Source organism: Scleropages formosus, chromosome 16 (assembly GCF_900964775.1).
Source record: "Scleropages formosus chromosome 16, fSclFor1.1, whole genome shotgun sequence".
Classification (NCBI taxonomy): domain Eukaryota; kingdom Metazoa; phylum Chordata; class Actinopteri; order Osteoglossiformes; family Osteoglossidae; genus Scleropages; species Scleropages formosus.
The window spans coordinates 20285799-20429413 of NC_041821.1; the positions used below are offsets into that span (position 1 = coordinate 20285799).

Sequence of the window (143615 nt, forward strand, 5' to 3'; positions counted from 1 at the left end):
ACCGCGAAGCCAAAAACCCCCAAAGAAGAAGCTTGTATGAGCAGCGTTTAATATTTTTAATGCAAATTGTACCGTATTACATGCGATATTATGTTATCAAGTATATCGAGCTGATCCAAAATAATTTACGTTGAAAGGATTGTTAGTACAGTAGTCCGCAGGAGTAATAGGAGTATTGATGACATGAGGTTGATTTCTCCTATAAAACTAAACCGATATGCACTCTGTGTAAAAAATTGCTGAGCACTATGCCATCATTTGTGCAAACTGCAGACACATAAAAAAAATAAAACAAAAAGTCCTTTAAACAAATTCAAATGGAGTCTCATATGCTGAGATCTGACCTTGGAAAATTCTTAGCTTCATCTTCAGGGTAAACTCAGTCCATATTCTTAGTCTTCTTTATTTATTGTCAAAATTTCCCAGTCTATTATCTATTAATATCTATAAGTGCCTATAAGTTTTTAGTATAACTTAAGCATGAAAGATTTTGTTTTAATATGATGCATTGGACTGGCATCCCTGCTTCACACCCTCTGCATCTAGATAGAATCCTAACCTCCACTGAACAAGCAGAAATGATATATCAGTATTTAGACTGGCATATATACTTCTTTGGTTTTAGACATTTTTTTAGCACAAGTTTAACACACACACACACACACACACACACACACACACACACGCTGTCTGAAACTGCTTGTCCTGAGCGGGGTTGCTGCGAGTCGGCGCCTAACCCGGCAACACAGGGCATGAGGCTGGAGGAGGAAGGGACACACCCAGGACGGGACGCCAGTCCATCACAAGGCACCCCAAGCAGGACTCGAACCCCAGACCCAGCAGAGAGCAGGACCCGGCCAAACCCACTGTGCCACCGCACCCCCCGCTGCCCAACTTTCAATTTAAATTAATTTAAACATTTGATTTAGCACTTAATTTCAACTAATTTTTGTCTAATTATGAACAGGTTTGTAAAAAGTCACATTGAAATGTCTTGTGAAAAGACAAGCAAACACACCAGCTGGCAGTAAAATATGAGCAAAAGTATATACAAGAGGATAAGCATCAATTAATGTGAACATTCAGCAGCCTGGAGAGCAGATGAACATAATGTCTTTGTCTTTCTGTACTCCGGCAGACAACAGCTGGAACGTCATCCCATGAACAAACAGCTCTTCTCCTGACAAATATCAACGGAGTACAGATTATTCTCTTATATATTACAGGCATCACTGTACATCGGGATGTTTCTGCACAGAATGCTATGGCAGCTATGCTTCGGTCCTATCGAACAGCCTGAGGAATAATTTCACACATCTCTGTGGCCACAGTTTTACCATGAGAAGCACTAAGAAGTTCACAGCATGGTTACATTTGTTGTCAGCTTGGATTTTTAGAATCAGTTTCAATGTGGGTGGATATAAAAAGAAATATTAATTTAGAAATATTAATTTAGCTGCTGTCTCTGTCTCCAAGGCGACTCACATTATTAACCAACTTTACAATGATTTACCCATCTATGCAGCAGGGTACCACTATCAAGTCAGGTAAATACCTTGGTCAGGGATACTATAGAAGGAATATGGGATTTGGTCCTGGAATTTTGAGATTGCAAGACAATGTGATAACCACTAAACTACTAGTGCCCTATTACGAAAAATAAATATCAATATTTAATAATATAATGATGTAATATAATACAGGGGGCGCGGTGGTGCAGTGGGTTGGACCGGGTCCTGCTCTCCGGTGGGCCTGGGGTTCGAGTCCCGCTTGGGGTGCCTTGTGATGGACTGGCGTCCCGTCCTGGGTGCGTCCCCTCCCCCTCCAGCCTTATGCCCTGTGTTGCTGGGTTAGGCTCTGGCTCCCTGCGACCCTGTATGGGACAAGCAGTTCAGACAGTGTGTGTGTGTGTGCATTTGGTATAAACAGATATGAACCTGGCAGCATTTCACATAAATTATTCCTTAGTTTCTACCGTACTTGATTCTTGTAGACAGGATCAAAGGTGGGCATCTGAGGGTCGGTTACCCTTCCCGGAGGCATCATTAGACCGAGCGAGTATACCCAGAATCGTCCGTGTTGCATAAGATGTGTGGCTGCAGCGCGGCCCAGTGTGCAGAGGTGCGAATGTACAGTGACCGGACACATGCAGTGATTCTGGTCGGCAGGACGTTAACACATACCAGGTTCCTTGGGAATAGCACAAAAGAGTAATTAACCACACAGAGTCCATTGGACCCAGTGCAAAAAGATAAGAATACACTGTGTTGAGTCTGGAAAGGAGGAGCAAGATGCAAAAAAAAAACATCTAAAAGTATGTGTCGGTGCATGCAGACCACCCTCGCTTGCTAATCTCCACGGATTTTGTTAATTACTCGCCACGAAACGCCTCCTTTCAAAATCGAAACTAAATAAAAAAAATTAAAATCAAAATCAAGACCGAACAAGATTTGATCATGAAATTTGGAGCCTCCCCTACTGTACGTCTATTAAACCGACATCCAGTGTTCAGCACAGCGACAAGCTTATTTTGCGCGAGGGTTTTTAAGGCTCGCACGGCCACGTCTGTGGGCTTAGGGTTGCAGGCTCAACGGAAACCGCGCGCAAAAAGTGTGTCATCCAGCTCGGCCTCGGCGTGCGAATCGCCTTTTGAGTTTCGCCCTAAAATTAGTCAGATAGCCAAGTTATTTTTTCCTTTCTGATGCTGTCACGAGGGTAGCGCTAGAAGGAAGCGTAGACGACCCTTTCGCGCCGGTGGCGGGGCTTGTTTGGGGAAAGTCGTCCGAATGCCAGAGAGAATGGGCATGCGGTCTCTTTTTACCGTTTAATTATTGAGCGGCCCTATTCAATATTTAAGGCACCATTGTCAAATTGCCTAGATATTTTATTCTGCTCTGGCGTGCTCCCCCAGGGTGCAACTGGTGTCAATAGACACATGAAGCCTCGCCGTGGTCATGACAATGGTGCGGTCGGCACAGGAAAGCCTTTAACCCCTGCAACAGAGAAGTGATTGTGAAAGATAAGTACACCACAGGTGTACACAGAAATTGAGGTAAAAGCACAACGGACAAGATTCAGGTTGTGATCCCAGCCCACCGCCAATGATGTCAATAAAGCGTCCCTCCTCCGTTCGCATTCGACAGCGACCCGCTACGAAAAACAGGACTATTGTTTAAATTACTCATAATTATTCACTGTTTACCTGACTCAGCAACAGGAGGTGTAGGGGATGAGCACAGTAGGTGTTTGTTGGTTGGTTCAAGTCCCTTGGACAAGGCAATGGTCCTAAACAGATTCAGGAAAATACCATACTTACGCTTGTGAAAATAAATGTCGGAATGAAATCGTCAGCTAAGCTCACGATGAGCTGAAAACATTTGCTCAGATGACTTGCGCATCTTTAAAGACTATCTGTTGAGCGAGAAGAGCCCTGCTTCGTCACTTTCCATGTGCAGACGATGACACCTCAAGCCATACCGAAGAGAATACCAATCTCAGCATTCACCTAAAAACCAAAATGTGTCTCTTACTAAAGCGGTTCAGGCTTTGGGGTCAGCAGATGATTGTAGAAACGCTGTTTTTCTCACAGAATGCGGTTTCGTCTAGGTCGGCTGTGACACGAGGCGACCGCTTTAAACTTGAGTAAGCTTTGACCCGAGCGAAACGTTTCTCCACCCAAGATTATCTGCAGGAACAATCAAGACAAGACCTGCTATATATGGATCAACCTGGGGGATGCCTTGGTGAACCAATACCGCATGGGACTTGCCAGACAATCAAAGAGTACAAATATCTCCACCGACAACCTCCTTGGACCCACATGAGTAAATGGAAAAACCATGAGCGGCAGCAGACGCTCTTTGCTCTATGCACAGCCAATGTGGTCAAGTCCCTTCTGATGGTTTTCTTTTCACTGCGGTTCCTCTGAGAATACGTTGTAGTCCTCGCATGATTACGGCTTGTTCCACAAACGTAAAGATGTCCCTAAGCCTGATTTTCAACCTGTCACACCCAATGGCACCTGCACTTTGTACAGTATTCGTCCTGCAATGGGTGTGGCTGCAGGGTTTCCTAAACGAAAGGTTGTGGGGTCACTGCCTCTTTAAGGGCACCAACTAAAATCTGATTTAATTTAAATGAGCAATTCCATATGTTGCTGTTGAGGAAGGGGGTGATGCAGCAAGCTTGGCTGGGTCCTCATCTCTGGTGGGTCTGGGGTTCGATTCCTGCTTGGGGTACCTTGCGATGGACTGGCGTCCCGTCCTGGGTGTGTCCCCTCCCCCTCCGGCCTTGCGCCCTGTGTTGCTGGGTTAGGCTCCGGTTCGCCGCGACCCCTGTTGGGGCAAGCGGTTTCAGCCAGTATGTGTGTGTGTGTGTGCGTGCTGTTGAGGAAATCGTGTGTGTAGCAGAAATGCAGAAGTAGTGCAGGTGTGAAAACAAGCGAACCACAAGCGGCATTCGTCAAATCAAGCAGGTACAAAGAATCAGGTGTGTAAATCATAAGCATTTATTAATTTTATAAGTGTATTCTAATATTTCACATGAGAATATTGACCATCCGCATAGGGTTCGCATACTTTCAAGCAGCACTGTATCAGCTTGAGGAGGGCTGAAGGAAGACGTCTTTGCGCAGTGAAGGGAAGAACATATTTATTCAATTAGATGTACTGAGCTGTTTAATATGTTCTGCGCAAGTGTCATCAGAACATTTTTTGCATGCGGTGTCACAGCTGGCACACATTCCACCAACACGCACATCAGCGATATTATAAAACTTTTCTTTAAGTGTTTCAAAGTTCTCTGCGACTGCTTTTCTGGCACTAATACATCACTCATATCAGTTTATGCATTTTTCGCTCTTCATTAATTACTTTAAATACTAAATGTCGGAGTGCAGTGACCCCACTGTAATTTATGAACATCAGGAAGGGAAATAAATCAGATATTTATCGCACATAATATTATTGTTATAAACATGCTCTTTAATCATTTCAATATGTCAAAATTAAGATTGACAGAAATATGAATATTATCAAAACATTAAAATATTTAAATAACAAAAGCCAATATGGAATGCGCTTTATTGCTACGTTTAAAAGTCAGGATATTTATATTTAAAATGCAACGAAAAGCATAACTATTGTTTAACGGTCCCCGTTCTTTCACTGAATTAAAGTCCCTTCCAGAGAATTGTCTTCAAGTAAAGCAAATGACCAGCTATTGCCAAATTAAATCTGTTTTTCCCAAACAGGAAGGTTCAACAAATCTGAACTATAAAAGAGAACAATGGGGAGAAAAAAATTCACAAAGCAATATTTCAATATCCATTTAGCTGTGTATTTTTCGCCAAAGCACCTTATAATCTTATTTTACTTACAATTACTGAGCCACTGGGGGGCACGGTGGTGCAGCGGGTTTGGCTGGGGTTGGGCGTGTGGTGGGTCTGGGGTTCGAGTCCTGTTTGGGGTGCCTTGTGGTGGACTGGTGTCCTGTCCGGGGTGTGCCCCAGCCTTGTGCCCTGTGTTGTTGGGCTGGGCTTCGGTTTGCCGTGACCCCGCTTGGGACGTGTGTGTGTGCAGGTACCCATTTACACAGCTGGGTAATTCTACTGGGGCAATTTCAGGGTGAATACTGTTGTTGCTCTTCTTCTTCTTCTTTTCAGCGCTGCTGTCAGTAGCATTATCTGAGTCGCACACACTCTGCATGATTTATGGTACCGCGTTCACTCCACGCTTCCCGAGGCCTCGCAGAGCCTACGCTGCCCGAGCCCCGCTGCAAGGGCAAACAGGTTTCCCTGCCGACTGAAAAGCGTTCGTCCCACACGGCCCCGCGGGCGGCTGTTCGGGATCCCTTCTGACTGGCTCTCAAAAGCACTCTTTCGCTGCCCGTCTGGACTCGCCGGCGACGTGTTTGATACACGAACCTTTCTTGGAAACCCCATTTCAAAGACGGCGCTCTTTGATAGCTTTTTTTTCTTCTTTCGGCTTTTGCGAACGTACACGAACACACAGCAGGAGGCTGGTCCTATTCGGAAAATGTAGCAACAATCGCCACACACACACACACACACACACACGCACATTGACTTAAACTGCTTGTCCCAAGCAGGGTCGCAGCAAGCTGGAGCCCAACCCAGCAACACAGGACATAAGGCTGGAGGGGGAGGGGACACACCCAGGATGGAACGCCAGTGCGTCGTAAGGCACCCCACATGATGGGACTCGAACCCAAGACCCACCGGAGAGCACCACCGCACCCCCCTGCTACACACCCCTTCACTGCCTTTTTCATTAGAAAAAACTAAGGCATGATCAAACAGCACATAATAAGTACTGGATTAAATAAATGATCTGTTGTGGAATAAAAAATCTTATCTTGTCATTTGAAATGCGCAGTAATGTATATTAGTGTGTGCAATAGCAACTGCTACGTATATGAAACCTTGCTAAGAAATGTTTCTGTACAAATGTAATTTGCCAGCAATAGACGTAAAATCTCTGGAAATTGCACGTGTTCAGATTTAGAGATGACAGGACTGCAGAATTGGTGAAAACCTTTTAGAAGAAAGGAAAGTAAAGGGATGATAGGGAGCATCCTCGCTTGGTCATCAACTTTTTCACTCCCAGCATTCCCTCTCTTTACTCTTACTGCCATTCCCAGACATTTACCCTTACTAATGCTTTCCTTTACTCTTTCTCACTTCCACTCATTCGTTCTCCATTTCTTCACTCACTCACTTCCAAACTCATTTCTGCTATTACACATTTATTTGCACTTTTCACACCTTCACTCACACTTTTCTTTAGCCGTTCCCTCATTCATTTCCTCTGTAGCTCACATCCTGGTTTAGCACTGCCCTCACTCACTCAGTGTTGCTTACATTTATTTATTTAGCAGACTCTTTTCTCCAAAGAGATTTCTAATGAACACTCTGCAGTGTCATCAGCCCACACACCTTATTCACCGCAGTGACTTACACTGCTAGATACACTACTTACACTGGATCACTCATCCATACATCAGTGGAACACACTCTCTCTGTTACTCACACACTATGGGGGAACCTGAACACCATGTCTTTGGATTGTGGGAGGAAACCAGAGCACCCAAAGACTTACACTGCTAGATACACTACTTACACTGGATCACTCATCCATACATCAGTGGAACACACTCTCTATCTGTCACTCACACACTATGGGGGAACCTGAACACCATGTCTTTGGATTGTGGGAGGAAACCAGAGCACCCAAAGACTTACACTGCTAGATACACTACTTACACTGGGTCACTCATCCATACATCAGTGGAACACACTCTCTCTGTCACTCACACACTATGAGGGAACCTGAAAAGCATGTCTTTGGACTGTGGGAGGAAACCAGAGCACCAAGAGGAAACCCCAGCAGACACAGACATGCAAACTCCACACAGACCGAGTGGGGATCGAACCCACATCCTCACACACCACCCAGGCTCTGTGAGGCAGCAGCACTGCTCGCTGCACCACCACACCTACTCACTCACTCACTCTGTTGCTCCCTCACACTCACTCACTAGTTTCCTGTCTCAGTCACTTACTAACTCACCATGGTCCTCAGCTACTCAGCCACACTCCCCATCTCTCCCACACTCACACGCTCTGTCTGATGACCCACCTCACTGTCCTGTGTGTGTGTGTTGCGAGGGCCAGTAGTGACGGCACAGTGCGAACTGATCCCCGCAGTCCTGCTCAGTTACTTCCTCTGCACAAGATCACCACACCAGGCCAGTGCTCCTCAGCTCTGCTGCAGGTACTCTTCTCTATTCCTTCTTTCTCTTGCCACATACTCATGCACTCGCACCCCGACAGGCCTTCCTCGGAATATTAGCTATGGCTCATTATTTTGCCGAAAGAACAGTTTTTTCTGCTGTTCTTCATTCTTAAAGGTGGATATTTGCTGAGCGTTGGCCTCTAGTTATGTAACTGGAAGTGTGGCACGGAAGTGGTGCTGTAAATGCTGGGCTGGGTGAATAGTATGTGTTCTTAGGTTTGAAGGGGTTAGCTGTAACACAGCGAAACAAATAAGGGAGAAAGAAAGTTTTCTCAAGCTGACGTCAACGTAAAAAAAATCCCATCACGTTTCCGTTTGCGGGATGAGCGGTGTTCTGGAGAGAACGGCAGCATCATCCTGCACATCGTTGAAAAACACTACTCCATAAGGGATCGCCACTGCATCACTGTCACGTCCACGCCCACAACATAAGCGACAACACCTGACTCTGCGCTAGCTCCTGAGTAATCGCTCACCCTGTAAAGACCCTCTTCAGCTCCCGTACCATTGCGGAATCTCGTTTGGGACAACCGCCCTTCCTCGCGTTACTACACGCACTCTTACTCTATTCACGATCTCCGGTTTTTTGACTCCTTGCTTCGTTCTCCAACCACGTCCACGGATCCTCGTTCCCGTCCCGTTCGCCGATCGACCGACCCTTCGCCTGTCCCTGGTTTTGAGAACTCGCCTCTTCCCTCAACTTCTGACGGACAACGCTGCACTTGGGTTCTGCCATCCCGGCTCCCTGTGTTCCGCGTGACAATCAGAACATCTCATCCAGATTTATTCACCTTAAGGTGTAAAGGAACTCTTGTAGCAAAACCAGCCAAAATCTGAAGACATCTAAAATCCACACACTGTCAGACCCAAGTGCAGCTCAGAGGAGCACAGGATGAGGGGATGATCCAAGAGTCGCGGTCAGGAAACTAGCGAAGGTCACCGAGGAGCGGACGTCGTTCCTAGGAAAATCTGAAAACCGTGAGTCGGCGATCAGGCCGTGGGTCGAGGGAGACGAAGAGGGTGAGGAGAGTCAGGAGAAGGAGGGTCGAAGAACAGGAACAATGACAGGGTGGTCAGGGAAGAGGTAAGCAAACAATCCGATAAGCAAGAGCGAAGAGTACAGCTGAACGAGGTTTCGCATCTTCCTGCGGTCCGGGCTGTCCTTTTATGTGCCCGGACCCTCGTCAGCCGCAGGTGTTGTTCATTGCCGAGGTGGAGGGCGTCTCACACACACACACACACACAGAGAAACCACTTGTCCCCACAAATCGGGGCCTGACCTGGCAAAACAGGGCGCAAGGCTGGAGGGGGAGGGGGCACACCCAGGATGAGACGCCACTCCATCGCAAGGCACCCCAAGCAGGGCTCGGACCTCAGACCCACCACACAGCAGGACTTGGCCAAACCTGCTGCATCACCACATCCCCCATGTGAAACCTAAGAACATGAATAAATAATAAAAAGCTGAAATATACACACACTCAGTGACAATCACTTCCAGCCAGGATGAATGACTTTGACTGACAAGAAGAGTCCACAGTCTACTGGTGCACATCACTTTTGCTTTGCATCCTTGCAGTGGTGTTGGGTCTTCAGCTTGGCACAAGTCATGTGGATATTTAGCGTCATGTCAGTTCTTCACCGCTTCGCCACTGCTTTGCGGCCGGTACATCAAGGAGATTCCAGAAGATTCTCCAAAGTTCAGTCGGTACGTTCATTGGGAGACAAGGTGCCGGGTGTTCAAAGAAGGCTCACGTGGAAGCGATCCCAGACACTTCTGGAAATATCATCAGTTTCTCTGGCAAAGTGATGGGAAGGCTGTCCCTGAAGGCCCGGGAAGACAAATCCTACCTGTTCTTTTCCACAAAAAGCCACTCTGATTGGAAGCATGGAAGCAAGCAAGACTTTGAACAACGGTGCGCTGACTTCCTTCCTTGGGTACCTTTGCAACACCAATAGGTTCGTAATCTATCCGCAATCACAGTCCAGCCACTATACACAGAATCCGCTTCTCCTGCGGAGAAAACACAAATGAACCCAAAGGAATGTGACAGAACCAGAGCCACTGCCAAAAGGGTGATGCCATCCTGGTATACTCGTCTTTCTTCCGGTAAACTTCAGCAGAAATTCACCCTGCTGCGAGTCTCTTTCCCTGGAGGAGCCGTCATACACCCAGTTCGGTGGCTGCCTCTACAATTAAATGAGACGGCAACTATAATTACTTTGTTACGCGGCTGAAACTTTCATATAAACTGGCGGAAGCTGTGACAAATTAATACATTTCAACAGTTGAATGGAAAGAGATTCTAAGTGTGTGTCCTTTACTGTACTACCTGTGGTGTCTGCCACTGCCTGTATGAGAAATACATGGCTAGACCGCTGTAACATTAATATAACTATATAACATGCTTTTCTCAGAAACTCGAGTACTTGGCAATGCGCGCTTCTCTTTAAAAGGGGAAATAAAATCAACCTTGATGCTTTCATGCCCCGTTCCCACTATGACATCCGTCGACAATTTGTGATTGCTTTTGACTCTGGTCTGAACGTACAGTATCTCTAAGTTCCAGCTTGGCGCACAGTGCGGGTCGAAAAGACAGAGTGTTGCTGCCGTACGCTCTGCCTTCCAGACACCGGAGCCCTTAGTATGCAGGGCAAAAGGAAGGTAATAACACCGCAAAATTACCATGTATTGAAGAGCTTTGTTCCAAAGAACACCTCCGCAGCGGGTGCTATTTTAAAAGCACACCTTAGAAAGTGCGCACAGGGTACGTGTACAGACGGTACGTGCAGGACCGAATATGGAACCGTTCTGGTACGTTTTAAACGTCGTTCCTTTTCAAAAGTAAAACTGGAAACGTTTTTTTCTCTGAAAAGGAAGGATGAGGACAGGCAAACCAGAGCCTTACCCGGCAACACAGGGCGTAAGGCCGGAGGGGGAGGGGACACACCCAGGACGGGACGCCAGTCCATCTCAAGGCACCCCGAGTGGGACTCGAACCCCAGCCAAACCCGCTGCACCGCTGCATCCCCTCTCAGACGGGGCATATGGGAAAAAATGCTTCCTCTGAGCAAAACTTTAAGTGAATGGAGACTTATGCCGGGCAGAAAAGTCAATAAACCTTTACAGAATTTACCGGAGAGGGGAGGGAGGGTGATGATGTTTCGGCATCTTGCGCTGCCTACGGAACGCAGGTGGGAAAAGTAAAAAAGCACCTGTGCGCCTTGCTGGAAGGCGTGTCCCCATAAACGTATATGTTTACCATGAGCAGACGAACATGCGCATCGGAAAAATGCTTCCTATGCTCAGCTGGGTGTTGCATTTAAAAAAAGAACATCCTTGATTGCGTGTCCCTGGTGAAGCAAAATGAGCTTTAGGGGGAAATATGACGTGAGAGCGCAAAATCTGCCCCAGCAGAACGTGAACTGCAAGAACGGCATACCAAGTGGGCAAGAGAAGAACTCTAGAGGGTCTCAGTGTGTGCAGCCCACACAGCAGCATGCAGCGTGTGTGACCCAGACATATAAAGACACACTGGCGCCGCATGGACCTCTGCCAGGTAGCCTTTTGTTTCAAGCCACTTTATGACATTTCAAATGTTTTGTAAACATATCTGTGTACATGGTTACTGTCTCTATGGTTGCCTGACAACCGACAAGCCAGCTCCCAAACACATGCCAGTTGGGAAATTTAGTGCTTGGCTTAGCAGGAATATGACAGTTTTATTACATAATCCCATGGCACCAGGCTAAGCAGAACAGCACCCCTCTGTCTTATCGAAGTTAGACACTCCTTACCGAGAAAAAACTCCCTGCGGCCGACTTTTCCACGGAATGCGTCGCTAAAGCGGCGTGAACTCGCCGAAATGGTTCATTCAGAAAAAAAGCCCAACGCGAGCCGTTGCACGTGATGTGTACTCTCGGTGTAAGAAAGGGCCGTATTTTCTTTTCGGGTATAACGGGAGGAAACACGAAAACAGGGTCGGCACAGGTACCGATTTCCTCGATTTGTGTGGCACAGTGGTGCAGCGACGAGTGCTGTCGCCTCCCAGCACCTGGATGGTGTGAGAAGACACGGGTTCGATCCGTGATCGGTCCGTGCAGAGCTTCCGTGTACTCCATCTGTTTCCGATTGTTTTTAACTCGGTGCTCTGGTTTCCTCCCACAGTTCAAAAATATGATTTTTTTTTGAGTGAATTGATGATTCTAACTTGCCCGTAGTGTTATTGAGAGAGAAAGAATTTATTACATTACTCTGAGATATAGGGACAGCTGAGAGTCTAGTGGTTAGAACTGCTGCCTTTAGACCTATAGGTTTGAATCCCCTCTCCAAATATCAAGGTACTTACCCTAAACCCACACATGTTGTCTGAAGCCACTTGTCCCAGGTGGGGTTGCGGCAAGCCAGAGCCTAACCCGGCAACACAGGGCACAAGGCTGGAGGGGGAGGGGATACACCCAGGACGGGACACGAGCCTCTCACAAGGCACCCCAAGCGGGACTTGAACCCCAGACCCACCGGAGAGCAGGACCTGGTCAAGCCTGCTGCTCCACAACACCCCATTCTTATAAAAAACTACCTACTGTGTAAATGGGTAAATAATTGTAGGATTTACACTGTAAATTGCTTTGGAGAAAAGGTGTCAGTTAAATGGATAAATGTAGATGAGTGATTGACTGGAAGTAGTGTATCCAGTGTTATAAGTTACCTTGGATAAAAAAAAGGTGCCCGCTAAATACTACAGAATGTTTATTGTAGGTCGCTTTAGAGAAAAGCATCTCCTAAATGAATAAATGTAAAAGATGCAGAGGTTATGAGCTCTACATTTTAAAAATATAGTTTGTAGTTGTTTTATACCTATGTTTTTAGGTAATTGCAATATTTTTTCTTTCTTCTGTCCAAATGACTTGAATTTTCTACAACTTATATAGATACTCTTTGTGCGAGTTTCTGGTTTGAATGCACCCTGAGATGTACAGTATATGGAAGCGATGATCTAGTTCATGGTGTTACTGTCACGCATTGTGGAAAAGGTAGAGACCATGTTGGTTCTGATGTCATTAGGCAGAGATGGTGTTTTTCAGAGATGATTGCATGGGAGAGGTCTGTAACGGGTGCCTCTGTGCACAGACCACAGGACGTCGTAATTGAACCCGGCTTTAGTGAGGAAACTCTTTCGGGTCTGATCCTAATGCTCCCTCCGATGAAGTCATCAACCAAGGGAAAGGATGAAACTCTCACCTTGGCTCCAGGTGACACAACTGGTTCAGCAAGCTTTACTACCCAAGCATAACCACACAGTCATGGATCTGTGTATTAATAAACATTTGCAGAGAACCTGGTTTCCAGGGAATGCTCATAAAGCATTATGAGTTAGGGCATGAGAAGGTGTAACATATCCTCGTACGTGACATTGAAGTCTGACTAAATTGAAATATTCAACCCACAAAGGATAATGTTGATCTCCTTTGAATATTATGACATTATACAAACTCCATAACCTACTGATGTCACTGTAGGAACTGTTTAACGTTATATACGGTATATATTGTTCTTGCAAATTAACTCTATTTTCGTCTTGCTTTTTTACTACTTTGAGTTTTCCAATAAGTTGATTTGGATGAAATTGTACACCAAGTTAACATTGATCTGCATACCAGTGCAGTTCCTGTACTCGTATGACATACCTTTTAAATAGTAGTATATGAGTCATGTACAATTCTACAGACAGGAACTGAACAGATTTAAGAAACACCAATGGGAAAATTTTATGATTTTTGTATGGGTTTTTTACCTGCATACAATTTGTAGTTTTGTTGTTTTTACATTCCAGTTAGAGATGTATATTGTTTTACTGGCTGGTAGTTTTGCATTTTAAGTTTGGGGTGGAATGGTGGCACAGCAAGTAGCCCTGCTGTCTCACAGGACCTGGGTGGCGCGAGAGGATGTGGGTTTGATCCTTGCTCAGTCGGTGTGGAGTTTGCATGTTCTCCCTGTGTCTGTGTGGGTTTCCTCTGGGTGCTCTGGTTTCCTCCCACAGTCCAAAGACATGCTGTTCAGGTTCCCCCATAGTGTGTTCCACTGATGTGTGGATGAGTGACCCAGTGTAAGTAGTGCATCTAGCAGTGTAAGTCACCATGGTGAATAAGGTGTGTGGGCTGATAACACTACATAGAGTTCATTGGAAGTCACTTTGGAGAAGTGTCTGCTAAATAAGTAAATAAAATAATTTAACCCCAGTCTGCTTCAGAAATTCACCTGAAAGCAGGAGGATGGCCCTGTGAAATAGAAAAAAAACTGGGATCATGATACAGGTTGACTGCCCCGCTGGATTACTTTTAATTTTGCCACACTCATTAAAATGGTCTCAAAAAAAAAAGAACACGGAAAAGGTCACTGGGAACAGGCAATAGCTTTACATGAGAACAACGACCTGTGATTTGCCTGTTTTGGCTTGTTATGATAAGACCTTTGAGTCCCAATGTGTGCTGACCTGAGACAGACATAAGGCTCAAGCCTCCTTATCCATTACATTCTTTATAAGTGTTTTTCATTTTCTGCTGGAGATGAACACAGAGATGCTGCTGTTTTACCACCCAGTCTCTGAATGTTTGTAAATGTACAGGATTTTGAGTCAGAAGTTACTGTCTTATAAATAAGGTTGAGCAAGTCACCAAAGTTACACAGAAAGGATAGGCCTCTCAATTAGTACATATAATTACTATACACATTACGATACTATATACTATTTATATAAATCATCTTAAGAGTTTGTGGCAGTCACACATTGTAACAGTAGCTAAGAAAAAAATGTCTATAGTACCAATAATTATGTGTACTAATGGGAAATTAGAAACAGACGCAATGTATGAAACACAACAAATTGCTAGTATATTCTTCATGAATACTTTAGACTTGGAATTAATACAATTACGTTATGGTAAGTGTCCTAAAACATGTGCATGTTTCAAAACAACCCACATTACTGTCAATGAATGAAAAAACAATGAAATACTGGAATTGTAGTGGATATGCTCCATATTTATTCAAGATATCAAACACATGCTATAAAACTTACTGTAATGCAAATATTCAATTGCAATAAACAGGACATTCTGCAAACCTGCAAAATAAGGGGCAAAGGATACAAACAAATGCGTGTATAATAGGAAGATATTTATTTTTTAATATAAATAGCAGCCGAAAAGAAACAATCACAACAGTCCACTGTCATAAAAAGTCATCCGACGGTGAAACAGTCAGACGTCATCCGACTCATTCAGGACAGGAAAAGGGCTTCACGGGAAAAGTAGTTTTCTCTATCTCGACTTCCGCTACTTAACCCTTTCTGCGTTAAGCGATCAGAGTTACAAACTACAGGTCCCAGAATGCATTACAAAGTAATTAATGACGCGGAAGGTATTTGTGTTTAAAGACCAGACACAGCTTATGCTGCCCAGCATCAGGTACGATATTACTCTCCAGCGGGTGGCTTTTGTAGATGCGTTGTATAGAAAACGGCATAAAAGGCATAGAAAAGGGAAAGTAAGTATAGAGCAGCTACTTAAATTCAGCAGAAGTGTCCCTTTCCCGTGTTAGCTCTAACAAAGGCAGGCAGGGTCCGTCCACACTTGCCTCTTTGTTAGTGAAGTGGCAGCCCGTAGCGGCGGATTCAGCGGCGGATCGACCGAGCCGCGGAGGTTCGGCTCTCTCCCCACCCTCCCCGAGGCTGGACACCGCGAGCTGCTGCGCGGGAAACATCGGCTTTTTCATTTCAGGGTAGATCATTTGACGGAGCGAGAAGTCGCGGGACACCGAGTCGCACGGCACTGCCTCAGTCTGTGAGTAGCCGCGGTTAACGGCGCGTAGTATCATCAGCGAAGTTTGGCGTGTTGATGATGTTGTCGCTGCTTTTTTTTTTCCGCTCCAGTCAGTTGGTGGTTGGAAGCTCATGGTTGACTGTGGTAAAACAACAAAAGAGGAGCATCCGCTGCTCCTGAGTCTGAGACGGACTTGCTCTGTCTGTCAGTCAGTGCGGTCACGGTTGAGCAGAGAAAGGAGCCCTTCTGGGTGTCCTTAGCAGATCCGAGCGGACGCGAGCGAGCGGTTCGGCTGCTTCGCGACAGAACAGAACAGAAGAAGTGTACTTGAATTAATCTAGCCGCCCGCCGCCTTGTCTTTTCTTCCCCATGATAATCACGGTCATCCAGTCATCAGTACTACCATCCCATGATGATGATGATCATCATTTTCAGCCAGATGTAGCAGCTGAATGTCACCACTTCGGCTAAGCCCTGGATGTCCCCCGTGTCGTGTGCTGCTGTGGGTTTCAGGGCTGAGACACGGGTGGGACGTGACGTGACGGGACGGCGGGGCACGACGTGCTGGACAAGAGAGGCGATCTGAGAGCGATGTGATGTGAGCAGATCAGGAGGCGGCTTTGTCCAGGAGGAGGGAGCAGCTTTCCTTTGTCCTCCGCTCCGTGCGCGAACGGACCACTTGTTGTGTCCCGCTGCCCCGGAGCGGAGAAGACCGAGCGAGGCGCGCGCTCGTTCGCCGCTGTCAGTCAGAGCGACTCGCTCGCGAGCGGCGCGGGTACCACACACATTCCTGCAGTTCCTTTCTTTTTTTTTAAGTTTAGGGTCCTAATTTCAAAGCTGAGCGGAGTTCACGACAAGAAGAGAGACTAGAGCTGGGGTGTGTTTCGGGTGCGTGTGTGTGTGTGTGTGTTGTTCCATCGCAGCTCATTTGCATAACTCCATCCTCTGCGCCTGGCCCCACGCGAGACAGACGCCCTTTTTGTGCTCCCTCAGCCCCACTTTGCTCACAGTCTCATCTCCTGTCCCTTTTTGCTTCCCTTTTGGTCCTCCTCATCCCCTTGGTCTCTGTATGTACATTCTGTTCTTTTTGCCCCCCCCCCCTCCCCCTTCCCTGACTAAGCCCTAAAGAACCCTGTCCTGCTTTGGTCCTGATCTGCCCCTTCCCCATCTGTTGTGTCGTCCCTCTTCCCTTTTTGGTCCCTTTCCTACGTCATGCTGTCTCCTGTCTGTCCTCCTCCCGTCCTGCCTTAGTCCTTATCCGAGACCCGCTGTTTGTGTTCTCATCTCCCTTCTTGGTCCCCTCTCTCCGTCCTCCCTCCTTCCCTATCTGTCCTCTTCCTGTCCCCTTTGGTCTGTCCCCCCTCTTTCCTCCTTTGGTTTCACTTGTGGACCTCCCTTTGTCATGCTTCGAGCGCGATCTGTCCTCCCTTTGTCCACCATGTGCTCTCCCTTCTCATCCCCTTTTCTGGACTTTCTCTGTTCTCCTCTGACCCCCCCCCCCCCCCCCCCGTCCCTCTGTTGTCCTGTTACTCTTCACGCCATCCTTAATGTCCCTTTTCACCTCCAGCTTCAGGAGCATCGATTACAAGTAAAGTTCTTGCTCCATCCATGGTCGGGATGCTGTGTAACCTGACAATTTATAACACCTTTGCTATGGCTGTAAGTGGCCAAAGCTCAGCGTATTTCTGAAAGAGGAGTTTCCACGCGTAGGAAGTCGGCTCTCGACCGACGGCGGTCTGGTCACTCGGCGGTCCTCCGTGTGGCCTCCACGTCAGGGTGAAAAGGGGTAATTAATGAAAACACCCGCAGATGCCCCGGTGTTTGCGGAATGATGGGGTGTCCACTTCTGCATAATTAACCTTGAGTACATGGGGTTGGGGGGGTGTGTGGGCTTTGTTACATAGTTTAATGTGACTTCCAAAGTGAAAGGCTGCGTGCGTCAAGCACGACTCGAGTTCGCCAAAAGAAGCATCGTGCTCTTCCTCGTTTGCTATGCAGAAGTGGAAGGTCGTAAAAACCGGCTCGCTAATTAAAGCGGGGCTGTGGCGGCTCCTCCGAAACTGATCTTCGCGTGGCCTGATCGAGAAAGGGGCGCGTAAAGGGCCTACGGCGTTCACGTTTTAATGGCCCTGTTGGCCCTTCGAGAGTTGCCGTTTTGGTCGCCTTCGGAATCGTCCCTCCTTCAGAACGGCAAAGGTGGGGGAGGGGAGGTCAGAGGCCGCAAACAAAGTATGATGTCCTGCCCTGTAGAGAAGGCCGTGCCGTAATGGAGAATGGACACTTTTGTTTTCTTTGCGGCAGCTTTTGTTTCGGCGCCCGTCGTAGTGGGCGGAAACGCGGACCATCGGTGTGGGGGCTGGTAGTCGATCGGTAGGGTGCCATAACGGTTGGGGCTCAGACACGGCGCACCTTCAAGAGCCCACTTGGCCGCCTTGTGCTCCTTCAATTAGAACAGGCTGTCACTTAGTTCTGGGGGGGGGTTGTGCACGTACTGGTTTTCATCCCATCCTTTTCTCCAGACTTGGTGGGTTGTTAATAATATTATTATTATTATTATTATTATTATTATTATTTATTTATTTTTGTCTTCTAGCTTTCCAGCCGCTAGGTACAGATGGAGTGATAATTATTTGAATGCTTACAATGAACAAACACGCTTGTGTATGTATAAAAACAAGATGTGACACCTGATATGTGGATGATGCTTGAAATATTTGCATGGTATTTGTATTCATTGCTAGTCAGGGAAAATCAGGGATAAATATTGCAGTACAGATATTTCTACAGTTATGAATATGATATTGAGCATGGCCTATATGTGCTTAACTTGTAATCTGCTTTTCAGGGGAAACTTGTGTGCAAATTGATTGTATGGGTGGCCGCAGAAGGAGAAACAGGAAATGTGTGACTAGTTATGAAAGCTTTTTATAGTCTTAAGTTGCTTTGAAAAGTGCCTGTTAATCTTTGTAAATAAGGGAGAAATATTATGCTCTATAGTGTCACACAATATTTATGTATCTTGCCATTGGACACATTTGTACAAATGGTATGTACTTCAAACTATTGGCAAGAACATATTTATAACCCTCTTATGGTAATATAATTTAAAAGGCTCTGATTTTTGTGATCTAGAGGGGGAATATGGTGACACACCACCCTGTTTAAAAAGGATGCAATGTGTGTGCAGTTGCTTCAGTGATTTGTGTGAAAGGATTTTTATTTTTTCCTTTTCCAGCTCATTTGAAGTCATTACTTGATTGTGGTGTAGGAGGGCTATAAAGTACCACCCCCTTAAAAAAGGGAATATCCCCCTAAGGTTCGGGCTCTGCTGTGCCGCCACGAGTTTTACCAGATGCTTTTCTATTCATGGAAAACATTCATTACACTTTATGTGTTTCTGATTCTACTCATAGCAATAAAAGGTTCCGTTCAGACTTGTGACAGATCAGATTCAGAAGTTAACGTCAAAACAACTATGCGAAACAGCTGTCCGTAGGAGTGGAGTGAGCTGTGATAGCATCTCCTAGGAGCTCTGTAGCGTAGTCGTTGGAGTCCCCTACTGCTAGTAAACGAGGAGCTTGTGAGCTTTCGATAGCTGCTGCTGTGTGGGCAAAAACATTAAATTAATTAAAAGGAAAAAAAATAAATACACCGACGCGAGAAAAAGGCTTTTTCACAGCCCGGATATACTTTGAGCACTGTTTCTGACATAGTGCAGAATCCACACTGTAGGTCTACGCGTTTATGGAAAGACCGTTATCGTATCGTGAAAGAGGCGGACATGGAGCAAAATCACGATGGGGAACAACCCCCTTTTGTTTTTAGATGCAGACAGTGTACCTGTAATGCTCTGTAGCTAAGCAACTCTCTCCTTGCATGTTTTGCATATCCGTGGGGTTTAGAGAAGTACAAAATTGATGGAAAGTGTTCAGAATTGTTTCGTCGGCACTTTCTTTTCGCTCCCTTTTTGCTCCCTTTTTGTTGCGGCAAAGCGATTCTGAAACTGTTCATCTCGGTATTTTCAGATTTCCCACGTAGTTTTGCGAACGTGACGCCTCGCATTTGTATGCGTTTAAATGTCACCCTTAGCCTTGTCCTCAAATTTTAGGTGTTGCGGTGTAAAAGGTGGTTGAATTAAGGGGAAGGTGTCACTTCCTCATTGAAATTTTGTCTTTGTAGGAAATTACAATTAGACAAATCTTTAGATATTCAGACACTTGGGTTTATACATGTATATGGAATTGGTTCGTCCCCCCACCCCTTTCTCAAGAGAAATCAAGAGTGTCAGATACCAGAAGATCAAGTGGCTTCATTCCCCATCTAAAAACTATACTGGAATTTAGTCTCAAATGTTTCCACCAACATCTGCTGGGCAGGCATAACCCCCGTATTAGACCCAGTCTATTTAGCGGCCTCGAGTCCAAATATGGTCATGTTCATGCCTGAGCAGTGGGTTCCTGGGTTCCTGTTCCGGGCCTCTTCCTTGGCTTCCCCGCCTGAAAGTGCACATGAAACATCCAACGCCTGTGCCATCTAGGAAACCTGCTGCCCTGCTCTTCTCCAGGAATCCATGATCTAACCATCCTTCCCGCGCCCCAGTCCTTCTTTCGCTTTCGACACATGTGCTCCATCAAGGTCTGGGTGATGTCTTGAAGAACCCCAGTGTGCCATCAGTGCTCAGGGTGCTTATCTTGGGCTCGGACGTTTACCTGCTTAAACTTTAAGGCTCTAGAGGAGATTCTCAAAGCCTGGGCTTTTTTGTCTTTTTTCGCATTTATATTTTTTCCTGACTCTTTAATTAAGTGAATGAGGCCACGTAACGCAAAGTTTAAGTGTTTTTCCACCTTGTTTGCGGACGTCCTTGAGTCAAACTCTTTCCTGATACTTTCGTACGCTTGTTGTTCCAGAACAGGAAGGCGGGAATGGGGGAGGTCATACGTGGCGTGTTGAAGGTAAAGGAAAGGGTACACTAGGTGACGAGGATTTCTGGGAAGGTAATGCCATGTTTTCCTGTCAGGAAACTGTGCACAGGAAACAATGCATGGCAAAGACATTTCCTAGAAGCTGCTGTTTGCCTTTTTTTTTTTTTTTTTTTTTTTTTTGGTTACTGCTCTGTGTTCATTGTTCTGAATAATTAAAAAGGAGCTGAAATTCAAGCCACCTGCTTCATCTACTAGTCCTCCAAACCTATCATGTTGTAGAACCAAGTACATTTCACGGATCTGTCACTGTGCTCACGCTTGTGCTTGTTATAGATATGCAAAAGGAACTTTATTGGTACCGTTTGTGTAAGTTACACATGAAACCCTCTCTCTTCTACAGGAAGCACTTGTTTTGCAGTGGCAGGAGGCAACATGGTGCTTATCAAACTCATGGTCTTGTATCCTGAAGGTTGGTGGCTGCAAGACATTTGTGACCTTGCAAAGATAACCTGTATTTATGCTTTAGCGAATTAAACCACCAGTCTTTTCAGTGAGACGCCTACTTTTTTTTTTTTTTTTAAAAAAAAAAAAAAAAGACCCATGGCTGCATTTACAAGCTTTCTCAGTGATTTAAAAGTATGGTGTAAACAGAGGGCAAAGGACATGTTGGCACCTGAGCCTGAAAGATCTGACCAGTTAAACCACAGCACTGTGTTTCACAGCAAGTTTCACTGTTGTGTTGTGTGTTCTGAGATTTTAATATCCTCCCCTTCAGTTTCTTCTGCGGTAAGATGTGTGGCAGGTCTGTCTTGACCACACAGCCTGAGTGCACCATGTTTCTGACCCATCAGCCCCCTTAAGTGTCTCGGTAACATCTCTGAAGTTTGGATGCAATAAGCCTCGACTGTCATGTGGTTGGTTCGCTGTACCTCTATGTAACCCTGAAATGTGAAAGTTTCAACATATCTCAAAGCCCAAGTAAGAGATAAAAGGGTGCCGTACCTCAGGTAATTTCCAGTTAGATAAAAGGGTGCAGTGTGGGGAAGTTCTACATGTAGATGAAGCTCCTGGTGCTCGGTGACACATGGATGGATAAGCATTGGGCTGTAGAGGGGGGCGAAGCATCAAAGGAAGCTGATGCAATGCCTTGCCCCCATTCTCCCCCCATGCAGAAACATGCTTACATGTACATGCAGATTCCAAGAGCCGAAATTCTTCACTCTTAACCAGCATGTATTAACTGGTGAATCATTAGTTCTGTTCCAGAGAGACCTGCAGACGAGAGACTTTGACCGTTATCCAGAAATGTGACCCCTAATAAAGGATAATTTCGTTGGATGTTTACACTGTTTTATGGGCATGCTTTTCTTAAGGTGTAGTCCTTCAGCTGTACCAGTGTTAGTAGAGGGGCTGGGCGGCCGGCGAAGCTGTCACCAAAAAGGCAAACGTTTTTAATGATCATCCCAGTGGGTTTCATCTCCAGCCTTATGAAAACCACGTGTCATTAACAGGCTCTCAGTAGAACGGCTGCCCACAGCTATAATGGGAAGACCCATTTGACTTAGCCCATTTGGTGGATCGTTTTGTTGCACTATTTTTTTTTTCGTATTTTATTTATTTTTAGATGCACTTGATCAACTCCGTTCAGTGATTTGTCCTGGTTGCAATGTTATGTATTTCATTTACATATATTCAATTAGCTGAAGCTTTTCTACAAAGTGATTTATCATGTTAAGCTACTTAGAATGGTTTATCCATTTATGCAGCTGGCTAACTTTTTACTGGCGCAATTTAAGTTGGATATCTTGCTCAAGGGCGCTACAGTAGTAGGTGGAATTCAAACTTGTGACCTTCAGATCCAAAAGCAGCAGCTCTAACAACTACGTTACCTGCAGCTCATCGGAAACCTTTGTGAAGTGAAACAGTCAAACCTCTTTTTTTTTTTTTTTTTTCCTCAACACCGATTTTTCCCTTAAAGGCAATTCTCTATTCAGGTCATGTCTACAGGGTCATAGTCTGAGTTGATGGCATTTCAATACCCTTCAGGGTGTAAAGTAACCCTTTAGGCTTTTAAAGGTGAGAACTCTGTATTTTTCCATAGTTTGTATCTGATCTTAGACACACCCTTTCTCCTCCCCCTCTTTCTTTCATAGACCACTGCTTTCTTGTTTTCTTTCCATTTCCACTAAGGATCTCCTGGGATGTCTACGTTTAGAAAGAACAGGCTCAGCTTGCTTTCCCACCCTTGTCCAACACATACTTTGTGTTGTAAAATTGTCTTTGTAAAATCAAGGACTGTGGCATCAACTAGAAGGAAAATAAACACATTTTGAACTGGAAGGGGGTGAGATCGGGGTCTTGGGCTTCTGAGGTTCTGCTTTTTTGCAATGATTTCTTGAAGATCCTTTCCTTCTGAATTATTTACATTCACAAACGGGCTTCTTGAGTGAAGAAAATTATTTATTTTTCCAAATCTTTTAATGTGATGTCCTGGCAATGAAGTTGAAAATGTTTGTTTGTGATGGGCCCTTGGGTTTGCTGAAGATGTGAAAACTCCTTTTTTCGGTGATTGGATTGGTAAGTCAGTCCTCCTCAATATTCAGATTACTGCTGGCATGAAATGTATCAATTTTCTTAAACTCACTGTACTTTTACTATGTTATGTGGCTAATAAGATTTTTACTGTAAATTTAACTGCAGAACTTTGTCCAGTTAATATGCAGCATTAAAGTAATCTAGTTAGATTCTCTTGGAAACTACTCGCATGAAAGTGTTTGAAATGATTTCCATTGGTCTGATTTATGCCCCTGGATTTTTTTTTTTTTTTTTTTTTTTTTTGAGGTTTAGATGAGTGAACATTCCTTTACTTTTACCCCGTGCTGTTCCCTGTTGGACTTTGCTCCGGTTTAACCTATTGGCAGCGCTGTGCTACCCTAGACAGCCGCTCCACCCAGGGTCATGTTCTTACACCATCTTTTCATTGTACTATTACACTCTGACTACATCAGCCTTCAGTTTTCTTGGCTAAACATCTCACCATAGGGTTTCTGCTTAAATTTGCTTTTCATCTCTTCTATAGGTCTTTATTGTGTCTTCTATCGTGTGTTTGCATTGTCCTGCCCAGGTTTTTGCGTTTTTTGCGAAATTCTCGTTGAAACACAATTAGAAAGCTCTGGGCAAACTTGAAGGTTGTTCTTTGTGTCCTTGTGTGCGCCACATCATGGAAACACACAGCCATCCCCACTTCACACACCCCCACACACCAGTGGGTAATTTCCACTGGCTCCATATCAAGACTCCGTCTTGTTTATAAATGTGAGTGTTGGAAAACAAAACCCCGAAGAGCCTGGCTGCTGTCTGTCCTGATGGGACCATCCTTATGTGTGCCTCAGCATGCTCATGTGGTCCTCCCAAATTTGAGTGAATCTAAGATGGGGGTGCTCTCTTGGGATGCTTTCTTGTTTATGCCGTAGAATCTGGGATGTAGAAAGGATGCAGCAGCTTTTTGAGCCTTTATGTCCACAAATTCTGTCGAAGATGTGTCTGGCTGAGTAGTTGGAATTTTTTTTTTTTTTCCTCCCAAACTTTCTTTATTAAAGTTATCAATACTACACAACCAAAAACAATACATTAAAATCCACGATCAAACAAACCTAACACCATTTTCCTACAGTTGCTCAACAAAGTTACTAAGCAACCGTTACATAAAATACATTGTCAAGACAAAGTCTTTCCTATAACAATCTTTCTGGCTTCAAAAAATATAACTGACCCATATCTTCCCTACACCAACATACCTAAAAAGACCGTCCCCCAATAGCAGCTCAACCGAAGTCGTCATATCGTAATACATGCTTCTTTGAAAACACATAAAATACTTCTAAATTACAATATAAAACTTGATCATACCCCTAAAAACAAATACAGAACAGATATACACGAGTAATCAGTATTAAAAAAAAAATCAAACTGCACAGAATCACCTGATAAAACAAGGCCATTAAAATCTGTAGATAAAACACTATACAAATAAAACCCACACAAGTTAAAAATGTTAGTTAAAAGTGCACAAACCCAACCACACAAAAATCTGTGAATAAATACAATACACATAAAAACCACTAAGGTCGTTGGTATTTTTACGGTGGTTCTGGCTCCATGGCAGAAGTGGAACAGACTGCCTGTGAATTGCCGAGGTCAGTTAAATTCCTCTTTTACTTATCTGCCGGCCCTCCATTTACATGAGAGCAAGGGTTCGAATCCCTTTAACGGTGAAAGGGATTTCATGTCAGCGGCAGAGTTCAAATTATTTCTGGTCATCTTCCTGTTTTTTCAGTGAAATGTTTAAAACTCAATCTGTAACTAGTGGTATTTGGCTTTACAAAGGCCTTGCTCTTTGACTTTTCTTCTGAAATACAGCGTTGCATCTGTTACAAATTTCTGGGAAGGTGCTGCAAACCTTACTGACCGCGCTTTTGCGTCGCTTGAGAGCTGCACCACATTAGGCTCTGATGCAACAAATGTGAGTTCTTGGCACTTATATTTCATACATAATTAATATTTCACAGCACATTAAAAAGCTTTTTTTTTTTTGTGCCCGGAGATTAGACGCTGTGGTTCGGTTTCATGGCAGGTCGGTAATTAATAATCCGCCTGCATGTGGACGAGGGATGTCCTGGCACAGTGTGATGACGCTCTCCAGCCGCCCTGTTTGGTTACCCCCCCTTTGATACTCCTTCCACTTGCCCCAGCCGTACAGAAAAGCTAAACTGGGGTTCTGTGGCCTCTGGCTGAAGCCTCTTCCAGTGGGATCCTGTGGTGTGGTGAGGTTTAGAGGGTGCCCTGAAAGGATCAGTGGCTCACTCTTGGGAATTCCATCTCAGTCAGTCTTGGCCTTTGCTTTCAAAGAGGAGGACTTTACTTATTTTCAAACCCACCAAAAAGGCGCGTACAGCTCCGTCAGGTTCTCCCCCCCCCCCGTCTTGTCTTCCGCATTGCATAGCTTGTTTGTTCCCGGTGCTAAGATTCAAAGCCTCAAGGCAGGTACTGGCATTTTCCATCAGTCGCTGACCTCGACCTCATCCTCGGAGCTCGGGACCCAATAGGTTTGCTTGCATTGTATGCTAATCTCCTGCTTGCAGAAGGGATCATGCTTGTCAAATCCCCCTGGGGTCAGCAAACGCACTGCGGAACAGAGCGAGGTTGCACTTTGGCGACCTGAAGAGAACCTGGTCGCGTTCCTGTGGCGCTCAGAAGCTTCCGAGTTGACCGTCTTGGTTTTTTTGGCCGTAGGGCTTATTGGAAACGAACAATGGATTTGGTGTCCCCTTCCCCTTTTTTACATGGAGAGATGCCGAGATGAGGCTCGTCGGAGATGACGGGAGTAATTTGTGTTCAGGAGGCCCGGTTCCTGCCGTGATCTGGTTTTCCCTTAGGTAGTAAGCCTCCGGCGCTCTGCGACTCCCTCGCCGTAAAGGTGCACCCTGTCCAGCTTTAAGGATCGAGTGTGTGGTCGTAACGGAGCGGGGGAGTCCTCCCGGAGACGCCCAGAGGCCTGCGCGCGTCACAGAAAGAGCTTTTCACGGCTCTTTTCATACCTTGTGCACTTCTTCAGTCTGTTAATGCGCAGCTATTTTTATTTCGACTTCCGACTCCCTCGTTTTTAAGGGCGTGCGCGGGTGTGTGCGGAGGGCTACAAAAGCTGTAGGAGTTCTCTAGAAAGTGTGACACCCAATGCCGATGAAAATATGCTTCAAGAAAAAAAATGTTATTTCGGTGAGCATTTGCCCATTTTCTTGGTCAGTATCCACCGGTTTACTAGATGTCACATGCTTGTACAGTTCGTGCTTTTTAGGCTAGAAAGCAATATAAATAAGAGCGAGAGCATTGTAATTTTTGTATAATTTATTTAAAATATCAAGGGCAGAGCTATTTCATTCTGTTTGCCCTCTATTATAAATTTTTTTTTTTTTTTTTTTTTTGGTTTATTTAGCTGATGCTTTTGTCCCAGGCAACTTGCAGTGTTGGGTTTGTATGTTAAGCAGCTTTATTGGAATCTATTCTTGCTGTATGAATTTAGGGTAAGTATAATCAGATACTACAGCAGGAGAGCAATTTCTCCCTGGATTGCCAGGTGACAGCCTTTGCCATTATGCCACCTGCTGGCGCCAGTACTTTTATTAGTCTGTGGGACCGTGGTGAGAGTCCACAGAAGGTCAGCTTTCTCCTTTAGATTTTGACCAAACCTCGTAACTTCTGGACAGGCTTGGAAAGTAATGACGGACACGCACTTTAATTTGCTGGGGAGGGTCACGGCCCAGATTGTGAGTAGCGTGTAGTGAACTACAGCCAATATCAACGGCCCCTTTCTCCTCGGCCTTTTCGGCAATTCATCCGCCGGGTCGAAAATCGGTCCTGCATTTTTATTTTCTAGGGATAGCAACACAAAAGCAGCCTTGTTGGCGGGGGGGGGGGGGGCTCCCAGTCAGTGTGAAGGGGTGGGGTGTGGCTATTATCCAGTGAAGGATGTGGTGTGCTTGAGGCCTTCCTCTTCTACCACTACAACAAACTTTATTCACAGAGATGGAGACAAGTGAGGCGGAGACGTTTCCCGCCAGTATGTACTGTGTTCCCGACAGTCAAGGCTCAGTGCACATGTTAAGTAACACTACTCCTAATTCCCTTTGAGTGAAGCAACGACGGTGTGTACGAGAAAACATATATATGGTTCACAGGCTAAGCAGCTCACCGTTTTTTCATAACGGTGTATTAAGCTGTTCAGGAACTGCAGCGGTTGATGGTTTTCACACAATAAGTGGCAGTGATTCGGTATCTGCAGTCGGAGATACGGTGCACCTCTTCAGTGGATTCGGCGAGTTTCCGTGGCTTTAGAGTATTTTTGTCGTCTTGCTTTGTGTTCCGCTTGTACTCTTTGGGGCAGAGCGCTCATGCGAGGAAGGTGTGACAAAATGCTGTCATTGCCAACGGGGGAAGCCGGGGGGAGGGGGGTGGCTGTGTTTCTCAGTTGATGTGGTGCTGTTGACTTTGTGCTGACCTCTGACACTCGCCGTGAAATCAAAGGTGGACTCTGTTTGTTTGCTTGGCATTGTGCAGCTTGGAAAGACCTGCTGGGAGCCTGAAAGGAACAGAGACACATTTCGAGGCCTGAAACACATCTGGTTATAGTTGTTTTATTGAGTGAAGGGATTTGATTTGCTCTAGTTAACAATAAGATCTCACATTATCGGTCTGGCATGTTGGCAGATGCAAGAAATTTGACTTTCTTGTTACTCTTTCAGATCCATTTAACACATGAGAGCAGCAGATATTGCACACATTGCATATCATTTAACTAAGAGTAGGTGTAAGATGATAGAGCTTGAAGAGGGGACTGGTAGTCTTTGAGTTATGACATATGCGACTTGCGATGGCCGTCCCGTTAACCTTATACGATTTCTGAGTTTCTGAAGTCTAACTGCAAGGCATCGACATTTATTTTTGGAGTCAGTGTTTGGGTGTCTATTAGCCGAACTTCATTCCCTTCAAGTTACTTTTTATTTAGCTTTCATGTATGTTAATTGTTTGTTTATGGTTTATGCAATATGAGGGCATCTTAAAATTGACTCCCGGAGTAATCCGAATGGAGCACCGTTGTAAATCAAGTATCACCTGTACAGTAAACACCATACTGATAGCACAGTTGTTGAAATGGGACCAACCAGAAGAGTCTTGATGTTGCGTCAAGTGGGCACGTGGCTTCTAGTTCATCCCAGAGGTTTACATGGGCTCTGATTTGGCGGGAAAAGCTCTTTGTGCCGTGTTGAGTCCTGGCGTCCTTGTATCGCTTCCCAGAAAAAGGGCTTGGAATGTGCGAAGGGCCCCTTAACTGGAAATAGGTGGTGGTGAGCCCCTCTGGTGGTCAGTGGCCACTGCTTGGCGGGTAGCACACCTTTGTTTCCTGAGCTGAGGCTCGTCTGCGTTTGTCGATGAGGAATGGTGTCAGTTGGTAGCCTTGTGCTTTCCATTCTGTTTGGCTTTGTTTTGCCTTGGAGACAGAGCCAGCGAATTGTGAAATATGAGGGTAATGAATGTTTGAGAAGGACCTAGAGGAGCGGGTGAGACGGCACTGTCCACAGCGTTGGAAGCGTTGCCTAGCAAAAAAAGAAACACTCTGGCCTCTTCCAGTACAGGGGAAGTTATAGGAGTAGGAGTGTGGAGTTTTTATTTTATTTTTAAATTTTAAATCCTTCAGTTAACCTTCATGGGCCAGAGCATTAGCTTTAACCACTGAATTTAATGCACAACAAGCATTATTTTTTATAAAAAAAAAAAAAGGATATGACCATTTAAACTTGCCAGTCTTTTTTTTTTTTTCTTTTAAATTTTTGTATTTTTATTTACAAATGCTAAAAAATATCACATAAACATCATCTGAAACCACTTGTCCCATACGGGGTCGCGGGGAGCCGGAGTCTAACCCGGCAACACAGGGCGCAAGGCTGGAGGGGGATGGGACGCACCCAGGACGGGGCGCCAGTCTGTCGCAAGGCACCCCAAGCGGGACTCGAACCCCAGACCCACCGGAGAGCAGGACCCAGTCAAACCCGCTGTGCCCCCCCACCATATCTGCTTTTGAATATTGAAGCATGAGGTAGTGGGTGGTACAATTGTCTTGATTTCCTTCCTGTTTCTGTGATACCTTTGATCGGAGTACTTTCCCAGACCCTGCTGTATAAATGGGTACATTACTGTAAAGTAGAGTAATTGAGAGATCGTAAATTTCCCTGGAAAAAAGGTGTCAGCCTAATAACAGTTAATATGATATTGGAATGAGTTTTTGTTTATCGAATGGGAGCAGTGTTGCCTCATTGCGTTCAGGTGAAAGCTGGAGGTGTGTCTGACTCATGTTGAAATTGAAGCGCAATACATTTTTTGTAAGTAGTACTTCTAGCAGCGTGTATACATTAGCTCTTAACCTACAAGTATTTTACGATGTTCAGCATTTTATCCCCTTTTTTTTTTTTTTTCTCTCCCCCCTTTTCCTAATCGCACTGCTTTTGTACAACACTGAAAGCTCTCTCTTCGTTGCTTGTTAGGCAGCTCTCCTGTGGAATTGTAGTTATTAAAAAGCTTGTTTTCATCCCGTGGAGCGAAGAACGGAACGGAGAGAGACCGCGGGAAGGGAGGGTGGCGCGGGGCCGTCCCGAGCGGGCGCTGCTGGGGTATTAAAGCACACATTTGGCCGGCACGTGTCACCGCTGGATTAAAGCAGCTGAGACGAGCTGCTGGGTCGTGAGCTCAGACTGGAGCCTGAAGGGTCAGCGCCTTCTGGCAGCGATGACATTTTTGATCGGCCCCTTCTATCGCCGAAATAATTCGCCGCATAAGTTCAACTTATCTTTTCAATCTTGCTTATCCGGCATGTGGCAGAGCTGTATGTTGAGAGCCTGGTGTCAGCCTGAAAGGAGATTTTGAGCTTAACACATGCACACTAGTAAGGATGCCCCAGCCTTGGCTGCGTTACGCTATACTGCACAACTGCCTGCGACCAGATGGATGTAACCTGCTGAAGGTAATAAAATGATGATCCTTGATGTGGATCATCAGTCGAAAGTGAACACCAGCAGGGGATCGTTGTTTTGTGCACTGTTCCGTTACCATGCCTCTATATCGGGGGCTTCATAACCCGTTTACCCTCACGCTGCACATGCAGTACAGTCGTTCGTGGGAGGCAAGAACCCCTGATCTAAACAACGAATTCTTTTGAGCGCTTTTGCAAAAGGGCCGTCTAAAGACTTCTGGGGAATATGTTTTGAAGTAGCCTAGTGGAGGAACCCACAGGACCAGTTTGCCTGGACTCAACTTTTTCTCGGGCGGAAGGCGGTTCCTGAGCACAGCTGATCTTCCCCTCCCTTCGTGCCTTGAACCGGCCTCCAAGGCCAGCTTTATATCCCAGTTGCGTTCCTTCGATAACAGAAACAGGCCCGTTGGAACCCAAGGAAGATACTGATACGGACTGCTGCCGCGAACAAGTCACGCGCTCCGGATGGTTGCCGGCACGGAAGAGAAGAAGCGCCGCTGTGTTCCGTCATCGTAGCTGTCTGCAGTAGCATGACTGGTGCTCTCTGCCCCATGTCTGCGAGGGAGTGTGCTGGCTCTGGTGTCGGTGTTGCTGTTCGCTGCTGCCACGCATCTGACCTCAGATCTCCTCCTCATTCCTGACACCTCCCACAGCAGGAAGGTGGGGCGAACCCACTCGCAGATGTACGCTCCTGTTTTTTCAGCATTTGTCGTCGTCATCGTCGTCTTCCTCCGCTGACATTTGACATTTATCCTTGATGTTGCACAGGAAACATGACCAGGAAGAAAAATGTTGTTACCGCGATGCTTTACCGTCGTACAGCGAAGCCTCGGGCCTCTCGATTTCACCCTGGAGGGTGAACAAACGGGTCTCTTCTCGGCTCCGTTTGGCACTTTCCGTGGTGACGCGGAGCAGGCTGGATGCAGTCTGACATTCACGCTGCTGAGGATCAACACCCAGTGATGCTCAAGTGATCCTGCGAAACAGTGTTCCTCACCTTTGCTGGGATGACGACGATGGCTGTAAAAGAAAGATGACGCACGTTGAACTGCTTTGTTAGCCAGTTAACCTTTTCTTTCTCATTCCTTTACCAGATGTTTTCCTGCAAAGTGACTTGCAGTGATAAGCTACTTAGTTATGTACCCAGGTATACAGCTGAGTAATTTTTACTGTATAAATTCAGGATAAGTACCTTGATCAAGGGTTGTATCATACGGGTGGTGAGTGTCTCATTCAAAGCTTTGAGCTCAGTTAATTGCTCTTTTACTGGTCCTCTGTCCATTTTGTCTTCTGTCCCCTTGAGTGACGGTGCCTGGTGGCCCTGAAGCTGCCCAAAGAAGCGCCAGATGGCATCACCCCGCCTCTGCAACAGTAGCCTCCTTCTCTTTGTCTCCCTGGGGGGTTTGCTGCAGCAGCCGACATGCCTCTACTCTGTACCAGTGGGTACCGAGTCCAGTTGTGCTCCGTGGTCGCCTTGATGGCCTATCTGTTCGCTCCCGGGTCCAAAAATTCTGATAAGCAGGCCCTCCTTGAACTAGTGAAAATGTCAGCGGTTCAGGCGGGCTGTGGCGACTGCCCCGTGGCCCGTCGCACGTCCTTTCCCGAGAGGCACGTAGAATAGCCCTGCTTTCAGGCGTTCGGGAAAAGCGGTCCAGCGCTTTGTTTCGGGCGCACGGCTATAGATTCTGACCTTTCCGAATGAATCGAGCAGCGAAATCTCCCGATTATTCTGGAGAATTGTTACCGCCAGGGGAAACAATGGTGCTTGTTGTTCCCGCCCAAACAAATGGGGTTTGTTCTCCGGCCCGCATTACCGGTTCTTTCTAAGAATGTGTGGGGTTTGGCATCCTTCCCAATGGAGACTAGCTCACGAGAAGCCTGACTACAGGCCGCGTAGGGTGGCACACCTCTCTTTGCAAGAAGTAAAGGTGGTCCCCCACTTACGAGGGGGTTACGTTGACTCTCCTGCCCTACGTCGATTTCACCGATAGTCGCAAGTCTCCTTAACCTGAATTATATGAATCATAAGACTATATAAACAGTTAGCATGCGTGAATGCAATGCTGTATAATAGGGCTTTGTTATATTTTTTCCACTAACCTCACATTATTCATGTTAAAATAAGTGCAGTAATTATATACTGAAATGCACTAGAAGTAATTTATGAATACTGTAGCTATTACTGTACAGTGTCCATTAATGAATAATGAACACTCACTTCCATCGTCAGCCCTTTTTGAATAAAAAGGTGACTTGAAAGGAATCAGAGATGAAGAGTTTTGTAAGCATAACACAATCGCTGCTAGACATCCGAACACCGACCGAGACCCGGACAGTATAAAATGTGCAAGACGGTAAGAAATATGGTACCTTGCAGCAGCGTGGCCGGCTGATGTGATGTGTGAAGATGATGGAGAGGTTGTCATTAGATGTTCCAACCAAACATTGGGACTCAAAAAATAAAGCACCATGAATTGTTTCTGTTAAAAAAAAAAACTACCCAGCCATATAAATAGGTAAATCATTAAGTGCATTAATATGCGGAACTAGCATTGAAAGTCTCCTTGAACAAATATAGGTGCTAAATAAGTTAATAATTGATAAAAACGTTAAATTCCTGAAATCAGAACTTTTCTTATCCCCGTCACCAGTGGCCCAGCATGTAGGTCTAGCGTTGCTGTCGTAGTACTGTACTTGCACCCGACAAGGTGAAACGCTGCCTCACTTGCACTCCGCCTGTGGTTTGTGTTGCTGTGTTGCGTGGAGGAGTTTTTGCTTTCGTTTTTCGTTCTGCTGTATCTTGTTCAGAAGCCAGTTTCCTTTCTCCAGTGTTGTGGGCTCTGACAATGACTGCATAGGGAGGGGGCCCCTCATACAATCACCTATATAAAGGAGTCTGCTATGTGAAGTAAGAGGGAAGGAAGCCTTGGAGCTCTGATTTTTGGGCACCAGGATCCAGTGAATGTCCAGTGCAGAACATCATCAGTTGAAGTGAAGGAGTGATTTATTTATTCATTTATTTATTTATTTTTTTTTCCCTCTTCTCCAACAAGCAAAACCTACATTTACAGCATTGAGAAGGGTATGTAAGTCCTCACACTAAGCTCCCTTTTTCATGGAAACAAGGAAATTTTCCTCACTTCAAAATTAATATTACTGTTTATTATAGCTACCTCTTTTCTCCAAAATAACAAGGTTTGGTTTGTATTCTAAGATGCTTACAACGATTTACCTACTTATACAGCTGGGTATTGTTACTGTATCAATTTGGGGTAAGTACCTTCATCTAGGGTACTGCAGCAGGAGGTGGGACTTGAACCTGAAATCTTCAGAATGCAAGGTGGTGACCGTCACCACTATACTACCCGTTGCCCTATTTTTGAGGGGGACGATCTTAAATTTCCAGTAATGTATTAAATAATTAATTTCACTTCAGGTAGCTGTATTTCAAATCCTATCTATTAGTTGAGCCAGTTAACTGTAGGTTACTGGATTCATACAGCAGGGTATTTGTACTATGGCAGTTAAGGAGAAATACCTTGCTCAAGGGTACTATTGGAGGAGAGAGGTTTGAACCAGAGTCCCTCAAGTGCAAGACTGTGGTGCTAAACACTACGCCATCTGCTGCTCCTTGAAGTCGATTCATACAGGTTCCTTCACGCACTCTGGTCCTCAAACCGTGAGATGATTGCTGAATGTTGCTTCATTTGTTTTTGTGTTTTAAGACATGATGATGTTGAGAATATCACACCTAATGTCAGGGTCTCTCTGAAACAGGAGAACTTCCAGCCTAGCATTTCTGTCTCCAAGGGCATTGACTAGACTTGGGAATTGTCACTGAGCTCCGCTCTCCTTCCTGCCGTCCGTTTCCTTCGCGGTCTGAACTTTTCTGGTGTTGATGTTGCAGATTAGAAACGCCCGACCATGGGACGCGCAAACGTGCAATCGGCAGAGTTTAACACTAGCGTTGCCCACCTACCTGTTGGGTCAAAAGAAGGTGATGAACCCTTTGGGGGAATTTTGACTTGTTCGTGTTGAATGGTCAAGAAACGGTGCTGCTGCTTTATTTCATTTCACACATTTAATGTTTGTCTTTTTTTTTTTAAATGTTCTTTTTCGAGTTGCTTTGAAGCCTTTCATCCACCCACCTCTTATTACAGCGGTTGCCTACCCTCTTCTAGATCATTTGTGGATGTTTCCTCCCACAGTCCAAAGACATATGTTTGAGGTGAACTGGTAACTCTGAATTGCCCTTAGTATGTGTGTGGGTTACATTGCTCTGATATGGAAATGGGTGAAAGACTGTAGATTTTAGTGCAGTCTATCTAGCACTGTAAGTCATCTTGGATAAAGGATTCAGACAAATGAGAATTAATAAGTGATCCTGAGTGGTGATCTTTTGAAAGTAGCTGTAGGCAGTGTGTGTCTGTAGGCTGATGGGCTCCTTCCTGATGGTCCCATAGTAGAGGTAGGGAAGCCGGTGTTGGCAGATCTGGGAATACCTCTCAACCTCTCCTGTATCACATTCCATGAAGCAGTCTCTCACCTACTGGACCTACATAACTTGGTTTTACAAGGTTGTTTTTTAAATTAAAAGGAGTGTTGCATTTGCTGCCTTGTTGGTACACTTACTCCTATATATATATATATATATATATATATATATATATATATATATATATATATATATATATATATATATATATTCAATCTATGGTTACATCTCTCCCCCCACCTCCCCAGTGTGTGGGCTTTGTTTATGGGAGAAAATATACCTCTGGAGATGGCAGATTCTGTTTTGGTCCTGGGAACACTGAAGAAGTGTATTTATGCAAAGGGCTTCATTTACACATTTATTTTGGGCTTAGAGGTGGGTTTGGGTGTGTTCTCTCAGGGAGCGACTGAAGTGGCTGTCTCACGTCCACCGCGTAGAATGTGTTAAACTGTTGTAGGCTTTTTTTTTTTTTTTTTTTTTTTTTTTTTTTTTTTATAAATATGCCTGCTAAGCAATTTACAGCAGGAATAAGTTGTACGCTCACCAAGGCAACTGTTGTTTACAGGTAAATATTGTGCATCTGGGTGAATGATCCTAGGAGTTCCTGTACTATTCAGCACCATTAAAAGCTGACTTTCATAAATGCACGAGTCCAGGTTTCAAAAATATGCCCGACCGTTCAAGGACAACTGAAGCAAAAAAGTTAATTATTCATTATTAAATTTATCAGGTCTTTTATAGAACACCTTTTCTGGTTCCTGATCAGCTTTTGATCTTCAGCTTCATTCTCCCCCAGGTCTTTTTTGCTAAGAAGTTATGAGCTTCGTTAATCTTAAAGGAAAAAGCTGGCCTTGTGCACTCTTACCATGTTCCTGCAGGCAATGCTTTTGGGGCCAGTTGGCACTGAGTGAAGTGTTTAAGGCTGGTATCTGAAAGTTACTGGTTTGAGTCCTCTCCTGCTTTAATACCCTCAGTCAAGGTACTTGCCTTGAATTGATTCTGTAAAAATACTCTGCTGTATAAGGGGTAGATTGAGAAGTTATCTAATATTGTGGGTCACCTTGGACAAAGTAATCTGAGATATACAGATGGATCTGATTTACAAAGGGGTTACGTTCCAATAAACCCATCGTAAGTTGAAAATGCATTTAATACACCTAACCTACTAAACATCGTTGCTTCTTATCCTTTAAGATGGTCCAGATCGTTGATTGCGAAAGTCCAAGTCCAAGTTCACGTGTGATGGCCATTACTGGTTTGCCGTCTTCATGCTGGGCAATTATCTTGGGTTTCTCCTCAAGAGTAATTTCCTTCCTCTTCTTCTTCTCACCAGTAGCAGGAGACACAGATGGGCGTTTTCGTAGACCTCATGGATGCACAAAAGTCTACGTAGATACAGGGGGTATCTATATAGCGACCACGTGGCAGATTGGGAGATGCCCAGCATCAGAGTATCGTACCCCATATTGCTTGCCCAGGAAAAAAAAAATCTAAATTCAAAGTATGGATTCTACTGAATGCGTATTGCTATCACTGTAGCATCCAGACGAAAGTCAACACCGACAAAGTATAATGACCCCATGTGTGGAGTGTACTTAAGTGCATAGTGCAAACGTTAAAGTACAGTGTAGAGGTGAAACGATGAACACGGGACAAAGACAGCGTTCGCACAAAGGGTGAAAAGTGAAACGTGAATCTGTGAGTAGGACTTGGAATATGGAGGCATGATGAAATACTGGACTGGACCTGAACGGGAGGACAAGAGGCAGGAGTAGACAGGACTGGAGCATAAACATCTATGGAACAGTACTTGACAGATGGGCATCTAAAGTTTGCTAGAAAATTGCAAAGGGAACACTAAGAATCTGCAATCTATTCTTGGCCGCATGCTCCTTTTATCCCTCACTAACCCCCAGATTATTGACAAGTGCAAGGGTCTGGGCCGGCGGCACTGAGTGGCGCCTCCTCTGGCTCGTAGGGGAATTGTCCCTGTAGGTCGTGACAAGTCGTTAAGTCGAGGAGCATCTTTACTTGTTTCCACTGAACCCTCAAGTTTGAGTTAACTTGTAAAAGGTCAACAGTAATGTGGCATGTGTCTTAATTTAAACTAAACTCTTCCTTTTGTTAATTTGTTTGCTATTTTTAGACTCCATTACTTGATCTTGGCTGTTTTGGGGTTTTTCACACTTCGTGATTCTTGTCTGCCCTGGGTCACCCTTGGTGATCCCAGTGTACAGCATGACAAGTCAGCAGTGGAGTCATCATATTAAATTATAAATACAGTGCTCCCTGTTTTTGTAGCATCGATAGCTAGTGCAATGGTCTGCAGCCGTCTTGATGGAAGAGCGTTTCTTGTCAGGCTCTACACATCATTCAGCTTTAATGGGGTATCGGATGGCTGAAGCCACTGAGAAAAGGCAGAGGTTGGATCAGTTGGCCCATGCGGTTTCCATGTGCACGGTCCCGCGGAGGAGGCCATGCCCACCGCCCCACTCCTGCAGATGAATCGCTTCACGTTAATCACTACTACAAATCTACTACAGCAAAGTGAGCGGACTGTCAGCAGCCCATTGAGAGGGTAGGGGGGTGGAAGAAGAGGCGGCGGGTTCAAACAGAGGGCGGTACGCTGGGAAACGGGAAGCATTTTGGGGGTTGGGTGGGGGGCCTCCTGTGTTTGCGGGAGAATTACAGGAGCGATGAATGGCTGGATCCAAACTGCCGTGGAGGTGGAACTGATTATGTGGAAACTGCTGTTGCCTTGATTTGCATCCTGGAGCAAACTACACATCCACCCTTGGATCAGAAGCTTTCTTAAAAGCCTGGTCTCACTGAGCCACTCGGCTTTCCTGAAGAAGGCTTTCTGCACGAATGCCGGCACTGCCATCAGTAACTCGCACTAGTCTGTCTTTATTTACTCTTATTAATTTGACAGATATTTTTATCCAAAGCAGTGAACAAAACTGCGTTTCACCAGAAAGAGCTCTAGATAGTCACGTTTAGTTGATACGTTTCTCCAAAGAGACTTATAATGTTAAGCTGCTTATTTTACCCATGTATACAGCTGGGTAATTTAACTGGAGCACTTCAGAGTAAGTACTTTGCTCAAGGGCACTACAGCTGGAGGTGAGTTGAACCTGCTATGCTACGCTGCTATGCTACCAGGTCATCAAAGCGCGGTCATTTTGACATCACACTTTACATGAGTAGCTGCGTATAGAGTTGATGGGGAAACAGAAAGGTGGTTCATAGATGGAGTGATCCAAATTTCTGGAGATATTGGATTAGGTGAGAGGTGGGGCTGATGGATGCATTTTGAGAACCTGAAATGTTGAAAGGGATTCAGCAGTTGAGGGAAGGAGGGAGTTCATTCCATAGCTTCAGGTTTGTCCTCTACATCTGCCCCATGAGCAAGAACTGATTTATTGGGGGGGATCAGGGCTGAGCTCAGCAGCGTAAATCTGTGGCAAAATAATTGAATTTAACGATCAGTTGAGCTCAAGTTCTTATTGAAGTACTTCACTCGTGTCCGTATTGGAAGCAGTGAACTTAACTGCTTCCATTCACATCCAGGTTTCTTAATGGGCGAGGTGTTTTGCTGTCCACACTGCAGTGGATCTGAACATCTACCGGTGTGCCAAATGGGTAAATGGGATTTGATGAGAGATTATTTGCGTTGTGTATCGTTTTGCCCAACTGCTTTAGTAAGCTTTTTTTTTTTTTTTACGGGTATATGAAGCGGCTTTGTGTTGGCGGGTGGGTGGCATGAGTTGGCATAAACAATGGAGTATCCCTCGCTGGCACGGAGGCATCTTCGGTAGTCCACGCCAGGATCTGGGACTGAAGGAGACTTCATATCCTTAGAGTAACACATCTTAAATGCCTCTCTCCTTCTCAATAATGAGGTCTTGGATGTGGTGGACCACACAGAGACCACCCATGGGTACAGAGAGGTGGTCTGATTTTTTTCTCTTCTCTAGCCTTCTGTTTTGGAGGGCTCCTTTGTGAGCCTGGTGGAATAAAAGTTATCTTCAGAGCCTCTGAGTTGACGTGTGTAACACAACTTGATTTTTTTTTTTCCTGTGGCTAATAACATCCTGAGGCAAACGTAAGTGGAGTAGCTTCGTTAAAACGATGTTAGTTCCTGTTTTTCGGTTGTTCAGTGTGAAGAGCTCTTTGAGATTTCGGCAGATCTTTGGACTTGTTGCTGTGGGGTGAGGTGAAGGTGCCCGGATGAGGAGGAGAGGCGTGGACTGGATGTTTTGTTTGGTTGCTATGGAGACCACTCAGGTTGCAGCCTCTCTTATCTGGTATTTAGCAAACACCTTTGTCCAAGGCCTCTGACAATGATGGCTACACTGCACTAAACTCCTTCCAACAGGGATTTGTAAACTATTTACCTTCACACCTCAGCTGAAGGTGAACCAAAAGTTTATACCTCTAGTCCTTCCCACTGCTGTGCAGTAATGAGCAAATGGTGGACATTTCTTTTAGTTATGTTGGTATATTCAAGAAGCAATCTTAATTCATCATATTAAATTGTGAAGTTTAAAATTCTTTAATTGGCTAGTGAGGAAAGAAATGGTGATAAATGTTGTTGGAGGTACTTAATACTTTGTCTGCATCCCCTGTGCATCTCCTCTAGGGAGGCAGACCCCACAGGTAAAGAACCCAGTCGTTCGTTCGCAGCAACACAATGTAACGCTCGCTGATACACCTGAGACGTGTCTTTGGACTGCAGGAGGAAACGGGAGCACCCGGAGGAAGCCCGTGCAAACTTCATGCAGCCTGAGCTCTTGGACACCAGCACTAGGATTCAGAGATAAAGCTGATCTTTTACAAGTGTCTGATGCTTGATAAGTGTCTAGTTTTCCTGCGGTGTGACTTAAAGTGCTGTACTCCATCAGACTGATCATCTGTCTTGGTTTCATTCTCCCAGCAGAGTGGGAACCTTTGCTGGTTTCCTACAGCTCTCATATACTTTATTTTAAAGATATATATATATATATGTGTGTGTATATGTGTATTCCCACCCCACACTCTGTGGTTTCATCTCCTCGTATAGTGTCTGTTGTGCGCACTCCTCGCTACAGTCTTCTCCATACGCAAGGCCTCCCTGCCCATCTCATAAGTAATTGGATGTGAAATTTCACCCCGCGCAGCAAGGAGCGGCCCACCCGAGTTAGGCTTTTAAATCTGCCCGTTGGCCGCGAATGAGGCATGTGTGCCGGCCGCGGCGGGTTGGACCCCTGCCCGCGTTCTTATCGGCCATCCTCAGTCACCGGGACCCAGTGTGCCGGGTGTTGTGGCGCGACCGCGTGAAATGGAGGCGTTTTGAGGATACCGTCAACCCCCCGAAGCAGGGAGGTGCAATCCCGGTTGTGGCACCCCGTAGTGTTTAAAAAAAAAAAAAAAAAAGTTTACATCACTGATTTAGCAAACTCCCCTCATTTTGTGTCACTACTGAGGTTCTTGGCTGTTGTGAAGAAAATTACTCGGATGAGAACCCGTGCATCCTGGAGACTGCTCTCAGCCCCCAGTCCCAGAGGCCGTGTGCGCAATGGTTTAAAAACCATCGAACTTCCACCGCTTAGGTCAGAGAGGCCAGGCGAACCCTTTGGGAGGACTCTAAGCACTGCCGCGTGTCACAGGTCACAGGATTATGTGAGGGGGGCGGGGGGCGGAAATCAATCCGGCGTGATGCGTTGAGCTCCCCCCGGAGCTTGTTTATGATCTGTCGTCTTCCATTCCATGCATTGACCAGATCGTCCATCTAATGGATCTCCCTGTGTTGTCTAAGCCTCCACCCTGTTCCTCGATAAGAACTGCTGGTAGTTGAGGATCGATTGAATACGCAGCGCTCGGGCTGGTTGCTTTGGTCCTGTGATGTTGAAGAGGGCTGGGTGGCAGCATCCGCTGTCTTGTGGCAAAATTGATTGATCTGTGGCGAAGATGAGAAAGGGTTAGAGCTGCTTTCCCAGCAAAACACTTGTCATTGAGGAAGAGGTTGGTTTTGGTCTCCCTAGCCCGATGAACAGGGTGTTCATTATGAAGATTTATGGTCTTAATTATAGAGGTGCATATTAGGCCTTATGTATTTTATAGGGCTTGATCTGTGTTCTCATGGGGATTATTGTGTGTGTGTGTGTGTGTGTGTGTGTGTGTGTGTGTGTGTGTGTGTGTGTGTGTGTGTGTGTGTGTGTGTGTGTGTGTGTGTTCTCCCCCCCCTCACAGCTTATTGGATCATGTCTGATGAACATATGGTCAGGGCTGGGGGCAGGACAGTGCAGGGAGTTGGGGTTGGTTGTCAAGCACAGAGCCACCCAGTGGCTCCTTCAATTTCCCCTCTCAGAAAAGTGAACAACACTGATTTTCGAATCATGAGACACTGGAAGTCTGCATATGGGTATAAATGGATTTCGTATGCAACCGGAACATACACGTGTCGGTGAACTACAAGAAAGCATGATTCCCCATTGTCCTTTAATTTTTTTTTTTTTTTTTTTTTTATACAATTTCCTTTGGGATCAATGAAGCTTCTGTCTGCAACTGTATGACAGCTTGTAGTGGCATCTGTTACTACACAAAACTGTGACCCTTTGTTAGCAAGGGATGGTCCCTACACACACTGGAGCAATATCACTGAAGGCTTAAACTCATGGTAGGCTGTGTAATCTAGTCCCGCATGCCACTAAGGCACAATCAGTAAGTGCTACATGATTACGATGTCCCTTGATCTGTCCCTAGGTTAGGTTCTGTAGAAATTTGTTATATTAAATAAAAACTTACTGTCAATCCATCATTGATGATGGTGTGGCTCAGAGCCACCATAATCCTGTATTAAAACGGTCTCGGCAACACGGGAGGTAAGGTTGGGTACGTCTACCCCGGCAGACTTTTTATTTTAAATTCATTTAATCTGCATTTCAGTTCACTCGTTTAAGGTTAATGAAAATTTTTAAAAAATTCTCGACTCTTTCAGTCCTGATTGCTGACTGATTTGTCACATAGGCGTGTCCAGTGTTTGTGGCCACATAGAGCGTTCTTTATCGACATAATCGCTTACGTTTAACGATACACGTGTCCCTCAGCATTTTTGAGTTAGGTTGTGTAAAATCTTGGCTGCAGCTATAGTAAATTTAGTTAAGATCTTCATTTTGAAAAAAGTTAAGTATTCTTTTAATGAAATTAAAAATTTATTTTAAAGTCCTTTTTTTAACGCAATCTACACAACCTCCTATTCAGTGGTAGTTGTTGAATATTTTTTTTTTTTTTTTGTCTTGTAAATATGTGCTTTACCTCGTCATTGATCACAAATGCTGAGAAACATGAGGCACAAGCTGTAAACACTACTGATCAAGTTCAGTCAAGGAGGTCCCACAGTCCTGTTCTGTTTGGGTACATTTTAGTAGCAAATAACTTCCAGGAGCAGGAATGTGTCTTTCTTTCTTTTGCATCCCCAAAGACAAAATTTAGAAAAGAAAATGAAGAAAATCAAACCAATCAACTGGAATTTTATTAAAAGAAATCTTTGAAAATCCATAACTTGTTCGTAGCATGAAGTGCCAGTGTATTTGCATTTCATAGAACCCAGCTAAGGTACTGATTATTAGTTTGCATTTTATAAAATGCCTATTAAAATGAACAGTCTTGTAGAGGTTGTATGTATGGATTAGGTGGGTAGCTTTGAATAGTTGAGATTGAACCATGATGTGCTACTTTTTACACTCGTAATTGGTGAGTGCTTTATGCTTCCTGGTATGCAAGCAGTATCTGAGCTAAAATGAGGGCAGATGTAGGCAGTAATTTTTTTTTTTTTTTTTTTATTCACTCACCTCTGCACTCGCTTAGACTTATGATCTCCATCTCACTCTGCTCACCTGCTCTGTATGGATGGAACCTGATTTGGCATCTCAAGTTGATGTGAGGCTTTCCAAAACATCCTGGAATTATGGTGATTGTAGCAACTTTTTGAAAGCTTTGTGGTATACAAATAATGGTAGTAGCACATATAACAATCCAGTATAATAATAATAATGGTGAGAATAGCCCCAGATATGCAATCTGAGCTTCAGCTGCTGCTCGTTCACATGTCTGGAGTCACCCAGCTGACCTCCTGTTCCCCACGTAGGGTCTGCGATTGGCCGTCATCCGCAAAGCGGCACGAACGATGAGAACACTTTGAAGAGACGAAGAGCGTTCGTCGTGGGAGCTCGACCCCGCCCCCCGCCGCACCTGCCCCCCGCCATCGACAGCCGTGCTAATGTTCTCCCCTGACCAGGAAAACATCTCCACAGCCTCCACCAAAGTGCCAGTTAAATACGGCGAGCTCATTGTGCTGGGGTAAGTTGGCTCGACTTGCCGCGTACAGGTGGCCCACTGTGTCACGAAACAATGGCACGCATGGCAGAAGGTGAGCAGGAATTCTGGGTATTAAGAACATGATGACAGGGGACACAGTCATTGCTGTTATGTGTCCCAGGAAGGGCACTGCTGTCTAACTCTTGTGCGATGCACTTAACCTCAATTGCTCGGGTAAATTACCCAGCAGTACTTTGGGTGATTCCGTAAGTAGCTTTGCATAAAAGCGTTGGCTAAATGCTGAGGAGGAGGAGTAGTAGTAGTAGCAATTAATAAAAAAATTGTGATAACAGGCAGTGTCATGGTTAGAACTGTTGCCACGCACTTGAAGGACTCAAGGTTTGAATCCCATGTCCTACAGTTGTATTTTTGAACAAGGTACTTACCCTAAGTTGATAGAGTGAAACTTAACAAACTATATAGATGAGTAAACCAGTGTAAGTAGCTTAACACTGTAAATTGCTTTGGAGCAAGGTGTCAGTTAAAGGAATAAATGTAATAAGATTGTAGTAATAATGCAAAAGCAAAAAGGCTTCTGGAACAGTGGATAAAAATAGCATTTCTATTTTGCGGAAAGCCTTTGGAAATTGCAATGCACATATGAATTATTTGGAAGGGTGATCGCGGGATTGTCGGTCAGTAGTTTCCCTGTGGTGTCTGCACACTTTTTGTGTAGGTCAGGGAATGAAATGGTTTTCGAAATTCCGGTGGAATCAAATTCCAAAACAAAAAAAAAAAAACACCATATCTCAAAAACACACAGTAAAGAGTGCTCGTTTACCACCGGATGAGCGAGCGCTTTCAGAAGAAGACGGATGAATGTTGTGAGGAATAAGAAGGAAGTGAGCCAAGTGGCGGTTATTGTGGCTTCTTATATGATATCCATCAGAAAAGCAATCATCTCGCTCTGTATTCAGTATGCAAAAGTCCAAAAAGGGATGCACATTTGAGTTTTCCTCCCAGATCTTGTGTGGGCCTGATCGCACCAGGATATCTTGAAGGTTGTGTTCGGAGCGTTAAAGATACATACTTACTGATCCCTTACCTTAGTTTACTTCAATGGTTCTCAGGCATGAACCTTGCAGGCTGTTGTCCTGTTGCTGATTGTTCTGTTCATGCAAACAGCACCTCATTGGACTAATTAGATCACATCTTCTTGCGGTACAGGTAACGGGTTATTTAAATGATCTGGCTTTGATGGAACTTGAACTCACGGGATGTGAGCACGCAGTTAAGGCAAATGAGAACCCTTGGTATAAGCGCATTGTGGCAGACAGGCATTGGATTTTACTGCTAAAAGTACCATTGCTAGGATTATGCAAGCTTTTAATTATGGCCTTGTGACCTTCTACTGGGGTATTTTGCAATATGTAGATCTGAGTGGCAGAAAGAGGACAAGATTAGTTGAAGGACATTAAGGGAAAGCATGTGTGCTGGAAGAATAAATCATGGGAAAGTTATCGGCTCAATTTTCTTATTTATACGTGTGGGCGGTAACCATCTCAAGTGTAATCTGGATACTTGAGGGGTGTCTTTACAAATGGCATGAGTTTTAATTTGAAAGCATTAATGACAGGAGTGTGTGATACATTTACATTTATTCATCCAGCTGATGCTTTTCTCCAAAGCGACTTACAATGTTAAGGTTCTCACATGCTTACAATCCTGTACCTATTTATACAGCTGGGTAATTTTACTGGAGCAGTTTAGGGTAAGTACCTTGCTCAAGGGTACTACATCCGGAGGCGGGGATTGAACCTGCAACCTTGGGGTCCAAAGGCAGTAGCTCTAACCACTATGCTACCAACCGTCAGGTGTAGCGTCGCTAGCCGAAAGAGCGGCATGGAAACGTTGCGGTTGTTCTCGGCCACGGTGATGACTTGCCGGGCGGGAGCGTTCACCAGAGAGCCTTGTTTGAAATTCTGTGCAAAGCTGACACTGGGCTGCTAGGCTGAGTCAGAGAGCAGGATATCGGCGTCATCTTGCAGTCAGCAGTCAGAAACCGTGACACTTGTGGGAAGCAGGAAATTCCCACGCCGCCATATGTAAGCGGTGGTGTGAGAAGTGTGATTGGGTTGTGGGCTGCGCAGGGGATCCTGGGCTTTCCGGGAGAGAATGCGGCTAGAAGGCTGTGCCTGCAGTAGGTTGAGCGACATCCTCATGTAATGCACCAGGTCCTAGCTGCCCGAGTCCACCCAGCAGTGGTTTTGTGGTAGTCTTTTGTGCGTCTTCCAACTGCACGTACGTAGTTTCTCCGTTAGAGAGAGTATGTTCCACTGATGTATGGATGAGTAACCCCTTGTAAGTAGTGTATCTAGCAGTGTAAGTCACTGCAGCGAATAAGGTGTGTGGGTTGGTAATACTACATAGAGTTCATTGGAAGTCGCTTTGGAGGAAAGCATCTACTAAATAAATGGAAATTTAGAGCATTGTGACAGGTCGGTGGATTGCAACGGCACCTGGAACTCAGGTAGATGGGTGTTGGAGACCAACATGAAGAACCCTCAGCCTGCTAAATTCTGCAGGACCACTTACACAAAGGTGGCTGCTCAGTTGGCTTTTTTTTTTTTTTTTTTTTTAAACTGTCTATGTCTGTATAGTGGATATCAAAGGCCTGCATAGGAATTTCAGCTTTATTATATGGATTCTTTTTAATGGTATTCGTTTGATTTTCACTTCCATCTTGTCTGTAAAAAGTTCTTATTAAAGGTGTGACACACATTTTATCTAGATTTTCTGCCTTTAGATGAACAAATCTGACATTTCACTAAGGGTGTGTATGTAGACTTATCTACTGTAAATGTATCTGCCATCAAGTCTAAGTTTTCCACCATTCATATTTTTCATATGTAGTAAACTGGAGACAGCAGGTAATGTTCACTACTGCCTTCCACTCAAAGGCCCCGGGTTCAAAAGTGACCTCCTGCTGTAGTACCCTTGCACAAGGTACTACTTTTACATTGCTCCAGTAGAAATTACCCAGTTGCATAAGTGGTAAATCTTAGATGGCTTGACATTGTAAGTCTATTTGGAGCAAAGTATCAGATGAGTAACTGAGTGTAATGTCTAGCAGGTCAAGTTGGTCCCATATGATGAATGGGGGGGGCAGCATTTTCTACCTACTGCTGAAACCTGGGGCATTTAACCAGCACACTCTTCTTTGCTGGCTTGTATCTGATTTTGAAGCCTAATGTACATGTGGCATGAGGACAGCAGTGTAAGTCTCCAAGGGTTAGCACACATTCTTGGAGCAGCCGGTTGAGCGTAAGAGGATTGACCGCTATAGGCTGAGGGATCATGTACCGTGAGAAACGCACAGCGGCCCTGTTGTCTGCACATTTCATTTTCGTTCCGGGCAAAGTAACCAATCTCCGTATTTCACTTTGCACCCCAGAATGGTTGTTCTGTTTCTTCTAGAGCTCACGAATGCAGATTCCTCCTTCGGAATTTTTTGGTCGCTGCTTCCGAAAATGAAGTCGGACCGCTCGGCCCGTGGGCCTTCGTGGAGGAGTCCGGGAGGGGTTGAGCTCAGCAAGGGAGTTAAATGGGCTCTGACCGGCAGTAACTGCCCCCAGCACTGCCATTGCAGACCTTGCTGTGTTCTTTCCCTCCTGTATATATAAAATGTTCTGTTATCTGATGACATTTTCTTGTATGTGAAGGTACAATGGCTCTCTGCCCAACGGGGACCGAGGAAGGCGTAAAAGCCGCTTCGCGCTATACAAGAGGCCCAAGGCCAACGGGGTGAAGCCCAGCACGGTGCACGTGGCCTGCACGCCCCAAGCCGCCAAGGTACGAATCGGCCTTACTTCAACCACCCTACGTGAGTTGGGGACAGGCTCGGTGTGCTGTAGCGCAGGAGATAATGACTGTTTGTGCTGTGATTCGGAGGAGAGCTCATCGTTGCGAAGAAGGTTCGTTTCCCTCTCCTCCCCCTCCTATTTTTATTCATGATTTTGGTATCTTCTGCTTGCAGCCAAGTTCCAGCCCTTTTTCCATCACAAAGAACATTCCGCAATCGTTCACCAATCGGAAAAGGCCGGAAAAGCACTTGGATTTAATTTGAAATTGCAATCTGACTTTGTCAGATGTTCACGACTTGATGTTGTCTGATGTGCGGGGCAGAAATGCTTATAGGGTGCGCTCGTCCGTTTAGCCCTGTTGCTGGGCCGGGTGTAGTCGGGTGTCGGTGTTGCCCTGCGAGTGCGCGGTAATCTCCCCCAGCACGCCCCGTGTTTTCGCACATCTGGATACAGTTGAGCACATGAATGGCTTCTCTGTGACTCACCCTCACCCCCGACGCACAGATGTGCTGAGCTCCTAACCTTTTTATGCAGAATAACACTCTGAGCAGCTGGGATCTCGTGTTCCGCGCGCGAGCCAGTTTTGCCGCCGTCGGGCCTTTCAGGAGCGCGGTACTTTGGGCAATGGGACAGGACAGCAGGGGTGTTCTCCGCGAGGAGAGATGGGCATCTTATTGTGCTTTCTGTCGACCAGTTTTTCCATTTGATATGGCCATATGTGGAAGGTGTGCGTCCTGTCTTATTTGACAGCATCTTCTATCGCTTGCAGGCCATAAGCAACAAGGACCAGCACAGCATCTCCTACACCCTGTCTCGGGCTCAGACCGTAGTGGTGGAGTACACACACGACAGCAATACTGACATGTTCCAGGTACTATTGCACATGTATTCGTGTTGCCTTTTTGTCTTCCGCCACCCCCTCATGCAGCTATTCCTCCCCTTTCCCTCCTCCTCCGATTTTGTGCGTCTTAGATGGACTGCTTACAGTACTGCCAAAAGCCATACAATTACCCCATTCATTCAGCCAAGTAACAATTATGATAGCGACGCCTCCCACTACAAATCTCCCTGCCTCCACCCCAGTTCCCATCTCTCTCTCTCCCCTCCTCACTTCCTCTCTCTCTGCCCCCTCATCTGTTATCTGTTTAATATGATCCACTCGGCAAAGTGTTGAGCACTGCCAAAGCGTACACAATTAGCCTGTTATCCGCTAGTGATAAATTGACAACAGCAGCAGATGTAGTGTCCCGTCCCCACCCCCACCCGCGTTCATGTAAACCGCTCCCAGTCCACTCCTGTTCCTCAACCAGGCTTCTTCCTAAAGCTATACAAAGTGGCTTTATTCCATTGCTTATGGGAAATACTCACATCTCGGATGGGTACGGTCAACGGCTGTGGCGGTGATGGTGTGTGTCTTTTTCCTTGCAGATCGGGCGGTCCACGGAGAGCCCTATCGACTTTGTGGTGACTGACACGGTCCCCGGTAGCCAGAGCAACGCAGATACGCAAACGGTTCAGAGCACCATCTCGCGTTTTGCTTGCCGCATCATGTGTCAGCGCAGCCCGCCTTACACCGCGCGCATCTATGCCGCTGGATTTGACTCTTCCAAGAACATCTTCCTGGGAGTAAGTGTGTGTGTGTGTGTGTGTGTGTGTGAGGCATAGAGAGGAGTTTGGGAAGTCAGGTGTTGGTTTATGCCCGCCTCCTTTTGTCGGTCTCCTCTGCCTTACTATTTGATTCCTCTCTCCTGATTCAACACTTTCAGGAGAAGGCGGCAAAGTGGAAGACATCAGATGGCCAGATGGATGGTCTGACCACCAACGGCGTGCTGGTGATGCACCCGCGGCACGGCTTTACCGAAGACTCGAAGCCTGGTGTGTGGCGCGAGATTTCGGTGTGTGGCAACGTCTTCACTCTGCGGGAGACTCGCTCTGCGCAGCAGAGAGGCAAGATGGTAGGTTTTCCAGTCATCCCCGACCTCAAACGCACCACACGCCCAGTAAAACAACTTGCTTCTTAAACATGCTGCTACATAAGAAGTCCCATTTGTATGATGATTTTTTTTTTTTTTTTTTAAAAAATCACTAGATGATATTGTTAAATGCCCCAACCATTTTCTTTTAGTAATCTTCCCTAAGTGATACAGTGTAATGCAAACCGAAATCCTTTTATAAGTTCATGTTTGAGTTCCTTGACGTTACGGTACAGAAGCCTCTCAGTTAAAGCCATGACTTTGTAACCTGAAGGTTGTAGCTGGAATGCCCGTGATCAAAGCACTCATCCTTCAGTAAAATACCAAGCTGTATAAATGGGTGGAGTGCTCTAAAGTGCTTTGGATGTCAGCCTCAGATACATTCACACATGTAAAATATTGTGGAATGTACCTGTGCAACTCTTACCTTCCAGTTTTGAAACAGATGAGTAGGGTATTGAGGCTATAAGTTCCCAGAGTGATCCATTTCCTTTAAGTCACTCTTTGTAATGGCAAAGGGGCAATATTTGGAGGTCAGTAAGTTGCATGAGATTGCAGACCTCAGGGCATTAGGAGGAAGGTAGTGCGGTTGTGTGCTGTGATACTTTCCAAGTTTGGCAGTGACCACCTGGTCCAGAGGTCAACAGTTGGGTACCTCACTGGCCAGAGGACAAGAAGGGAGCTTTTGTGAGTCATGACTTTTTGATCTGGAATATTTCTGTACCACAGTGAAGTGGAGCAGGTCTAAACTGTGGTCCCACCAGTAGGGGCTTGCAGAGAGGTGTCTATCTGGAAGGATGCTCAGTGAATGGGATGTTGTTGAGCCAAGTGCATGATTGTATTGTAAATGAATGAAATCTCTGGCAAGAGATTGTTTAGAACAATTATCAGCTGCAAAACAAACTTCAGTATTGAATCCAGCTCCAGCAGCTGGAATGGTGTAGGGATGATTTACCATGTTTATTAAGACGACTGATTCTTCTTGGAATTTTTCTAATTTCAACATTTCGCTGAAACATCCCCCATTGGATGCCTACTATCTACCAGTACTCCCCAGTCGTGTCCTCGAACCCAGTTCTCGTCGAGACCTCCTGGAACTCCTGAATTCAGTAGTTCTATATCCGGGTCATCCCCTGTTAAATTCTATCATAAAAACAAGCTAATCAAAGTCATCGTGATGTAGTGTGTAGACCAGTGGGGGGGGGGAACCTCAGGACAGACTACACTTGTGAAAGTTTCCATGGATACATCATGGAATTTGGAGGCTGCATTGTGAGTGGAAAGTATATTAAAACTTGCTGTCAGTTTTTATCTTGCATATTAACACAAGCTGCTTGGATTTTTGTACCGGTGGGTTTTGGCGTCTAATTTCCCGTAGATGGGTCACGATGACGTGGTAAGGCGTTCAAGTGAAGCTGTAGAACTAGCCTGGTGACACAGCGAGGACTTACTTAGTGGACATGTTTCAGCTGAATTTTTTGTGTGTGTGTGTGTGTGTGTCTTGCATTGCTCTATTGCACAGATGTGTGAATAACCGGTGGGAATTTAGTACAGTGTATGCAAAACATTAAATGCTTTGGACAAAGATGTCAATCAATACTGTTTCGTAATCGTGAGACGTCACTTCGGCGAAAAGCGTCTGCCGATTGGGTAAATGTAAAGGTATCGTGATGCGGAATCTGCCCTGGAGAGTATGAGCGTCGAACCGTTGTCAGTCCTCCGTGCCGCTACAGGAGCACATGGTTTCAGCCCTGGTACACTTGTTTTGTCAGTCCCGCTGTAAGTGGCATCTGAGCTCAGCTGGGTTCCAGAAGGCAGTGTGTGTTTGCATTTGTCAGGCTTTGGGAGAAAGCATTTACTTGTGGTCTTTCTCCACTTCCCGTAGGCTCTGCTTGCTCAGTCAGAGGTCATTGTTGTGCGCTTTGCCTTTCCCACAACCCCTGGTCAGTCCGGAGGGACGGAGCCCAAGGGCAGCGAGGGTTTCAATGTTGATGACACTGTAAAGAAAGTGACATCTGTTTGTAATTGTGGGAGAAATCGATGGTCTTCGTAGCTGCGGTTGATCTCCTGTATCTAGCTTACGTTCTGCTTTCTTTGCTTCGTTTTACGTTTGTTTACTTGAGTGTGAAATTGGAACCGGCTCGACCGAAGTGTTTGGGATCTCTTGCCTTTGTGACGCGCCATTTATCATCGTGGAGCATTGGAGAACGTCATGATGTACGGAGAGCCTCCCCGTTCTGTCTGTTCTTGTCAAATGTTTTGAAATAACATCTCGGGCAGCACGGGGGCACAGCGAGTAGCGCCGCTGTCTCTCAGCGCTTGGGTGGTGCGAGAGGATGTGGGTTCGATCCCTGCTCGGTCTGTGTGGAGTTCCTCCGGGTGCTCTGGTTTCCTTCCACAGACATGCTGTTGAGACTCCCTCATAGTGTGTGTGACAGAGGGTGTGTTCCACTGATGTATGGATGAGTGACCCAGTGTAAGTAGTGTATCTAGCAGTGTGAGTCACCACGGTGAATAAGGTGTGCGTGCGTGCGTGCGTGCGTGCGTGCGTGCGCGCAGATACATAGAGATCATTGGAAGTCGCTTTTGGAGAAAAGCATATGATAAATTTAATAAATGTAAATATTTCGGAACAGCCGCTGGTAGATTTACAGCCCATTGTTTCTAATCTGTCCACTTGGATGTATGATGATGTAAAGGAAGCAAACCACATCCAGACAGGAGGTTGACCGTAAATGTCAGAAACTGGTCACCTTTATTCTTGTTTTCATGTACCAGATCCTGAGTTTCCTAAAAACCGGAGAACCTTCAGTTGTATTTATTATTCTTCCTCTTTGGCACCGACAAGACAATCAAATTTGGCTTCACAAACCCGTGATCCTCTTATCAGTGGTACAAGGATGCATGGACAACATGGTTGAAGTTTGCCATCTGCAGGAAAACGTTAGAATGACTGACTGGGTTTCTTGATGATGATGATGATGATGATGATGATGATTATTATTCATGACCTACAATATTAGGTTTGTACACTAAGCTGGTTGTACAGCTGGGTGGATCTTTTAATAATATGACTGGTCTGTTTTAATAGTTTTTTTTTTTTTTCTTTAATTTTCTGTGCCTTTACCTCCCCAGGTGGAGAACGAGACCCAGGAGCTGGTGGACGGCTCGCTGATCGATTTGTGCGGGGCCACGCTGCTGTGGCGCACGGCCGAGGGCCTGTCGCGCACGCCCACGCTGAAGCACTTGGAGGCGCTGCGGCAGGAGATCAACGCAGCGCGGCCGCAGTGCCCCGTGGGCTTCAACACGCTGGCGTTCCCCAGCATGCGCCGCAAAGAGGTGGTGGATGAGAAGCAGCCCTGGGTGTACCTGCACTGCGGCCACGTGCACGGCTACCACGACTGGGGCAACCGCGCCGAGCGCGAGGGCCGGGAGCGCGAGTGCCCCATGTGTCGCGCGCGGGGCCCCTACGTGCCTCTGTGGCTGGGCTGCGAGGCCGGCTTCTACCTGGACGCGGGTCCGCCCACGCACGCCTTCAGCCCCTGTGGCCACGTGTGCTCGGAGAAGACTGCAGCCTACTGGAGCCAGATCCCGCTGCCCCATGGCACACACACCTTCCACGCCGCCTGCCCCTTCTGCGCCCAGCAGCTGAGTGGCGAGCAGGGATACATCAGACTCATATTCCAGGGCCCTGTGGACTAGGCGTCCCCCCCCCCCACAACCCGTCCCTTTGGCCGCCGTTACCTTCCGTACCTTTCTGCTGAGCTTAAGACAAAAGCTGTAAACTACTTTCCTTTCTAAACCCTTTTTTCCCCCCTCTTCGCTGAAGTTTTTTTCTTCTTTACAAAGGCTTCTCAGTTTTAAGTGACCTTTATAGCGAGTGCTGTTTTATTTACAAAGAAAACAAAACAAAAAAATGACTATTTTATTGTGATAAAACAAAACTCCCCACATACCTATAAACGGACATTGCTAGGGTGAGCAGTTTTTTTTTTCCCCCCCTTCTTTTGTAAAGATATTGAAGCAGTATTTTATTTACTAATGTAACAAGATTTTTAACACTTATTAATGCAATATTCGTTTAAAAAAAAAAAAAAAAAACATACAGAAATGTTTGTGTGTGTGTATGTGTGTGTTTTCTTTTTGAAGAACATAACACATCCCAAACAGAAGCGTAGTATTTATGCTAGATACCTCTCAAGGTAAACATTAGTTCACACGATGCCATTTAGTCTTAACTTACTATCATGTGTAATGTTTAAAATAAGAATCACTATATAATAATTTTATTTATTTAAATACAATATACGTGTCACAGGTAATGTAATAAGTGGTTACATTCTCTGATATTAGTTTATTCTGGTTTTATCCGTGAGCTCGTGAGCATCACTTTTCCGCTGTTATGATATTCTTACCTGAAAGAATATTTTCATCATGCTCTATGCAGGCTGATATAGTTTATGTTCACGTTTCACATATGCTTCAGTGCATTACAGTGAGGTTTTTAATTTTGATCTTTTTTCTCTCCGTGTTTCATTATTCAAAAGGGGTCTTATGCGAACCCTTGCAATAACTCCACATGCAAGTAAGCTGCCTCCAGTTTTATGGCATTAACTGAAGGCTGGAAACAGCAGGCCCAGTTTCAGTTATGTAGGATATTATCGAGTCTTCCCCCTGCCTTATAAATGACGCCATTCTCGACTGTAGAGCTTCAACGAGCGACCGTAACAAACTCGCATTCGCTGCCTCCTAGTCGACACGCCTCCACACGGGCATCTCCTCATTTGGCCGTACGTATGAAATTTGTTTACATATGAATGATGTAGCGCTTCTAACTGAATATTCAGCATTTGGTTGGTCACTCAGAATTGCATCCGTTAGGAGTGTTTGCCTTCATCCTTGTGTTTGTGTTCTGTTCCTCCCTCTGCAGTGAGAGAGAGAAAGAGTGAGTGAGTGAGTACACACACGTACGGATGAGGACGACCACCCCAGCATACACTGTAGGAGGCCCCAGTGCATAGTAACCTCAGGGATGGCCCCTGGCCTGGTCGCTTGTGTTCTAAAATTCTGTCAATGTCCCGACCGCTTTGTGTCTTTATAGGAAGAATGAGGAGCTCCTAACCTCACGATGTAATGGTTTCCTTTTGGTGTGTCTGGTCTTGAACCAGTGTTAAGTGTACTCAAGATAAGTAATAGACTTGTTCAATTAAGTGTTTCTCTTTGAGCGGGGAAAGTGTTATGAAAGGGCTTTTTTTTTTTTTTTTTTTTTTTTTTTTTTGGTCTGTTGAAGGACCCTTCTGCATTGTCTATCCACGGAAGCATTATTTAAGTCTCTGTTCACTGTGTTCTGGAATTTCCCAAGGCTTTCAGGCTAAATTTAATATTGTTACAATTTTTTACCAAGTTTAAACAATAAAAATTAAAACTTATGAAATTTTTTTTTTTGTGCATCACTTTGCCATTTTCTGAATACTAGTACAGTAATTAGCCAATGATCTCCATTCTGATGAATCAATATATTTTTGCCTCCATTGCTTATCAACAGCTTGTCAAGGGCAGGGTCACGTTGGTCTGGAGCCAATCCTGGACGTATAGGGTGTGAGACGGTTTACTCCCTGGGTGGGACATCCTTGCCTCACAGCAATTAGTGACATGTAGTACATCTTCAGACTGTGGGGTGGGGGGGAACCAGAGCACCTGGTAGAATCCCATGTGAACAGACTGAACTAAGTTAGGACCCACTGTGAGGCATCAGTGCTAGACACTGTCCTCCTTTGCCAACTATATATTTGTGAGAAAATAAACTTGTACACAAGCTATAGTACATGTACGATAACCCTTCTTGTCAATGGAGCTGTAAATTCCAGCAAAAGCCATCATACATAAACAGGGTATATTTGTTTTATATTACTTACAGTACTATTGCTATTTTTCCTCAAGTTACCTGACACTTATGTCCAAGATGACTTAGTTTACAAACCTCACATTCTAACCTACTTAAAATACCATATATACAACTGGGTAATTTTCACTATCAATTCAGGGTAAGTGCCTTAATCAAGGGTACTGCAGTAGGAGCGAAGGACTGAGGATTTTAAAGAGAAACCCATGTTTTGCTAAGAGGGCACAGCAGTTTATTGCACAAACTGAACATATACATTTATTAATTTAGCTGATGCTTTTCTCCAAAGCACCTTACAATGTTAAGGTAATCACAATTAGTTACCCATTTCTACAGCTGGGTAATGATGGAGCAATTTAGGGTAAGTACCTTGCTCAAGGCTACTCTAGCCAGAAGTGAGGCTCAAACCTGCACCCTCTGGGTCTAAAGGCAGCAGCTCTAACTGCTATGCTACCAGTTCCCCTATCAGACATTGACATTGCCTTGGAGAAAGAAATGGCCTAAGTGATCATCACTACATTGCACATGTACCTCCCAAGAGAACAGCATCTCCTGGTGGCAACATCCACCTATGGGCTCTCAAATGTAGAATATGAAGGCATCCCTAAGTCACCTGAGGTGTGTTCTCCACCACTGAGAACTGCACGTCGGACACAAGAACCTCTCAAAGCTCTTCCAAGGAAACAACTGCTGTGTTTCCAGCTGCTTCCTATTTAGGAACCGAGTTAAGAAAGCAAGCGTAAAATATGCAAAAAAAAAAAAAAACTGAAGGATATTAAGGGATGTGCACTCAACTGGAAACCCAGAAGCCCTGTGAATCAAAACCATACTTCTGCTTCTTTTTGCTCCTTCAATGTTTACTGTCAATTTGAGATGAAGATGTGCATCGCTGCACCTGCTGACTACTCGGAGGCGGTTTGCTGAAGCTGAGTGTATCGGCAACCACAGATGCACAGATACTGGAGTCACAAAGTAGCAGAAAGCTTCCAAGAATTAAAATTAAAACATACATGCATACATGTTTTATATTAGCTCCAAAGTCTAGCCTGCAGAAGTACAGCTGAAAGGTTTTTGTCCTATTTTATTGTTTTTATTACTAAATTATGTTTACACATTCATTTAGCTAACACTTTTTTTCCCCAAAGCAACATAGAACTCAGAGAAAACAAAAATGCATTTCACCAGCAGAGAGATATAGATGCAGACTATCTATTGAAATATATGTTGATATCTGATGTCACTGCTTCAACCACCATACTTTACCTGGGTACCTGTACACAGAATTGGTAGAGCATACAAAATTTTTTAAAAACTTAATATTAGCAATACATGAGTAGCAAGATATAGAAGCGATGGAAAATTATTTTAAAATTTTTGGAGTAGACAGGAGATCTGGAAAGAAGTGGGTCTGAAGGAGAGCTGTTTCGAGACCCTTCCTGAACACTGAGAGGGAGTTCTGCAATTCTGAGTGGGTGATCATTCCACCACATTTAAACTAGAATTGAGAACCTTCAGGCTTTTGGTTTTGGATCTCTTGTCTGTGGGACCACCAAGTGGTCAGAGGTGGAGGAGCATAGCAGCCTAGTTGGGGAGTACTGAGCAATCAGATTCTCTAGGTATTGGGGAACAGATAATTTTGTAGGACATAACTTAAATTTGATACAAGCAGCTAGAGGAGCCCAATGGAGAAACAAGGAGGAGGATACATAGGAACACTTCAGCAGGTCAAACACAACTCGCACAGAAGCATTCTGAACTAGCTAAAGAGGTTTGATGGCAGAGTCCAGAAGGCCAGAAAGGAGAAAGTTGGAGTTGCTTAGGTGGAATATATTTCTTGTGAGATAAGGGCAGATTCTGTAGATATTCCGCAGGACGTATCTTCAGGACTGATTTCTGGCATCCATTTGTTGAGAGAAGCAGAGGAGTTAGTCAGTTGTTACACCTAGGCTTCAACGAATGGAGCCAGCGAAATGAGCAAGTTGTCCACTTTGCTAGAAAGTTCCCAACAGATGGACCGACCAGCTGGGAAGTGAAGAATCTCAGTTTTGGAGATGTTGAATTGTAGATGGTAATCAGCCATCGAAGCAGAAATGAAGGCAGGCAGCAATATGTGGGGATACATCTGTAACTCCAGGAGGAAAAGCGAAGAACAGCTGAGTATCATGAGCATAGCAGTGACAAGAAAATCTTTAAGCAGCAATGACAGAGTCAAGGGAAAAGGTATAGATGGAGGAGAGTTGGGGGTGTAGCACCGGGTCCTATAGAAGACCAGTTGAAAGAGGCTAAGGGGATGATCAGGAGCCACGCCAGACCATCTGGTCAGATCTATCTGATAGGTAAGGCTCAGATCATTTTAGTGTGACTCTTGATGCTAGACTGTCCAGCAGAGAAAAATAGAATCCTGTGATTCTCGGTGTCAAATGTTACAACCAGACGGAAGAGAATGAGGATCGAAGAGATGGAGGCAACGCTTGCCAACCGGAGAGCATCCAATATTGCAAGGAGGGCAGTTTGGTGCAATGGCTGATTTTGAATCCTGACTGATAAGCATCCAGGAGACCATTCTGAGCATACAGAAAGAATAGAATTGTACTGGTTATAGGCTGTACATTCCAGAGTTTTCAGCAAAAAAAGAGAATCTGGACTGAGCTTTGGTCAAAAAAAAAGTTTTCTTTTTTTTTTTTTCTTTCAGTGGTGAGTTTAGGGCAGTTTTGAAGGCATATGGGAAGCTACCAGAAGACAGTGAATAGTTAATGATAGGAGAGATGAAGAAATAAGATCCAGGGAAATGGTCTGCAAGAGAGATTAAGAGTTGGGATCAGGTGCTGAGTCCATTTGAGAGCAAGAGTTTGGATTTAAATGCAAAGCATGAGGCTTCGCTAGTAGATGCAGTATGATTGGGGGAGGTGGATGTGGAGAACTTGTGATGGAATTTATTTTTTTCTGAAGAACGAGGCAAATTGTCAGCAGTGAGAGAGGAGGAAGGAGGAGGAAGAGGACAGAGGAGGAGGGGAAGGTGGTGAATATTGTGTGGATTGCTGGCTGAATATAGTTTGTTCTGGAAGAAGGTCATTTTAGCTGAGGAAACAGCAGAAGGAACTTGCATGAGCTCCAGAGGTCCATGGAGATATAAAAACAGGATGATGGAGTTCAGAGATTTAGCTGATGTATTTGTCTAAGATTTTCAGTGTTGGAGATATGAACAAAACAAAAGTGAAGTACAAAAGTACTTAAACCTTTTCAGGTTAAAAATCGCACAATCACATTCCTTGGTCAGACGTACTGCTGCTAACACAATATCAGTCTAGAACTGGACCAGATCCAACTTTCAGGGTCAAAGCAAAGAATAAATTGAGTCAAGAACAAATAAAGTTCATGCAAAGTCAAGCTATTACAAACAGATTAGGATACAGGACAAACTATGATATTGTGGGTGGGAAAAAAAGCTGTGCAGAAGATAGAAAAACAGCTCCACAAAGTTGAGTGAAGAGTCTTAAAAAGGAGGCAGAAAATTTGAAAACTGGTTACATATGTTTTGGTCTTCTAAGCTCCTAAACAAATTTACATTTTTTTAAAAATTCCCATTCACCGTTTGTCCAGAGAAGGGTTTTGGTGATCCACAGCATATGCAGGAAATACAGGGCACAAGGCAATAATACATAGTCTAGACAGAGGTGGGGATGCTAGTTCATTGCAAGGCAGCCTCAGGCAGATTCATGCACAAATAAACACGGTTTAGAGTCACCGATTCACCTTTGGACTGGGGAGGAACCAGGAGCACTTGAAGGAAACCCATGTAAAGATGGAGAGAACAAGAGGTGGACTCCAGCCCATGTCTGAACCTTCACTGCACCGCCATCCTGCTCAATGAATGTACAGAAATCAGTATAAAAGTCTTTTTTTTCCTGGCTTTTTGCCCCAGCTGTCTTGTTTCCTAATACTTTTCGAGTTTCTGTCAGCAACAACCCCATGTCCACATGGATGACTTACAGGCAGTCATTGCTTCGCTACTCTTCTTTCACAGGCAGTAAGGTACTATTATAAGAGATCTTGTGCTGTACATCCAAAAACTTACAGCACTGCATTTTTTATGAAGATTTGTACAAGCAAACCCAAAAATAATGATAATAGTCGTGGTGTACTGAGACATCGTATTAGACAGGCAATACTGTATCCAACTTTGTGTACCAGTTATAAAATAGACCCCAGGGAAACTGGCTCTATGCATTTTCTGTGCAATTTTATTTATCAAGAATGATCCATCGCTGAAGATCAGATGATTATACTGTGACCAGAAACAGCACTGAAGAAAGGTGCTCTGAGGGGAAGCATCTGACCATGAGGCGACAGCTGACACCATGCTGCCCACCATGGTATCTTTCCATCTGTTTCGGAATCTGTATTCTTTTTTTAATGCCAAACAGAGGAACGGTTCTCTCAAATTTTAAACAATATTATTGAATCCAGTTTGCAAAAGTTCATGGTGTTCAGTCACTGCACGGCAGTTCATTTGGCTTTTGATTAAACTGATGTATGAGGAATTTTATGAACATTTAGGTATTTTTTTGTCTACCCTAACAAAACCCACACGACCTGAATAAATCCTGATCAGAGGTCAGTCTGGGTAACCTGCTGCAAACATTGGCTTGATGGAGTCAGTCTCAAAACATGAGAGGATAATCATAATCCCATATTTTAGACTGCACGCTATACCTGTACGTTATAACCAGTACTGTATACTTTATACTCTATACCCCTAGTTACTCAAGTCGAGGGGAACGAAAGCACATATGTACATGTGAAGGTTTAGACAATGTAGGCAATGATCCTGCTACATCTTGCACACTCTATACCCAAGTTGCACCAGGAGGAAACCCAGGAAAATGTACAAACTGCACACAAGCAGAGATACCCACCCCTGATGTACCTGCACTAAATGCAAATGCATATTTCATATTTATTCATGCTGTTTCTGTGGATTTGTATTTATGTAATGGCTTTTTATTGTTTTGTGTGATGTCTGAGGTAAACTGATTGCTGAGCTGGTGAAGCAAGACAAATTTCTGTGCAAACAGACAATAAAGTGTTATCTTATATCAGCAGCCCATAACTTACACCCTATTCCCTATGCATTACATTTATTTATATAGCAGATGTTTTCCTCCAAAGCGATGTACATCTCAGAGAAAATACAATGTGTGCATTACATCAGCAGAGAGACTTAGATGCTGATGCGTGATTCTTAAGTGAATTAGTTTCTTTGCACCATATGAACCAATGTTCATCACACGAGTAGCTGCGTGAAAGTTTATGCATTATTCAACAGTTATCATCTCAAAATTATAGAGCATAAACATTTACACATTACATGAACCTAAGAGATTGCGAAGAAGTCCAGAAGGGGTAAGTTTTAGGGCCCTCCTTAAATACAGAGAGAGATTCAGCAGTTCTGAGTGAGGGGGGAGGTCATTCCACCGCAACGGAGCCAGAACAGAGAACTTCCGTGCTTTACCTTTCGTGCGTGGGACCACCAAGCGGGCAGATGTGGAAGAGCGTAGAGGTCTGGTTGGAGTGTAGCAGTTCATCAAGTCTTGTAGATAACTGGGAGCAGTTCTATTGATCCATCTGTAGGCCATAACCAGGGTCTTGAATTTGATCCAGGCAGCAATAGGAAGCCAGGGCAGAGAAACGAGTAGAGGAGATACATGAAAACGCTTCGGCAAGTCAAACACAACTTGGGCAGCAGCGTTTTGTATCAGCTGTAGAGGTCTGAAGGCAGTAGCGGGAAGGCCAGACAGGAGAGAGTTGCAATAGTCCAGACGGGATGTCACCATGGCCTGGACAAGTACTTGGGCAGAGTCTGTTGTGAGGTAAGGACGGATCCTGCTGATGTTATGCAGGATGTACCTGCAGGTCCAGGTTGTGGTTTCAACATGCTGAGAGAAAGATAGGTGCATTTGTAGGCCATGACCAGGGTCTTATATTTAATCCGGGCAGCTGTAGGAAGCCAGTGCAGAAAAACAGGTAAAGGAAATGTATGGGAATTCTTCGGCAAGTCGAGCACAACTCGGGCAATAGCATTCGGTATCAGCTGCAGAGGTTTGATAGCAGTAGCAGGAAGGCCAGACAGAAGAGAGTTGCAGTGTCCAGACGGGACGTCGCGATGGCCTGGACAAGTAGTTGCACAGAGTCGATTGTTAGGCAAGGATGGATGGTCCGGATGTTAGGCAAGATGTATCTGCAGGTCCAGATTGTGGCTTCGATGTGCTGAGAGAAAGATAGACTTGAGTCAATCATCACTCCCAGACTCTTAGCTGAGGAGGTAGGGTGAGGAACCGGTGAAATGAGTGAGTTGTCCTAGCAGCGGTGTAACAGCTTGTCAAGTATGAGGGGGTCAGAAATACAGAGTACTCAAGGGAGTTGTACACAGTTATTTTAGGGACACATTAGTCTGGCTTGAAGCCTGGAGGAACGCTTCTGTTCCCTCCTGTAGCACCAATACACAGACAACGGCCGCACACCGCGGAGCGCCGTCATTCCTCCAGCTGAAAGGCGCCTCTGGCTCCACCTCCGCCTGCGCCTCGCCGCGGTGCATTGTGGGCCTCACCCGTTGTTGTCTAATGACTGTGATGGTGGACACGGCGTTGCGCGGAGCTCGGAGTCGCCGCTGTGTTTTTAACGACAGGTACTCGTAACGCTGTGTGTCTCTACGTAGCGTGGACACGAGTGCGCGCTCGACTCTTGCCGTGCGTGCTTTTACACGGAGGAAGAGAGGCGGTCGCGGTGCTGTCACGCGGCTGCTGTGTAGTGTGCAATTTGCTAGCCGTTAGCCGGCGCTGGCTGTGCTACGTGTGAGGAGGCGGCGCAGGCCGCGCTCGAGGCACTCCGGCCGACGACCTCTTTCCAAACCCCGGCCTCGCGGCACCTGCGCGAGCGCTCCGTTACCGGGCCTCATTCGTGTCACGAATGTGTTCCGCGAACGATGCCGGCGTTCGTTGGGCTGCGGAGACTGCGAGGGCACCGAAGCATAGAAATATCCGCGGGTAGACTAGTTACTCACTGGGGACTAGTAAGTTAGTTATAACTACTAGTTGTACACGCACGCAGACGTGTCCGCTCTGAACAGTTGAAGCGCTTCCCTGTTTTTGCGGGCACTGAGTTCGCGTCAAAACTGTGTGTGCGCGCGCGCGCGGCTCTTTCAGTCAATGAAACAAGTGTATGGAAATGTTCGTTCCACTCATAATGTTTTATGAACTTAGTGATGACAGCGAAACGAAGGAGAAAATGGTCCCCCCCCCCTCGGAAAAAAGATAAGGCAGTGATGGAACTGAAAGAGAAGTGCTGACAGTGCAGTGTGTGGTCGGAGCACTAGTGTCCTAGTGCCCGGGTTCTCCTGCTCCTCTCCACTTACAATGTGTGTTCATTCATTCATTCATTCATCCATCATAGCACAACTTTTCTTCAAAGTGACTTTAATAATACAGAGAGTACATTAGCAGCAGAAGGGGAGAGTTGGATACAGACACGTGATTCTAGAGTAGAGTCCATGTGTCACATTCCGCCATATGAACCAGTGTACATCACCGTGGTAGCTGCATGGGCTTTTCTGTTCCTCAACAAACTGTTCTAAAAAATTATTAAATGTAAACATGTAGATGTTAATTATGAAATTGCAACACTGGGGGACGAGTGAGTCTGGAAGAGGTGAGTTTTAAGGCCCGTTTTAAATGTAGATGGATTCAGCAGTTCTGAGTGACGGGGGGAGGTTGTCGTACCGCATCGGAGCCAGAACTGAAAACCTTTGTGCTTTTGATTTTGTGCCTCTTATGTGCGGGACCACCAAGCGGGCAGACGAGGATGAGGAATTGAGATCTGCGCTGGACTCCCTACTGCCTCTTCCAGGCTTTGAAAGTGAAACAAAGTATTTCTGAAACATTATTACGAACTTGTATGAACTCATATTCTTGGATGTATTATGTGGGCCACTATTTCTTGTTTTATCATGTACAACTTTATTATGACTCTTTTAGCTGATGATTTTGTATAAGGCAGCTTACAACTGTTGGATAATGGAACTTTACAGCGATTTACCCTTTTGTACGGCCGGGCAATTTTTACTGTCAATTTAGGAGAAGTATCACAGCAAGTGATGGGATTTGAAACTGGGTCCTTGGAGTCCAAGAAAACCACCTGATTAAGTACATTACTTGCACTGAACTGCAGATTGATTGAACATTGTCTAAATATCTAAATCTTGACATAATTGCTGAACACAGCTTAGATGAAACGTGTAAGAGTCTTCGTTTTCAGCATCTCTTGGTTGGAAATGGGGAGGTACGTATGTTCAAATGTCATTTTTGTAAGAAAAATGTCAAGATGTGGCATGTTTACCATTTACTTCCTGTCTGCTGATTAGCCATGTTCACATAACTGAGTTCAGTTCCTTTTAGCTGAACTCTTAATATGTTCCGATTTGACGTCAAGCCAGTGTTTTTGAGCAAAGTAACACTATTAATGTAAAAGCACTGAATGAAATGTCAGATACACCAAACAATATGTGAATATTGAGTGATTAACAGGGAGTAGCTGTCAGTGCGGCTTCGGCCTCTTTTGGAATGCTGTCGTACAAGTCTTGGATTTTGGCTGACATCACATTGGACTATTTATGGACTGTTCAAGGCAGAAAGCTTACATACCTTTAAGGATGGGGGAAGTGGACATCCCCCCCCCCCCCTTTTTTTTTTTTTCTTTTCTAACTATACATCTAAGCATAAAGGTGTAAGGCTATTTCAACCTGTACTGTGGGGAGGCCCTGGAAGGTGTATTAGGTAAACAGGGACCATCTGCTTTGGTGTGTTTATGCTCATGCTGTCACATTAGAATATGGGAATGTCGGTTTTTGGTTTTCTTTAATGGGTTCATGTTCCTTAGCTGTTACATGACCATGAAGGGCAAAGACTGGGTCAAGTGACTCCCATGAGGTAGTTGGAAATATGTTGCAGATTCACAGTTACACGGGTTTAAAGCATCCTTTGGCTTTCTCCCAACATAAATACATCTGAATGCATGAAAATATTAAACTGACTCATCTACCCATTTCACAGTTTTTGCTGCTTGTTGGTCTAGCATTTGGGTATTTTTGCATGCTTGGCCTTGCTTGCAGGTAGCTTGCAAGCAACTTTGCTGCCAAATAACTTTGTGAAGCTCAGAACTGCGCCGTGCTCGCAGTGTTGTGGTAATTTTCAACACCATCATTTTATGCTTTCAAATTGTCCATTAATCCCTGGTTGACTGGACCTCTTACCACAGTGCCACTTTTTCCCATGCAGTCCATCCTTGCTGAGCAAATGTTGTAATGATTTTTGTTGCAATGTTCCCCTTGAAGTATTAAGTAATACTGCAGTGTTTATGAGCAACGTCAGGTAGCCTGGCACTGTTCGGTGTCGTTCAAGCACAGTCTGCTATTGTTCTGAAGACATGTCGGTGTTTGTCGTCAGACCTTATATCTTACACATTGGTGATTTGACGAATTGGCCATGTGCTCGATGTTGTGATTGTGACTTCAGTCTATGAGCTCTGTTATATGATGTTTCTAATGTTTTGAGCAACTCTTGGAAATGCTCAGCAAATTCCCATTATTAAATTATTTAAGGATATACTGAGAACAGGCCTACTCTGTTCCGTATCAGTATATTGATCGCAAAACTTTGTGTCAAACCGGTAGAACACAAATCAAAGGGCTTCATAAGTAACTGCAGCTGAAAACACATTTAGTCAGACTGGCAAATACTGTTGTGTGGTTTCCTTTTTGAGCCTTTTAGTAGTTAAGGAAGCAATGTTCAGATGTACATATTGAGGCACACAACCCTGCAGATTTTCGCTGATTACACACTTCTGTGGTTGTTAGTTCTGTTCCTGTGGAAACTCTGTTGAATTCTGAACGGTTCACTCTTGGCTTACAGAACAGTTGATGTTTGCTGAGAGCTTGACAAAATGTCAGAAGTTGTTTGTGGTGTATGTGCTACCGTTTGTGTGACAGGAATTCACCAAGGTTTTGTCGGTCAGGCAGTTGTGCAGTTAGGGACACGGACACACACACACACACACACACACACACACACACACACTGACTGAAACCGCTTGTCCCATGCGGGGTTGTGGTGAGCTGGAGCCTAACCCGGCAATACAGGGTGTAAGGCTGGAGGAGGAGGGGACATGCCCAAGACGGGATGCCACTCCGTCAGAAAACAGCCCAAGCAGGACTCGAACCCCAGTCCCACCATAGAGCAGGACCCTGTCAAACCCGCTGCGTGATTCCCCCCCCCCGCAGTTAGGGAGGAAAGAGATTTTCGTAGAAACGCTGCATTGTCATTACTGCACATCTATTTTAGCAAAAAAACCCACACAACTTTCAGTTCTGCGTAAGTACTGTCGTTGGCCAGATGTTCATGAAGTCATACAAATTTTATCCAGAATGTTATTTTTACACCTTATTACTTATATCGTTTAAGTGGCTCTCTTGTCATGTGTTAAGAAGGGTCTGTTGGTTTGTTGGAAAATAGATGTGCAAATTCATAGTTTCCTGGCACTTTTCTGTTTTCCATTCTTTTCTGCAGAGTGATATTTGCTTTGTCAGTCAGATAAGTTCCGTTTTTACAACTAATCATTCATAATATTTGCTGTACCACAAGTGTAAAGAGCAGCATTCTGTAACACACGATGTGAAATGTTTTAAGTTCCACTTGCTGCCTCACAGTGAAAATGTGACCGTTAAGAAACCCTCGTATCATATTGCAGTCTTTATCTCAGTAACACCTTGGGATTTGTTCATCTATTCAGTGTAAAGTAGTGGTTTCCACGTGTCAGAATTTATATCTGCACTGTTTTTTTTGCCTCCTTTCTGGCTGAAAGATCATTTCCGTGTGTGTTTGCTTGACTGAGAGCAGCTGCAAGCAGTGTCTCTCATTTCTGAAGTTATGGTTTTCCTGTGTGCACATGACTTTAACCGTTCTGTTGCTGTTCTGTCACCCCTCCTTCAGCTAGCCTCTTTGCTGGGCTGCCCTGATGCGATGGCCTCCAGCCACAGCTCCCCACCAGTGCCTCGCCCCAGCGACAGCAGCGATAGGCTCTTCAGGAAGGACAAGGACCCTTCTTCCAGACAGTATAAGCTAGCCCGCTCCCTTCCGGATGTCTGCCCTAAGGAGCCCACAGGTGAAACGGGTGTCTCAGCAGTTGTGAGGGGAACCTGCACGGTGACCCGTCTTACAGTAAATCTCACGTCAGCCTGAAATTATCTTATTTAAACCCATTTTTGACATCAGCTGTACAGGTAGAATACAGCCATATTTGCTCACGCGCATGCCATGCTTCTTGACGATTTTGGGGGTTTTTTGTTTTACTTTCAAAGCATGAACTTGTGACGAGGTTTTTTACTTTTAAGAAATATCAATAGCAGTGTCAATAGACCTTTTTTTTTTTTCGCTGTCATACTGCAGAATAGCAAAAGTATTATGCATGTTTTAGGTGGAATTTTACTATGGTTGCACAAATATGGGGTGTTCTTTTGAAAAAGTTGCATTTTATCACTTTATCTGTAGGTTGACCTTTATTCCTGTAAATGTGGTTCTGAAAGTTCTGTGACATTGAAAAGACCAAGTGTTAGGTGTCTGACTGAAAACGAGCTTTACCATATCCGCTCCAATGCAGGTCCCAGAGGGCTGTGCGAAGGTCCGTCTGTGGTGGCCGACCAGCACAGGTGGACGGTCTACAACTCTAAGGTGAACCTTCCTGCTGCACTGAATGACCCCCGCCTCGCGAAACGGGAGTCAGACTTCTTCACCAAAAGCTGGGGCTTGGACTTTGTGGAGACGGAAGTCATGCCCTCCTTCTACCTCCCAAACATAACAAAAGAACACTTTGCGTCCTACTTGCAGGAGATAACCCAGGTAGTGCGACTTATTTCTTTCTACGTGGTATTTGTTCTTGCTTACCTTCTTTCTCCTGAATGTTGTTTTGATGTGTATTTCTAAATACTGTTTCCATATTATCTAATTCAATTCAGCATATACCAGGCTGAAACATGTATACCGTTGCCCATATTGCAATAAATGGTTTCAACTGTCATGGGTTTAAATTTTGTGATAATTTTCCTTGTCTTTTCCAAGTGAGAACTGTGTAAAGAATTTAGATTTTGTTTTCCTCTTCCCCTCTCCCAGAGAGAAAAAATACATGAAAGGTGTAAGAATATCTGTCCTACCAAGGATGAACTCAACTCTGTGTCTAACATCACAAACAATCATGGTATGCCTTAAAATATGCTAGGAGCACTCCTCGACTTTGCTGGATTTTTACAGGCCAACATTTAGAGAACACCACTGCAAAAGGATTTTTCCTTGTAGCTGTTGTGTATTACAGTTCCTGTTTCACGCCATTAGATTGTGTGTTGTGCTAGTGCATGTTTTGTATTTGACACGTCCATCTTACGGGAAAACATTGTGATCGGGCAATTAAGTAACATCATCATGAATGAATACAATGTTAATGCATTCTTTAATATTAATCTTCCAAATCGCTTGATTTTCACAGACAAATCAAGGATAGAGCTGGAGCAAGTACCTAAGGTAATCTTTTTTTGGTTTCTAAAATACTGCCAAGTGCGCAGACTGAAACTTGTGTCTGAGTCACATTAGCTTTTGTGATGCACCTTTTCTTTTCTTTAACTCATTCATGGCTCCCTACTCATGTTTTTCATCCCAGTTCCTCTCGGCGTTCACATCTTCTTGTGCTTCCTCAGATATTCATGAAGCCAGATTTTGCGCTGGACGATCCTGCAACGTTTAATTCCGTACTGCCGTGGTCCCACTTCAGTGTGGCAGGGGGCAAAACCAGCCGTGACATGGCCTCCTCGCGGCTGCTGCAGGAGAAGGTGAGGCTGCAGCATCGTCAGCCGCTGACCTCTGCTTCTTGTCAGAGTGAAACTGAAGGGAACAAGGGCTTTATGCATGCCTGCTATGCTGATACATATAAATATTAGTACTCCTAGCAAATACTAGCACGGAGCTTCAGCTGTAGAGAGTTGTTCTCTCTAATGTAAGGTGTTTGTTGTTCATTCTCTAAACTTTTTACGTGTTGACGATGTCTGGGCTATAACATTTGCCGGCTTTATGATACGTGTGGTTCCTGTGGGTTACCTCTCTTTGTTTCACACAGCTGAGTCATTACTTGGATGTGGTGGAGGTGAACATCGCCCACCAGATTTCCTTACGTTCGGAGGCCTTTTTCCACGCCATGTCCTCGCAACATGAGCTGCAGGACCACCTGCGTGAGACGGCCCGGGCAGTGGCAGCGCTGCGTGAACGGACGGCTGCCATGGACCGTGTGATGTGCGAGGGCCCGCTGCGGGCATTGCGCCTGGGCATTTCACGGGGCAACTGCGTGCGGCTGCACAGCAAGCTGAAGCTGATGGCTGCTGTGCACCAGACGCAGCCTACCGTACAGGTGCTGCTATCCACCTCTGAGTTTGTGGGTGCGTTGGAGCTCATTGCCACCACACAGGAAGTCCTACAACAGGAACTCCAGGGCATACACAGCTTCAGGTTAGTGAAAGCAAGGCGACGACATACTGCATTATGAAGGTGGTTCTCTGCAAACGATGGGGTTCTGTTCTGAGAACCCTGTCGTCATTGAAAAATCCCCTCATGTGAGCCGTAAGGGTTTATATTTAATTTTGTACAGTAGGCTTTGCTATATTTTTTCAACTATATAATTTCACACATTATGTTAAAATAGTACTAATACAGAATGAGTGAAATACAGTATTATATGTTCATGTGACACTTATTTTCACTTTTATTTTTAAATCTGTCTTCTGCTGCTTTCTTTTGACAGCACCACCAGAACACTCACTTGTCGTCCATTTTAAATAAGAAGGGAATTGCAAACCAACACTTTTATAAGCAAAACGCGGTTGTCACTAGACACCCAACAAATAAAAATTATGGCTGCCTTGCGGCACACCGCTAATCAATGCGATTGCACACCAGATGGAGCAGTTGTCATTACATGTAATGACCGAAAGAAATAAGGGTGATGAAACAGCCATTGTAAGTCCTGGTGGTCCTGAGTCACGAATGTCATAACTCTAGGACGACCTGTATTGTCCTCGGTATTCATTCTGACACAGAGGTTACCTATGTAAATATACTGTCTGAACAGAATGTTATAGTTGGACCTGTGTGTACTGCACAATAGTGTGTGTGCAGTACTCCCTGCATCCACTAAGGGGCCTCCACTTCCAAATCACTAAGATGGCAAAGATGCTGCACTTTTGTTACACTCTCCTGTTCACACTGTGGGGCGCTGTATGTGAGCAACCCCGGTGAAGTCGGCCTTTGTAAATGTGTCGTAAACCTCATAGTGGAGCCCATACTGCTCCTGTGCATGAAGTGAAATAAAGCAAAATCTGTTCTTTGAGAGGGAAGTTTGTTTTTCACAGTTGTCTTATTACTTTTAGTACTATTTATTCATGTATTATTGTTCGAATGTTAATGTGCTTTGTTTTTTCACCACAGCAATTCAGGTTAAATATCTTGCTAAAGAGTACTGCATCAGGTGCAGGGATCTAGTCGTGGATCCTTTGTTTGGCAAGCAATGGTCATACTGTTATTCCACATACTGTACGCTGTCTTCCACCACAGACACCTGGGTTCTCAACTGTGTGAAATGGAGAAACTCATTGACAAGATGATGGTCGCTGACTTCACCACCTACGCCAGGAGCGATCTGGGCCGGCCCTTGGAGGAAGATACCCAAGTCTTGGAGAAGGTTTGTTATCTTTTTTGCTGACTATTCTGCACAACAGGATCCTGTTAAGAGGGGACATACAGAAGTGCAGAAGTCTTAGGCACTTGGATGTTTCACAAAAATATTTGTTTTAGACTGTTATGTCTTCTGCATTAGTGTCAATGGGAAAGAGCATATTTTAGATTACCAAGCATTCCTTTGGCAAAAAGTTACAGTATTACAGTAAGGGTTTTGTATGTCATTAAAGAAAGTAAAAACTCTGCCGAGGGATTCCTTCGGGGTCCCCTGCCGGTCCCAAGCCCGGATAAAGGAGGAGGGTTGGGCATGGGGCTAGCGACCCCATCCCGTAAAAAACCCACACAGCTACAGAAACGCCAACAAGTACTCAAGACATCTCAGACATCTAGGCCTTGGGTGAAGATGGACTTCCAGCTGGAAGTCTTATGACACGGAAAGAAAGTAAAATAGTAATAAACCACTTTCCAAATGGAGAACTTGAGGTCTTTGTATGGCACACCAATAGACTGAAGCAGAAACAGCTGTATAGAGACGACAAAACTGGGCGAAGGACAACCATACTGAAAATGTGAGGTTTTGTCAGTTTTGACAGTTTAACTCTCAGATCTTACACCATGGCAAGAGTGAGTATAGCAATAAGACACAAGATGGTCATCCTCGGGACAAGCGTTTGTTGACAATGGATGGTTACTGAGCTTTGTAGGAAGTTTATTAATTAAGAGCATTATTTTTGGAAGCATTCTCACTTTACAGCTTTTTTCCCTAAGTGCCTAAAACTTTTGCACATGTCTTCGTTAAGCACCTCCTACACTTAGAGCAGTGGTTTTAATTTTTTGTGGAATCCCTTAAATCACTAATAAAAAGCCCTTGATTTCTGTGGGATATGAGGAGTCAAACTTGTCACCTAAATTAAAAAAAATTTTAAAAAAAAAAACTGTGATTAAAATCTCTGCTTGCATAACTTCCTAGAAAGTCTTATTGTGTACTAGGCGGGAAACCTTGTCCATGGAGAACTTCCCAAATCAAGAGAAGGTGGTGTGTTAGGAAACCAATGACCCAGGATGATGCTAGGAAGGCATGGTATTGTTCTAACTCATGCTTTGAACAGGACAGGCTGGAGTCCCTTGTTTTTGGCTTGCTGCGACAGAGGAAGCTGGATTTCCTGGAGATCTACAGCGAGGAAATGATTTTGGCAGCTAAGGGCATTGTGAAACAGGTGATGTACATTTTCATGATATTTGAGTGAGGTAAAAGGAGTAGGATGTCACTTGACAAGGAACTGACTTTTTACCTTAAGGATATCACTCAGGGCTCTCTTTCAACAGTTTATCTTTGTAAAAGTCTATGTAAAGCATATATATATAAAAATGTCTTTTTCTGTCAGCATTAAAAATTATATTGATGATTAGTTATGTTTTTAATCTTACAGATGTTGAAAAATGTTTTAATATTTAAGTAAATACAAAACTTTGTTTCAAGCCTTTCAGACGGTAAACCCTTGTGTATTTAGACCTACTGGTGTTGTATTGCCGTTTACCAGGGTTGATACCACTGGATGTTTACTACGAACTGGCTTTAAAATTTTTCTGACTTAAAGGACATGCCCAGCAAACATACATGTAACTGATTAAAGTTTTGTTTTTGAATTCAGAGCTGAGAAATTGGGATATGTTTTATTTGGACTTGTGGGTGTGCCTTGGTAAACTTTTACTGAAGGATGTAGGTGACTAACTGTAAAGACAGTAATATTCATGCTCCCCACACTGTACCCCAAACATTTTGTTACATAACAAAAGTTTAAAACAGTTTTCATCAAACCGTATGTTGAGATGGAGGTGAACGCGGGTATGAAGGAGCTTTTAATAATTCCATGTGATGGTGTCTAAAACTCTGGACGAACACACCACGCAACTGTCATTATCAAGAAGTGAGCCACATTATATTTATTCAGTGTCACAGAATGATTGAATGAAGTGTGGAATGATTCTCTCACTGCCTGTGTTACTGTTTTGTGGTAAGGTGGAATTCCATAACACGTGACCTAGAAATCATCTGTTTAACAACGCTGCCTTTTTCATATATTTGAACCTGTGTTTTGTGACTTATTCATATGAGCTCTAGTTGCAATACACAAGTGGTACTGTCCAGTTGGTCAGCGTGTGGCGGCTGACCTGGTAATTTTCATTTCAGTTTATTGTGTTATACTCTTCCCTTCGCAGTGTGTGGTCAACACAGTATCACACATTGAAGAAATCGACACAGAAGTTGTTGTCAAGTGAGTACAAACATAATGTTTACCAGACCAAAAGCATACAGATTCTTACTCTGTTGACATCAGTCAATTATTGATATTCAGAAATGTGGATTTAGCATTAAATGAAACAAAACTCTGAAATGTAGGTTCAACAATCTGGAGATGATTTTGTAATTATTGCAAATATTGGGACATGCTGTGCTCAGGTATCCAATTTATCATTAAAAGTAGTTTTTTCCTTGACTCTGTAAACTGCAGTTGTCAGTAAGTGTTCCCTGACAAATAAAAGAATGTCGGAAGGCTAACTGAGGAAAATATGCAAAAAGTAATTTATAGAATCCGCTTTAAAGTCTTAGAGCTTTTCAAGGACCGCCAAGTATGCCTTGTTAAATTATTCTTATTAAGAGTGCTAAAAAACACGTTCTGCTCGTTGAATACATATGACAGTAAAACTTGAATTTATGGGGGGAAAAAATCTTTCCTGGTTTTGTCATGTCTCAGCCAAGTTACCCATTCATGAAAGGGCTTGTATTTTCCAGCTTTCTAATTCTCTGTCTAATGCTTGGACTTTCCTTTGCTTGCCCCCAAAGGCTTGCTGATCAGATGAGGCTCATGACGTTTCCTCAGTGGTTTGAGCTTCTGAAGAGCGTTTTTGCAAGTTTCATCCTTTTCCTGAGACGGATAAAGGTGGGAAAAATCAGTGTTACATTTGACACAAAAAATCTGTTATTCAAATAGATTAGTTTGCCTTTAGTGTTCATTTTAGATGCCATCATTTCAGCAATGCATCGTTTTATGTAATATTTGAAGGTTTTATGACAAGTGATACAAGCCAATATGGAATTCAGTGAGATGCCGTTTTAAATTCACTAGCTTCTATCTACCTATGTTTATTCCTCAGGCAACACTAAATGTAATCAGGAACGTTGTGCTCGAAGTGCTTGATGGAAACCAACGGAACCGGTTAGCAGAGGCAGCGGCAGCAGAGGCAGCTGAGACCGGCATGGAAACCCCACCCTGCAGGGACTCTGAGCTGGCCTACCTGACCCATGAGGGCTTGTTTATCAGTGATGCCTTTGCTGAGTCGGAGCAGCAGGCTTGTGGTGAGCTCCGGGGCTCCAAGCCGACGGCGGCATGTGGCAGTGACTCTGCTTCTGGCACCACAGAGTCATCCTCCAGCCGTGAACAGACCACACCCCCCTTCACAAGGGGGCCTGGCGCGTACGTAACCCACAGTTTAGTGACCTGATCTGTATTCCTTATGTGCGTTAGGGATCAGTTCTTAACCTGTGGTCCGTGAACCTCTTTGGGGATCCGTGAAGCACAGGTTTACTTTGAAAATGGCACTAAATAAAAGTTAAATAACATTTTACTGTGCTATGACTGTGATATACTTCTCTGTGAAGGTGATAAATTTTCTGTTACATTTTTGTCTCGATTTATTTTTGAACATTTTTCTAGGAGGGGTTCTTAGCTTTCATTGCATTCAGGGGTTCGTGGCCTAGAAAAGGTTGAGAAGCTCTGCCCTCGGTGGAGCGTTGCATTGGTCCCTGTTACTCAGGCAGCCCATACAGGCCAATGTAGTAGCTTACAGAAACATGAGACAGCTGAACTGAATGCCCATGGATGAGAACTGGCAATTTTATTTTACTGTAGTAAAAACCCCAGGTCATCAGTAACTCTAGGGTACTGCCCAAGCCTGTTAGAAACTGTTGAAATATACATATAATGAAGCATTATGAAACACATTTGTTTGCCTAAACTTAGTAGTGCCTCTTGTTTCATTTTCCCCTACAGGGTGAATGAGGACATGATGCCTTCGGACCTCGAGCTGAGTCGTGTGGCCAGTAACATCCAGGAGCTGCTGTACACAGCCTCCGACGTCAGCCACGACCGCTGTGTCAAGTTCCTCATGGCCCGGGCAAAGGTAGCCGACACTCAAGAGTCAATAAACTTTGTCAGCTCCCGCGCTCCCAGATTTAGTAATATTTAATGCCATCCATCCATCCATCCATCCATCTTCCTCCGCTTTATCCGGGGCCGGGTCGCGGGGGCAGCAGTCCGAGCAGAGTACTCCAGACTTCCCTCTCCCCGCACACCTCCTCCAGTTCCTCTGGGGGAACCCCAAGGCGTTCCCAGGCCAGCCGGGAGACATAGTCTCTCCAACGTGTCCTGGGTCTGCCCCGAGGCCTCCTCCCAGTGGGACAAGCCCGGAACACCTCCCCAGGGAGGCGTCCAGGAGGCATCCGGAACAGATGCCCGAGCCACCTCAACTGGCTCCTCTCGATGCGGAGGAGCAGCGGCTCTACTCCGAGCTCCTCCCGGGTGACTGAGCTCCTCACCCTATCCCTAAGGGTGCGCCCAGCCACTCTGCGGAGGAAACTCATTTCTGCCGCTTGTATCCGCGATCTCATTCTTTCGGTCATGATCCAGAGTTCATGACCATAGGTGAGGGTAGAAACGTAGATCGACCGGTAAATTGAGAGCTTCGCCTTACGACTCAGCTCCCTCTTCACCACAACAGACCGGTACAATGACCGCATTACTGCGGACGCCGCACCGATCCGTCTGTCGACCTGCCGCTCCATTTTTCCCTCACTCGTGAACAAGACCCCGAGATACTTAAACTCCTCCACTTGAGGGAGCAACTCCCCCCTAACCCGGAGGGAGCAATCCACCTTTTTCCGACTGAGAACCATGGCCTCGGATTTGGAGGTGCTGATTCTCATCCCCGCCGCTTCGCACTCGGCTGCAAACCTCCCCAGTGCACGCTGCAAGTCTTGACTTGATGAAGCCAACAGGACCACATCGTCCGCAAAAAGCAGAGACGAGATCTCGCGGCCACCAAAGCAGACACCCTCCGTTCCCTGACTGCGCCTAGAAATTCTGTCCATAAAGATAATGAACAGAATCGGTGACAAAGGGCAGCCCTGGCGGAGTCCAACATGCACCGGGAAAAGGTCTGACTTACTGCCGGCAATGCGAACCAAGCTCCTGCTCCGGTCATACAGGGAACGAACAGCCCGTAGCAACGAGCCCCGAACCCCATAATCCCGAAGTACCCCCCACAGGATGCCACGAGGGACACGGTCGAATGCCTTCTCCAGGTCCACAAAACACATATGGACTGGTTGGGCAAACTCCCACGAACCCTCCAGCACCCTAGTGAGGGTATAGAGCTGGTCCAGTGTTCCACGGCCAGGGCGAAAACCGCATTGCTCCTCCTGGATCCGAGGTTCGACTATCGGTCGGATTCTCCTTTCCAGTACCCTGGCATAGACTTTCCCAGGGAGGCTAAGGAGTGTGATCCCCCTGTAGTTGGAACACAATCTCCGGTCCCCCTTCTTAAAAAGAGGGACCACCACCCCGGTCTGCCAGTCCAGAGGCACCGTTCCCGAACTCCACGCGATGCTGCAGAGGCGTGTCAGCCAAGACAGCCCCACAACATCCAGAGACTTGAGAAACTCGGGGCGGATCTCATCCACCCCCGGAGCCTTGCCACCGAGGAGTTTTTTGACTACCTCAGCAACTTCAGCCAGGGTAATGGACGAGTCCCCCTCCGAGTCCCCAGCCTCAGCTTCCTCTACGGAAGGCGTGTCGGAGGGATTGAGGAGATCCTCAAAGTACTCCTTCCACCGCCCGAGAACATCCTCAGCTGAGGTCAGCAGCGCACCACTTCCACTGTAAACAGTGTTCGTGGAACACCGCTTCCCCCCTCTGAGTCGCCGGACGGTTTGCCAGAATCTCTTTGAGGCCGACCGAAAGTCTTCCTCCATGGCCTCACCGAACTCCTCCCAAGCCCGAGTTTTTGCCGCGGCGACTGCCAGAGCCGCGCTCCGTTTGGCCCGTCGGTACCCGTCAGCTGCTTCAGGAGTCCCATGAGCCAGCCAGGCCCGATAGAACTCCTTCTTCAGCTTGACGGCATCCCTTACTTCCGGTGTCCACCACCGTGTTCGGGGATTGCCGCCGCGACAGGCACCGGAGACCTTATGGCCGCAGCTCCGAACCGCCGCACCGACAATGGAGGAGCGGAACATAGTCCATTCGGACTCAATGTCCCCCACCTCCCTCGGGACCTGGTTGAAGCTCTGTCGGAGGTGGGAGTTGAAGACCTCTCTGACAGGGGCCTCCGCCAAACGTTCCCAACAGACCCTCACTATGCGTTTGGGCCTGCCAGGTCTATCCAGCTTTTTCCCCCGCCATCGAATCCAACTCACCACCAGGTGGTGATCAGTTGACAGCTCAGCCCCTCTCTTCACCCGAGTGTCCAAGACATATGGCCGAAGGTCAGAAGAAACGACTACAAAGTCGATCATCGACCTCCGACCTAGGGTGTCCTGGTGCCAAGTGCACTGGTGGACACCCTTATGCATGAACATGGTGTTCGTTATGGATAAACCGCGACTAGCACAGAAATCCAATAACAACTCACCACTCGGGTTCAGATCAGGGAGGCCGTTCCTCCCAATCACGCCCCTCCAGGTATCACTGTCGCTGCCCACGTGGGCGTTAAAGTCCCCCAGTAGAACGACAGAGTCCCCAGTGGGAGCGCTTTCCAGCACGCCCCCCAAGGACTCTAAAAAGGCCGGGTACTCTACACTGCCGCTAGGCGCATAAGCACAAACGACAGTGAGAGACCGTTCCCTGACCCGAAGGCGTAGGGAGATGACCCTCTCATTCACCGGGGTAGACTCCAACACATGGCGGCTGAACTGGGGGGCTATTAATAAGCCCACACCAGCCCGCCGCCTCTCACCTTGGGCAACGCCAGAATAGTGGAGAGTCCACCCTCGATCGAGTAGAGTGGTTCCAGAACCCACGCTGTGAGTGGAAGTGAGCCCGACTATATCTAGACGGTATCTCTCAACTTCCCGCACCAGCTCAGGCTCCTTCCCCGCCAGTGAGGTGACATTCCAAGTCCCAAAAACCAGAGTTGGCGCCCGAGGTTTGGGTCGGCCGGGCACTCGGCCCCGACCACCGCCCAACTCACAATGCACCGGCCCCTTACGGTTTCTCCGGCAGGTGGTGAGCCCACCGAAGAATATTTAATGCAAGACTCGTATTTTACTGTTATTACTCTCCCTGCTTGAACTTTGACAAACAACTTAGTGTTGTTTGTCTTATTGAAAACATGCACAAGGTTATGCATTCATGTGTCTCACCTTACTTTTGGGCAGTCGTACCCCCAGCTGCTGGTGAATCAGTGCAGGTCCCAAACTGGGGTGAATGTAGAAGGTTGATATCAGGAAAGGCATCAATCTAGTTATAAAATCTCTGCTCCAAGTGCACCTCCAAATGCTGCAGTACTTGGAAGTAAAACAGCCAGTCTGGGTTCTGCTGGAAAAACAGACCGTAAAAGTGAATAGTAATACTAGTAATTATTTCGAGACAACGTATGCTTTTAAGTTTTTTTTTTTTTTTGTGTGTGTTTTTGTATTCTATCAGATATGGAAGAGTCTCTCATTTAGGCCTAGAGCTGCTGTCAGAACTGAGTTAATTTCTCATACTCTTGCCTTCTGTTAGCTTGTCAGCCCTGTCTGAGTCCCTATACTTATCTTTTGTGATATTTGTATTTTTTTATTTTGCATAGCTCACTTTGTATGTTTATCACATTTCATTTTTGTGTGTGTGTGTGCGCTCACACATGCAACTTCAGAGAGCTGTAGGCTGTGAAAGTTGGGATTCCCATCTGCTGAGTCTTCCTGAGCTTAACATGGGGCTCAGCATGTAATCACACTATAACCTCTGCCAGGAAGAATAGAGACTTTGAATCATGGCAGAGACTCTGATGTATCCCATTTGACAGCTCCCTCTCTTCCGCTCCTCCTCAGACAAGTACACTCTCTGGAAAACAAGTACCTTGATGAAAGTGCAAACACTTAATGTTTACTTGTATTGATACGCAGTGGTGTTCTTCAGACGGTTTTTGTAAATGTGATACTTTTCACAGGATTCACGAACGTAGAAAGGGTTTCCTGTTTAGTGTGAGGTTGCGGAAATGCCCATGGTGACATTTCGAAGGCTGGGATGTTTATGAAATGCTCCAACTGTGGCTGCTAACAAGTGGGGTCACAGGTCTCGTCTCAAATAGCGGTTCTTCCTGTGTCGTGAACCCAGAAAAACAAGGCATTTATTGCTCTGGCTCTGCCCCAGGACGGATCCCTGGAACGGCTCAGCTCCTCCGAGTTTGTTTGCCTGTCCCAAGAGGTTGAGCGCTTTGTGTGTGACACGGAGGAGCTGTGCTGCCGTCGCAGTGTGTCACTGAGGGGGGCGCTGCAGAGCCAGGCCAACCGCTTTGTGCACCGCTTCCATGAGGAGCGCAAGACCAAGCTCAGGTACGATCTCGGCACTTGAGGTGTGATGCGGGAGGGACAGTGAGGGCGTACGTCCCCGTGTCTGCTCTAACTGACTGCATGCCATGCTTTGGTGGCTCTTTTGGCAGCCTGCTGCTTGACAATGAACGCTGGAAGCAGGCAGAGGTTCCAGCGGAGTTCCAGGACCTTGTCAACTCCATCGCTGATGGCAGGATCACACTACCTGAGAAGAAGCCTACTGGTAGAAGGCCCTCCTTGTATTGTTTTTTTTTTTTTTTTTTTTTTTTTTTTTTTTTTTTATTTTTGGTCCAGGATCATTGTAAGTGGCAAGTAACACAGTGGTTAAAGGCATGGACTTGCAACCTGAATGGATTTGTTTAAAAAAAAGAAAAACTGCATCTTATTTAGTCGAGTAGATGCTGCAAATTAATATTGTGAGTTAAGAAATCAATACATGCTGAAGAAGTATTGAATCAATACAATAAATAATTAAATCATAGCATTGAGCAGTGTTAAGTGTCAGACTTTGCCTCCCTTTGAACGGACAGAGCATTACTTGTTCTCGTGTTGGATTAGAAGCTCCGAAACCTCGCCTTCTTTTTGTGTTGTTAGGAAAAGCAGTGATGTGCGGAAGTAGACCAGAAGCTATTAAAGCACTGGTACGAATCAGCAGGGTACCGCGTGATTAAACTGCTCTGCAATTAGACTACTGAGGAGAAAATATGCCCTGCCCTTTCTCTTTAATCAGATGTGTGTTTTGTGCATCATGCACTTTGTCCCTAGAGTTCTGCGATTTCTGTCCACAGCCAGTAATGATGAGCTTTCTCTCTGGCGCTTTCTGCCTCTTTAGGTACCGAGGAGCGGAAGCCGAGCGATTATTTAAACGTAGACGGACAAAAATATGCCGTCGTCGGGTAAGTACGTCTGCTCTGTTAGAAATATTCCCTCTAACCGTGTTTTACTGTCCAGAGTCTTGAACTTTAGTGCGAGTGCGCTGAAACATCTGGACCTTCTCCGTGTCACCAGGACGGTGTTGCTGCTGATCCGGATCTTCCTAGAATACTGCCAGTGCGTTAATGATATACCCTCCATCGCCACAGATATGGTGACGCGCCTGTCTGACCTGCTCAAGGTACCGACCTCAAGTTTAATCCTTAATTTTATTGACCACACTGGGCCAGAGCAGTCTGGGTGTATTTTTGCACGCAGGCTTTAGCACTTGTTTGCTCCGAATTTGCTTTTAGACACTTATCAGTGCTACATATGAAGTATTACAGTCCACCGTTTTAAGTTCTGAACTATCAAAATGAGAAATTTGGGAAATGTAGTCTTTTTTATTTGTAATAAGTATTTATTTAAAATGTCACCTGCTGGTCACTGATGGTATCTGTGAGGCGTGTCTGCCTTGGCAAGTGACTCTTTCCTCCCCGGCTGTGTATGTATCGCAGCACTTCAACTCGCGGAGCTGTCAACTGGTGCTGGGGGCCGGTGCGCTGCAGGTGGTGGGTCTCAAGACCATCACTACAAAGAACCTAGGTAAAGTACGCAGCAGTCTTAAAAACCGTTCATTTGTTTCTCTTCAGTTCATTATCGTTGCACGTTTGTACAAAACAACTTAATTTTTTTTCTTGTTTTTACAGCTGTTTGTAATTTTTTTTTTTTGGCCGGAGTGATGCAGTCTGGGTAGTTTACTGAGGGGATATTTTCTGGAACTTAACTGGGAACCTTTGGGGCTTTGTCCTTAACCATTCTGCAACCATTTGGTCAGCTATACAGTATAAGGTTATATTTAAAAAGGACAAATTATATTTGATTGCATCTTTTTGTGCCTACAGTAGTAGAATAAGTGTAGTAATTTTTTTGTAGATGGGAATCAGTATAACCTGCTGGTTTAATGTACGAGTCCAGGTTCTCCATGTTTTCACTGGGTTTGACCCTCTGCTCACAGCATTGGCCTCCCGCTGCCTGCAGCTAGTCGTACACTACATTCCCATCATTCGGGCCCACTTCGAGACCAAGCTGCAACCCAAACAGTACAACATTCTCAGGCACTTTGACCACATCACCAAGGTGGGGCACCTCTCTCTGCAGGTACCATCCGTGTGTTTGACTGTTTCAGGTTTGCCTCCAGCTCATGTCCCTCCCATTGGCTCTATTATGAAAGCTGTAAAATATCACAAGGTCATATTAAAAAGGCTTCTGTCCAACATATACCAAATAGCAAGACTTTATTCTTTTGTTTTCCATTACTTGCTGGGAATCATGGAACAGAGGACTTGTGCTTCTGTAATTTGTCTCGCCTTCGCAGGAATCTTAATTGGCCTTTTGAAGTGTGCACTGAAGTTTGTGTGTGAGCTTTTGGTCCCGGTCTGTTGTGGGGACGCTGGGGATTAGCAGAACCCTTAATAAGGCCTTGAGTTTGTCACTTGCCTTTTTTTGACTCAGTTGCTCCCTGACTCATGAAACTAATTGGGACCCAGATTTGGTTTTTTAACTCAAAGTTTGCAAGTCAAGTGTGACACAGAGCAGGCAAGGGGCTTGTCATCAGTTTTTGTGTAACCCATGCCTGCAAAAAACAGTAGTATTGGTCTAAGTGACTGTTGGAGAATCGCATGTCTTCACCTGCATCTCTGTTGGTTAAGTGCACTTTTGGTTAGGTTGCTTTAGACAAAAGTATTTGCCAAATGAGTACATTTAAATGTCAGCAGCCCAGACAGCGCTGCGGGGTGGAAGGTATCGGCTGGGTTTTTGGAGCAGATCGAAAAACATTGAACCACAGCTGCACTGCAGACAGTCTCTCTCTCGCTCTCATTCAGCGGCTTGAAGACAGCCCCCCTCTGTTGAGCCGGGATGGCTTGTGCACACACCCTGGCATTTTGAGCCCACTGGCAGGGAGTATTTACGACACAGTACATAAGGAAGCCCAATGAAGACCCGTGCGTTGTGTAGGGGCTCACCTGTGGCTCCTGTACCTCTTCTTTTACCCACACAGTAAATAGCAAATACCCCATGCAACCATAACAAGAAATAGCCATACGTACAAGAAATTAAAAAAAATATATGTTGCATGTTATTTGTCTTGAAACACAGACAAGTGGACGTCAAGAGGAGTCAAAGGTATTATGTAGAGGCAGAGGATGATGGTGATGTAGCACTTCTGTGATGAACTCAAAACCAGTAGATGAAGAAGGCAAAGATTCTTCTACAGTTGTTCAAATTCCATTTGTTTCTGTTCCAGCTTCTCAGCTCTTAACTTTAAGGCAGCATTTACTGTTCACAATCGCCATCTGTAGGCCTAACGGGTGAAGCTTTGGTGCATGGTTTGGTGTGGCAGCCAGCTTTTTGGAAAGAAATAAAAACTGAATACTTCTCAAGGTTTGTTACTGAAAAGTTGCTAAAATTGGGCGACTGTACTCTCGGGAGTTTACTGTGAACTTTTATGCTTGTCGATGCATGTGCTTCTGCGGTGTTTTATTCACTAGTAGAGCACTCTTCTCTTCTGCCAACAGGACTACAATGATCACGTAGCAGAGATCTCAACTAAACTAGTGGCAATCATGGACAGTTTGTTTGAGAAAATGTTGTCCAAGGTAAATTGACACACTGTGGCTCCTATTTCTCTCCCCATACATCTTTTATGTACTCTGAGGTTTTTATGCCAATAATCGCATTGAGAGCCACCCTTTACTTGCATTTCTCATTCTTTTTATAGTATGAAGTAAAGGCACCTATGCCTTCTGTCTGCTTTCGGAACCTGTGTAAACAGATGGCCAAGATGCACGAGGCAATCTATGATCTGCTACCTGAAGAGCAGACCCAGGTATGACCAGCTGCACATCACACAGTTTCTCTTACCATTGTTCACACATGGTGCCATGACCATGCTAAGGTGGTTGTCATGGTCTTTCCAAAATGTCTCCATGATTCGTACAAGTGCTGTCAACAAGTTGCTATAGTGCCTGTAAAAAGTTATGTAAAAGTATTACATATTAATGCACCTCCCTCACTTCACCTCCTCAAGGATGCTGGAAGGTGCTGCAGTCTCTCCAAACGTGATCTTCCAGAGATGTGCAAAGTCAAGTTTTGCTCTTCATGGTTTGCTATATGATGAGACTTATCTTGTGCGTGTGTGTCTGTACTAAATAGATGCTGTTCCTAAGGATAAATGCAAGCTTTAAACTTCACCTCAAGAGACAGCTAGCACGACTCAACGTGATCAATGATGGAGGGCCTCAGCACGGGTGAATGTGACTGATCGTACATTTTAGTAGAAACTCAAATGTCACTTTTCGAGTCATCCCTGGAGCTTCTATGTGCTCAAATCAATCTTCTGGGTTTGAATTGTAACCTTAGATGCTGTATCATCTTTGAGAAGACTCTGCTTTCTATAATAAAATGTCATTTTTCCATTTTTTGCAGATTGGTCCTGGTGGATATAGCCTTTTACACTGGGAATGTCCAGGCGCTGAAGTCACTAGAAAAGCTGGATCTGAACTTGGGGGAGATCTGGGAACAGAAGAGGTGATCGAGACCATGACTGTGATCTGTAAGGGGAGACATAGATGGCGGTGAGGGGAAGTAGAGACCACCTTGGGCCTCGCGCTTACCATGTTCCACCACCTCATGTGCCCCAGAACCCCTGGGTGACCCAACTGCAGGAGCTGCTGCCCATATTTGGCAAAAGGGGAGAGAGAGCCTCTTCCTCAAGCTTTCTACAGAAGGACTCTGGTTACTCACATGGACCAAACCTGGATGAACGCGCACACATACACAGATAGCTGGGGATCTCAGAGCAGCCCTACAGCAGAGCTCGCTGCAGAGGCTGCCCCCAGCACTTGCTGCTTCTGTTCACACGGGTCGGACTTTTGTCTCCACATCTATGTGCAATTCCACTGATGACTGTTGAACTTTTCTCAACAGACAGAAACAAAGTGAAACATTCTGGTCAAGCGTGGGAGAGTTTTCAGTGGTTAAAATGTTACACTTCCCCATAACTGAAATGTCTTTTTACAGATGTTTGTAGCATTTGACTTTGTTGTCCTAATTTGAATCAACAGAGCCAAGCAAGCTAGATTGCAGGTTAAAGGTATAAAACTGGATATAAATGTAAAGAGAGGTTTAAAATGTATGTTTTCTCTTAATCTGGAGTTAATTTGAATATTTGCTCTTCATCTTCTGGTTTCGCAGAAGGAGTTTTATTTTGCAGCATCTGCTTCTTCAGTTTACATTTTGAATTCCAGTTTGAAATGTATCCTCTTGCCTTGAAGGGACCCACATTTTACTAGTATTCCTCAACTTTACACAAGGGAAAAATGTTTTAAAAATGACCTTTTAAAAGGCTTGAGCATTTTTGCACTAAACAGCTATTTCATCCCCAGTCAAATCTACAGTGTCTTTAGTGGTTATTTAAATAACTAATGATTGTGTCTTACAGCTTTTGGTTTTATGCATTTTTTTTTATTATTTAAATTTTGATGTTAGAGAAACACATTGACATTAATTACTGATTTAAATGTCAGTGTACGGACACACATTACATATGAAAATGACGACCAAACATTGTTCCCTGCTTTGACCCTGGAACCCGAGCGTATACTCCAGACCGTGTGCGGGTTGGTGGTGTCTTCGGCATGGTGTTTGGGAGGCTGAGCAAAGGGCTGCCTCCGCTGTGGAGCTCCAAAGAAGGTGGATTGGGCCGACAAGAGGCAGGACTTCTGGGAGGTGGGCTGTTGGCAGTGCCGAGTAACACAAAGCTGTGTCGGGGAGGACCGCTGCCAAGGTCATTATTTAACAATTTCACAAGCAGGCGGCCAAGACCCAGGTCACGAGGAAAAGGTATGACTTGTCCATGCTTTTGATGGTAAATGCTCTATGACCCATTGTGTTGTCAAGGGTTCAAGTTGGGAAACCTAATTTAACTTGTTCTTGACCAAATTAATTTTTAAATCACTGGATCTCTTACAAAACTTGAACCAGTATTTGTCCGAGGTCATTTTTGGTCTTATGTTTGAATGCATGTATGTGTGTATCTATGTGTAGTTTGACAAGTGGGTTTTTTTTTTTTTTTCTCCCTCTTTTCTTCCCCCCGTTCTCCCTCCCCATCACATCCCCAGTACCCTAACGCCCAGTAATTTAAAGTTTGAGTATTGTGTGAAGGAGATCTCCTTCAAAGAGTGGAAAAATCTATTCACCTACTGGGGGTGACTGTTTGTACTGACTAGGTTACTAGTGCGATACAGTTCAGTGGTGACTCAAAAGTGCCTACTTTTGATAGATATCAAAGACCGCACTACTTTGAACGGTGCATATTCTGTGTTGAGTGCCTACTGGGCTGTCCTGCATGTGTGCAGGGCCTTGGGTTCCTACCAAGGCAGGCCGTGGAACGAGGAACAAAACCAATCTGATGGCATGCCTGAGAACCGAAAAATGTCCTGACATTTAAATGACTAAATAAAACGTGGAAACGATGCCTGTTTGTCTTCCTTGGAAATCATGCGAGTTTAGTATTAGAGTATTGCAATGCTCCTCCCACGGACCCCCTGCTCCTTAGTCTAACCTCTAGCACGGCCACAGTACAGGTTACTGCCAAATGTTCACAATCCAGAGTTAAGTGTAGTGTTCTGCTCCAAAATGTTTGTAAAGTCTAAGTGGGCAAGTAAAGAAATTTTTCTTATTTATATAGGTTGGTTTTTTCACTATCAGTTCTTGGCTAGTACCTGCTCTAGGGTACTACAGGAGGAGCAGGGATTCAAACCTATGTCCTTGATTGCAAGGTGACAGCTCTGCTAAGCCACCTTTTGTCCCACTACATGACTCATTTCCTCCAGTAGTTGAAGGGTTGAGACTAAAGTATGAAAAAAATTGGAAGGTTCACTGTGCAGCAAGAACAGCAAAATTTGCCACAGATTCTTTCTCTAGGCCAGCTAATTGACTTGGAATACATTAGCACTTAATAAGCAAATCAGACAATATGACAGTCAGCAACCAGGTGATGGTTAAAAATTTGGTTGCTAAAGAATGTGTGTGATGTCAAAAGTATCTCCAAACCTAGGACTACAACATGCATTGTAGAGCTGAGCATGCATAACATTCAAGCTATAAAATGTTGACAGGTATTAATTACCAAGAGAGATTTCTTGTAGGCTGAATGATTTAGAATAGACGAGTGGGAAAACACCCTAATGCTGCCACAGCATCTTTCCAAGGCTGAGTTGGCTTGTAGAGAACTGGGTCTAATCTCTGACCAGGAAGCTGTATAAGGTGGAAAGGTAAGCCATCAGAGAAATCGCTGAGGTGTGTGAAGGTCCTTTCCCACAAAAACACACACACTAAAGGACTTGTCTGAATGGCTATTGCACTTTAATGGAGACCAGGACTAAGTAAGGACCCAGAGGAGACCGTTCAGCTGCCGGAGACTACTGCTTTACACACCTTGCTTGCAGACTTACTTTCTGTTGGGTTTCACAGTCATGTAGAGCCCTGTTCTTCAGCGTGACATGTAAAAATGGTTGTGAATGAATTCAACGCTGGTTATGATACAAGAGTGAAAACAGCGAAGAGATATGACACATTAGGTCAACACACCAGCGCAGCTGTTTACATAATGGACGCAATCTTCCACCCTGGCAGTCGTGGTGCGATCTGTCACGTGACTAAAGGGTGTTCAGTGGTCGAGGATGCGCAAGTTGCCCGACACAATCTTGTTCTCCAGCATTGCGCCTGCAGGGATGTCAATCCGGTCTCCGTGATTGGCTATAATGATCACCGTGCCCTGCATGGAGATGAAGATCAGTTCAGTTAGAGGGTCAGCGTTGGTTCAGGGGGATCTGGAAAGACGTGCGAAACCCATTACCTTCAAAGAAACCTGCTTGCCAAAGGTGACGTCTCCAGAAACCGTTAGGTGATCCAGCTCTAACATATCGGGTATACTCTCAAATCTGGTTAAGAAGTCATGAACCTGTGGATAAGGAAAAATCCTTTTGAAATACAGACATTGTAATGTTAGGGGGTGCGGTGGCGCAGCGGGTTTGGCTGGGTCCTGCTCTCTGGAGGGTATGGGGTTTGAGTCCTACTTGGGGTGCCTTGCAACGCACTGGCGTTCCATCCTGGGTGTGTCCCCTCCCTCTCCAGCCTTGCGCCCAGTGTTGCCGGATTGGGCTCCAGTTCGCTGTGACCCCACTTGGGATAAGCAGTTTCAGACAGTATGTGTGTGTCTGTATTTCTTTCTTTCTTTAATGACATACAAAACCTTTACTGTAACTTTTTGCTAAAGCAATGCTTGGAAATCTAAAATGTGCTCTTTCCTATTGACACTAATGCAGAAGACATTGTCTAAAACAAATATTTTGTGAAACATCTAAGTGTCTAAGACTTTTGCACAGTACTATTAACAAAATGAAGACATGCTCAGACTGATTGCTGTTTCCTTTGTCTGGCATCGTATGCCACACTTGATGTGGTCTCCTCCCGGCAGAATGCAAGTACGCCTGACAGCAGTGAAGCGGACATGTCAAGGGTGAGGAGCTCGTCCAGGATCACAGTCCCAGCAGGACGAGTCATGTGGTCTGTTTTCCCCTCTGCTGGCTTCCCAGGTCACCACTGGGTACGCAGGGCTTGGCAAAACCGGTGCGGAAAATCCAGCCTGATTAACTGGTTGCTGTTACAGCTTAGCATCAGCAAATCATAAATTTCAAAATCTGGTTGCACCTTTACCGAAAGAAAAATAGTCAAATGTAGGAAAACTGCTGACAATCCAGTCTACGCTGAATCTTCCTCTGATGAACAGGAAAGTTTAGTATGTAAACACTAAAAGCATATTTACACACTGCGCAGCTTAAAAAGGTCCTATTGATTTTAGTTATCAGAGTTTATTAGCCAATCAACCTGGAGAACTTTCACATTGTATTCCTGGCACTGAATCACGGTGCGCTGTTCATTTGTGCGTGTGCCCACCCTCTGCGTTCTTCCCAAAGCAGTGCCCAGTGCAGCAACAAAAATCATTCCGAATTGGCGAATAATTAGGAAAATGATTAAAAGCATTCATCATCGGTTCGGTTCAACAGATCTCCTGCAGTAGCTCTGCCTGCTAGTCGAATGTTTTTTGTTGTATAAATAAATAGATAAATGGATAAATGAATGCCTCATAAATCGTAGCTCATAGGATCTTTCTAGTAGTGCAGAGAAAAGCAGGCAAGCAGAGCTTTCCTGGAGACTGGTACCTTGGTGAAGGAGCTGCCCAGCTTGACGTGGGGTGTGGTGGGGAACTCCCTCTTCTTGCTCATGGTGAGCGATCCCGCCTCCAGGCTGTACAGGTTGGACATGACGAGCAGCAGGTCCGACGTGGTCTTGACGGGCAGGAAGCGGCTGCGAGGCACATTGATGCCCAGTGCGTTGTCGAAGCTCTTGATGGCCGCCCCCACCGCCGTCTCCAGCTGGATGACGTTCAGCCCACCGTCCAGTGTCTGACGTCATGAGTGGAGAGAGAGAGAGAAAGACCTGTATCTTCATCACAATTATTATAAATTCCTTTTCCAGGAAAACTATGCAGTGGTCACAAGATACGCATTGTACTGCATAAACCCATTTCAACAGCTAGTTCATCTTCTGTGTCAATAATCACTGGACCACTTGAGGATCACAGTGAAACAGAGTGGAAGCAGAGTATACCCCGGACAGGACACCAGTCCATCACAGGGCAGTGATGAGTGGTTATTAAAGGATACACTGTAAAAACAGATAACGTCCAACAATGGAACCAACATTAATATTTACAATTGTTATATAATAACTGATTTTTCAATATTTTATTGCTATTAATAGTTTGTTGCTGTAACAGTTTGTACTGCACTTTGAGACTGTCCAAACCAGGGTTCTTTTTATATTTTCCCATGTTCTGCTGTTCTGTTGATCTGCTGTGTTCTGCTACAGCCAGCTCACCTTGGGGTTGACAATGATCTCCATGTCCACGGAGTTCTGCTCCTGCAGCCTCCTGACGGCCGGCAGAGAGATCCACAGGTTATTGGTGTTGAAGATCTTGAACTTCGACACCGACTTGAACTCATCCACGTGGGCCTTGGGCACCTGTGCAATCTCCAGCAGCCTGAGCTTGCCATCATACTCAATCAGCGTGCCGCCCTGAGTGCAAAGCATTGCAAAATCACCTCTGAGCAAAGAGCCTGCGTCAGACATAAATGGCAGAACTGAACTCTCCTGCCCAGCAAGTAAAGTGTACCAACAATCAAGACCACAATAAGATTTCAATTAATATTATGTTCCAAAGCAAATTACAATCATACCTGTTTACACAGCTGTATAACGAGCGTAATTCACTCTTGAAAATGTGTTTATGATGTGAATTCTTGAGAAATGCACTCAACTGCCATTAATTTAATTGAAAAACAACCATATTCCTCAGCCATAAAAGATTCAACCATTTTTTTCAAAAAAAAAAAAAAAAAAAAACTAATTCCTGTCCTTTTAAAAACAAAGGAAATCTCATTCAAAAACAAATGCAGAACAGAGCTACTCTGGTCACCTTAAAATCTAGATCCACATGTTGAAAATGATAATATTTACATGCTCCTTTTTTTCTATAGCTTTCCCCTCTTGCCCTTTGTCTCGCTATTATTTTCTCTTTTTGTTTTGCTGTTCTTGGGTGGCACAGTGGGTACTGTGGGTTGGAATCCTGCACAGTCTGTGTGCAGTCTGCGTGTTCTTGCCGTGTTTTCACTGGGTCTACAGGTTTCCTCAGGGTCCTTTGGTTTCCTTCCAGAGTTCAAAGGCCTGTGATCTGGGTGAATTAGAGACTCCAAATTGCCTGCAGTGTGTGTGACTCCCCTGCAATGGACTGGCATTCCGTCCAGGGTGTTCCCTGCCTCATACCCACTACTTCCAGGATAGGTTCAGGACTACTACAACCCTGAATTCGACAAGTGGTTGCTGTCAGACAAGGAACAGAAAAATTGGAATTACTGCACAGTTTCTTTGATTTACAGCTAAAACCATTATACTGCTCAGTGTAAAGAACTTTGAGAATTCTATCCATTTTATTACTGTAAATTGATAGGTAAGGCTTTCTTTTACCTGTCCAAATTCTTTTAGCCCTTTCTGAAAAACCTTTTTGCTGCAGGGCTCAATATTATGAGATGATATGTTAAACTGATAAAGTCACAGGATTTCTGAAGGACGCTTGAAAGAAGACTGACATTACTGCTCTCGTAGGGCATTCGTTGTATGAGCTGATAGCTTGTTATCCTATTTTAGTATATAAACTAGGATGTCAGTGCAAGTTCATTTAATGTGTGTAACATGAGGGAAAACTGTACTGTACTGGAGCCAGGCTACAACAGCGGGGCCCCTCCTGGGTCTCGAAGCATCCCACTCTTGACCACTATGCTACCTGTTGTCCACGAGTGGTTTAAAAAGCACTCACTTTGACGTCTGCTCTGGTTTTGTCGGTGACCTCCATGACGAACTCGCAGCGCTTGCCATCCGGCTGGCTCATCAGGTGGTTGAGGATGTGTAGGTCCACTGTGGCACCCAGGTTGTCGATGTTTGACACAAAGATGTACTCCTTTCCCTCGGTGATCAGCTGATCCAGGAGACCCGAGTTACGGAAGCTGGCGTAGATGTCCCCGTGGCCAGGAGGGTACCAGGCCTCTGCATTCTCCCCCAATGTGCTCATGTCCTTGGCTACTGGCAGGAGGGATTCTTTGTTGATCCTTGGGTACCTGGGTGGGAGCATGGAATGGAGATCATGAACACAAAGGTGTTTTTCTGGCATTTATGTTCAATCCAGTGTTCTGTGTGAAAGAAATGAAATAAACCATAACATCAATAACCACATACAAATCCCAGGATTCAACTCCAGTCTATAGTCCAGTCTATTTGCAGTGTACAGCTGAGAAGGATTTCAAGCCCTAATGGCTCCTGAGAGGACATTAAAAGACAAATAATGTTACACAAAATCATCTGTTTGAAATCCTTCTCATGAAATGAAGTGTATTACACACACTTGTGTATGTCTTCTTTCTGCATCCATGGATGAGAGAGTGTGGTAAATGAATAATGTGAACACTGGGAAGGAGTACTGGCAAAGAAAACATCAAGCAGAACAGTTACTGTTCTAAAAACTTGTCTATTTTAATTTAAACCTTTACAGATTAAGTAAACAACCTTAACCTGGGATTCAAAACCGGTCCCCCTTCTTGCTCAGAATGTACAACATGAACCAGCGCTAGAGGTTTCAATTTAATTCCACTTTAAAACAATAATCTCTACAAGATTGCTCAGTAAAGTCTATAAATATGAACAGTTCAACTGTTTTCATCTTGAATGAATCCCATTCATAAACAAGCTTGGCCACTGCAGGTTGCTGCTAAATATTCACAGCAGATTAACCTTAGACAGATGTTTCTGTGGAGCTGAAAAAGAATCAATAAAATGTTACAGATCGTAAAGGTGTGAGAGCGGAACGCCGCTCACATAGGTGTGGTCTGCTCCTTTCCTCGGCATCATACCGCAGAGCCAAGTTCTCCCCAAAGTGACTCCAGCTCATCAAACTGTATTCATTTAGAGTGCAATTAACTTCAGAATTCAAAATATTCTGAGGATGGTCAAATAATCTCATTTCTCCTTTATGCTATAAGGTGAAAGTCTTCTGAGATCACAGTGGGTATCTGGTGTTTCATTTTCCGGTTCTAAAAGAGCACCGTGGCACAGCAGGTAGCACTGGTGCCTCAGAGCTCCTGGCTCAGTGTGTGTGCAGCGTTTGCACGTTCTCCTCATGTTCTCCTCATGTTCTCCTCATGTTCATGTGGGTTTCCTCACACAGGCTGAAGACCGGTGTTTCAGGTGAACCGGTCACTCTAAATGGCTCTTACTATGAGTGCGTGTGTATGTGTGTGTGAGTGTGACCGTCCCGCAGTGGACTGGCATCCCATTCAGGCTGCACCATGCCTCACGCCGTATGTTTCCGGGATAGACTCAGCGCACCATGCTGGATGTGCAAATACCAGTAGTCTGGTTGGACGGAGACAGGAAAAAAAAATGAAGAAAAAAAAAATGTAGTGAAAAGACACATTCAATTCTGTTTGCTTTAGGAAAAGACATGTTGAGTACACGCTACATCTGGGAGCAGGCGGTGTAGCAGTAAAGGAACTGGAAGTGTTTTGGGGCATGAGAGGAGAGCAGGGTTTGAGACATAACAAGGACCTGCTATGTTTTCTGTAAGAGTGATGGGCAAATGGGCAGAAGGAGAGCTCTAACAACCAAGTGGTGCTGAGCTGTGGAGCTGGGTCCATACTTGCTCTGGTTGAAGGTGTGGATCTTCAGCCGGTGGTGTGCGTACTTCTGCAGGATCTTCTTGGTGTCCTCCTCCGTGTTGAAGGAGTTCATCAGGACAAGCGGCACATCGACATTGTAGGTTTTGTTCAGGTGCTGGAAGAAAGAGAGCGAGAGGGACTGGGCTCCATGTTTCCCTGGCACACTCGCAGTGGGGGAGGGGGGGGGGCTCTCTGCCTAGGGACTGGTCAGGTCAGGTGGAGAAACAGAAGAGCCAGTGTTGGGGGAACATCCGCAGCTAGGAGTCAGCCAGCTAGCCAGCACGCCCCCCCTTTACACACACTGCTCTGGCGCAGGTCCTCCGAAGCGCCCCACCCCGTATCCTTCACGGAACAGGCAAGATCCAAACCCGGCCGGGACTGAGCGCACAGCTCGCCTTTCAGGGGATCTGGGAACAGCACATGACATAAACACACAGAGCACACAGTACACCCCAAACGCACGTTTGCGCACTCCCCTGAAAGAGATAAATAAAACCATGTGTCCACGCTTCAGTCAGTAAGCAATGGAGGGCGGGAGGCTGGAGGGGGATTGGACAGGGCTTGTATTTCAGAGCATAAGGCTGGTTTTTCTGCTGCCATGGAAACATGAGACGGGAGTTCCCTCTCTCACAGGCCTCCAGCCCACTGACTGCATATTAAATGGTGATCCAACACTGAGGCCCTTTGTTGGACTGACGGAGACTCTACAGCAACACCCAAAACCAGAGGAGTAACGCCGTAATAACGCAGTAACACTTCATTATTTCAGTGCACCTTCATCAGATGCGCGTTACGAATTTTATGCATTCATACAGCTTCATGGGTTCCTGGAACAATTCACCTTTAGTACCTTAGCTACTCCAGCAGAGCTCCTTTTAGGGCCCAAACTAGCAACTATCTGGTTAATAATCCCATGTTCTCAACAACAGTGCCACTTGGCAGCCTGAACCACTTAATAATTCACAACATCCATTCATTCATTATTAATAATTGCTTGTCCATAGTAGCATAGTGGTTGGAGCTACTGTCTTTGGATCTAAAGGTTGCAGGTTTGATTCCCACCTCCAGCTGTAGGACTCTTAAGTAAGGTTCTTACCCTAAACTCACACACATACATTGACTGAAACTGCTTGTCCCAAGCAGAGTCAAGGCAAGATGGAGCCTAAACTGGCAACACAGGGCTGGAGGGGGAGGGGACACACCCAGGACAGGACACCAGTCCATCACAAGGCACCCTAAGCAGGGCTCAAACCCCAGACCTGCCAGAGAGCAGGACCCAGCCAAACCCACTGTGCCACCAGGCCCCCCCCTAACCCTAAACTGCTCTAGCAAAATGACCCAGCTATACAAATGGGTAAAATAATTGTAAATACCTTAAAACTGTAAGTTGCTTTGGCAAAAAGTGTCAACTAAATGAAAAAATGTGAATGTCCAGAGAAGGGTCATGGTGGTCAAGAGCCTATCCTGGATACATTGTGTATAAGGAGGGTACACTCTGGGGGGGAGTGGCAGTCCATCACACCATAATCTCTTACACACACAAAGGGCAAGAGAGTCACCAAGACTGATTTCGATTGGAACCCACAGCACAGGAGCAGTGAATTCCCTAAATTTCTTAAAAAAAAAAATAAATAAAAAATTGCCCAGCTGTACAAATGGGGAAACGATTGCAGGTACTGTATCATTTTACACTGCTTTGGAGAAATGCTAAACCACAACCACAGTGCCATTTGGTAACCCGAACATTTAATAATCCTGAACTTTTTCATCTAAATATACGTACATACATAAAAAAATTCACCTGGTTATCTTTCTGCCCTTCCTCCTTGTCCTGCAGGTACACCGGGAGTGACTCTCCCTCTGACTAGTTGTTCAATGTAATAATCACTGTCCTGCCAAGGCTACGGTCACATGATTTGCAGTGACAGCCTTCATCAGTACCAGCCAAAACAGTTCTGGAAACCTAGATGTAAAGGAGGACTAACCTCAATCTGCTGCACAGTCAGGTCCAGGAACGTGTTCTCGTTGCGCACGCTGATGAGGCTCTTGGGCCCTTTGCATCCCATGCTGGTGCCCAGACCCCCATTGAGCTTCACCACCACCAACTTGTTGAGGCTTTCTGCCACGTTCTCCGGGAGCCCCCTGGCCTTGATCTTGTCATAGGGTTGGATCTGTTGGGGTGGGGGACAGGACGGGGCGCACAGAGAGGGGTTAGGGCACTCGGACACGTTCATCACTTTACTATTACTTCTTTGACCGGATCTGGACCTTGAAAAACCACCCAAATGAGATGGAGGACAAAGACGACACCACAGATACAGCACATAACCACTGCCACAGCTCACGGTCCTACATTACCCCATTTATAAGCCCGAAGATACGAAATCTAGATAATAGTCGCGGTTTCACAGAGCAATGAAAAATGATTGTGTAATATTTAAACATATTACTGCGGCCATGGAGTCTTTAACCCTTAAAGATGTCGTTACTCACACACACATATTTCAAGGTCAGGATAAAAGCAGAACTTGTCAGCAACAGGATAAGCACAGCAGATCACAAGCTGTTGGTACAGTTTAATTTATCTATTATTTGCAAAAAAAAAAAAAAAAAAAAAAAAAAGAGTGTGTGAGGCTTCAAAGTGTTTCCCCTGCACTTCCACGTCTTCTCCATTGTCGCACTTCAACTATGTCGGAGGAATGGGAGGGGTGTTAAAGCCTCATCCACAACCCAGACGCCGCACCCTGGGAGAACTGCAGTCATCAGGCCAACGCACACACACACACACACACCACCCCCCCTCGCTCCAACAATGTCCCCAGCGCTGGGAAGTGGGTGAGCAACACACACGAGCTGCACGTCTCTGGTGACAGAGCCCTCGAACCATCCCGCATCGCTGGAAAGCCTGACCTTCAGTGATGACACTGAAACCTTGCAGCCACTGGCCCTCTGGGCATGTGAAACACCTTTCGCCGACAATGTACATTCTGTGTACGGCTGCGTGTCCTCAGCGCAGCGAGCCTTACTGTGTGTCACACTGACCGCAAAACTCTGTTCAGCTGGCAGTGAAAAGAACAGAGAAACAAGTTACTGGTTACATTTAATTACTTTAGACTGGATGCATTTTTGGGTCCAGAAACAGACTCATAAAGGCCACTCCCTCTAAAAGAAAAATAAAAATCAACGATGGGGTCACACTCCTGGGACACAGGATCTCCAACCGAACCGTTCCAGACACAGTTAGATCAGGCCGCTGTGTGTCGGAGGTGTGCCGGTGAGCCGATGGCGTGCGGCACAGCGTTACGGTGGCCCCACACGCTGCACTCAAACCACATGTTTGTTATGCTCCCAGCATTACTTGCACCTACCGATCGCTCCATCGCAATGCAGACACGTGAACACGGAACACGTGCGCCACATAAACGTTTTCAGTACTGTGAAACCAACTTTACACTTTGCTCATCACACTTTACAATGACATTTCAGAACCTTACAAGCAGCACCTGCGACTCAGACGTTTGAGAAGTTTGGCCGTGGCTATAATATAAAAACTGCTTCATTCCAGCACAGAAAACTAATATGTTAACGTGCTAAATTCTAAAATGTTGAAGAAATTAGAAAAAAAAACCTTGTGTTTATCTTTATTTACGCACTGGTGATCCCGTTTGGGATGCGCTCCTTTCTGCTGTTTTGATGGCAGAAGCTACAATTATCCCCTGGTCACCATATGTCAAAGCTGCTTCTCAAGTTGGATACATTTTATGAGCAGGAAAACAGAAGATGTTCAATTTTAAGATTTTCAAGTGGCACACTTACATAGCAGGTGGCACTGGTGCCTCACAACTGGTGCTGTGGATTATCATGTGACTCGGTCTGTGTAGTTTGCGTATTTGTGCAGGTTTCCACTGAGTGCTCTGGTTTCCTCCCACAGTCTGAACACCTGTGTTTCTGGTGAACTGTTCACTCTAAATTGCCCTTTGTGTGTGTGTGTATGTGTGTGTGTGTGTGTGTGTGTGTGTGTGTGTGACTGTCCCGTGATCGGTGCCCCATATAGGGTGTACCCTGCCTCATGTCTATGATCCAGGATTGGCTCCAGAGCACTGTGACCCTGAACTGGGAAGGTGATTATATAAATGGTAAAAATGACCAAATCTTTCACGTTTCATTTGCATTATCACGTAGATCTAATAACTTTTCTAATGGAAGAATGTTGGGCAATTGAGTGAACCACATATTTATGGAAGGAGGATCAGATGGGGTCAATAGAAATAAGAAAAACTGAAAACTTGAAAAAAATCAGAGTAGAACTTTACCATGCTATGTGACAATACTGCTGCAGTCACGTGGACTGCTAGGTAACTGTATCTGTGAAGGCCATTTGTGAAGACCCCTCTAGCCACATCGGAAATATTCAAGCTCTGCGTGATGTCTGGAATGATGAATGCCAGAATGAAGATCATGGAGAGCTCAACAGCCCTTCTCTCCTCATTCACAGCCAGCAACCTGGTGGTGGAGGAAAGAGCGGAGTTATAAGAACGTATATATTTCACGCTCATGTCAATCTCGCCGCTCGCCCACGCACCGAAGTACACGGCAAGCCGGAACACTGTATTTACTCATTACCTTGGAACTTGGTGAAACCATTCAAGCCAAAAAACATCTGCCTTTCACATCAGGCCCATTTCAGACTCTTATTCTCTTATTCTCAGCTCCAGGAAAAAGATTTTAACAAGAAACGGCGATTACGCAATAATTCACGCATGTGAGATTACACCAGAACTACTGATAAGTGCAGTGGTTACAAAGACGATTATGTAGTCAGTTATTGTAAGTAACAGAAGCTAGCAGTTCTCAACCTGGTATCCTGTAATGCAAAGCAGGATGGCCTGGACAGCCTCTTCTCTTTTGTAATCACGCTGCCCTTGCCATTGTCTCCCTTTCGGCATCGTATTAATCATTTAAAGCAGACCTGGGGCGGTCTATATGGTGACAGACGGAATGTGACAAGAGCCCCGCCCCCCCAATCTGTCCACTCAACAGAGGGCAGTAAGGAGGTGTGTGCAGCAGGTACTCAAGAACTTCAACAGCTAGTGGACCTACTGGTCATTCCCGCACATGGCTGCACGCCACAGGAAGCTCTTCGTGAGTTACTTTATGGCTACTTCACCCAGATTTCCCCCCTAAAGGTCCAAGTTGCTGGTTTGGAGCATTCCCGCCTAGGATGGCAGTCACATTCTCAACATGTCTAGAAAATGCTATTTCGGTCCTCGAGAGCCTTCTCGTCCCCCTGGAAGACCCCCCACGGCTAGGGAAAGGTCAGTGTTCTACATGTCCAGCTGTCAGTGGTGCTCATAATGGCCTGTCCACGTTGTAAATGCGTAAAACAAGAGTATAATTAGTTCTTTCTCACTATGAAGTCCTTTTAAAATTATATCATACTGGGCCAAAATGTCTTTGCTCAGGGCAAACCTGGACTTTTTACTAACACTCGTTCTCTACCGGAATGAACCAGCCGGTAAAAAACGGAAAAAATGGCAACTAAAGGTCATGGGAGAGCAGCTTTAGGTTTCCGAAAGGGCAGAACATTAATCAGAGAGACAACAAAGTGGTTAAGCCCCATTTGTCAGTTTTACAGTACGCTCAGCCAGCCATCATTCGATGGGCCCCCGTACAGTGAGGAAGCGCTTATGAAAACATACACCCTTTTTACACACAGAGGACCTATTATTCACCACTCTAGCGTATCTGTTTCACTGGCTCATGGTCATTTTACTTCCACGGCAGCTACTTCATTCGCTGCCACCGATGTCTTTCACTCAGAAAAGTGTGTGAACACTGTGCTTCTTCCATAAGCAAACCCACCATACACTTCCCACTTCCTTTCACCCACTGCCTGCCTCAACGAAACACAAGCACTCATCAAGGTAAATCTAACACCACTGAAACGGTAAATTCCATACTGTTACTGCTGTTATTTAATCTCGCCGATACTTCTCCCAAGCAACTTTCATTTCTAAGCTACATAAAGAAATTTACCCATTTATACCAGTGAGGAATCTTCACAGGACAAATTCAGCATAAGTACCCTGATCAAGGGTAAAGCATCTGTTAGTGAGACAGCACAGCACCTCTAACATACATCATAAATATGGCACTGGCACTTACTGATAATGGTGGATGCATAAAAAGAAGAGCCAGAAGTAATTGTTGCTATAAATATTAAAAAATATGTGTCATCATTGCCATGTATAAAAATACCTTTAATTTTGGTATTTTAATTAAATTGAATTATTTCATTTTTAACTTTCATTTCAGGTGTCTTTTTTTCATCCTGGAAGTGATATTTTTTCCACAAGAAACGATGGCAATTCAACACCTTCACAACAAGAGTTTGCCTATAATGAGGTGATTTCACGGACAAAGGAAGACTGTCATGTCAGGAATGGGTGTATTTAAACAGAAAAAACAACGAACCAATTTCAAACCACTTGTCCCAAGCAGGGTTGCAGGAAGCCTATCCTAGAGACAACGGGCGGGAGCACACCCTGGACGGGACGCCAGTCCATTGCAGGGCTACAACTAGGCACCCAGGCACACAGCCGGGTGAAGGTACTGGAACAATTGCAGGGCAAGCCCCTTACTCAAGGGCACAAGAGCTGGAGGTGGGGATCGAACGGGCAACCTTCTCCAACGCTCCACGCGATGCCACCAGCTGCTCATACAGAAAAAACACACACACATATTGACTGAAACCGCTTATCCCAAGCGGGTCGCAGCAAGCCGGAGCCTAACCCAGCAACACAGGGTGCAGGGCTGGAGGGGGAGGGGACACACCCAGGACGGGACACTAGTCCATCACAAGGCACCCCAAGCGTGGCTCGAACCCCAGACTCACCAGAGAGCAAGACCCAGCCAAACCTGCTGCGCCACCACACCCCCGGGGAAAAAAATACACACACACACACACACATTTTCTGAACCGCTTGTCCCTTACGGGGTCACGGGGAACCGGAGCCAACCCGGCAACACAGGGCGTAAGGCCGGAGGGGGAAGGGGACACACCCAGGACGGGACGCCAGTCCGCCGCAAGGCACCCCAAGCGGGACTTGAACCCCAGACCCACCGCAGAGCAGGACTGCGGTCCAACCCACTGCGCCACCGCACCCCCGGGAAAAAAATATTAAAGAGGAAATAATTTTTTTTTTTTTTGTTTCTAACATCTGATGAGCAAGATGGATAAGGAGATGAACATCTGTCTTAGACGACAAAAAGGACAAAGCTATTTACAGACTCTGCCTTTCCACATGATCCCTGTCCTTAAGGCCAACCCCAAACCCCATGGTATCGATAGAGGTAAAAAACGGAGGCTACAGGAGACTGTGGGCTCAAAATAAGCGTGATGTGCGTCTGTTCCTCTGTCTTACAAGAGCTCTTATGTATTCTGAGCTGGGCCAGGGCGTCAGTCTCCCGTGACCCCTCACAGCTGATATCCTGAGCAACTCCTTTCCCAAAAGCCCCACCGGTACCCACACGTGCTGCCGACGTGAACCGCTGCCTTACCACAGCCCTGAGTCACACAGCAGGAACCCTGGCCCCCCGAGGACCCTCGGCTTCAAGTAACCTCCAGTAAGTAGGAGCAGATGTGTGCAAGCCCACATGTCCTGTGAAAAGGTTCTTCAAGGCACAGAAACAGCAGCCAAATACAAGCTCCACCTCTACTGCAGAGGGTGAAATTTCAAATTGTTTTACAAAATGGCTAATGTGCAGGGGGCACGAGGCGTGCAGCACAATGAAACCCCAGCAGTGCCTGCTGAGTTTACTCAGCTCTTATTCCTCATGGCAGCCGCTCTGCACAGCCATCATCCATCTTTTAACACACCTGCCTAGCATCTGTCGCTCGCGCTCAGGGAACCTGTCAGTCCAGCGCTTTCTTGACCTTCACCTGTTCCCCTCCACACCACAGCGGACTGCCTACAGGTACGAGAATAAAACTGCTGAGTGAAAAGTGTGAAAGCACCTGCTGGAAACTGTTCAGCCAAAGCCTTGTGTTTGCGAAGATATTAAGGGCTGGGCAACCCAACAGTTTTCCATTTTTAAGTGTAACTTCTGTAGCATAAAACTTGGTCAAGAAAAGGTTTCCAAAAGCTTTAGACTAGTACTCTAAGTCCCTCTAATTTTATTCAAAATTCATTTAACTGACACTTGTCTCCAAAGTAACTTCCAATGTTAAAGTAATTACAATTATTTTATACAGCTGGGTCATTTCACTAGACCAATTTAGGGTAAGTACCTTACTCAAGGGTACTAAAGCTGGAGGTGGGAACTGAACCTGCAACATTTGGGTCTAAAGGAATCAGTAGTTATCACTACACTACCAACAGTAGCTCTGCATTCTCAGGCAGCCGATGAAGGTACTAGTCCTACAATGCATACCGCATTACCGGCTATCCTCTCCTGCATTATTATTATTTATCCATTTAGCCCTTGACTTCGTCATGAAGAAGGCAACTGCGTACATTGAAGCAGGCATCCCTTGGACGGATCAAGATCGCTTGACAGACCTAGATTTTGCCGACGACGTGGCCCTGCTCGCCGAGGACGAAACCCAGCTCCAAAACGCAACCGAGAGACTCAGCCACGAAGTCAGTAAGATCGGCCTACGTATCAGCTCGGAAAAATCGAAGATCATGAAGACCAGACCCGTAGGCGTGCCAGCCAACATTACCGTTGATGCGACACGACTGGAGACAGTGGAGAAATCTACCTACTTGGAGAGCATTGTTTGTCACGATGGTGACGCAGAGACCGATGTCTGGTGCGGGATCGGGAAAGCTTCAGCTGTGTTCCGTCACCTTCAGCACATCTGGATGTCAGCTTCAATCTCCCTCAAGATTAAGTTACGACTATACGCCTCCATTGTCGTCCCGACCGCAATCTACGCATGCGAAACGTGGAAGCTAACGGCGAACACTGTTCGCAAGATAAACGCATTCCATCAATGATGTCTCCGGCGGATTCTCAAGATCCGGTACATCGACCGCATCACCAACAAAGAAGTTTTGCGCCGGGGAAATTCCAGCAGCCTTCAAGTTACAATTACGCAACGATGACTCAGGCTAGCTGAGCATATTCTACGAATGCAACGACATCGCATTCCCCGGGTGGCAATGCACTGGTGCCCCCCGGGGGCCAGGCGTGGCCGGGGTCGTCCCCGCACCACCTGGCGCCGAACCTTCATCAACGATCTTAAGTTCGCTGGAGTATCCTGGAATGAAGCTGAAGTGCTGGCAGAGGACCGGAAGCGGTGAAGAGACCTCGTCGCCCGATGTGCCCAGCAGCACGGGAGGATCTAAGACTAAGACTAAGATCCATTTAGCTGTTGCCTTTCTCTGAAGTGACTTAAAATGTTAGGACTGTATGTTATTCTACAAACAGTGCTTTACCCATTTAAACAACCGGATAATTTTTTACTGTTCAATTAAGGGTACATACCTTAATGAAGCAAGAGGTGGGACTGGAACGTGGCACAATTAGTTTCAAGGCAACGGTTCTCATCACGACGCCACTTTGTGCCACATCCAGCCAGCAGTGCCATGACTGATTGATTGACACATTCTTATTTACATGTGGCAACAGCTGAAAGAGGCAGGGCACAGGAATAGTACAGCACATAGCACGAGGGCTCTAGGTTAGCAAAGACAAACCAGCGTGGTTTTTTCACTGCGCTCTGTCTTCAGGAATGTGGTCCTGTCCGTTTTACTAGTTCCTGAAGAGAGGCGTCCCTTCTCAAGTTAGCCGAGTGGCAGGGGAGGAAATCGAGCATTCCAGGTTTGACAGGAGCTTCCTGTAACACATTCCCCAATTCTGTCCCTCCGTTCACACCACTTTCATCCCTCTTTTCTGTAGCTACATAGATTCAGCCATGAGCAAAGGAACAAACGCCTAACATGGTAAACGCTGGCCTTTTATACAACGTTTAGGGATGTGCACTACACTAAACAGACACTGTGATGATGAGCTGAGCACCAAGTGAGCAGCTGTACAGTAAGCAATCTGAGTGGAAAACAGAGCTGTAAGAAACACGCAGATTTATATAACAAATGCTCACACATCATTCCCACAGACACCATAGTTTCATGAAAGTGCAATGAAAATGACATTTCTCCCCAGGGCCTAGACTCTGCCATCTGACACGTGGCCATCGGGCACGCTCTCTTGGTTCAAAACCAGAGATAACATTCCGAGAGACCCGCCTTGAATGACTGGACATAATTTCTACTTCTTTTTTTTTCTTAATGGACAGAACATAAAATCAGTATCATGTGATCTCTTTCAGCTACAGCTAAAAAAAGCATGTCACGTGTCATTAAAACCTGGAAAATTAAGTGCACTGACACCAGAGAAGACGGCGGTATTGTGTTACTCCCGTATGAACTGAGTGTCCCCAAGAACACTGTAACTGGAGCTTCAAAGGCAGTAGAGGACACAAAACAAAGGGACACAGAGGACAGCCTACACTTTGACTGCATTTACCCTCTCTGTGATTCACCTTCAGGTACAGGATAGGGTAGGTGATTGTATAAAGAATAGTTACTGCTTTCCAGCCTGAAGGTTATGGATTCAGATCCCTGTTTCTGCTGAAGTACTCTCAGTTAAGTTACTTACCTTGAACTGATACAGTAAGAATACCCAACTGTGTAAATGGGCAAACCATTGTTTGCTGCCTTGAACAAAGGCATCACCTGAAAACATGTTTACCGAGTTGTACGTCGTTTTGGAGAAAAGTGTCCGCTAAATGAGTAAAAATGTAAGTGAGCAGCACAACCGGCACACTTTTACATATTTCTTTGGCCAACATCAAAAATAGAGCAGGGCCATTCTGTGAAGCCCACAAGTGGTGCAATAGGCCGTGAGGGTGATGCCGAAGTCAGAGGAAGTGACCTTTGGTGGCTTGAAAAACCCACCAGTGAAACAGAGCCATCTGGATGGGCCACAGTGTTCAGGCATGATTCAAATTGAGGTAGAGGTCAGGCTAATAATAGGCTAACCTTATGTATGTGTATTTACTTAAGAGAGGGACTAGGGTGCAAGGTGAGGGTGGCACCGGGGGCAAACTGTGAAATGTCACGGGGGTATTTCACCTCCATATGCATTCTTTTCTTGCATAAAGTCATAGCTTTTTGGCCATATGGGTGCAGTCCAGCCCAGTGCCTAGCTCATACATACACAAGGAGCACAAACACACACACACACCCTCGCTATCCTTTGTCAGCGATGTGCAGCACATCGGAAACTTCGGTACGTTCTATAAGGCACAGAGACAACGGCCACGCAGCTCACTAACTTGGCTGTTGTTTTCCCTCTTGACCAGTCCACCCCGCCCTTCCTTCCCCCTTTCACTCACTCTTTCAGTAGATTGCGTACGCAGTTTCTCCCTCCCTCCCTCTCCACAACACACTCACACTCTCTCCTTCCCTCTTTCATCTCCACGGGCAGCTCACATGTTTCAGTCAGCTGTGGAGGCCGGCAAGCAGGGCTGGTCTGGCACTGGGCCCAGTGGACGAAACCCAACACTGGCCCCTCTGCAAAGCTGAGGCCTGTGCAAAAGAGCGTCCTCCACACCCTCCCTCCCCTTGAAGGTGACTGTGGCTAACTCACTCGCTATCACCCCAAAGAATCTGCCCAATCGTTTGTCTGCTTCTCAGTGGCAACCGTGCAAGACGCAGCAAACGCTGAAAATGCCTCATTACAATCCAGAACGCCTGGAAGGATAATGTCTCCTAGAGCTGCTTGTAGCCTAGGTGCCATGGATTGACAGAGGAACCCATGAACAGCAAATTCTCAGTTCATACACCTTCAGCTCCTAGCTCTGAGCCTAACGTGCTCCCAAGAAAGATCTTGGCTGGCAAACAACCAGTCTCTGGACTTTAACTCCTGCATGGTGACCGTGATTGCTGAAACTCACAGCAAATGATCACCAAAAAGGTTTTTAGAAATCAGCTTGTTGCCAAGGGCGGCACAGTGGTGCAGTGAGTGACCTGACAATGCTTGAGCGGCCTGTTTAGACCGGTTCAGGGTCTGCGGAGATCACGAGTTCTTGCTGCGGTCTCAATCCAAAGATATGCAGCACATGGCAATGGTAAACCACTTCCGTACCCTCCCTTACCATGAAAACAACAGCAGTGGTCACTATGACTCAAATTTGATTAAATTTACTACCCCTGCTTTATCTTTTTGCCAAGGAAGAGTAATTGCAATAATTCCGGTGCAAAGTCTTTGGGGAGCTTACCAAATCTTCTGGGGGTCTGTAAATCTTTGCCCAGTCCACAGAGGGGCCCTTTGCTTGAAGGAAACTGTGGAATATCTTCTTGAAGCCCTCAAAGTCCTTTCTGGCAAGCTGTAAGAGGGACAGAACAATGTTAGGCAGAAGCTAGGTTTTCCACTACTTTCTTAGAGCAGTGTCTCAATACTTCCTTGGTTACGACCAAGTGAGAAAGATCGCTGTGAAGAATTCATTTCCCTATCAGAGATGACATCAAATCAAAACAGGTAGCTTTTCCAAAGCATGGTACTTATAAGGGTGGTGATATTGTATCATTCTGAATCATTCTATTCCATCATATTCTGCATCATCCATATTCTATCATTCTGATCATCACGTATCTCTCTGAACACATGTATTTTCAGTAGTAAAGTATAACTTTTAAACTACCATCACATATTGGAACCATGAGTGAGTTCAAAACCCGGGGGCCCTGTAAAATTCTCCAGATCTCAAAATTTTTGTCTCTGCATTTGTGTACAAGCTCATTAAACAAACAATACGTGAAGTTACATTCAAAGTCCTTCTAAGACAAGGACTGACCCGTGTCTGGAAAACCGACACATAGTCACCTGTGATACAATGATCAAATCGACCTCCATACGACAACCAATTTCTATCTATGAAGTCCAGCTGTAACTTACAACTACAACTTCTTCCTATTACCAAATGCAAAGTGTGCAAACCAGTGTGTTGACCCTTTCATTTCATTCCTCTCCTGCCTGGTCTCCTGATGAAGACAAGAAAAGTCTTCCTCGTTTGACTTTGGTACTAATGACTGCCTCCACTCCTCGATAGAAAAAAACCATTATGTTCAAAACACTCATCTTAGCATAAGCAAAGTAGAAAGGTACAAAATATATACCTTATAATATAAATTATATTAGAAATTACATATATAATCTTTTTTTTGTTAATTTCTGTGGCAGCAGATGCTGTAGTGGCTAAGGTACTTGTTCCACCTCCAGGCAGGGTCCTGCTATTTGTGACTTTGGAAAAAGTTCTTAATCAACCCCCACACACACACACTTTCTGAACCGCTTGTCTCATACGGGGTTGCAGGGAACCGGAACCTACCCGGCAACTCAGGGCATAATGCCGGAGGGGGAGGGGACACACCCAGGACGGGACACCAGTCCGCCACAAGGCACCCCAAGCGGGACTTGAATCCCAGACCCACCAGAGAGGAGGACCCGGTCCAACCCACTGCGCCACCGCCCCAAACTAATGTGAACTGAAATACAGTTTTTGTGGATAATGTGGAGAAATGTAAAGTGAGCCCTTCGCGACAGTCCAGTATAACTGGATCAAAATGCTTTGACAGCTGCTACTCGGGACAGGCACAGCAGGGAGCTCTTAAATGGCAATGTAGACGACATTCAAACAATTTGTGCATTTAAAGCTGCTCTTGAAAATTGGACGGCATTGCAAGGCTCTTCAGAGAAGGTGAAGCTGGCCGGAATTCTCAGCCCTTAGGTTTACCTCGGGGTTCATATACTAGGTCAGGAGAAGGGCAGAAAGAAGAAAATCAGAGCAGACAAGCCTTGTCTTTTAGGTAACTGGATCGGTGTCACCGCTGGACGGAAATGAGTCCTTTTCCAGCACAAGGTACCATGTGAAAACAGTAAAGAACACTGTCATTCCAGAGTGTATAGATGGCCATCGCTTTTCTTCAGAATTAAAGACATTTCCAGCAAAATGCCTCAATCTCTAAATTTTCCCTCCTCTACTGTTCAATGTAATTTCAAAAGCAGAGCGGTCTTGCAGCCTGGACGCTGAGTTGACTACGTTCAGTGCGTATCCATGTTGTATGCCTGCGCATTTTTGCGCACCATTTCGCTTTCTAACACGGCCACCCGGAGACTTCTTTCAGCAGTGGACTGATCTAAATAAGCTGTCACAGCTACTTTATCTGCCTGCTCTCTACTGCACTCTGTGCTGTGTCTTCTGTGTGCAGTTTATTTCCTGATCAGTTGTTTCTTCTCCATCTATCTAAAACATATCTTTGACTGATTAATAAATGCATTTTTCAGGGTTTTAGCGATTAGACTGCGCCAACTTCCCTATTCGGGAGGATTTGAGGGTGGTGAGCTGTTTTGCAGGGCATGTCAGTGCCAGGAAGCACACCCACCTCTGCTTCTATGCCTTTGGTTGTGGACAGCAGCTTCTCCAGCTCCTTGTGCATTGAAGCCTCCAGCTGCTTTCGCATCACTTCCTGAAACTGTGCCATTCCGCTGTTGGGGGCTCGCTTGCTCAGACCTGTGGAAGGGTGGGAAAGCAATCAGTCTGGTGTCCACTTCATTAAGCAGAGAGAAGAAGGAGAGAAAAGGCATCCGGTGATCGATGATCTGCTATTCAGCCACACTACTTAGAACATAAAAGAAAAAGAGGAAGATCACACTGAACCTTTTCTGTACGGCTTACGCTCACTGTCGCAACCGGTTTCATGCTCTGTACTGTAATGAATACGAGCACCCGACAGTGAACCAGCGCTGATCTCAAATGCAAAGTTATAATTTCCAGGAAATTACTTCTTTCTGCAGTCACAGCCCTGGATAAGCAATTTTTCTCTTAAGGCATAATGACAGATGTTATTCAGCACAAAACAGGTACAGGTGCACTTTTCTCTAATGTCAGAAATTAGGAAAGTAAGGGCTAAATCGTACAATTTAAAAATACAGATGCTGTCACTAAGTGTACTTAAAAATGAGGTAGAAAAGGAATAACACAAACTGAGAAGTCAGGCTATACAAATCTCAGCCATGTCTAACTGTAATCCTATTACTTGATAATAACTGAGGTATATTACACAACCCTGATGTGGACTGGGAGCAGCACCCTGTCGTGTCCAGGCTGTACCCTGCCAAGCCTTACATCTTATACTTCTGGGATAGGCTCAGAACAACAGCCACTGGAAAAATGAGTACTGATGAATGAATGAATGAATGAATGAATGAATGAATTTCATTATAGATTAAATGAAGAGTACCAACTGCAAGTCCCAGTGGACTGCAGCTGCAACCCTGTACTGAGACCCTTAATCGATTATTATTGTTGTTCTTAGGGCAGGAAGGCCTTTTTACCACGTTCACCAGCTTCTGCCTTGAAATACTGCGATGATTTACATTGCGGAAAGTGCATTGTAGTGCACAACATCCAAATTAGTTTTAAAGTGGGTCTCACGGAGACATGCACCTCCGCAGTGTCCCCGAGCTGCAGCAATGAGCAACAGAGGCCTTTCCCTCTTCCCAGCCCATCAGGAGAAGTTTCTTTCTTTTAGCTGCCGGTCACCATGCCGAAAAACATGTGTGAGCACAAGCCTTCAGCAACATGTGGTAAAAGGGCAAACAAAGCACAAAGAGCTTGAGTGTCGGGAGCGACAGGCATATGGGCGGGTGTCCCGTTCATCTACGCTCTTTATTCTCAGGGGGGCTTTAAAACAGAAACCTCACTGTAAAAGAAAATGTTTCATGGCAACAGGAATTAATCCACACACTGGAACCTCAGTTCTCAAATATTACATTCATTTATTTAGCAGATGCTTTTGTCCAAAGCAACTTCCAATGAACTCTATGTAGTGTTACACACCTTATTCACCAAGGTGACTTACACTGCAAGATACACTACTTACACTGGATCACTCATCCATACATCAGTGGAACACACTCACTCTGTCACTCACACACCATGGGGAACCTGAACAACACGTTTTTGGACTGTGGGAGGAAACCAGAGCACCCAAAGACTTACACTGCAAGATACACTACTTACACTGGATCACTCATCCATACATCAGTGGAACACACTCACTCTGTCACTCACACACCATGGGGAACCTGAACAACACGTCTTTGGACTGTGGGAGGAAACCAGAGCACCTAGAGGAAACCCACGCAGACAGAACATGCCAACTCCACACAGACTGAGCAGGGATCAAACCCATGTCCTCTTGTACCCCCAGGCACCATGAAACAGCAGCGCTACTCACTGTGCCACCACGCCGCTCATGTTAACATCCTCCTTTGGGCACAAAACAGCTCCAAAATCGACGGAGCGAGTACAACTCGGTGCAGAAGCCATCCCGCCCGCACAGAATGGTGAAACATGGTAAACCATGCAGTTTGACCATGCCATGGGCATGCCACAGTCCCCCAGTGTGAGAATACTACAGAAATTATTTGACTGCACACACAAGACTTGTTTGGTGGTAGAAACTGTGACTAAATGATGGCCATTACCAACTGATTTGTTCTAGCACCTTCCACGGGCCGCGGGGTTAGCAAAGAGGGTCATCATGGTGTGTGTGACTTGACCATCAAATATAAACGTATTTTTCCCTGCCGCCACACACTAAAGTCGCTTCTTTATCACGGCACGAAAGATGTGTGGCCGTAACACAGTCCGAGGACACGAGAAAGAAACGTGTGTCCACATTTTGTCCACATTCTGTCCACAAGGACAAGACGAGGCGGAAGAAAGTGTCCGACGCGCTGAAGGAGCTGCGGGACACGAAGAAAGAGGTGGAAGGAGTCGGACCCGGAGCCGAGCCGAGAGGGGCTCTCACGGGGCACAGCGAGCCCGACCCACGGCCCCTGGACACGAAGAAAAAAAGCAGGACACAAGTGGACAGACACCTGGCGACTCAAGGTGAGTTTAATCCTCCTTTGCGGAGAAGTTCGTCCCGCCCTGAGGCAACTGAGCAGCACGACACGACGGCGCGGCAGAGCGCGAGGAAAGGATGCGAGAAACCAACGGCACCGTTTTATAATTCAGCAGCACCCTGGGTTTCTCAAAAAAGTCCCACTCAAGTGTCCAGGTGACACCGCAAGCAATGCTGCCAGCACACATGCAGTATATACACTTTCATTCGGGTTAAAATCTGGGGTACATCCTGTCCTGTCCTGTCCTGTCACTTCCATCACGCACTCTGCTGCACACTTACCTTCAACGTAAAGCGACATCTTTACAGCTGCCTAGTAATTTCGGTGTCTACAGATAATACTTAATTATATCACCAAGTGGCTCCTTGTCTTTAACATCCAGACAACGATTAAAAATCGCGCCGAGACGACTAGTGCCAGTGCCGGTTGTTCGCAGCTCGGAGAGAGAGTGTGTGAAGAGTGTGTGTGTGTGAGAGGGAGACTAGAGGTGCTGCGCGGCGATGCTCCATTCGGCGGATCCGGCCCCTCCGACTTGTGAAATAATCATAAAATCCTCTCTACGAGGGAACGCGTCCCCCCCTCCGCCCCCCGGAGAGAAGCCCTAAAAAGGTACAAGCCTCCGGCGCAGCTCGGCACCACTGAGCGAGCGGCAGCCCCCCGGAGGAACGCCCCCAGCCCGGCCCTGCTCGATACTTCTTCTCGACACTGGCCCGACGTGTCACGGGCATAGAGTGAAACCCATAAGAAACCGCGTCCGCTGCCGCGGCAGAGAGAGTGGACGCGGTACAAAAAAGTGTACACTTTCTCTACCAGCATGCTGTGCGGTTTTCTGTTCCCCCCCCCCACTTCCGAAAAAGAACTTATTGCTGCTGTTTGCCACGTCCGACCGCTCACTGCCACTGCCTGCAGTCCGGGCGCCGCTCCCTCCGTCCCTCCTCCCTCCCATCGTCCGTCCTCACTTTCTCACTGCATTGCATTCTAACTTCTCCACGCACGCTCAAGGGCACCGGCGCCCTACATTCAAGGTATGTTCAGGGTACGTCCAGAGTATATTTCGGACGCATTCTGGGGACATTTATTTAGCAAGCATTCAAAGCGCATTCTGGGTACATTTACTGGAAGCACAAAAGACAGGACATCTAGACTAGATCTAGATCTAGGACATAAGCGCATTCAGTAAATATAACGGTACGCGCATTCAGGGTATTTGAGGGTACTTTTCAGGGCACACTCAGCGTACACTCATGTGCATTCACATCGCACGCCGTTTTTAATAAGCGCGTTTTTTTTATCGTGCTCTGAAAGCTGTTACCCACCTTTTAACTAGTAATATTATCTTTTCCTCTACACTTCTGTTCTGACAGCTTCGAACCCAGGCTTTGGCAGGTTTAATACGATCACGTTCGACGTGAGCCTTAGGAGAGCTCATGAACTGGGACGAGAACGCATTGCTTCGGCAAATCGGCCGCACAAAGTGTCACACTAATTTTTAGCACCGCGACCTACTGTGAAGTCACGTTGGTACCATATTTCTTAACGGAAATACCCTGCATAGTACAAGTGATATAAGAAAGTCCTGATTGGCAACTAATATTGACCAATCCCAAAAGAGCAATGCGTATTTTTGTCCAATCACAATGCTGAAGCAAGGAGTGCCCTGATTGGTCAGTAAGAGAGCTATGGCATATTTTTCCCAATCACAATTTTGTCCTGGAGATTTTAGGGTTACGGTTAGGATCAGTGTCCAATCAGCAACTTGAAACCCGCCCCTTAACTGTGCCAACGTCATAGCACCTGCGTTTCTTAGCTGTTTGATTCATACAATAAAGCTATAACCTTTACCTTGTAAGTTTTTAGTCCTTTTCATGAAAAAGTTTTTACTCACGGCAGGCGTGTCACTTCAAAAACACATAACTGAGATTGGTTTCAGACACTCCGAGAGATTTTAGTAAAGTAATGACACACCATGAAGAGTATAAATAGATTATGCCAATGCGTTAATGAGTAAAAAAAAAAATAGCTGCAACATTTTACAGAACATTTGTTATATACCACATTTCAGGTATATTTAAAAATCTTTATTCCTAAATTGTAACTAACTATATTCATGTGAAGTTAATATACAAGTATGAATAGATACATACGTAGATTCAGCTGGTTAAGTTAAGGTCTTACCATTATTTTTTTTTCCTGTATATTACATCCATACTGCTTGTCTAGGACACCCTGGCAGGTGTCTACCGTGGTTTACACTTTTGGAGTTAAAGACCCACGTTTTAATTCCACCTCCAGCTGCAGTGCCCTTGCAAGGTACAAACGATGAATTGGTACAATCAATGAGGAAAAATTTGAGGCTGCACAAATATGTTGGCTTAATAATACGTCACTTTTTTGAGGAAAAATTACAGGAAAATGCAAATGTTTTCGTGCATTGCATGAACATCATCCACTTTCAAAACGTGATTATTAATAGTTGATTTTGGATGCCTCCTCCGTGAACCGCCACCTTATCGTGGTGGAGGGGTTTGAGTGCCTGAATGAGTCCAGGAGCTATGTTGTCTGGGGCTACATGCCCCTGGTAGGGTCTCCCATGGCAGACAGGTCCTGGATGACAGACGAGACAAAGCGCGGTTCAAAAACCCCTTATGACGAAAAAATCAAGGCGTCCGTTTACCCCGCCCGGTATGGGGTCACCGGGGCCCCACCCTGGAGCCAGGCCTGGGGGGGGGGCTCGCATGCGAGCGCCTGGTGGCCAGGTCTATGCCCACGGGGCCTGGCCGGGCTCAGCCCGAAGCCACAACGTGGAGCCGCTCTTCGGTGGGCTCACCACCTGCCGGAGAAACCGTAAGGGGCCGGTGCGTTGTGATTTGGGCGGTGGTCGGGGCCGAGTGCCCGGCCGACCCAAACCTTGGGCGCCAACTCTGGTTTTTGGGACTTGGAATGTCACCTCACTGGCGGGGAAGGAGCCTGAGCTGGTGCGGGAAGTTGAGAGATACCGTCTCGATATAGTCGGGCTCACTTCCACTCACAGCTTGGGTTCTGGAACCACTCTACTCGATCGAGGGTGGACTCTCCACTATTCTGGCGTTGCCCAAGGTGAGAGGCGGCGGGCTGGTGTGGGCTTATTAATAGCCCCCCAGTTCAGCCGCCATGTGTTGGAGTCTACCCCGGTGAATGAGAGGGTCGTCTCCCTACGCCTTCGGGTCAGGGAACGGTCTCTTACTGTCGTTTGTGCTTATGCGCCTAGCGGCAGTGTAGAGTACCCGGCCTTTTTAGAGTCCCTGGGGGGCGTGCTGGAAAGCGCTCCCACTGGGGACTCTGTCGTTCTACTGGGGGACTTTAACGCCCACGTGGGCAGCGACAGTGATACCTGGAGGGGCGTGATTGGGAGGAACGGCCTCCCTGATCTGAACCCGAGCAGTGAGTTGTTATTGGATTTCTGTGCTAGTCGCGGTTTATCCATAACGAACACCATGTTCATGCATAAGGGTGTCCACCAGTGCACTTGGCACCAGGACACCCTAGGTCGGAGGTCGATGATCGACTTTGTAGTCGTTTCTTCTGACCTTCGGCCATATGTCTTGGACACTCGGGTGAAGAGAGGGGCTGAGCTGTCAACTGATCACCACCTGGTGGTGAGTTGGATTCGATGGCGGGGGAAAAAGCTGGACAGACCTGGCAGGCCCAAACGCATAGTGAGGGTCTGTTGGGAACGTTTGGCGGAGGCCCGTCAGAGAGGTCTTCAACTCCCACCTCCGACAGAGTTTCAACCAGGTCCCGAGGGAGGTGGGGGACATTGAGTCTGAATGGACTATGTTCCGCTCCTCCATTGTCGGTGCGGCGGTTCGGAGCTGCGGCCATAAGGTCTCCGGTGCCTGTCGCGGCGGCAATCCCCGAACACGGTGGTGGACACCGGAAGTAAGGGATGCCGTCAAGCTGAAGAAGGAGTTCTATCGGGCCTGGCTGGCTCATGGGACTCCTGAAGCAGCTGACAGGTACCGACAGGCCAAACGGAGCGCGGCTCTGGCAGTCGCCGCGGCAAAAACTCGGGCTTGGGAGGAGTTCGGTGAGGCCATGGAGGAAGACTTTCGGTCGGCCTCAAAGAGATTCTGGCAAACCGTCCGGCGACTCAGAGGGGGGAAGCGGTGTTCCACGAACACTGTTTACAGTGGAAGTGGTGCGCTGCTGACCTCAGCTGAGGATGTTCTCGGGCGGTGGAAGGAGTACTTTGAGGATCTCCTCAATCCCTCCGACACGCCTTCCGTAGAGGAAGCTGAGGCTGGGGACTTGGAGGGGGACTCGTCCATTACCCTGGCTGAAGTTGCTGAGGTAGTCAAAAAACTCCTCGGTGGCAAGGCTCCGGGGGTGGATGAGATCCGCCCCGAGTTTCTCAAGTCTCTGGATGTTGTGGGGCTGTCTTGGCTGACACGCCTCTGCAGCATCGCGTGGAGTTCGGGAACGGTGCCTCTGGACTGGCAGACCGGGGTGGTGGTCCCTCTTTTTAAGAAGGGGGACCGGAGATTGTGTTCCAACTACAGGGAGATCACACTCCTTAGCCTCCCTGGGAAAGTCTATGCCAGGGTACTGGAAAGGAGAATCCGACCGATAGTCGAACCTCGGATTCAGGAGGAGCAATGCGGTTTTCGCCCTGGCCGTGGAACACTGGACCAGCTCTATACCCTCACTAGGGTGTTGGAGGGTTCGTGGGAGTTTGCCCAACCAGTCCATATGTGTTTTGTGGACCTGGAGAAGGCATTCGACCGTGTCCCTCGTGGCATCCTGTGGGGGGTGCTTCGGGATTATGGGGTTCGGGGCTCGTTGTTACGGGCTGTTCGTTCCCTGTATGACCGGAGCAGGAGCTTGGTTCGCATTGCCGGCAGTAAGTCAGACCTGTTCCCGGTGCATGTTGGACTCCGCCAGGGCTGCCCTTTGTCACCGATTCTGTTCATTATTTTTATGGACAGAATTTCTAGGTGCAGTCAGGGAACGGAGGGTGTCTGTTTTGGTGGCCGCGAGATCTCGTCTCTGCTTTTTGCGGACGATGTGGTCCTGTTGGCTTCATCAAGTCAAGACTTGCAGCGTGCACTGGGGAGGTTTGCAGCCGAGTGCGAAGCGGCGGGGATGAGAATCAGCACCTCCAAATCCGAGGCCATGGTTCTCAGTCGGAAAAAGGTGGATTGCCCCCTCCGGGTTAGGGGGGAGTTGCTCCCTCAAGTGGAGGAGTTTAAGTATCTCGGGGTCTTGTTCACGAGTGAGGGAAAAATGGAGCGGCAGGTTGACAGACGGATCGGTGCGGCGTCCGCAGTAATGCGGTCATTGTACCGGTCTGTTGTGGTGAAGAGGGAGCTGAGTCGTAAGGCGAAGCTCTCAATTTACCGGTCGATCTACGTTCCTACCCTCACCTATGGTCATGAACTCTGGATCATGACCGAAAGAATGAGATCGCGGATACAAGCGGCAGAAATGAGTTTCCTCCGCAGAGTGGCTGGGCGCACCCTTAGGGATAGGGTGAGGAGCTCAGTCACCCGGGAGGAGCTCGGAGTAGAGCCGCTGCTCCTCCGCATCGAGAGGAGCCAGTTGAGGTGGCTCGGGCATCTGTTCCGGATGCCTCCTGGACGCCTCCCTGGGGAGGTGCTCCGGGCTTGTCCCACTGGGAGGAGGCCTCGGGGCAGACCCAGGACACGTTGGAGAGACTATGTCTCCCGGCTGGCCTGGGAACGCCTTGGGGTTCCCCCAGAGGAACTGGAGGAGGTGTGCGGGGAGAGGGAGGTCTGGAGTACTCTGCTCGGACTGCTGCCCCCGCGACCCGGCCCCGGATAAAAGCGGAGGAAGATGGATGGATGGATGGATTTTGGATGCAAACAGTACAAATATGAAGCATTGTCCACCTTAGGGCTATTGCAGTTGTAACGATGAACAGGTTATGTGCGGTTCACTGCTCTTTGGCGGACGGCACCTCGCCTGCAGCTATTTAAGGCTACTGAGAAAGTCAATGACTGCCCCATGTGGTCAGCCGCCATCATTACAGCAGAGGAAAAACAATCCAATAAAAGAACAAATAGAGGCAAATAAGATTGAAATCCTAAGTAGACTTCCTATGAGCACTCCGTTTTCAACTTTTCTAAAATATGTACTACTTCGGGGGGCTGGGCTTAATATCCTGAACATTTGAAATATGGGAAGATTAAGTCATGCTTCAATTTATGTACTGTGAAAAAGCCATTCAAATTAAATTAGAAATAAAACTGATATTTTCATTCCATGCAATCTGGTGATAAGAACATCTTCATAAAATAAATGGATAATACATTAGTATAACTGATTATAAATAGTCAAAATGCACAACATGTTTTTAAACTTTCAGCTGTTTTATTGTTGAACTGAATGGGTAACTGTTACAACTATCATCTACTGTGCTATGACAGCTAAAAAATACCCATCTGTCTTTTGACAAAGGCTTGTTCAATTACTTGGTTACACTATTACTTGTATTGCTTGACAAAAATGACATTTGACATGTACAGTATTGTTGGGAGGCTTTTTTCTATTTTAAAGACGGGACTCGGGAGGTTTTTGGGTATCCGAGTTCTGCTGCCCCGGCTCTAGTCAGACACTGAGGAAGGAGATGGCTGTATCTCTCTCCTCCACTAGCTCAGCTGCTGTGGCATCCATCTTCCCACGGGAGAAGTCGTTGATCTCAAGCCCATCAACAATTTTCCAGGTCTTGTTCTGTGGCAGGGAAATGAAGACAATGGAAAAACTGGCCCCAGGAAGGACTTAAACTTACTAATCAGACCTTTTCTCTACAAACTAAACTGAGGCAAAAGATTGTGTGTTGCCCAAAGAATACAAATGAACGAAAGAACAAATAAATGAGATCACTTATTCCATAAGAAAATTGTACAAGATGTAATTTATCTTTGTAGATGGCTTATATATGAAAAAAAAATTATGCGACCAGCCTTCCCATAAGTTCAGTAAATAAGTAATCAATGTCAACATCTCAGCCATGAAAGGATCATACCTTGATTGTGAGAGGGAAGGAAAAGATGAGGTCATCTGGAACCCCATAAGAATTCCCAGAGGAGTAGATTCCCATGGAAATGAACTCACCCTAGACAGGATGGGGTTAGAGATAAAAAGCTTTCATTAAAGCATGTACAGTGCAATGTGTATACACACACACACACACACACACACACACACACACACGACTCAAACCATTTGTCCCAAGTGGGGTTGTGGTGAACCAGAGCCTAACCTAGCAGCACAGGGTGCAAGGCTGGAGGGGGAGGGGACACATCCCGGACGGACGCAAGCCTGTAGCAAAGCACCCCAAGCAGGACTCGAACCCCAGACCCGCTGGAGAGCGGGACCCGCTCAAGTTCGCTGCGCCACCGTACCCCCCAGGGGTACTACAGCATGACACACAGTAAAGGCACTAAACACTATCGTATACTTGTGTAACAGCGTTTCCGTTATAATGAACTTTGAAATCAAAGGAATATGAAATTGTTATTAATTCTAAGCAGAACTTTGCGTAATTGAGAATTTAATATAAAGTCACATAGTACGCATTTCAAACCACTCAATTCTACAGGTTCCAAAGATCATGACATGTGTAACTTAAAGCTGACTTCAGCATGAGGGGAAAAGGATACTCTTGCACCTGTGCAAAAATTACACCTGCCGTGCTTCAAAACCAGACCAGAACCGGAGATTCTCTACATTTCCCAGCTGCAAATGTTATTGTGAAGTTCTCCCTACTACTCAATTCAGTGTTTGTTCCCCCGAGTAGTGAATGCAAGTCTTGCCCCAGCACCCCCAGGAGCCAGTGCACCCAGCTGACCTCAGGAGTGCCAAACCAGATGTCTCTCATGTGGTCACAAATGGCCTTGGCAGCTGACATGGCGCTGGAGAGCTTCCTGGCCTTGATGACTGCAGCCCCACGTTGCTGCACGGTCTGTATGGACAGAGAAGGAAAGTGAGGACCTGTCACATGCCAATCAAGAAGGAATGTTTCTTTTTCCACCAAGCTGAAAGACATATACACTGCTACAGTCAACAGATCTTGTCAACAAGAACTTCAGAAAAGACACTCATTGGCACATGCAGTTTAGAGAGTCTTAAACACTGACTGTTTTCATGGCATGAAGATAATATTTAAACTCACAGTGATGAAGTCCCCCTTGAGCCAGGCATCGTCCTTCACTGCATCGAAAACAGGCACCTCCTTACCCTGCATCTGCACCTTGGCATGGTGCACATCGGGATACTGGGTGGAGGAGTGGTTGCCCCAGATGACGACATCTTTCACACAATCTGATGGCACCCCCACACGCATGGCCACCTAGTTGGAGGAACACATTTGACAAAGCGGACAAAACACAATGTACTTGAGGCAATAAATACAACATAATTTAAATTCCAGGTGGGTGATTCTGGAATTGGGCCACATGGTGTTCAAATTTATGCTTAATACAAAGCAAATAACACGGAGCTGTACGAAGACCCATAGCTACGTGAGGTGACGTTTACGGAATCCACTGTGGTTGACACACCGTCGTCTCTCTATGAAACGACTCTACAGTTTGAAGGAAATCAAACCTGTGAACGGGCCCTGTTGTGGTCCAGACGGGTCAGGCAAGAGAAGTTCTCCTTAGGAATAGAAGGGGCAGACTTGGCAGCAATCAAGCAGTTGGTATTTGCAGGGTTTCCTACCACCAGGACCTGAAAGAGGTCAATTACAGGTCAATTAAAATACCCAACTTTTCACAGCGCAACACAAACTGGACTTGTACACATCCATTTCCTGCATACACTTGTATCTCAACTTAAAACTTTTAAGTCCAGTTATTTGCAACTCAAATTATTCATAAGTCAAACTACAACAGCACAATCAATAAAAGCTTAACACAGATTTATCACTGGTTAGCTTCTGCAAAGAAAAAAAAATAAAAATAAAAAAAGACAAAGCTATCATGACTTAATCTCTTGTAAGACTTTCTATTTCCATATACAGCTAATCCAGTGCTGGAAACACAGAGCATGAGGCAGGAAACAATGTGGATGAGATGCCAATTCATTATATTTTCTCTTCTTACTTTTGGGTCTTTAAAAGTTGGTAACTTGGATGTCTATAACATGAGACGAAACAAAACTGTTCACAGCAGAATTCAGAAATGAAAAATATTGCTCAACCATGATTTTAAGTACTATAAGTTCTGAAATATAAAGCTGCAAAACTGGAAAATCCATATCCTGTTCTGATAGTTGGGTTGCACTGGATACTAGGCTCACAGCTACAATAACTGTAATAAAATAAGCAAGTGCTGAAAGAATTTCAGCCAAGATTTTATTGGAACTCTCATACAGAAACATTCCACAGGGCATCAAAGACCAGCAGGAGGAAAAACTGGGGAGTTTAGTTTGACAGGAATAAAACATGAAGCATGTCACCTGCATAATAAGCCAAAAAAGAAAAACTAAAATTACATTTTTTGTATCCAGCTGATACAGAATGCCGCTGTACGAGTTGCGTTTGACTTACCAAAGCATACCCATTTGTCTCCCTTCCTGATCCTTCTACATCACCTGCCTGGGGCTGCCAACATTTAGGCCTACACCAGAATTAACTTCAATACCAATGTATCTGCTTCCCAATACCTACACGGATTGATTGCCGATTGCTTGCTACACTACAGACACACTGCTACGCCCTTCCACCCCTGCCTTCTTTGTGGTCCCACTTACAAGAGGTCTAAAATTAAAATGTTTTCGATTCTCACTTCATTGTGACGGGACCTCCCTCTCTCTCTCAGAACTGCTGAATCTCTCTCAACATTGAATAGTTTCAAAACGTTACCTTTGCACTCACATTTATTCACTTAGACGCTTTTCTCCAAAGCGACTTACAATGGATACTATGTAGTATTACTAGCTCACACACCTTATTCACCAAGGTGAATTACACTATTTACACTGGGTCACTCATCCATGTATCAGTGAAACGCACTTGTGTCACTCACACACCATGGGGGAACTTGAACAGCATGTCTTTGGACTGTGGGAGCAAACCAGAGCACCTGGAGGAAACCCACACAGACACCTTGAGTCTGGAGTTTCTGGCCATTAATGGGTCGTTAGAGTACCACTAATTGTGGAAAAACAGAACACCACACAGGTTAATTTGAACAACATCCTCTAATTGCAGGTGATTGTTGGGTCGTTAACAGACCCCAGTCATGTGAGTCTCAAGTGGGCTCCACCCACAGATGTTCCATGTTAAAAACCTGAACTCCCCACCAATCTTTTAGAACTGAAGAAGCCACTTGAATGAGTGGTGAAATGTTTTCAAGAAAACTTAGGCAAGTCCAGTTGCCTTTGTTTTAGATACACGGGGAGAACATGCAAACTCCACACAGACTGAGCAGGGATTGAACCCACATTCTCTCACACCACACAGGTGCTGTGATACAGCAGTGCTACTTGCTGTGCCACCCTACTACCTATCACTTCTACCTTGATCTCCTATGTGCTCCATACATGTATACTGTTACCCTTTTTTTTTTTTTTTTTAAAAAAGAAAACTCTGCATTCACTTCTGTAATGTATACTGGTTTACACAGTGGTATGAGACAAACTGACTGTCCTTCAAGAATTCTATATCTGCATATAGATCTGTTGGTTTAATTCACTTTCGTATTGTTTTCTGAGATGCATGTAGCTTTAGGGGAAATTTTTGCCAAATGAATAAATGCAATTACTACATTAATCCATATGATTTATATTACAATCATACCAATGGCAAGGGAGGGGTCCCTAAATGTCCAAGAAAGCCTACAGTGCCCCCTGAAAAGTTGTGTATAACTCCACTAAATAGTATTGTCAATACTTTTTCTTACCTGAAAAATTGTTGCACAAGTTACTTATACTGTTGTTACACTTTACACATGGCACAGTCTTACATAGATTAGTTTAGCAAAGATAAAAAACAAACTCCCTGTTGTAACTTATTACAGAAAACCCTTTGCTGCTGCCTCTATGTCAGTCACCTTGACAGTCTTCTTCGCATACTTGTCCAAGGCAGCTCCCTGGGTCTTGAAGATGGCCACATTGGCTTTCAGGAGGTCTTTCCTCTCCATGCCCTCCTTCCTGGGCATCGAGCCCACCAGAATGGCAGCATCCAAATCTTTGAAGCCCACTTCCACCTTATCTGTTGGAATGACCTCTGCAGGTAGATGACATTTTTATTGTCAACAAATTGAAGACCCTGCTTCCTAACGATAAAAAGTTGAGTCAGCAGCACTTAACAGTTTACTAAACTGAAGAAAATGGCTCCTTAAATATTTGGGTATAGACCTAAAAGACAAACTATTGGGATTCATTGTCACAGAATGTACTAACAGAAAGAACTACAAAGTTCTAAAACCATTCATAAACACACACACACACACACACACACACACACACATATATACTGTATATATATGAATTCAAGATTTACGAGTTCCTTGAAATAATGCTTACACCACTTATTAATAGACTGCATTGAACCAAACAGCGAAAGACTGCTTTATCTTGGTGAACTTCAGTCGGGATGTAAGAAATATTGGACACTATCTGCCCATTGTGTGCAGCAGCTCAGGAAAGCTGAAGGACTGACCAATCAGCCAACTGCTGTTTGACACACCTACTCACAGACAGCCAGCACTGTGGTTAAAAAATTTATAAAAAAAAAAAAAAAAGCAGGATTTCATGTGTGGGAAAATGAGTTACAGGCCCTCACAATAAAGATATCTTCAAGTCTTTCAGTTGAGAAATGGAATGGATGATTCAAAGAAAATGTATCAGATACAGGTTTCAGATACAGTAAGGGGGAAGAAAACATGGTTAAAAATCCACTGTGGTTCTCTAAACTGAACTCAAAGTTCACTTTTGTCAGCAGTTATTTTCTGACCTCGTATGTTCACACTCACCCCTCAGCAGCGGAAGAGCGCAATCCTGTAGTTCCATAACCACGCCATCCAGCACCGGCAGCATGGGTGGGATGTCCAGCAGAACCAGGATGATGGGCTGCCGAAAACAACCACCACAACAGCCGCAAAGCTCTGAATAAAAGTTGCCTGCTTCGCTGTGCCTATTTCACAACAGAAAACATTACATAACCCAGCCACCATCACTCTGGATGTTCATTCGATTGACTGGTTTCCAGCTCAGGACTTGTTCCTGGAACCCATATACAATTTTACCAATGCAAGTCTTCACATCAAGGCAATCCTCAGTCCTGACGTCATGATGTCCGATGCACCAAAGCGTGTCGAGATCCAAAGCTGCTGAAAGGCCAGATCTTACCTGATCTTTGCCAAAGACATCTCCGTTGGCGATGCTATACAGCAGGGAGTAGGCGATCTGGCCCGCAGCGCCGGTCACCAGGACTTTGATGGGGTCCAGCTGCAAAGAGAGAGAGGCAGGGTGGTCTCTGATCAGCTGCAAATGACTGCACGTGCTTTCTTCAGCGCGAGCTCCCTCATAGACATGAAGAAAAAAAACACTGCAATGGCCGGAATTGTGCTTTTTTCAAAAAGCACAATTTTTTTTTTAAATACAAAATTACTACGCAAGAACCATGGTAGACTGCCAAACAAATGCGGAGACGTTCGCTGTCATCACAATAATAATATCAAACACAAACAAGGATGATTTCGATGCAAGACAGCAACTTGCCAGAGACTGTCTCTCTCTGAGAGAAAAACGAAATGAGGAAGGTCGATCAAACAGTGCAGAGCCAAGCGTTGCACCAACTGCCTTTCAAATTCAATGCATTGCTTAGCTTAGGTGACATCTTGAGTGGCTTATTTCTGACTCGAGAAACACTAAAACAAGAATTAAATTTCCGATTTCGGGACGTCGACACAATGAATGAATAATTATAACACGGAAGTGTGGTGGTTTTGCCGAGCAGGATTATTAAACCATGATCTCTGCAAACGCGAAAAAATGTATTTCTACCGGAAGCAGGCATCCAGTATTTCACTAACGTCAGCATTTAATAAAAACATACACGAAATATGTAACAGCCAGCCATCTTACCATATTTCGAGATTTCTACGAGAACTAACTGCTCTTCCAATTAACGTTCAAACAGAAGGGTCACCTTTACTTCTTGCTCAGATATAGTGACGTGAGCCACAGAGAAAACGTGACTATACGGTGGGACTTGTAGTTTCCTTTTTAATATTTTGTCCCCTCATAACATTTCACCAACGCAAAACAGACCACATTACCCACAATGACCTGCTCTCCAACCGGCCACCTCGCCTGAGACTTGGGCCGCCCACTACCAATTTTGGAGACGAAAAGATCCTTCTTCATACGGGGAATATATTTTTTTATGGACTGTTCCACTATACCTGATACAGAGACTTTAGCGCAGTTACAGGAATGACACTCAGACATCAGTAAATTCACTAACATTTGTGTGTGAAATAATTAATAAGAATGAATGAATGACTGATATATTTTAATATATTATTAAATAACATATAACATGTAAGCCTCAAATCTTAACTCAGCGAAATTAAAACAGTGCTTTAACAGCAAGAATTACGCTAATAACCAAAACTTCTTGTTCGGGGCTCGGGAATAAGGCACAACTACACTTATGTAGCGAATTACAAATGAAGGTTAAATTATCAACGTTGAAGGTCTACTACTGAAGTAGGCCAGGAAGCGATTTCTCAACCCGGAAGTTGTGCTTCTTGCTCGCCTTCTGTCTTTTCAGACGTTGAAATATAAGCTCCGTGAATACTGTACTTCCTGAATCCCGAACTGCACTGTGGGAAATTACCTCCACAATGCTGGTATAGCATATCACCTTACATTTTGAACACTGTAATTACATCAATTTTCTCTGTTGTGTTAATTAGAAAAAATACACAATCTAACTACATAATCTGTTTTACCTTAAATTTATCATTCTTGCATTTATTGTTATTGTTATTTAGTAACTAATTTTCAGAAATAATGAAATCAAATCAGTCTGTTCTGATTTGATTGCCTCGAAGTTTTAAACTGAAATTAAAATTTTTCACATTTATTTACTTGGTACGTTTGTCCAGTGTGATTTACAATGTTACTTCACCAATTTTACAATTTATTTACCATTTTATACAGAATAAATTCAGGATAAGTACTTGATCCAAGTTACTGCAGGAGGAGGGGATTCAAACCAGGGACTGCAAAGCAACAGCTGAAACCACTATGCCACCTGCTGTTGCATTTTATATAACAATAAATAAACTGTATTATCATAATTAGGCTACCAACAAACTTCTTGCTACCTAATTAAAAAAACGATGTGGTTTGCGGTCCAGGCCCAGCCAGAATTGTCCAAAGTGGAAAAATAAGCTTAAAATACAGCACAACGTAGTGTTGCATTTCTTATGACGGCATGTAAGTAATTTGGGATATGATTTGGTATGTGTTAAAATGTTTGAGGTTCAGGGAAGCACAGAAAATCTTCACATAAATCTAAAAGGGATAATAAAAAAATAAAATGAGACCGTATAAAGCACTGAAGTTATCAAATAAAGAGCGTTTTGAATCCTGACTTTCTAAAGCATGTTTTTTTTTTTAAAGCACTTAAATTACCTAACAGTCGGATGATTATAGAAGAAATGTTGATGTGTTCTCTGGAGTACGGTCGTTCGTTTAGGGTTTGTTGAGGACAATCCCCCTGCTAATTTCCAAGGACTTGTCTGCTTGTGAGAGACATTTACATTTTCATCCAGAGGTGGTACAATCATTTTTGAGATCTAGTGTTCCTCTCCTTGCTGTATATATTATTATACAGCGTCTCGCAGAAGTACAAGGTGAAAGCAACAGTGGAACGGCTCAAGAACGATAAAGCAAATGTCCTACAGCGGCCCCATCGAAGTCCTGATCTCAGGCCCGTGATCTCAGTTACGTCACACTATTTGAAAACTGTAGTCCACAAGCCTCACCCAACCAACCTGAAGAACCTGGAGTAAAACTGCCTCAAAGAATGGGCCAAAATCCCTGTAAAACAGAGTACAAAGCTGGTACATATTAACCCCAGAGGATCAATCCAGCAAAATGTGGCTCTAGCAAGTATTAAGGTGTGGGGATTGAATACTTATGTAAACAGCATATTTCAGTCTTTAAAATAATTCTTTTTTGAGTTTTGCTGTTTGGAAATGAAATATCACAGAGATTGAAAATTCAATGATTGCGATACAGTAAAATGAGAGAAATTGGGAAAGGGTCCGGATACTTCGGACTTCACGGCATAGCCAGTGTCTGCATGCACACAATGCGCACACATCTGAGCGTCGGCTTCCCTTGGTGTCCACCTGTGTGGTAGTGTTTTAAAGTAGGGAGTCTGTCCATCAGTCCACAAGGTGAGAACACATGGGGTTTCGCCTACTCGCCACTGTGTGCCTCTCCTTGCTGGGGGAGACTTTGTGTGATTCTACCCCCCACTGCAGGCAAGGAGCAGGGTCTATTTCAGTCTCATCCTTGGATGCACACATAGTGCTGTGCTTAGTGCTGGGCCGCGTGCCCCCTTCCCGATCGAGAAAAATGCCCATCACAAATTTAAAACACTGAAAATACACCGGTCAGTGGTAAAGGTGCACTTCACTCCAACACAGTTTTAATTAGCATGTGACTTACACTGCTAGATACACTTAGGATGGCTGAAACCGAAGAGAATGATGGGAAATGGTAATTATCCCAGTAAGTTATGCCACACTAGAATAAGCAAGTCTTGGATGCCATTTCTTCAGATTACTTAGAAGTGCTTATTATTATTATTATTATTATTATTATTACTGATTTAACTCTGATTTATTAATTTAACTAACTTGCACAGTAACTTAGGGTATTTACAACTAATTAATACGTGTAGCCCCCAAAATCATGCACGCCGCCTTGATGGGGCATGGAGGCGCGCGCACGCGCGCGCACACACACACACACACACACACAAAAGCACGCCCGGGCGCGCTAGCAAATGGAACTCTCTGTGGTGCTGATCTGCTGATCGCAGCGACCGTCACACACGGACAGACCGTTTTTACCCCCGAGATCGCGCAGCGGGGCGATGGGATGGGATGGCCGTGCACGCGCATGCAGAATGGAGGACGTGCGGGATCTGTCGCGGGAACAATGCACCGACACACACACACACACACACAGCTGAGCCGAGCGAAAACAGCCCCCTTTTCCGCGGCACTCACTGCACTCTCTGCGCACATCACATCACAAGTCCCAAAGTGATCACCGACACCGGTGTTTCTTTGAAGCGCATGATGATCATGTTTAGCAGGAGGGACGGATGCGGTGTGGGCGTGTTCCCCACGCGACCCCCGCCGCTCCCCGTGGCCTCTGCCACCCACCCAGCGCGCACTCACCTGCGAGGACACCGCCCTCACCACCAGGTACATGGCTGTCAGTATGGTCAACATTCTGGGCCCCCCTCGTGTCCCTGGTCCCCCCTTTGAGTGTGTCCGTGCGCGTGCCGCGGTGGGAACCTGCTGTGTGGAGCCGGAGCGGCGCGCGGGCGTGCGTGCGTGCGTGCAGAGAAAAGGCGCGCGCGAGAAGGCGATGTGTGTCTTACACGCGCCGCTCCGCAGTGTCGCGCGCGCGCGCACACACACTCACAGGCACACGGGCGCGGGCGCGCGCTGTTCTTTTAACGGTCCTCTAAGCACACACACACACACACACACACAAACACCGATTTCTTAGTCCGATAATGAGATTTGCGTAACTAAAATAGCGCATGTGCGGATAATCCCGTGTGTGTGTCCTGGTAGAGTGGCAGTAAGGGACAGGGACACACTGCGGCGTTACACACCTCTGCGGACGTTAGCGATGATGAACACCTATCAGACACCGCACACTGATCATCTCACACAGCAGTGCAGAACCTTCAGTAACTCTTTGAAAGTTAAAGTGGGAGGTGCTATTTTGGGGGGGGGGGAGGGTGGTTGTGTGTGTGTGTGTGTGTGTGTAAAGATAACGCACCGCAGGAAAACCTGTGCTTGTAAAACTGCAGGATTGTATATAGTTTTCCTTTTCTTAGAGTTTTGCAGCTGACAATATGTTTAACTGATTATGACAATTATTATAATGGTAAGAACTGAGGGTGCCTAAAAAACAGAGTAATGGAATAATGGTGTGAATGTGTGTGTGCTATAGGCCACTGTATGTTCATCATTGCACAAAAACACAAGTGCCACAAGGATAGGGGCACTTGTCACCTACTGCACATAAAACCATCCTACCTGGACTAAATACAGTGAATACCTTTATGTACCATACTGCATACCTGCATTCATTAATGATCCATTTAGTGCAATTGAATTAAATGCAATTTGCTAATGAGCAGGTGCAGCATGGTGGCACAGCAAGTAGCGCTGCTGTCTCACGGCACCTGGGTGGTGCGAGAGGGCGTGGGTTCGATCCCCGCTCAGTCTATGTGGAGTTTGTGTGTTCTTCCTTTGGGTGCTCTGGTTTCCTCCCACAGTTCAAAGACATACTGTTCGGGTTCCTCCATAGTGTGTGAGTGACAGAGTGTGTTTCACTGATGTATGAATGAGTGACCCAGTGTAAGTAGTGTATCCAGCAGTGTAAGTCTTTGGGTGCTCTGGTTTCCTCTCGCACTCCAAAGACATGCTGTTCAGGTTCCCCCATAGTGTGTGAGTTATAGAGAGAGTGTGTTCCACTGATGTATGGATGAGTGACCCGGTGTAAGTAGTGTATCTAGCAGTGTAAGTCACTGCGGTGAATAAGGTGTGTGGGCTCATAACACTACATAGAGTTCACTGGAAGCTGCTTTGGAGAAAAGCGTCTGCTAAATAAATATCATGCAAAAATATAAACTGAAAGTTTACACAGGTGGTAAAAGTGGGGTTATAACTTGTGATGTGTCCTCTAATTTGGGATGTTTCTGTCTCGGCTGTCCACACAGATGACCTCACCATTCCCACATTCTAAACATGTGAGCCGTATTCATTTTCAAGACTGGAGATTATGATCATGGGGTGTTCTTTAAAATAGGAATATGCAGTGTGGGACACTTTGAGGCAGGACAGAATTATGAAGCTGCTCACAGATTGAAAGCTTTTAATTCATTTACTGATTATTAAGTCCTTGCCAAGGGCTGATGGTCAGTCTCCCCAAAGCAAAGTTTTATTTGTGTAACAAAGTACTGGTGTGTATTTTGTGTGGAGGGAAATGTGACTTTGTAAGAGCTCACTGTTTAATTGATGGATTAAAGGCTTTCGGTGTTCGGGTTGTTTGGAAATCCCATCATGCCTTAAAGTGTCATTGAAATGGACTCAATGACCACCCTAAATCTGAATGAATTGAGTCAAAAACCATCAGATTTAACTTTTCTCTGAATTTATTTAATGCTGCATATGAGCAAAACCAGTTTTATTTTATTTTTTGAAAATATTCAGCTGAATATCGAACGTTCAGTGATATGAATATTCAGTATATACACATTTTTGTTGTGAAACGTTTCATACACACTACGGCAACTTTGTGCCTTTATAGTTGTACGGATGTGACGTAGTTGTGATTCGCTGGAATTTAGTATCAGCAATGTATACGGCAAGGAAAGTGTTTTTTTTTTGTCTGCTGAAATGAGGAGGTTTTGTACTGGTGCAAACCAGGGTATGGGTTGTCAAGCAGCATCAAGTATAATTTGGAGAATTTGCAAAAAACTATTAGGAGAGGACAGGCAAGGTGAGCTCTGTACTGGTAAGAGAGACTCCCTTAAGAGTAAGAATGGTCTCTCCAGGGAACTGCCTTTACAGCAGACGCACTTAGCCACGAGATGGCGTCATCACTCCGCGTTGATGCTTTCCTTCCGTGTGCTCCTTTCCCATGTCCCACGGCACTTTCCCAGCACCCCCTAGCACATGACCCTGTGGTTGGGGTAATGGTGCCAAGAAGCGATGGACATGTCTCCTATCATCACTTATACGCAGCGTGGAGGGAGGCACATGGCTTGGGTCCTTCTTTCAGAATCCAAAGACAAGTTGTGATGGGTCGCAAGGGTACGAGGGAAAAGCACTTTAAGGAACATCAAGGGTTGCGGTAGCCAGCAACTGAGGTGAGGCACAGGGTGCGAATTCCCAGCGGTCTTCTGTGATAGAATCAGTTTCTTGTCTTTTACCAAGTCATGTTCAGCCACTGCTCTGCGACATGGATGATATCATTTAGCAAGATGGGTTGTGTAATACAAATACTGCCAAAGATCTGCGGATGCCTCACGGCGCAAAATTTACATTTATTCATTTAACAGACGCTTTTCTCTAAAGCGTCGTACATCTCATAGAAAATACAATGTGTTCATTACATTAGTAGAAAGAGACACTTAGATGTAGACACATGATTCTTAAGTACAGTTAGTTAATTTTTTCCGCTGTATATGAACCAATATTCATCACATGAGTAGCTGCATAAAATGCAGTTTCGATGATTCTTGATCACCCACCTGATTTTTTTTTTGAGATACACAAACACTGGGGGGGGGGAGGGGGGGGTGGTGCAGTGGGTTTGCCTGGCTCCTGCTCTCTGCTGGGCCTGGGGTTCGAGCCCTGCTTGGGGTCCCTTGTGCTGGACTGGCGTCCCATCCTGGGTGTGTCCCCTGCCCCCTGTGTTGCTGGGTTAGGCTCCGGTTCGCCGCAACCCCGCTTGGGACAAGCAGCTTCAGACAGTGTGTGTGTGTACACACAAACACACACACATTTTCAGAACTGCTTGTTCCATACGGGGTCGCGGGGAACCGGAGCCTACGCGGTAACACAGGGTGTAAGGCCGGAGGGGGAAGGGGACACACCCAGGACGGGACGCCAGTCCGCCGCAAGGCACCCCAAGCAGGACTCGAACCCCAGACCCACCAGAGAACAGGACTGCGGCCCAACCCACTGCACCACCACGCCCCCCTACACACAAACATTTATGTGCATTACGTACATAACATATAATATGTGTGTTTTTCGCAGCTGCTACAGAAAAATTCTAAAGACACATACGTACATATCTGTATGGGGATAATCACATTAGGCTTGGACCGAATGATCTACATGGCGTCAGGATACAGCCACCAGGTAGAGTTTTAAAAGCTTCACCAGCTCTTCATGAATCCCACTGTTGAGACACATGACACCTCCTCTTTGCTTCTTCATCACATGATCAGCCTAAAAACTCAATGTGTCAAATTCGGGAATCTAATCTTCTTCTTTGGATGTCTATCTGTAACCCTCATTTTTTGGCAACTATCATGTCTGGGCCCGTGTGACTCCACAATGACTCCTGGGTCTCATGTCTTCTGCTTACCTTTTCACCGAGCTGAACACTTCCAAGAATCAGAGAGGAACATTTTTCTCAGCTGTTACTGCACACAAACTCTGGCTGCATAACTTGTAGACATGTGTCTTGAGGACTGAGGATACAAGATCATTAGGATAACAGAAAGACCAGTTTTTGCACTTTCTGGGAGCTCCCAATAATTCCTTTCCTCAGAGTTAGACATGAAACCTTGGAGTGTTTTTTTCCCCCTGTTCAGGATTTCTTGGGACACTGCTTACCCTTCCCAGTGAAGTACCGCAGGCCTGAGTTGGAGCAAAAAAACTTATTTGTGTTTTTGGAAATCAGCACCTGTGCTCCATGTGCCGATACAAGCCGCTTGTGCTGCATAGTGGCACAGCGAGTAGCGTTGCTGTCTCACAGCACTTGGGTGGTGTGAGAGGAGATGGGTTTGATCCCCGCTCAGTCTGTGTGGAGTTGGCATGTTCTGTCTGTGTGGGTTTCCTCTGGGTGCTCTGGTTTCCTCCCACACCCCAAAGACATGCTGTTCAGGTTCACCCATAGTGTATGAGTGACAGAGAGAGTATGTGTGTTCCACTGATGTATGGATGAGTGACCCAGTGTCAGTAGTGTATCTAGCAGTGTAAGTCACCTTGGTGAACAAGGTGTGTGGGCTCATAACACTACATAGAGTTCACTGGAAGTCACTCTGGAGAAAAGCATCTGCTAAATAAATAAATGTAAAAATCTTGGGCTTTACTTGTTCTGCTTTCCTCCACCTTTTTCAAAGTTATTTCAGGTTGTCAGTTTAGGGAAGACACACAGAGCAGTGCGAGCAGCAACTCTGCAAGTCCCTTCTGTTACGAGTCGTCGATGGCTTAGTCAGTGTTGGCTGCCTTGGTTTTAAGAACCTTACCGTAGCTGAAGGTTTAATGAAAAGCACTTCACCTGCTTAATTGCATGCCTGTATATACCTGCTTTTACACATACAACGAGCAGATGCCTGAATCTTGTCTGATACAAGGAGGAGTTCACAAAGGACATGCAAGAATAAAGTGGCCGTTGTGTTCTGCTCAGGTGAACACGGAGGACAACACTTCTGCGGGTTCTTGCTCAACAGCCGGCATTCAGAGGGAGATCGAGCTCAAGACAATGCCGTCCTTCCATGCTAGTTTTATTCATTCTGTCCTTGTTCGGTTGACCGCGTGCTCTCGGGTGACGTGGTCGGCTCATCGGCGGAGGTAAACGCATCGCCGCAATGAGGTCTAATCTACTTCAATTTAATTCACCTTTGATTTACAAGGAAGGAGGCAAATGCAATTAAAAGTCACCGACAGCACCAATGGTACGCGTCTCAGAAAAGAAATTGCATTCCTGTTGTGAATCCTGTTGCATTCCTTTCCTTGTCAGCTGTTCGTTTGTCTGTAAATACTGGAGGCACCTCGAACCACGGCAAATTCATTGTGTGCATCAGCACACCGGCCAATAAAATTTATTCTCATTCTGATTCTGAATAAAGCCATTGAAATCCCTTTACAAATATTCCTTGATTTGTACCCAGCTTCAGATCTTGGGAAGTTAATATCTGTGTAAAGGCAATTAAATATTTTAATCAATAACAGGGTATTGGCCATACAGTCTTGCACATTGCTGGGCGAAGATAAACACACACACTTTCCGAACCGCTTGTCCCATGCAGGGTTGCGGGGAACCGGAGCCTACCCAGTAACACAGGGCGTAAGGCCAGAGGGGGAGGGGACACACCCAGGACGGGACATCAGTCCGTCGCAAGACATCCCAAGCGGGACTCGAACCCCAGACCCACCAGAGAGCAGGACCCGGTCCAACCCACTGCGCCACTGCGCCACTGCACCCCCCCCCCCCCCCCCCCCCCCCCTCTTCGTATTACACATTTTACCCAATTGTGTGCTGATGAAGTGTCAATCACTGCACAGTTTTGGATTTGTATCAAATCACATTTAATTTTAACGCAGGAAAAGATCCATCAAGCCTTCCTGCACTAACAGCAGGACTCACATTCAACCACAATGCCTGATTTCATCTCGTGATCGTGATGCCAGATGGAGACGGAAAGACATGCAGCTTAATTGATGCTTAATTCTGTTTAACCACAAATGCTGTTGGACCTCAGAAACATGTTTTTTAATCCGTCAGTACAAAACAATAAGTGACGTAGTGCCTGGATCTGTTGTACACAAATTAATTCATCCATCCACTTTCCAATCCTCTTATCTAGGTGGCTGTTGTGGTCAAAGGATTTGAAATACCGTTTAATCTTTGTTTTGTTAAACCATATGGTTGGAATGGAAAAAACAGAGAACGGCAACAGAGAATGCTGAATCACACATCTCTCTGTGTTAGTGGGGTAATTAATCTCACACACACACACTTTCTGAACCTCCTGTCCCATACGGGGTCGCAGGGAACCGGAGCCTAACCCGGCAACTCAGGGCGTAAGGCCGGAGGGGGAGGGGACACACCCAGGACAGGACGCCAGTCCGCCGCAAGGCACCCCAAGCAGGACTTGAACCCCAGACCCACCAGAAGGGAGGACCCGGTCCAACCCACTGCACCACCACGCCCCCCACGGTAATTAATCAGTTAAAAAAAAAAAAATCAGTAAAACTGAATTGAATCCACATTAGCCAGTCTATAAGATGCCCAGTGATTCAGAAAATGAAAATTATCCAACACATTGGTCCAGTAGGTACATATACATTTACTTTTATTCATTTAGCAGATGCTTTTCTCCAAAGCGACGTACATTTAATTGAAGCCCCACTTTAGCTCTGCAGATGTCACACTTGGACTATGAAATTGTTATTTAACTTATTCCATTTAGATTCACTCCCTTAACTGATGCTTTTCTCCAAAGCAACTTGCGGCATTAAACTACCTCTAATTTTTAAGCAGCTGGGCAGGGACCTTGCTTAAGGGTACTATAGCAGCAGGTGAGATTTGAAGGGGGTAACTTTTAGATCCGAAGGCAGCAGCGCTTACATTACGCTGCAGTATTACACTTTCCAGGAGTGTCTAAATGCACAACTTCAAAGTGTGGATTAGAGGAGCTAACACATGTATGTGGCCATCACCAAAAATCAGTTACGGCCAAGGAAAGGTTGCGTTTCTGTCCATGGTACCGGATCGTTCGTTATCATTCAGAGAGTCACGGATTAAAAAAATATTCTGAAGGGGAACATCAGGCCCTCTGACTGAGCTGAAATTGTGCTCAACAAATCGGGATCATAATTTGGTTGCTCATGGATACCAAACTGTTTATTATGGCTTTACTGTGGTAATCAGACTGACAACTTACAGCTCTCTTGCAGATGTCTCCTGAGATCTCTTCACAGAAGAGCATAGTGGTGCACATCACTGTATGGGGAAAACCAGCTTAATACTGTTATACCTCAAAGACCAGCACAACTTTGTCCTGGAAATGGGTGGTCAGCTACACATACACTTTTTTGCTCAACTCATTATAACTGTTACCTATTGACTTTACCTTGGCTTTACCTTTTTTCCACATGCACTGGCATTTGTTTTTGTTCTTTTATGAAGAAAAGGGTCTGATTTTAGAGGGGGGTGCAGTGGCATGGTGGCACAGTGGGTTGGACTGGGTCCTGCTCTCTGCTGGGTCTGGGGTTCGAGTCCTGCTTGGGGTGCCTTGTGATGGACTGGTGTCCTTTCCTGGGTGTGTCCCCTCCCCCTCTAGCCTTACACCCTCTGTTGCTGAGTTAGGCTCCAGCTCCCTGCGAGCCTGTATAGGACAAGCAGTTCAGATGGTGGGTGGGTGGGGGTTCTATTTACCCAGAACTTAATACTACAAATGTGACATGCACAACAAAATATTACCGTCAAAGTAGAAAACCGTATCATCTTTTGCATCAGTTCTTGGAAATACAGTGTTGCTTGAAAGTATGTGAAAAAATATTAAAATAAGTGTACAAATCTAAATGTGTCCTTAAACTTAATAACATGAACAAATGATGATTTACACACCTTGTTCTACTTACTTGCTTTCACCAATACAACTTGGGCTTCACTTATTTCTACACACGCACTACTTGTGTGTTTCTACTACACACATGATCTCCTCTAAAGCAACATACGGAACTGGTCATCACACACTTGTTATGTCCCATGAGAAGCGTTGATTCTCATTAAATAACCATTTCGTGGTAAAACTGAGGGACGCAGGGATTCCAGATACTTTAAAGCAGCACAATATGATGGAATGACTATATCAGGTGTTTCTCAGGTCAAACCTTCTAACCTTTCCCTGGGTGGGATGGCGAGATTTTTAGTGGAAATATCCAGGTGGTTAAGTCACCTAAAACGAACGGTTGTCTGCTCTCAGGCAGCCTGCTCATACTTGCTGGTTCAGTGCGTCTCTCTGGGGTTTAACTCTGAGGATGAAGTCTGTCATTCCTCAGCAGCGACATCACATGTCAGGATGGTTGTTTAGTCTACTGCAGCAGTTAGTCGCGAACAGGCTGCAACCCGCAGCCCCGCCTGGCCCCGGGTGCGGCTCGCTCACAATCGCTCCTTTCACGAACGTGAACCTCAGCTCACGCGGTGACGTCTAGCTCGCCACATACAGGGCGAAACTAGTGTGCCGCGTCTTTACGTTGCTCAGTCTTTTGTTTCTGCACCGGTTCTCCTTGGTCATGTTAGAGAGGAGAAGCAGGTGGTGCAGGGTCTATAGTTGTGTCATATATAGTCTTACACTGCAGTCTATCACTTGCAGAACAAAGGTTCGAACCCCACCTCCTGCCGTAGTAGCCCTGATCAAGGTAGTTGATCTACGAAAATTGCTCGTGTGAAAACGACCGAGCTGTTTAAATAGGTAAATAATTGTAAGCTGCTTTGGAGCAAAGTGTCAAATTAATGAGTAAATGTAAAAAAAATGAAAGCGTGTTCACGAGAGGAGAGGAACCGCAACGGAGCGTCAATAAAGGCAATAGCAGAGATTTATAAGTGCTGTGTCAGCTTTGTAAATGATTGCTTCTGGGTTTCTTTAGCTGCTCTGTCAGTCATCGGGACAAGCCCGGAGAGGGAAAGAAAACAGCTGCACATCCACACTTGAGGGAGCAAAGGGTTTGAGAATAACCATTTCCTGTTGCCTCCATTCATGGTAATTACACCTCTTGGTGAAAGAGCCTTTCGACACCTGGATGAGCCAGGAGTACCGCAGGTGAAATTTTGCGCTGGAAGGTGGACTTTTAACCTTCCTTTCATTCTTCTGTGATTCTTCTTTTGTGGATCATGAAAACAATCACTGCTGGTGTTTGCAGTTGCATAACTGCCTCTTAATTTGATCCTGCTCAACGTTTTTACTAGATATTGTCTGTATGTATAGATACACACTGAAATGGTCATTTATTGTTATTGTTATTGTTAGTAGATGTATTTTATATTGTACATTTCCATCTGTCTTCTTTTAATAGATGTGAAACCCCTGTTCTAATCCTTTTCTCGCTAAAAAAAAAAAAGGATTATGAATATTTTAGATCAGAAAGAATTCTGAACAAAGCCCTTTTATCTTATAGGGGAGGGATAATACCTGGTCATGCTGATGACCCACACAGGGTGTGTACAGTTTGTGTGTGTTGGCAGTAATGCCACAGTGCGTTCTTCTTCACATGTGGCTTGATCTGCCGTTCCCCAGAGAGGGACAGAGCAAGGTAATAGAGACGTAGAGAGAGAGCGAGAGGAAGAGAGAAAAGAAACATCAGGCTGGAGAAGTGAGGATGTACAGATCATGAAGATCTGCTGCCTGGCTCACCCACCATGCGATCACCCTCCAGATAGACCCCTGCGTTCGTCTGTAGGCTGTTTCCTGCAACAACTGACAGGAAGCAACTCGGAACCGGTACTCTCGCTCTGCGGGGAGGAAAATCATCATTGTCATCCTCATCCGTGATGGGTATCTCAGAGAGCGTAACACACAGCCGCAGACATTCCAGGAGGGATTCCTGCAAAGGGTGGGAATCCAAACAACAGGGTGGATTAAAATAAGACCGTGAACGATGCTTGATAAGCGAGGAGAACTCGCCACATGACCGCACAGTTCAAAGTACGGTCATGTCCGTAAACCTGCAAAGTTCTGTGCAAACACTCGGGGTTCCTGAAGTTGCATTGCCGCTGTTCAGATTTAGTCGGCAAGTTACTTCTCGGTTGCTTTCAGTCAGTTGTTTCCCAGATTTGATTCTTCTAAAATTAACATAAGGGGGCACGGTGATGCAGCACGTTTGACCAGGTTCTGCTCTCTGCCAGGTCTGGTGTTTGAGTCCAGCTTGGGGTGTCTTGCGATGGACTGGCGTCCCGTCCTGGGTGTGTCCCCTCCCCCTCCGGCCTTATGCCCTGTGTTGCCGGGTTAGGCTCCGGTTCGCCACGACCCCGCTTGGGACAAGTGGTTTCATTCCGTTTGTGTGTAAAATCAACATAAGTACAGGTAACATGATGACAGTTGAAAGCATTTCTCAAAGGTACAAGAATGTGACCCTTGAAGACTCACATCCAAAATGTTTTTTTTCTGCATCATAGATGTATAGGGTTAGGGTTAGGGTTAGGGTTAGGCCATGTCTATACAGCATTAAAGCTACAGGACGTGGAATCAGAAGGTACTAAACTCTGCCTTTAAGGGTTCTTGCTGTTTTATCCTTGCGAACGAGCTGAATTTTCCCCTAATTCTCCACACATTTCCTTTTCCACGTTGAAAAACGTAAGCATAATAAGTCACCTGATGCCCCTTCTTAACTGAACTGAATAAATGGAAGGCAGTAAATTATTCTGGATTTGGGAGCAAAAGGTTCAAGCGCAAGACAGCTCAGCGTAGCTATAAATTCATACTTTTATATTCCTTTATGTGAATTCATTCTCAGCCTATATATACTGTGTAAAGATTTGAAAATGGCTTTTCTGTGCAAAATTTCCAGAAGGCGATGTCAGCGCATGCTAGAGTTTGGCAAAAACGCAAAATAATTAAAAATAACAAATATTGCATTCTCCCAACAATTGTCTTCTTAGGTCCGTCTGTCACGCTTGTCATTCTTTACCTATTCAACGTCTGCTTGACTGAGGTACGGCACGCGCTGTGACGTGAATGGAGAACAATTTGAAGGATTCTGTCTGTCACTTTGATTTGCATAAACATTCCAGAACATGCCGTGCAAAGGCGAATCATGGATTTGCATCACTAAGGCGGTGGCGCCGCTGTATTTATTGTTCATTGCCCTCCGAAGATTCGAACTTTCATTAAACACGATATTACAGAGCAAACTGATAAAAAGCTGTGAACAAAAGGCAGGTGTTACTTGCTTCATCTCTGTGCTCGGTGTGGTGCTGCACCTGAGCTGCGGTATCACCTGTGACACTGCTGGAGCAGCCTCTGCAGCGGGGGGCTCTTCCGAAAAATGGCTCGGAACGCAAGTTACATTCTGACCGCAAAGGGGCGCCAGCGAGTCGTGGAACGCTTCCCCTCGACCCTGTGCCTGCGCTTAGTCTCTGCGTAGGAGGACAAAACAGGGCAGCTGAACCCCGGGCTAAAATAACACAGAACACAAGTCCTGCTGCAAATTGGTCCCAAACAACAGCTGGAAGAGTTGCGAGTGACACGTCCCTGTGGGGCGGCGCCGTCCGAGGGCTGCTGCTCGAGGCCCAGCCCCTCCGCCGCGACGCCGTAAACCAAATCCCTCGAACCGGACCCCCATCCAGGCTGGCACCCTTGGCCACCGCACAGCTGGGGTGGGGGGTTGGGTGGGGGGGGGGCTCAGCCATCTGTTTCCAAGTTGTTGCTCGCCTCTTGACAAGGTGGGGGGGGGGTTTCTTGCTGTTTCGCCTGTTTGTTTGCGTGGCGAGGAATGCTTTTTTCTTCTTTTTTTTTTTTCACAGAACCTGCAGGAGGATTAAGGAGCTATTTTCGGGCCCTGCGCTGAGGTGCAGATGTTCGGCCTGATAAGCATCACCATGGCGACGGCCCCCGTCTCGACCGACGGAGATCGGGCTGTTAATGAGTCGGTTGCTTGGAGTGGGTGGTCGGAAAGGCTCCGCCGCGATTGGCGGACGTGGTTCTGGCCACGCTGCGGCCACACCTCGCCGACACGTGTTTCACGGCGAAAGACATCCGACGGAATTGAGTCCAGGGGGTCGAACTGTGTCCGGCTCTGGGGACGAGAGCCCAAGGGGCGGAAAGCCTCACGTGTAACAAGAGCTGCGATGTCAGCGAATGCACCTTTACTGCAGCTCAGAGCACGTTGAGATAATGTAACGCTCATGGCCAGGTGCACGTGCACATATAAGGACACCGACTTGGCGGATGCTCCTTCGGACACATTCGACACGCAGAACAGCACCATAAGTGGTAGAGTACCGTGCGCAGTAGAGTATTGAGGAATCCAAAGAGGTGCCTTGAATAAACGATAAATAACATACAAACGGTTCAGTGTCACGAGGGACGCGTGTGCGAGCGCATCTCGGTAATATGGGCACGGACACGGGAACGGCAGCGAGATCGCGGATGAATAGGGGTTCTCGTTAAGGCGCTGCGGTAATTTTGTTCGTAGGTCGGTGCCGACGGTGGCGTCTTAACGCCCGTTCGGGTTTGGATGTGGATATTTATGTGAGCTTTGCAGGTCGATAAGGAAGACTTCTGGATTTTTTTTTTGTAACTTTAGGCTCCACCTCCATTTTTAGAGTGTTTTTGAACCGCATCGCTCCAGTCCGGCACACTGGACCTTGAGGAGTATGAGTTTTGCTGTATGTCCAGTCACGATTGCTCTTTGTTGGATCAGCGGTGCCAGAAAAAATCGCAGAGCGTCCCACTGTCCTCGCACCCACGCTGCCGGGTCAGCGGCACTGAAGCTGCTGGTCCCAACACTGTGCCGCTTTTGTTCGCCCTCACAAAAGGCCCAAGGCGTATAACAATTAAGTGTAAATCTATATGTGCACAAGACCGGGGGCACAGACACGCAGCTCAGAAATGCAGGGTGTGTCTGGGAAGGACGTCCCCTTTGACAAGCTCGCTGTTACCCATCCACATTTCTGACGCGCTTTTGTGTTCTTGCTGCGTTGGGTAAGGTTTACGCTCTCGGCCGCCGCCGCTTTCCTCGCAATGCCGGAACATCTCCTGGGCACCTGGGCACTGGGTTTTTCCGTTTAGATGCTTGCGCCGCAGAGGGATGGACGGGAAGAGAAAGTGACACATGCGATCAGCTCTCCAGTGGAAAGAGGAGCAAAGTGGCCCAGAGTGATGATTCGCCCCCTGAGTCGAAGGTCTGCGAACTTGCAGTGAATTGCAGAGGCCTTCGCGGCACTTTCTTTGGCACGGTCGAGGGAGCGGCGACACTCAAACGACTCGACAAAGGAGGGCACGCAGTTTCTCCCCTTAGCTAGAACGGTCTTGCCTGGAATGCCCCGGCATGACAGGCAGCAATTTGAAATGTGAAACTGTACAGTCCTTTTAATGCTTTCGCTCCCGGTGGACATTTAGTGCTGGGTTCCTCCTCCAGAGGCGGTCGCTGGGGGAGACAAGGACGCGGATCCGATAAGATGGGACCCGAAAGCCCAGTGCGCTTGTGTGCAGGTCTAACTGAAGGTAGCTGGCATTCAGACTTACCCTCGTGAGAGAAAGGAAGGAGCTACAGTACATTACAAAGTAAAGAAGTTAAAAAGAAGGGTGGCAATGGGGGAGGGGAGGGGTAAGGTGGGGGCAGGGCTCCACCCAAATGCAACTTGGAAGCGGCGTGGCATTTGTGCGCATGGCTGAGCAATGAAGTGGGCTGTCAGATGAACAGAGGCCAGGTGTGGAGAGCGAGATGTGTGGATCCCAAGGCTGGAGAACCCTGCTGTTCACCCTCTGGGGGTAAAGAGGGTCTGGAACTGATGAAAACCCAGCCATCCTCAAAACCCGTTGAGACTCCCTAGAGATACTCCCGTCCACTCGGCTTCAAATCAATCTTCTGGCCACGTATCGGAGAACAAACAGAGTATGATCCTCCCTCCTGAATACATGTGGCATTCAAGGGCTTTTTACACCAATGAGGCCAAGTGGCTCTTTCCTCAAGCACCTTGGAAAACTAGCAGTTCCCCGTTGAGGTCCAACCCAACAATTCCTCAAAAAAGGATTGCAACCCAACTGTTCCTTTTTCCATTCTTTCCCAAATAAGAAAATTAAAATAAGAAGAAATCAAAGATGGCGTTGTGCATAGCCATTCAAGTGTTTTGCACGACAGCTGCGTTCATCTTGAGATTAGTGTAGAAGTCAGCGAGAGCAGATTGCTTTTCAGCTGATTTAGAATTTAAAAATAACAAGAATCATGACAGGTCTTTGCAGCCCTAGCCACCCCTTGCTGAGGGAAGGCAGCAACATATTTAGAGAGGAGTGACAAAGCGCCATGCAATGGAGGCTGCACGTTTGTGGGAAGAGTGAACAAAAGGCCCTGTAAGCAGTAATAACCAACAAGACTTTTCAAATACTAGAGCTCACAGTCAGTCATGGCTGAGCAGCAGAGCAGAATCACTGTGCAAACACATCATGGGAAATGTTGTGTCATATGTGTCAAGCACTCAAATCTGCAGTTGAGCGATGGCTGTTGTAGTGCAACAGCAGTGATGAGCATCAGCAGGCTGATGTGGAAGAAACAGCAAAAACTGTAATGATTCATGCAGCTGACAGTTTCCATCAAGCTACTTTTACTTTTATCCATTTAGTTGACACTTTTCTCCAAAGTGACTTACAATTACTTCCCCAGTCGTACAGCTGTGTAATTTTACTGAAGCAATTTAGGGTAAGTACTTTGCTCAATGCTGCCATAGCTAGAAGGGGGATTCAAACCTGTGACCTTTGGGTCTAAAGGCAGCAGCTCTAATCACTACACTACCAGCTGTCCCCATGCTTGTGTACCATAATGTCCAGGTGGGATCCATTGCTGCTCTTCTGCTCCAGGCAGCTTCTGTAGAAGAACATGCTGTTTTCTGAGGACCTTTTAAGATGCAAAAATATTGGCCTGTGTCATGGTCCCTGTTACAAAATCATCAACGTGTGGATCTGTAATATACAAAGACGTGTTGTAGTTTGGAGACTTTAGAAAGCGAATGAATCCTCCCTCTTGCAGAGAAACAGAAAAGGTGAGAGGCGTGAAGAGCAAGCTTTGCTGTGGTCAATGTGACGTTGGACACGTGCAGTATGTACTGCTGCTCTCCTGTGCGTTTGAATGTCGAGCACTTGTAGAAGCTTTTGATGGAGAGCCGGACTAGCATCGACACGCCGAGGGGTCCTGATAGGTTTGTCGAAAATTTACTTTCCTCGACCACCAGATCTTCTGCAAAGCAGAACCCTGAGCAGCCGTTCGGGGCTCTGAAGTTGGGGTTTGCAAAAGGTGCAAGAATGCAGCTCTTCTCAGCTTTGAGCGGCCGTTTTGCCTCTCTCTGTTTGTCCTTCTTCTTTGCACGGCTCCGCAAATACATTCTTAAACCCTATTTCCCGCTCTTTTCCCATGTTGATGTCCCCCCCGTTGCTTCATAATGAGGTTTGCAGATGTTCTTAGGGGCCTTCGCTCCCATAGGGGAGTCTTTTAGACCCACATTATAAGAGACATTGTTTGCTGTTCTAAACATTGCTTGCCTTCTCCGTTAAAGAGAACTTTGTTGTTTCTCCACCTTTGGTGGAAAACTTGAACATAATCATGTTTGTAGCAGAAATAGGGAAGTAGTGCAGGTACAAAAATAGGCGAACCCCAAGTTGCATTGGTTAAACCAAGTAGATAAAGCAGGAATAGATGTGTAAATCATAATCATTTATTAATTTTATACGTTTATTTTATATTTAGGCTTTAGATTTTATAAGTTTGTTATAATACTTCATAGAAGAAAAATGACCATCCCTATAGGGTTCACATACTTTCAAGCATCACTGTTTCTAACTATTGTATACATGACATTGCAAGGTACCTTAGACATGCATGGTAAGGTAAATAGCAATTAATAATGTAATTTTTGCTTTCCTATGAACTTTATGTAGTGTGCAGATAGAAATTGGTGTCAGTATGTAATAGCACAGAATGCTGTTTACATGGGTGTCCAACCTTTTTTGACCAGTCATTATTGCGAACTGGTCTTAGTGCCAAGCATGTAAAAGTCATGTGAAGCAGAAGGCCACATGCTGCCCTCAGGTCACACATTGGCCAGCCCTGTTGTCAAAGCCATCGTCAGGCTTTGAAACCATATGTTGGTTATATACCATGTTCGCAAGTCTTGTTATAATGGGTAAATCTAGAGTTTTAAATATTTTGCCATAAGCACTGGAGCTGGAACTTTTTTATGAGATCTTAAGTGAGCTTCAATATGTTAACATTCCGTCAGCAGGATGCCTGTCTGCGTTACACCCTGAATTTGTTTTCCAATGTATCAACAAGATAAGATATTTCTGCTGTCTCTGCAACTTGACAGCTTCGCTGCATTTTAATTATATAATTATGACTCCATTCTCAATGCTGCTATCCCATGGTATGGTGTGCCACATTAATATTATTTTCAGATTATCTATGTAGTCCTCAAATTTGACAAGAAATAACATCAGCGTGGGTTCGGCCCCCACTCAGTATGCGTGGAGTTTGCATGTTCTCCCCACGTCTGGATGGGTTTCCTCCCACAGTCCAGAGACGTGCATTTCAGGTAAGTCGGAGACGCTGAATTATCCATAGTATATGAATGGTTACGTGTGGGAACCCTGCGATGGACTGCAATCCCATCCAGGGTGTTCCCTCCCACCCTGCGCCCAATGCTTCCAAGATAGGCTCTGTTTCACTGTGAACCTTCTCAGAACAAAGCGGATCCTGAAATTGGATGGATAACTTATCACTGTATTAGTCTCTACCAGTTTGACCCAGAGAGGGGGAATGCAGTGATGTGGTGGCATGGTGGTGCAGCAGGCTTGGCCAGGTCTTGCTCTCTGGCGGGTCTGGGGTTCGAGTCCTGTCTGGGGTGCCTTGCGACGGACTGGAGTCGCCCTGCGTTGCCGGGTTAGGCTCTGGTTCACCACGACTGCACTCGGAACAAGTGGTTTCAGTCAACGTGGGTGTGTGAGCTTGACCGAAAGTGCTTCCACCACTCATTCTGTTCATCACTTGCTCTTTGACCCTGAATCATATTATCTATTTAAGTACAGGGACTGTGCTTCTGCCTCTTCCTCCAGCTATATGAACTTTGCAACTTTTCAACTCTGTGCTCCCTTTGCTCATTTTGTCAGGATTTTTTCTGACCTTTCTGGACCCCCTCCACCGTCTTTGCCATTTCTCCTTTGACAGACAGACCCCCCCCACCCAGTCAATCGCAGTCAGGACGAGTCCACGCTAGCATATCATCTGACGGATGTCGCGTCTCTGCCTCTCTCTCACACACACACACGCGCACATCACATACACACACGATACACAGGCGTACACATGAAAACCTGGCTCATCCTCCCTTGCCTGAATGGTGCCCCCCCCTCCGTCTCCCCTGTCCTGTTGCCTGTCATCTCGTTGCTCCAGACGCTCAGCCTGAATGCGGTCGCAGCCCGAGGCGGCCAGAGGGGGCCGATTGAGTGTCGCGAGAGGGGGGAGGCCTCCTCACCCTGCCAGAACCAGGCGCCACTCTGTCCTACTCATCCTCAATGGAAGTGACTTCTAGGTGAATTGTCCCTCTTCTGAGCCCCATTTGACTCCTTTATTCTGCTCTATTCCCCACCCGTCAACGGGATTGATTCCCGCCGGAGGAAACCGTCTGTGCTTGTATCACCCCGGAGAGGTGGCAGGAGAGAGAAATGCAACAATAGCCCTGGAATTAGCTCCATGCAAATTGGGGTCAGAGGCATAAGATTGACCTCTCTTTGACACTGTTATTTCTGCTCTGTGAAATCTTTAAAACAGAAAGATATCTCCCGCTCCACACATATTCACCGCCAACGGATGAGTTCATGTATTTATTCAAAGTAGGTTGAATGCGTGCAAGCCGGGCGTCCAATCTGGTTCAATTTTACATTCTTACATTTTTTGTCATATAGTGCAATGTAAATATTAACGTGACTTTTCATACTGCTGCTCTTTTCACGTGTTTCTCGCTGAAGGACACGGTGTGCAGTGGAACTGACATGGACTCATTATCTTTGAGTCGAAAACCCCCTGTCTCAGGACACTGTGACCACATCCTCTGAGGGGTCAGTACGCACCTGCCCAGGGTCATATAAGGTCAGGTCATCCTGTCTGCCACACCTGGGTTTTGTGTTTGGAACCATTTTCTACGGTACTCAAAAAGCACTTACACCTACTCTCTGCTCTGTTATTTTCCCTGCATAGATGGGACACAGAACTCAGCTCGGTTGGACAAAGTGAGCCATACTGTTTTTTATTTCTATGTTTTGACATGGAGGACGCAGGTACAAGAAGAGCAGTTGAGCTCAGATTCTGCTCCGGTCCGTGTTTCCTCCCATTGGGCTCACACTGTGCAACGCTGTCACCTGATCGTAGCCCGTCGTTGTTGAGGGGCATCCTCCGATTTCAGTTGCGTCACACGCTTAATACATGTGACTTGCTTTTGATGGGAATTTCTTTTCCGGGAAAGGCACGTCTTTGTCGACCTTTAACGTTTCTTGGTCTAACACAGCCTACCAACAAAAATTTGGAAGGGGGCTTGATGGATTGTCCCCTTGCAATGAATAACACAACATAAACATCACCAAGGTCTACTGTCCCACACCCCCACTGTCTTTAGTGTCCCTTACTGTGGCCTAATAGGGGGATCAATATGCCTGGTCCAGATGGCCAGGTGCGATTCCCCCAGCAGGACTCAAAGCCCAGCAGACCAGTGTAAGTAGAGGTATGTATTGAGAGGTGCTGTGCTCAGC

At 45.7% G+C, this 143615-nt stretch overlaps 4 protein-coding genes across 11 annotated transcripts; 2 read left to right on the top strand and 2 right to left on the bottom strand.

The window, feature by feature from the left end:
- Nucleotides 1-14912: 14912 nt before the first annotated feature.
- Nucleotides 14913-52866, top strand: LOC108933610 (E3 ubiquitin-protein ligase pellino homolog 1). 6 transcript variants are annotated; one of them, XM_029258873.1, is made up of 7 exons: nt 14913-15360; nt 42761-42972; nt 46653-46782; nt 47563-47664; nt 48222-48419; nt 48560-48748; nt 51902-52866. In XM_029258873.1, exons 2-7 carry the CDS (start codon nt 42893-42895, stop codon nt 52466-52468), a joined length of 1266 nt encoding a protein of 421 aa, XP_029114706.1. In that variant the 5' UTR covers nt 14913-15360; nt 42761-42892; the 3' UTR covers nt 52469-52866. The 6 variants fall into 6 exon arrangements, with proteins under 6 accessions (XP_029114706.1, XP_029114707.1, XP_029114705.1 ...); XM_029258874.1 differs by having other exon boundaries at nt 14913-15281; XM_029258872.1 differs by having other exon boundaries at nt 14914-15656.
- An 8412-nt stretch (nt 52867-61278) lies between these two features.
- vps54 (VPS54 subunit of GARP complex) lies at nt 61279-84523 on the top strand. 2 transcript variants are annotated; one of them, XM_018750925.2, is made up of 24 exons: nt 61279-61353; nt 62513-62589; nt 65708-65879; nt 66375-66613; nt 66884-66968; nt 67254-67288; nt 67462-67593; nt 67878-68263; nt 69365-69491; nt 70597-70704; nt 71708-71763; nt 72333-72429; nt 72644-72963; nt 73540-73669; nt 77896-78077; nt 78185-78297; nt 78907-78970; nt 79083-79188; nt 79505-79592; nt 80005-80126; nt 81566-81646; nt 81769-81876; nt 82203-82297; nt 82476-84523. In XM_018750925.2, exons 3-24 carry the CDS (start codon nt 65738-65740, stop codon nt 82579-82581), a joined length of 2922 nt encoding a protein of 973 aa, XP_018606441.1. In that variant the 5' UTR covers nt 61279-61353; nt 62513-62589; nt 65708-65737; the 3' UTR covers nt 82582-84523. The 2 variants fall into 2 exon arrangements, with proteins under 2 accessions (XP_018606441.1, XP_018606440.1); XM_018750924.2 differs by lacking the exon at nt 62513-62589.
- LOC108933707 (UTP--glucose-1-phosphate uridylyltransferase-like) lies at nt 84095-109880 on the bottom strand. Of its 2 annotated transcripts, none has more exons than XM_018750929.2 (10): nt 109678-109880; nt 105832-105959; nt 103668-103775; nt 93364-93549; nt 91360-91493; nt 89488-89785; nt 87993-88190; nt 87275-87517; nt 85909-86013; nt 84095-85827 (listed from the first exon to the last, which is right to left on the bottom strand). In XM_018750929.2, exons 2-10 carry the CDS (start codon nt 105928-105930, stop codon nt 85720-85722), a joined length of 1479 nt encoding a protein of 492 aa, XP_018606445.1. In that variant the 5' UTR covers nt 105931-105959; nt 109678-109880; the 3' UTR covers nt 84095-85719. The 2 variants fall into 2 exon arrangements, with proteins under 2 accessions (XP_018606445.1, XP_018606442.1); XM_018750926.2 differs by lacking the exon at nt 109678-109880 and adding an exon at nt 108643-109095.
- Nucleotides 109881-114697: 4817 nt separating this feature from the next.
- LOC108933708 (malate dehydrogenase, cytoplasmic-like) lies at nt 114698-124956 on the bottom strand. Its single transcript, XM_018750930.2, has 9 exons — nt 124798-124956; nt 120716-120814; nt 120340-120436; nt 119416-119591; nt 116969-117091; nt 116535-116711; nt 116211-116324; nt 115386-115475; nt 114698-115090 (listed from the first exon to the last, which is right to left on the bottom strand). The coding sequence occupies exons 1-9, from the start codon at nt 124849-124851 to the stop codon at nt 114968-114970; spliced, it is 1053 nt and encodes a 350-aa protein (XP_018606446.1). The 5' UTR covers nt 124852-124956; the 3' UTR covers nt 114698-114967.
- Between the last annotated feature and the right edge of the window lie 18659 nt (nt 124957-143615).

Excerpts from the sequence above, each read along its gene's own strand:
- LOC108933610 (XM_029258873.1), top strand. The coding sequence starts at position 42,893 with ATGTTCTCCCCTGACCAGGAAAACATCTCCACAGCCTCCACCAAAGTG. Across the intron at positions 47,665-48,221 it reads GCAATACTGACATGTTCCAG|ATCGGGCGGTCCACGGAGAG; the intron begins GTACTATTGCAC and ends TTTTCCTTGCAG. Across the intron at positions 48,749-51,901 it reads CGCAGCAGAGAGGCAAGATG|GTGGAGAACGAGACCCAGGA; the intron begins GTAGGTTTTCCA and ends TTACCTCCCCAG.
- vps54 (XM_018750925.2), top strand. The coding sequence starts at position 65,738 with ATGGCCTCCAGCCACAGCTCCCCACCAGTGCCTCGCCCCAGCGACAGC. Across the intron at positions 66,614-66,883 it reads ACTTGCAGGAGATAACCCAG|AGAGAAAAAATACATGAAAG; the intron begins GTAGTGCGACTT and ends CCCCTCTCCCAG. Across the intron at positions 72,430-72,643 it reads TTTTCCTGAGACGGATAAAG|GCAACACTAAATGTAATCAG; the intron begins GTGGGAAAAATC and ends TTTATTCCTCAG.
- LOC108933707 (XM_018750926.2), bottom strand. Across the intron at positions 89,786-91,359 it reads CACACCTTCAACCAGAGCAA|GTACCCAAGGATCAACAAAG; the intron begins GTATGGACCCAG and ends GCTCCCACCCAG. Across the intron at positions 86,014-87,274 it reads TGGGCAGCTCCTTCACCAAG|GTTCATGACTTCTTAACCAG; the intron begins GTACCAGTCTCC and ends CCTTATCCACAG.
- LOC108933708 (XM_018750930.2), bottom strand. The coding sequence starts at position 124,851 with ATGTTGACCATACTGACAGCCATGTACCTGGTGGTGAGGGCGGTGTCC. Across the intron at positions 120,815-124,797 it reads TGAGGGCGGTGTCCTCGCAG|CTGGACCCCATCAAAGTCCT; the intron begins GTGAGTGCGCGC and ends CTCTCTTTGCAG. Across the intron at positions 115,476-116,210 it reads TCTGGTTTGGCACTCCTGAG|GGTGAGTTCATTTCCATGGG; the intron begins GTCAGCTGGGTG and ends CATCCTGTCTAG.